The 136,924-nt window shown below is 34.9% G+C and overlaps 21 protein-coding genes across 45 annotated transcripts in view; 6 read left to right on the forward strand and 15 right to left on the reverse strand.

Moving 5' to 3' along the window:
- Window positions 1-1,433: 1,433 nt before the first annotated feature.
- On the reverse strand, window positions 1,434-4,719 carry LOC125222073 (glycerol-3-phosphate 2-O-acyltransferase 6-like). The gene is made up of 2 exons (XM_048124496.1): window positions 3,889-4,719; window positions 1,434-2,504 (listed from the first exon to the last, which is right to left on the reverse strand). The coding sequence occupies exons 1-2, from the start codon at window positions 4,504-4,506 to the stop codon at window positions 1,695-1,697; spliced, it is 1,428 nt and encodes a 475-aa protein (XP_047980453.1). The 5' UTR covers window positions 4,507-4,719; the 3' UTR covers window positions 1,434-1,694.
- Window positions 4,720-8,224: 3,505 nt separating this feature from the next.
- LOC125222072 (auxin transporter-like protein 2) lies at window positions 8,225-10,870 on the forward strand. 5 transcript variants are annotated; one of them, XM_048124494.1, is made up of 8 exons: window positions 8,225-8,426; window positions 8,507-8,690; window positions 8,781-9,079; window positions 9,166-9,349; window positions 9,433-9,530; window positions 9,710-9,917; window positions 10,052-10,309; window positions 10,388-10,870. In XM_048124494.1, the coding sequence occupies exons 2-8, from the start codon at window positions 8,529-8,531 to the stop codon at window positions 10,613-10,615; spliced, it is 1,437 nt and encodes a 478-aa protein (XP_047980451.1). In that variant the 5' UTR covers window positions 8,225-8,426; window positions 8,507-8,528; the 3' UTR covers window positions 10,616-10,870. The 5 variants fall into 5 exon arrangements, with proteins under 5 accessions (XP_047980451.1, XP_047980448.1, XP_047980450.1 ...); XM_048124491.1 differs by having other exon boundaries at window positions 8,510-8,690; XM_048124493.1 differs by having other exon boundaries at window positions 8,225-8,409; window positions 8,488-8,690.
- A 3,861-nt stretch (window positions 10,871-14,731) lies between these two features.
- Window positions 14,732-16,232, reverse strand: LOC125222074 (lactosylceramide 4-alpha-galactosyltransferase-like). Its single transcript, XM_048124497.1, has one exon. It carries the CDS (start codon window positions 16,067-16,069, stop codon window positions 14,897-14,899), a length of 1,173 nt encoding a protein of 390 aa, XP_047980454.1. The 5' UTR covers window positions 16,070-16,232; the 3' UTR covers window positions 14,732-14,896.
- Window positions 16,233-31,424: 15,192 nt separating this feature from the next.
- LOC125219413 lies at window positions 31,425-33,209 on the reverse strand. Of its 2 annotated transcripts, none has more exons than XM_048121387.1 (3): window positions 32,997-33,209; window positions 31,862-32,038; window positions 31,425-31,756 (listed from the first exon to the last, which is right to left on the reverse strand). In XM_048121387.1, the coding sequence occupies exons 2-3, from the start codon at window positions 32,030-32,032 to the stop codon at window positions 31,685-31,687; spliced, it is 243 nt and encodes an 80-aa protein (XP_047977344.1). In that variant the 5' UTR covers window positions 32,033-32,038; window positions 32,997-33,209; the 3' UTR covers window positions 31,425-31,684. The 2 variants fall into 2 exon arrangements, with proteins under 2 accessions (XP_047977344.1, XP_047977342.1); XM_048121385.1 differs by having other exon boundaries at window positions 32,967-33,207.
- A 3,182-nt stretch (window positions 33,210-36,391) lies between these two features.
- LOC125221921 (RNA polymerase II C-terminal domain phosphatase-like 2) lies at window positions 36,392-42,262 on the reverse strand. 3 transcript variants are annotated; one of them, XM_048124259.1, is made up of 16 exons: window positions 41,823-42,262; window positions 41,097-41,567; window positions 40,601-40,811; window positions 40,162-40,319; window positions 40,005-40,075; window positions 39,798-39,903; window positions 39,633-39,722; window positions 39,336-39,471; window positions 38,901-39,175; window positions 38,755-38,812; window positions 38,553-38,683; window positions 38,415-38,468; window positions 37,922-38,018; window positions 37,488-37,809; window positions 37,141-37,193; window positions 36,392-36,904 (listed from the first exon to the last, which is right to left on the reverse strand). In XM_048124259.1, the coding sequence occupies exons 1-14, from the start codon at window positions 42,105-42,107 to the stop codon at window positions 37,619-37,621; spliced, it is 2,334 nt and encodes a 777-aa protein (XP_047980216.1). In that variant the 5' UTR covers window positions 42,108-42,262; the 3' UTR covers window positions 36,392-36,904; window positions 37,141-37,193; window positions 37,488-37,618. The 3 variants fall into 3 exon arrangements, with proteins under 3 accessions (XP_047980216.1, XP_047980214.1, XP_047980215.1); XM_048124257.1 differs by having other exon boundaries at window positions 39,336-39,489; XM_048124258.1 differs by lacking the exon at window positions 37,141-37,193 and having other exon boundaries at window positions 39,336-39,489.
- Window positions 42,263-50,173: 7,911 nt separating this feature from the next.
- LOC125218053 (putative serine/threonine-protein kinase) lies at window positions 50,174-52,589 on the reverse strand. 2 transcript variants are annotated; one of them, XM_048119651.1, is made up of 6 exons: window positions 52,316-52,589; window positions 52,135-52,247; window positions 51,626-52,074; window positions 51,293-51,443; window positions 50,830-51,195; window positions 50,174-50,703 (listed from the first exon to the last, which is right to left on the reverse strand). In XM_048119651.1, exons 1-5 carry the CDS (start codon window positions 52,380-52,382, stop codon window positions 50,845-50,847), a joined length of 1,131 nt encoding a protein of 376 aa, XP_047975608.1. In that variant the 5' UTR covers window positions 52,383-52,589; the 3' UTR covers window positions 50,174-50,703; window positions 50,830-50,844. The 2 variants fall into 2 exon arrangements, with proteins under 2 accessions (XP_047975608.1, XP_047975607.1); XM_048119650.1 differs by having other exon boundaries at window positions 50,174-51,195.
- Window positions 52,590-56,342: 3,753 nt separating this feature from the next.
- Window positions 56,343-59,082, reverse strand: LOC125219522 (cell wall protein RBR3-like). Of its 4 annotated transcripts, none has more exons than XM_048121520.1 (6): window positions 58,901-59,082; window positions 58,439-58,532; window positions 58,124-58,241; window positions 57,955-58,042; window positions 56,914-57,837; window positions 56,343-56,816 (listed from the first exon to the last, which is right to left on the reverse strand). In XM_048121520.1, exons 1-6 carry the CDS (start codon window positions 58,904-58,906, stop codon window positions 56,625-56,627), a joined length of 1,422 nt encoding a protein of 473 aa, XP_047977477.1. In that variant the 5' UTR covers window positions 58,907-59,082; the 3' UTR covers window positions 56,343-56,624. The 4 variants fall into 4 exon arrangements, with proteins under 4 accessions (XP_047977477.1, XP_047977479.1, XP_047977478.1 ...); XM_048121522.1 differs by having other exon boundaries at window positions 57,955-58,030; window positions 58,901-59,081; XM_048121521.1 differs by having other exon boundaries at window positions 56,914-57,834; window positions 58,901-59,081.
- Window positions 59,083-68,520: 9,438 nt separating this feature from the next.
- Window positions 68,521-69,929, forward strand: LOC125221029. Its single transcript, XM_048123154.1, has 4 exons — window positions 68,521-68,808; window positions 68,908-69,133; window positions 69,216-69,425; window positions 69,832-69,929. Exons 1-4 carry the CDS (start codon window positions 68,521-68,523, stop codon window positions 69,927-69,929), a joined length of 822 nt encoding a protein of 273 aa, XP_047979111.1.
- A 1,406-nt stretch (window positions 69,930-71,335) lies between these two features.
- LOC125221030 (B3 domain-containing protein REM20-like) lies at window positions 71,336-72,720 on the reverse strand. The gene is made up of 5 exons (XM_048123155.1): window positions 72,656-72,720; window positions 72,487-72,562; window positions 72,151-72,415; window positions 71,893-72,077; window positions 71,336-71,816 (listed from the first exon to the last, which is right to left on the reverse strand). The coding sequence occupies exons 1-5, from the start codon at window positions 72,718-72,720 to the stop codon at window positions 71,583-71,585; spliced, it is 825 nt and encodes a 274-aa protein (XP_047979112.1). The 3' UTR covers window positions 71,336-71,582.
- Window positions 72,721-73,024: 304 nt separating this feature from the next.
- On the forward strand, window positions 73,025-73,993 carry LOC125221031. Its single transcript, XM_048123156.1, has 2 exons — window positions 73,025-73,360; window positions 73,445-73,993. The coding sequence occupies exons 1-2, from the start codon at window positions 73,025-73,027 to the stop codon at window positions 73,715-73,717; spliced, it is 609 nt and encodes a 202-aa protein (XP_047979113.1). The 3' UTR covers window positions 73,718-73,993.
- Window positions 73,994-74,209: 216 nt separating this feature from the next.
- On the reverse strand, window positions 74,210-75,758 carry LOC125221032. Its single transcript, XM_048123157.1, has 4 exons — window positions 75,752-75,758; window positions 75,621-75,680; window positions 75,162-75,514; window positions 74,210-75,034 (listed from the first exon to the last, which is right to left on the reverse strand). Exons 1-4 carry the CDS (start codon window positions 75,756-75,758, stop codon window positions 74,429-74,431), a joined length of 1,026 nt encoding a protein of 341 aa, XP_047979114.1. The 3' UTR covers window positions 74,210-74,428.
- A 2,017-nt stretch (window positions 75,759-77,775) lies between these two features.
- On the reverse strand, window positions 77,776-79,478 carry LOC125222571 (chlorophyll a-b binding protein CP29.2, chloroplastic). Its single transcript, XM_048125261.1, has 2 exons — window positions 78,846-79,478; window positions 77,776-78,245 (listed from the first exon to the last, which is right to left on the reverse strand). The coding sequence occupies exons 1-2, from the start codon at window positions 79,461-79,463 to the stop codon at window positions 77,880-77,882; spliced, it is 984 nt and encodes a 327-aa protein (XP_047981218.1). The 5' UTR covers window positions 79,464-79,478; the 3' UTR covers window positions 77,776-77,879.
- Window positions 79,479-83,645: 4,167 nt separating this feature from the next.
- Window positions 83,646-86,125, forward strand: LOC125222575 (high mobility group B protein 1). Of its 4 annotated transcripts, none has more exons than XM_048125266.1 (8): window positions 83,646-83,754; window positions 84,745-84,841; window positions 84,934-85,053; window positions 85,135-85,192; window positions 85,300-85,344; window positions 85,435-85,515; window positions 85,612-85,680; window positions 85,872-86,125. In XM_048125266.1, the coding sequence occupies exons 1-8, from the start codon at window positions 83,664-83,666 to the stop codon at window positions 85,926-85,928; spliced, it is 618 nt and encodes a 205-aa protein (XP_047981223.1). In that variant the 5' UTR covers window positions 83,646-83,663; the 3' UTR covers window positions 85,929-86,125. The 4 variants fall into 4 exon arrangements, with proteins under 4 accessions (XP_047981223.1, XP_047981225.1, XP_047981226.1 ...); XM_048125268.1 differs by having other exon boundaries at window positions 83,649-83,754; window positions 84,745-84,820; XM_048125269.1 differs by lacking the exon at window positions 83,646-83,754 and adding an exon at window positions 84,269-84,460.
- Window positions 86,126-86,318: 193 nt separating this feature from the next.
- LOC125222574 (E3 ubiquitin-protein ligase AIRP2) lies at window positions 86,319-88,007 on the reverse strand. 2 transcript variants are annotated; one of them, XM_048125264.1, is made up of 5 exons: window positions 87,656-88,007; window positions 87,161-87,317; window positions 87,011-87,077; window positions 86,699-86,933; window positions 86,319-86,609 (listed from the first exon to the last, which is right to left on the reverse strand). In XM_048125264.1, exons 1-5 carry the CDS (start codon window positions 87,718-87,720, stop codon window positions 86,402-86,404), a joined length of 732 nt encoding a protein of 243 aa, XP_047981221.1. In that variant the 5' UTR covers window positions 87,721-88,007; the 3' UTR covers window positions 86,319-86,401. The 2 variants fall into 2 exon arrangements, with proteins under 2 accessions (XP_047981221.1, XP_047981222.1); XM_048125265.1 differs by having other exon boundaries at window positions 87,161-87,311; window positions 87,656-88,005.
- A 2,865-nt stretch (window positions 88,008-90,872) lies between these two features.
- On the reverse strand, window positions 90,873-92,920 carry LOC125222572 (cis-prenyltransferase 4, chloroplastic-like). 2 transcript variants are annotated; one of them, XM_048125263.1, is made up of 3 exons: window positions 92,539-92,920; window positions 92,399-92,461; window positions 90,873-91,478 (listed from the first exon to the last, which is right to left on the reverse strand). In XM_048125263.1, the coding sequence occupies exons 1-3, from the start codon at window positions 92,863-92,865 to the stop codon at window positions 91,098-91,100; spliced, it is 771 nt and encodes a 256-aa protein (XP_047981220.1). In that variant the 5' UTR covers window positions 92,866-92,920; the 3' UTR covers window positions 90,873-91,097. The 2 variants fall into 2 exon arrangements, with proteins under 2 accessions (XP_047981220.1, XP_047981219.1); XM_048125262.1 differs by having other exon boundaries at window positions 90,873-91,536; window positions 92,394-92,461; window positions 92,539-92,919.
- A 5,834-nt stretch (window positions 92,921-98,754) lies between these two features.
- Window positions 98,755-102,872, reverse strand: LOC125224413 (protein root UVB sensitive 5). 4 transcript variants are annotated; one of them, XM_048127811.1, is made up of 15 exons: window positions 102,632-102,872; window positions 102,436-102,495; window positions 101,941-102,101; window positions 101,703-101,803; window positions 101,354-101,412; window positions 101,232-101,278; window positions 101,080-101,158; window positions 100,709-100,781; window positions 100,477-100,566; window positions 100,193-100,252; window positions 99,977-100,090; window positions 99,801-99,861; window positions 99,612-99,730; window positions 99,307-99,399; window positions 98,755-99,234 (listed from the first exon to the last, which is right to left on the reverse strand). In XM_048127811.1, the coding sequence occupies exons 1-15, from the start codon at window positions 102,769-102,771 to the stop codon at window positions 98,998-99,000; spliced, it is 1,494 nt and encodes a 497-aa protein (XP_047983768.1). In that variant the 5' UTR covers window positions 102,772-102,872; the 3' UTR covers window positions 98,755-98,997. The 4 variants fall into 4 exon arrangements, with proteins under 4 accessions (XP_047983768.1, XP_047983770.1, XP_047983771.1 ...); XM_048127813.1 differs by lacking the exons at window positions 102,436-102,495; window positions 102,632-102,872 and having other exon boundaries at window positions 101,666-101,852; window positions 101,941-102,075; XM_048127814.1 differs by lacking the exons at window positions 102,436-102,495; window positions 102,632-102,872 and having other exon boundaries at window positions 101,666-101,803; window positions 101,941-101,976.
- Window positions 102,873-103,678: 806 nt separating this feature from the next.
- Window positions 103,679-107,208, reverse strand: LOC125218232 (probable envelope ADP,ATP carrier protein, chloroplastic). Of its 3 annotated transcripts, none has more exons than XR_007175909.1 (11): window positions 106,813-107,208; window positions 106,440-106,496; window positions 105,855-105,917; window positions 105,718-105,774; window positions 105,548-105,631; window positions 105,297-105,365; window positions 105,096-105,208; window positions 104,843-105,012; window positions 104,392-104,470; window positions 103,953-104,159; window positions 103,679-103,867 (listed from the first exon to the last, which is right to left on the reverse strand). XR_007175909.1 is itself a non-coding variant. In XM_048119865.1 (10 exons), the coding sequence occupies exons 1-10, from the start codon at window positions 107,131-107,133 to the stop codon at window positions 104,033-104,035; spliced, it is 1,140 nt and encodes a 379-aa protein (XP_047975822.1). In that variant the 5' UTR covers window positions 107,134-107,208; the 3' UTR covers window positions 103,875-104,032. The 3 variants fall into 3 exon arrangements, 1 of the variants encoding a protein (XP_047975822.1); XR_007175908.1 differs by having other exon boundaries at window positions 103,679-103,852; window positions 106,813-107,207; XM_048119865.1 differs by lacking the exon at window positions 103,679-103,867 and having other exon boundaries at window positions 103,875-104,159.
- A 4,788-nt stretch (window positions 107,209-111,996) lies between these two features.
- Window positions 111,997-116,716, reverse strand: LOC125223212 (vacuolar cation/proton exchanger 3-like). Of its 4 annotated transcripts, none has more exons than XM_048126240.1 (11): window positions 116,371-116,716; window positions 116,217-116,284; window positions 116,105-116,133; window positions 115,702-115,898; window positions 115,253-115,468; window positions 114,994-115,131; window positions 114,807-114,923; window positions 114,671-114,724; window positions 114,267-114,383; window positions 114,090-114,180; window positions 111,997-112,165 (listed from the first exon to the last, which is right to left on the reverse strand). In XM_048126240.1, the coding sequence occupies exons 1-11, from the start codon at window positions 116,647-116,649 to the stop codon at window positions 112,122-112,124; spliced, it is 1,350 nt and encodes a 449-aa protein (XP_047982197.1). In that variant the 5' UTR covers window positions 116,650-116,716; the 3' UTR covers window positions 111,997-112,121. The 4 variants fall into 4 exon arrangements, with proteins under 4 accessions (XP_047982197.1, XP_047982199.1, XP_047982201.1 ...); XM_048126242.1 differs by having other exon boundaries at window positions 114,086-114,180; XM_048126244.1 differs by having other exon boundaries at window positions 112,077-112,235; window positions 114,069-114,180.
- Window positions 116,717-124,587: 7,871 nt separating this feature from the next.
- On the forward strand, window positions 124,588-126,212 carry LOC125222303 (GDSL esterase/lipase CPRD49-like). Its single transcript, XM_048124831.1, has 5 exons — window positions 124,588-124,802; window positions 125,054-125,272; window positions 125,357-125,433; window positions 125,522-125,671; window positions 125,814-126,212. The coding sequence occupies exons 1-5, from the start codon at window positions 124,692-124,694 to the stop codon at window positions 126,031-126,033; spliced, it is 777 nt and encodes a 258-aa protein (XP_047980788.1). The 5' UTR covers window positions 124,588-124,691; the 3' UTR covers window positions 126,034-126,212.
- Window positions 126,213-126,683: 471 nt separating this feature from the next.
- Window positions 126,684-129,259, reverse strand: LOC125222302 (uncharacterized protein At4g15970-like). The gene is made up of 4 exons (XM_048124828.1): window positions 128,978-129,259; window positions 127,942-128,307; window positions 127,100-127,575; window positions 126,684-126,980 (listed from the first exon to the last, which is right to left on the reverse strand). The coding sequence occupies exons 1-4, from the start codon at window positions 129,191-129,193 to the stop codon at window positions 126,920-126,922; spliced, it is 1,119 nt and encodes a 372-aa protein (XP_047980785.1). The 5' UTR covers window positions 129,194-129,259; the 3' UTR covers window positions 126,684-126,919.
- A 5,506-nt stretch (window positions 129,260-134,765) lies between these two features.
- The window catches only part of LOC125224525 (PHD finger protein ALFIN-LIKE 1-like), a 3,450-nt gene continuing 1,291 nt past the window's right edge, over window positions 134,766-136,924 (forward strand). Inside the window, exons 1-4 of the mRNA XM_048127938.1 lie at window positions 134,766-134,784; window positions 134,870-134,985; window positions 135,093-135,125; window positions 135,856-136,078. Coding sequence (XP_047983895.1) covers window positions 134,892-134,985; window positions 135,093-135,125; window positions 135,856-136,078 — 350 coding nt within the window. The 5' untranslated portion in view covers window positions 134,766-134,784; window positions 134,870-134,891. The remainder of the gene's footprint in view (window positions 134,785-134,869; window positions 134,986-135,092; window positions 135,126-135,855; window positions 136,079-136,924) is intronic.

A 136,924-nucleotide genomic window follows, 5' to 3' on the forward strand; every position in this document is an offset into this window, starting at 1 on the left:
AGAAATAAACTTGATTATACATAAAAATATGATATGCCAATAATGGGAGATATTTTTTTCAATTTATTCTCAAAGAATAAAGTTGGAACTTCAGGAAGGTTTTTAGGTAAAGAATAAAATTAAAACGTGATACATGTTGGTTTGCAGTTAATACTTTTTTTTTGTTTGATGAGTTGTTTACACTTTAGTGGCAGTACTTGCGTAGGAATATTTCCAAGTATTATGTTCTAACTTATTAACTTCAACTTATACTAAAATATACTCCTTCATCCGTGAATAGGAGTCCCGTTTTTCCATTTTGGTCCGTCCGCAAATAGGAGTTCTAGTTCATTATACTATAAATGGTAAAGAGACCTCACATTCCACCAACTCATTCCACTCGCATATCATTTAAAACTAATATATACAAATGGAACTCATATTCCACTAACTTTCTTCCACCCACTTTTCTTAACATTTCTTAAAACCCGTGACGGAATGAAATGGGACTCCTATTTGCGGACGGAGGGAGTATATACTAATAGTACAAACTAGAAAAGATACACGGCGCCACACACCGTGTGAATTTTGAAGAGACATGAATTAAGATAAATTAAACATAAATTCAAAATAGGAATAGACAAGGACAGAACAAAAAAGGATAAATCCGAAAAATATGCAATTAATAACATTAGTGCTCAAATAAAAATGTCATCCACATTTGGTTGTAGTGAAACTTTGGGTGAAGGTGGGTTAAAAGTTTAGATTACTAAAATCTTCACATTTCAATAGTAGCACATCCCTCTATATAGCAACACACTCAAAACTCAAATTATATCAACTTTCACACTTAACACCTCAAACTATTACATAAAAAATTTTATCAGAGACAATGAGACAAGATGAAGATAACAATCAAAGAAGGATTAACACTTACTAGAATTATAATATATCATGTATAGCTAGAATTGGAGTTTTTAAAAGGTTGTGTAATAATCGAGAGAAATTCATTCAAGCGTAACACAATTTTGTGTCCAACCAATTGTGCCTACACCGTACCTTGCTTCATTCCAGTGTTAGAATTTCCGTATCCCCCAAACTTCGATAACATTATCTTGTCTTATAAGAGTGCACTAATTTATTTCGTAATTGTTATAAAAACTGGATAAAAACATGTGATACTTGATGTGTTAAAATGGAAGGAAATGAATACAGTGGAATGAAGATGAAAATTACAACCAAACCAATGATACAAACCAAATTGTAAGTGAGTTAAGGAAAATCATCCTTCTGCAAGATGAATTATGCCCTGCTCGGATTGACATAGTACTTTTTTAATGATATAACGATTTCCTCTTAGCTTGTAAAATAACCTGCAAGAAAAGAATAAAATGAAAATGTATGATCTCACATCTACAACCTCTTAGCGTGTAAAGTCACCAGCAAGAAGAGAATAAAATGAAAATGTGTGATCTCACATCTATAACTTCATGCCTTAGGTACAAATTAAAGATTGAAAAACCAAAGAACAAACAAATCAAAGTTTGGGTTCCTAAAATCCTAGGATATCCAACAATATACTTTCACAACCCAACTAAAATAGTACTACTATCAATTACTTACTTAAAATAACGAATAATAATATACATAGTGATGCTATTTTTGGATCCATTCATATCACAATCCCATATAACTTAATTTTCTTTGGGCTCAATCTACTTCTTGTCTTCCGTTCCCACCATCATCACATATTTATCCTTCATCGTCAAATCCGTACACTCAAACCCTAGTGCTTCCCCCACCGCCCTCTGCGTATAATTCGCCACCTCAATCGCCGTCTTCCCGCCCCTCACAGTCATATCCGGCGGCAGCTCGTCCAGGAACGTGATCTCGAACGTCGGCCTCGGGTTCATGAACACGAAGAACCGGTCCAGCGCCTTGTACCCACGCGCCGTCGTGCCGTAGAAAACGCTCTGCCTCGCGTCGATCGCCACCGGCACGATCCGGTCGCTCAGCTCAGCAAAGAGCGGGCTGAAGCGCAGCAGGAACGGCTCCCTGCACGTGGTCCCCTCAGGGAAAATGACGAGATCGCCCTCCTCGAGCAGCCGCTTGACGCTGACGGGGGAGATGAGCGCGGAGAATTCGTTGATGCTGTAGGTGACGCAGCTGACCTTTCTCCCAACGGCGGCGGCGATGACTGCGGAGTCGAGGGCGGTGCGGTGGTTGGACACGAAGAGGACGCCGCCGTGGCCGGGGCGCGGGGGTGGGGGAGGGGATCCTTTGATGATGAGCTTGATCCCGAGCGCCGTGTAGGCGTAGCGGAGGATCCTCTCGGGGAGAGGGATTTTGTTGAGGTAGACTCTTGTGAGAGATAAAGCGATGCCGATAGGCATCCATAGGAATGTGGCAAGTGCCACGAGGGGCGTCGGGCGCTGTACCAGACGCCCCTCGTGGAAGATGGTCGGGGCTAGAAGCTTGTTTCTTGGCAATGCTTCTGTTTTGGTCCGAGCTACCATGTATCCCTTCTGTGATGTATCCATATATTAAAAAATATTAAAAGTGAAAATGAAATATTTATTGAGATACGAGTTATTGGAAAATAAAATGAATAAAAATAATTATAATAATATCACACACTATTGTAATGAGAAAACTGAAATTACTATATAAGTTTCATGGACCAACTCCTCATATCATCACTTGATTGTAGGATGGAACCTTATGAATTTCTATCATGATATCATAACAGATGATCACTAACTTTAGGTTAAACTTAATTGACCTAGTAGTGTATTTGGAGCAAACTAAAATAATGACTGACCCAACAATATACCTATACATTAAATTTGAGTCAATTCGGTATAGAAATAAAAAGAGAAATAAAATCACTATATAAGTTTTATGGGTCATTCCTAATTGAACTCTATAAATTTATATCATGATCAAATAAAAAAATGGACACCTAATTAATGGGAACCGAGATATAACAATTGTGATATAAACGTAATACACGATCATGAAAAAAGCACTGTCCTGCCTAAAATTCGTCATGCCGCTATCACGTAGTATGCATGAAGTGATACAATCACAATTGTGCCATATGTGTGTGTACAAAAACATAAATTATTTAATTGGCCTGACAAAAGAGAATGATAAAATCTATATCTAATATAAAAGGCGTTTGTAGTTATTTTTAAAAACGTTATATTTTTTATAAGTGTTATTTAATGCAATAAGTGATGGAAGAGAAGTCCAATGGTTTTACAACAAAGGTGTCTAACCTTATTTTTTAAATTATTATTAATTATTAATTTATACCTAATTAAGATTGGTTAATGGTTAATGTGTTGATTTTAGCAACAGAAGTAAGTGACTTCGCATTCTTCCGTCTTATTAATAAACAAATGTTCTTTGTTTGTCGTAATTATTTCAGTATTTGTTGCAATTTTTTGTAGACAAAGTTAAAATTATTTATAAATATCTCGCCCTCATCCATGTCTATGCAATAGTCAAACATATTTCTATATTATTTAATCATTAGTTATCAGAATAAGAAGAACCAACTATCGTCATAATTCCATCATCATCACAAGAAAGTAGTTTAAGTTTCATTATATTTTCACACTTCAATTAATATTATATCCACATGTTTATATAATTTAAAGAAATACTAAATTCATACTAATAAAATCTATGTATCGCACATGTATTACACTACTTGTTTGAAACTTAAACAAATAATTTATCAAATTCGTTTTTTTACTTTATTATATCACAAATTCATGTTAGTTGAAATGTAAACTCTTCAACTCCCAATAGGTACCAATCACAAAAAATCTTCCCATTTTTTATCACTAGCACTTCTTAATTCCTATTTTATGTGATGGAAATAAATGAGAGAATTCTAACCTTGCATATGTCCATGAAGTCATGATCAGTCTCCCTATCACCAAGTCCCAAATCCGGCACCTCATCTCCAAACTCCCTAACCACCGCAGCCCGTTTGTGGCCACTCACAAGCACGCCGGGCCTCCTCACAAACCCCGTGGCCCGGCCCGATCCCGTGACCTCCAACTCCGTCCCGAGCACCTTCTCCGCTCCTAAATAATCCCTCACGAAATGCTCCACCGTGATCCTCGGGTTCGCCGTCACAATACACCTCCTCCCGAACGAATTGAACACCTCCCACGCGTCAGGGCGCACGTCCTCCGCGTAGAACTTGGGGAGCACGGACCGCGCCACGAGCTCGATGTCGCGGACCTTCAGCCCCGCGAAGGCCACGAACACGAGCGCCTCGATGGCTATGGACTCGGACACGAACACGTACACGAAATAGATGAAAGGGGCCGATGCCAGGAGAGTTAAGGCGCGGATCAAGCTGCCCGCTTCCAACGCCACGAGCATGAAGTAAGGGAATGGGCTGTTGGACCGGAGGAGAGTGCCATCTAAGTCGGCCGCGACGGTTTGGTCCGACCGGCCGTCGCGGCTGCATCTTGATATCGGCTCGAACCGCCGATTCGCCACCATTTTTTTTTTTTTTTTACTTTTGAGAAAGAGGGAAGTGTGTTTTGGAGTTTTTGTGTGTGACTTAGTTATGTGATTAGCATGGAAAGGGTGGAGTGGTTTAAAGAGGAGAAAAAGGGTAGGTGGTGGATTTTGGGAATGAAATTGGCATGTGGTTGATGAAAAGATAAAAAAAATCTTAATATTGAAATTATGTGATTGAATGTGTTATATTATTATTAAGCTATGATTGGTTAGTAGCGGAGTGACCAAGTAGATGAATGCATAAGTTCAAATTACTTTGAAGGATAACTTGTGAGTGAAACGATTGAAAGCCATATAAATTTGAAAATTGTTTACATGAATAAAACAATATCCAAATTTGATAATTTATCAGCCATATATTTAAACTTTCATGTTAGGCCTTTTTAAAAGCCCAAAACTAAAAGGAATTCCATTATGTACTATGCAACTGGCAGAGCCCAATCTAAGTGTGGCCTAAAACTCTATATTCTATTGGGTTACGTTACACCTATTAAGACAGAGTTCTTTTAAATCCAACGTGTTTACCCCACCAAAAAAGAATCCGTCCCAACTGCCCAAATAAATATAAAATACTATTTGATTTTTAAAACGAGATTTTATGCAGCGTTGTTTTGTAAGTTAATGAAAAAAAAATAAAGTAAGAGAGAGGAAAAAAGTAAAAATAATATTTTTATTATTTTAGAAAATGTTTCACTTTTAATAGAGACAATCCAAAAAGAAAAATGTTTCAATTTGAATGGGATATAGACAATTACTATTTTAAAATTTTAGCATATACTAGCAATAAGATCATTCAAAAAAAAAAAAAAAGCAATAAGATAATTCATACGTACAATGCATGTCACACCCTCACACTTCTTAAAAAACACACACGTGTGATTTGAAAGCACTATATTTTCTGTTGAGCTCTGTGACATGTAATACAGCATATGAAAAATAGAAGGAATAATATTCCAACAAATATTTTCTAGTGCATTCCGAGTGGACATATGTTGTAAGAATCGAATTTTATTTTCGGCCATAAACTATTTGAGTCAAAATTCTTGCCCAATTCTTTTTTATGTCCTCCACAATCTACAAACCACCTCAAACACTGGTGACTGAAATGACAAACTCCATTGGTGTACATTAGATAATTCATATTTCCATGGAATAGCATACGAATTATACATAATTACTAAATAATTCTTGAAAAACTAAATAATTTATTTTACCATCATTTGTGATTTGTTTAGTAATTTATTATTACACGGATTAATAAAACGACTGATACGACAGTCTTCTTGCTTTTCATTAGATTTTCCCACCCCCTTTCAACTTGTAAAAGAAAAAAATTAAAGAGTTTTCAACGCATGGGCTTCATTCCGCGCGTGTTCAATTTCCTTAACCTTTTTTACGAGACAATTATGATTGTTAAAAATTAAAAAATAACTCATGGGAAGGAAACGACGGCATGTTTACGTATGAATAATATGTGTGTGCAATCTAATGCATATTTATATTTTATTTAGTGTTACTTAAATATTAATATATCGCTAATCATCCAATCATTATGCTTTAAATATTTTTATTATTTAAAATATATTTAATTATATTAAATGAATAAATATTTAATTTCTCCCTCTTCATTTCTGAGTTCTAAACTCGCCTCTGATAATGTATGTGTGGTTAGAACTTAGAGGGCCATCACTTGATAATTGGAGTACATTCTTTCACGGTTTTCCATTTTGCAACATCCCATAATTTCATTTCATTTCCCACTTTTTGAGAGAAAGATTAAACGATTATGAAGCATATAATGGTAATCAAAGAAATAATTGAAGAGATCAATTTACTGAAAAACAAATGGGGACACAAAATTAGAGTGCAGTTGGCGGAAGGGAATAGAAGGAATTTAAATCGAAATATCCTCCTTTTTTTTACAGAGAAGTTTTATTTTAGTATCCTATTTTACCATATACATATAATTAGCTGATTTAGTCATATACTATATGTCAGATAAGAACAAGTTCTTGCCCAAAATTATTGGTCATTTTCGGAATTTGTTCCCAAATATACTAACATTTCGAAATGGTGTTTCACATGTATTTAATAGGAATATTGATTATTGAGATACTTATTCTTTCTAGCAGTCTAAAATGGGTGGCTAAAGTTTAGGAATGATTAATTTGTTAACCAATTATGCTTTAAGCATCTTTTCTCAAAATGAGTACAATCTAATCTTCGCACGCATGAAACACACATATGTATATTTTAATTAAAGTTGAGGAGATAAATATAATATAAATTGAAAACCGAGCCGCGCTAGAGGAATATTGACTACTGCACTAATAATTATTTATTTATTCATTTGATACATTTTAGATGTTTTGTGAAATTAATCAATGCCTACATACATTTTCCACTGCTCTAGTTACTCTACAATCATTTGCGAAGTTCAATCAAGTATGTTTTCAAAAAGTAATTTCAATTTGCATAACTACTTTTGACTATTAACTCAATTTGGGTCTAGTTGTTTCCCATGTGTTCGGTGCACATTATATTAATCAATTACTATGGATGATGGATCGCGGGTTATATTTTATAGTACTACATATAGTGTTGTATTCATGTCACACTTGCTAATCTCGTGTACATAAAAAAAAATTTAGTTTGTATATTTTCCGTTTTTGCTATTGAATTTGCGGTTTTTATCAATATGTTCTATCACCTATGTACTCCGTAGATAGTGTTATTACCATTAGAAGCAAGAAAATTTTCGATAGAATCCTATTATTGAAATCCCCTCCCTCCCAAATATTATAAACCAAGTGGATAACCTTCTTTTTTATAAGACCTTTTAAGGGATAATTGACTTATTTTCATTTTGGCATCAGAATGTACTTAGGTGGGTGATGAGTTTCTATGTTACAAGTGTGAAAGTCCATAATCAATTTGACCAACATGATAAATCGGTGATCATGACTCTTTTATAAATAGAAGAGGGGAGTCTCCAAGCATTATACATGCCCAAGGTTCAGGAACCGCTGGTTCTGGTTTCGGAAAATTCAAACTGGAATCGAACCTCGAACGTATTTCTCAGTTAAGGTTTCAGTTTAAAAATCATCGGATCCGGTTTGGGTTCTGAACTGCCCATTTTTCGGTGATTTTTCGTGGTTCCGGCACAATTCGGTTCCAATTTTTTTGAACATGAACCGGCCCGCGGTTCAAGATGTCACCGTTCCGGTTCCATTTTAATGTCGCGGTTCCAGTATGGAACCATAATCGGCGGTTCCAGTTTCACGGTTAACTACCGGTTCAGTAAACCTTGTCCATCTCTATCAAACCTGGTAAAGAAAAGTAAAACCCGAAAATCTCTCGATTCTGTAATTTTTAACAACGGCCAAGGATCAAATCACAAATATAGACAACTATGAACATGATGAAGCAGGATTCAACAACTAAAAAAAAACATAAAGAGTATAAATACAAAAACTGAAATATAAGAAAAAGGTAAAAAGAAAAAGAAAAGAGATAGAATTGAAAAGTTTCCTAGAAATTATATAATTCCCCAACCATACGTTATTTTAAGGTAGTATAATATGTAAAAGCTGCTTTAATAGTAGCCAACAGAGTCCCCCTTTTCGCTTTAAATGCTCACACGATGCTCTATAATTTGATTTTTAAATAAAGATTGGTATCCATCCTCAAGTAGTAGTATTTAAGGTCTGTATTAACACGAAGGCTACATTTAATTCTGTCTTCCATGTCACTCTCTTGAAACGAAGAATTCTTCAATTGTCATTCATTTCATTGTACCATCTCTCTTGGCTCAATCAAAACAGTCGTTTTCAATCCGTGAAAGAGACTCTTCAAACCAGTAATTAAGCCGTTTTCACACAGGTTAATTATTTTTTGGTGTAAGTATCTGAGGAATTTAGTGGGAAGAAGGGGTGTTATTCTGATTTTGTCTCATTGCAGCGTTTGTTTTTCTGTCTAGCAGTCCAGAGAATCGAAAAACAATGTCGGGGCAAGTAGAGGAAGAAGCTATTGTCAGCAGCTTGAACGGAACCGAGCACGAGGATGAGGAGGTGGAGGAGGAGCATTCCGGCTTCAGCATGAGTAACTTCCTCTGGCACGGCGGCTCCACCTGGGATGCCTGGTTCAGTTGCTCTTCCAATCAAGTACTCACTTGTCCTCATCAACATTCTTCTCTCTGTCTCTGTCTCTGCCTCTGTATAAAAACAAAAATATGATAAGAACACACATTTTAGGTTGCGCAGGTGCTGCTCACACTCCCATACTCGTTTTCCCAGCTAGGGATGGTGTCTGGAATAGTGTTTCAAATATTTTACGGTCTGGTCGGGAGCTGGACAGCTTACCTGGTCAGCGTGCTGTACGTGGAGTATCGAAGCAGGAAGGAAAAGGAAGGTGTGAGCTTCAAGAACCATGTGATTCAGTGGTTTGAGGTTCTGGATGGATTACTTGGTCCCTTTTGGAAAGGATTGGGTTTGGCTTTCAACTGCACTTTCCTTCTATTCGGATCTGTTATTCAGCTTATAGCCTGCGCTAGGTTGCCCTCAACTTCACTCCTTTATTTACTAGTACTAATTCATCAATCTTCAAATTCTTTAATTTCTGCTTGCTTCTTAATTGCAGCAACATATACTACATAAATGATCATTTGGACAAGAGAACATGGACTTACATATTTGGAGCTTGCTGTGCAACCACTGTTTTCATTCCTTCTTTCCACAACTATAGAATTTGGTCTTTTCTAGGACTTGGGATGACCACTTACACTGCTTGGTATTTAACCGCAGCATCTCTCGCTCATGGCCAGGTTATTTAATACTACTACCACAATTAATCATACATAACTGTTAATTATAATATTAATGTACATGGTTTAATAATAATTAACAGGTTGAAAATGTTCAACACACTGGTCCCAAAAAGCTGGTGCTTTACTTCACCGGCGCCACCAACATACTATACACTTTTGGAGGGCATGCTGTCACAGTGTAAGTATTTTACAAGCTCCACTTTACAGGGTACTTTTGTCTTTAGACATAACTAGTGTTACATTTAGTAGTTCTGTGCCATTCTCTGAATTGAAATAAAATGCTAGCTAGCAGATGTGTGATGAATATTGTAACAGTCTGATTCATTTTTTTATTTTTTTCATTCTATGTAATTACAGTGAAATTATGCATGCTATGTGGAAACCACAAAAGTTCAAGTACATTTATTTGGTGGCAACACTCTATGTCTTCACCCTCACCATTCCATCGGCATGTGCTGTGTATTGGGCGTTTGGCGATCAGCTCCTCAACCATTCCAACGCCTTCTCCCTCCTCCCCAAGACTGGATGGCGCGATGCTGCCGTAATCCTCATGCTCATACACCAGGTCATCCCACTTGATGATTATAATTTATAAATATATCATACGTTCAGTTTCTAAACTATAATTTTTTTTTCGGGTCTATGACAATTGATTATTGAGTTCGAGTAAGTAACAAAATTAGGTTAGTATGTGTGCAGTTTATAACATTCGGGTTTGCATGTACGCCACTGTATTTTGTATGGGAGAAAGTGATCGGGGTGCATGAGACGAAGAGCATATTCTTGAGAGCACTAGCTAGGCTGCCAGTGGTGATACCAATATGGTTCTTAGCTATTATTTTCCCATTCTTTGGGCCCATCAATTCTGCAGTCGGAGCTCTTCTAGTCACTTTCACAGTCTACATCATTCCGGCCACGGCCCATATGCTCACCTACCGGAAAGCCTCAGCTCGCCAGGTACATTTCTTTTCATCAGTACATGTTTTTTCTCATTATAATCTTCTAATTGGATTCATTTTCAAATAATTGTTGCAGAATGCTGTTGAAAAGCCTCCGTTCTTTATCCCAAGTTGGTCAGCCATGTACGTGATGAACACATTGGTAATAGTATGGGTTTTGGTTGTTGGGTTCGGATTTGGTGGTTGGGCAAGTATGACCAATTTCGTGAAACAAGTTGACACATTTGGACTATTTGCTAAGTGCTACCAGTGCAAAGCACCAGTCGCCGCTCATCCTCTAGCGTCGCCGCCACAAAACCGCTAAGAATTCCTTACACTTCGCCTCATTTTTCTTCTGTATTCTCTCCAATTTTCTTTATTGTCATCTTATTATATATATACAGGGGAAGTAGTAATATTTTCCTTACATGTGATGCGTGCTTTTTTATTCCTTGGTTTCACTCTTTTTATTTAACCTATTAGTATTAGGTGAGCATATAGTGTTAAATTTTGATGAAAGATTCATTTGCTTTGTTAGAAGCGTAGGGCTATTAATTTACAGTCAACCTAAGTTTGTTCTTCTCTTTGTTTCTTCTTTTTTCCCTTTCCTTGTTTAATTATTCCAATAGAATATAAAATTAGTATGCGTTATTGTACGACTCTTGGCTCCTGCGAAATGTGTGGTTGATGACATTTACATTAATCAAATGAGTATATAATTTTGTATTACTATGACTAACTACAAATTTTAGTATTGTTATATAAAGGAAACCTTATATTAAAAAGAAGTACTGATAAGCGACATACCAATATACTCCTATACTATTAACACTAGTATTACACTTGTGCGATGCACAGATTAAAATATTTTTAATCGAAATCCATTAAATAAAATTATGAATAATATCATTATATAAAAATTGTAAATGATTAATGTATACTCCATAATACAATGAATTATTGGTGAAGAAATTTATGAACTGATAATTTTGTATGAATGATTTACACCAAATCTTCAAACCAAAATGCATATTCACCTACTTTCTTTACTTTTTTAGTTTTGCATATATATTTTATATAAATTACTATATATCAACCTCGTCAACTTAGACTTTATGTTATGCAATGTTCTAATCAACATGAGTGTTCCTATTAATTTATTACTTTAATTTTTATTTTAATTAAAAGAATATCAATTTTCTTTCTTTTTCGTTTCTCATTTAATTTGTTTATACTAATATACATCAAAATTTATTTATTTATGCATGTTTTCTTCGAACTTTAATTATTATGCCTCTAAATAAGATGTTTTCTTCAAAAAACACATACTTATTTAAGACATTAATTAGTTTAATATAATACGGCGTATAACTTAAATAAGAAAAAAATTAAGAACTCCCATAACGTAATTAATTAATAATTATATAAACCAAGAGCAACGATATACTTGTGTAAATAATATATTCCATTAACAACTTTATTGATGAAACTCATGTATTGAAATATGTAAAACGAAGCCTTAATAAATTAAACTAATGTATAAAATCGCGTCTCCATACCACAACGTCTTCTTCCTGAATTTTGCGTCCTCCCAGAAATTGATTCTTCCCTTATTGAACTTCCTCTAACATGGTCCGAACTTGAATCTTTCGAGTGGGTTATAACTCCAACAAAATAGCTAAATTATGGAAATTTAATAAATATTATGGTAATCCATATCATATTTGGCAACATAAATTTTGTCTAGCAAGAATATCCTAACACCAACAAATAAAAATTCACAAATCTGAAATCCCCATTAATCAATTAACATTAATCGAAACATAATTATTTATGAACTAAATTAAACATAAAAATAAATAATCAAATAACAAACAAAAAATCAGACATCAGACTCCTTCCATTTGCCATACTTGTTGATCATCTTCTCATCAAAATCCCTATTCTTCATCTCACTCAGCGATCTTCCCCTCTTCACGCAGCTCAGCAACAGACCGCAGCATCTCCAGGCTCGGCTTCTCCTTGGTGAACAGTGCTGGCATCCCCAGCAGCTGCCCCGCCGACGACGCGTGCGTGAGAAGCAGAAAAATAACTGATTTACTCTTCTTTTTTTTGGCTTTATAGATGATAGTGCGAGCATGCATATATCTGGATTTTACACGTAGAGTGTAATCTAGATTTTTATGCATTCGTGGAGTAGTGGACTTAGCCTAAGTCACTTAGGAGTAGCTAGAGATCGTGCATATGCTATTTTAACTTTTAGACGGATTTAATTTAATTTAATTTTTAACCTTCATCTTTATATTTAAATAATAATATCTATTTTAAAAGGGCATTTCTCTAAATACCAAACTCCTCTTATTTTTCTAAATGCCCTCAAAACTCACCTTTTATATATTGTATAGATTCTCACTTTATGAGAACTTCTGCTTCCAAAATATGAGCACCCAGCAATCATAAAATAAATAGATTATAGTGCATTACTTTACTCACTCGTATATGGAGTATTACATTTTTATTCCATCAGTGTGCGATTAAATAGATTTGTGTAGTGACTATTACTTACTCACTTGTCTCATTCAATATGTCTATCTTTCCTTTTAAGTTTGTTCACTCAAAATATCCCCTTTCTATATTTGAAAATAAATCTGTCTCACTTTTCTATTCATTAAAACATTCAACTACATTTTGCTCTCTACTTACTCCACCTAACAACTCCTTCTAAAATCATGTGCCATTCGAGAATATGAACATCGTGAGTAAGCCTGATTGAGTATATGATAATAATATTATGCGCAATTAACAGAATTATGTTACTCCATATTTAATTTCTGTACTGATAATCACTGTAAAAGTTAAAATTTAATCGCAATCTATTGTTGTTCAACTCAATCGAATATCAATTGAATCACTATATAATTTAATATATGAAATTTGAATCAACGATTATATATCCCGAAATGAAAATAAAATCAGCTTACAATTGTATTGATAATCAATTAAATTCTCACTTATTCAATTAATTTTAAATTCAACTGAGCTACTCAATTAATTTCCAATTAAATTTAAGATTAATTGAAAATGTCCAATTATTTAGGTGAATTTAAGATCAATTGAAATCTCTAATTGATTATAACAAATTGAAATACCCAATAAAATATATTGATCAATAAAAGAGAAAACGATACAGTGATTAATGAATAAGTTTTAATAAATAGCGAACGGGAATAGTTAAAAGAATTAGTTAAAGATAAAAAGTGGTTAAATAAGTAACAAACGAGACTAATTAAAATGATTAGTAAAATATAAAAATTGGTTAAATAAGAAACAAACAAGTCCTTCAAAAAAAAAAGTAATAGTAACAAACAAGACTTTAAAATGGTTGGTAAAATATTAAAGGATGTATATCGATTAATGGAGAAGTCTTAATAGTGTAAAACAAAATTCATAGTAATATATTTCAAAAAAGTAAGAAAAGGTAATAGTATAAGATTATTTAAGCATTAAATAAGCCAATTAATTTATAGTATTACTTTATATATCTACTGAAATAGTCTTTTATGGTTGGTCGCCTTATTACCTGCTCCATAAATTTATCAAATATTCTACTATTTATCGGAAAAAGAAAAAAATCAAGTATTGACTCAGATTTTTGAAATTTAAGTTGGACGTATAACTAAATCTCTAACAATATTTTCTTCTTTGGTATGTGAACGTTAAAGAAAGAAATGGAAAATGCGAAGCTTACAAGAAAATTCCTTGATTGAATTGGTAAGCGCAAGTATTTTCCTTAAATTAGGCAAATCACAGTAATCTTTTATTTATAGTAAGGCCATCTCATTATCAATGTTGTAATCAATCTTGGGACAATGACATAATAATTGTTTTCCAATATAACGCATATTCATATGAGTCATAGTAGTAAATATCGATGTTTTCCTTGTTTATTATCTCCAATTAGGAACGTCAAAAGGCTGATCCAACTATAATATATCCGTCCAAAAATATTACATAAACTTTTAATTTCCATTTATAAATTTCAAATATTTAATAATCTATGTAATTCTTTATGCATTCAAATTAAGTTAAGTACACTAGTAACTGGTGAAAATATAAATGACTAGTAGATCGGAATTATCTATGCAAATAAGAAACAAATAAATGTTTTATTAAAAATTAATTTAAATTAAATTGAATAAGGATTATAGATGTGGTAATCTTAGAACATTCCGACAAAGTTACAAAGTAAGACATGGGAAATTGATAATCATGCATAAGAAAATACTAATAAGAAAATTGGTGTTGCTTTTGAGTCAGTTGCTTCACAGGGGAGTTTTAATGATGAATACTTTATGCAGGGCTAATATTTTTAACACCGATATATAGCTTTTGTGAATATTTATAAAAAAACATTAAACATGCATATCCAAGCAAACTAGAATAGAAAAGAGACAAGATTTCTATTATATATACTGCTGGAAAACAAATTAGCTTAGAAATTTACAAAAATGTACTAAAAAAAGATTGGATTATACCCATAAATATTAATCAGAATTCTTCACATTTGGTTGCCATGGAAACTAATGTAGTAGCTAGATTTGGCTCTTCATGAAGTCCAAAATGTAGGCTTGCTGCATACAACACAATGATCAGAAATCAATCTCTCAATAATGCTCCCTTCTTCAATCTCTACACCACTACTCTGGCTATTCCACAAGTGCACCCCATAAGTTGACCTGGTTAATTGCCGGATCTTCGCCCTGACCCATCTCTCACCCACTCTGCCACTAGGCCTCGCGAAAAACCCGGCCACCTTCCCCCACGAGACGGGGTAGAAGGCAACGGGAGGCAAGATTGTGACGTTATGATCTAACTCATCTGTTTTAGCCAATTTCTCAACCACTCTTGAGACCAAATATGGACCATTATGACCCCATACATTCCCATCAAAAGTTGAAGCAAATTCCTCCAAGAATTTATAAAGAATTGGATGATTTCTATCAAATACAAGAATTGCATTATTCAACCTTGTCCAATTCCCAAACAGGTCAACACTCTGTGCACCAATTGAATTCCTTAAACCTTCCAAATTCTTCAAGATTATGAAATCTGTGTCCAAATAGATGCCTCCATACTTGTACAAAACTGCAAGCCTAATCAAATTAGATAGATTCTGTGGGAGGGGAATCTCACCAGGATTCTTGATCCCTTTCTTTATGTCATTGAACCAAATCTCAGCAGGGGTGTCCTTGATCAAATCCCACAAGTCCGGAGCCATTGCTCGAACGTGAAAACCACGTTCGAGCAAGGGCTCGAGAATCTTGAGACCGTGATCCGAATCCATGGTTTCGGACAGGATGATCAGACAAATGGAGGGGTTTGTTTGGAACAAGGTTTCCAGCCCCAAAAACTCTCTTTTTCCGTACGAACCAAGAGGGGAGATCCACGTCATGAATGCTTGAACTTTGCAGTGATTTGTGCGGAAGAATTCTGTAACTCTTGAATGGAATCTTCTTGTCGGATCAGATTCCGAGAAGATTCTCATCTGATTAGGCCAAGTGAGAATCTTGGGCGTGGAATCTGCTTCTGTGATTTTGAGCACTCCTGCTGCGGCTTGATGCGTTTGCAGCAGATTAGGAACATTCTCAAAGGAGTTTTGGTGGATTGGAGCGCTCGAGAAGATGGTGTCGGAGAAGATTATGATTAGGATTATGGATGCGAGAGTGATGGTGGAGAATAAGTTGAATTTCATGTATGAAAATCTTGAAGAATCGATCATGGTTTTAATTACTAAAAGTGAGAGGGAGAGGGAGAGGGAGAGAGAATTGGTTTTGGTGATTTGTGGAAAAGTGAAATGATTTTAGAGTGAATTGATCAAGAAGAATATAGGTTTCATGGCGGCTGAGGAATATTAATTATTACTTACAAGAAAAAGATTAGATTTTTATTGTGTGTTGGGGGTTTGAATGCATGTTTAAGAAGTGAATTTGGGGTTAGAATTGATCAAGGGAGACTTAGACTTTGAGATGATGGAGACTCTCCATAAAAAAAAAAACACAGTTGTTTGGATGGCCAATCGAGACTTTTCTCTGGCTTATGGAGTAGTATATAAATAACTGGGTGTGGGACACTTGAAATTTTTTTGGATTTTTTAGTTATAATGTCAGAAATTATAATGTAGAATTCGTCACCGAAACAGCGATTTCTATATTAAACATAATATTATAAGCCTCCACGGCTCCACATGTTAGTATTAGTCTTGTTATTAATTAAGTTATGTGAGGTTTACTAACTTTTTATTTATTTATAAAGTTATTAATTGATTGGCTATACAAACAATATTTACCTAGACACACACAAAACTAAAATTATTACAAAGAATCAAATGTAAACGCTGCAATCAAATTTTGTAAATCCACAATATATATGGTATAGTCGTAAATTTCATAAAGTTTTACACCCTCTAAATGCACTCTTGCTGGTTCGTGTATTAGGGCGATTCATTCATTCATTCAATTCATCCATTTTTTTTTTAAAACGTTTGCATTTATCTTTTTTTTATAAATACCAATCATCACATTTAATATCATTTTACTAACCGTTTGCTTTTCGAATTTCAAACACTTTTCTAATACTGGAGACATAATAGTATAACGCCTACGAGGCAACAAATTTTCAATATTAGTATTATAAGGTGTTCGGTGTGCAATATTGTATCCTAGATTAGATTAAATTTATAGTGTGTTTGGTTCGTGAGATTCAACCCCACAATTCAATCCCAGATGAATAATCATGAGATAATTAGTCATAGCTTACCCCATATAACTAAAATAATCTCACAACTCAATCATAAATTGTATCTTGATATTAAATATGATGTATTAATGTGTATCAAATTGATTACTAAGCTCTAGCTTGTTCTAGAATAAATTATAAACATTAATGTAGTACTCCCTCCGTCCCGGCTAAGATGACACATTGCTTAGCTGGCACAGCATTTTAGGAGTTATTGGTTAAAGTGTTTAATTGAAGAGAGAGAAGGTGGGTGTAAGTATTAAAGTAGAGAGATAAAGAAAGATGAATATTTTAATAGGAGTGAGAAAAAGTGGTTGAGTGTATTAATTGGAGAGAGAAAGTTACCAAAAAAGGAAATGTGTCATCTTAGTTGGGACAAACTAAAAAGGAAAACGTGTCATCTTAAGCGGGACGGATGGAGTATTTTATTTGTTGCAACTAAGTCGAGTCATTTTTTTTTGCACTCGTTTTAAAATAATCGTTATAAATTGTTAAAGTGGATATATAATAAAGTAAAAGCGAGAATAATGTAAATAAAAACTCTTATCTAGAATGAAAATTTTGAGAATAATAAGAAAATGTAATTATAATTATTTTAATGAAATTTTTAAACATAAATGGCTGTATTGCTCTTGTAATAATTGGGAGAAGATAACATGAAAAAGGTTTTGGAAGTGAGAAGATTTTTTTGTTTTTAAGTGATGGTAGTGAAAATATTTTGAAAAAGGAAAAAATTAAAAATGTTTTGAAAAATATTCTAATACTCCATATTAAATAAATCTAAGATTTCGTTCTATCTATTTAATTTTCTTTATTTTATGTTTTCTAATGATTTAAAACTCAAAATAAAGAAACGAAAAAACAAAGTGAAGTGAAGAATAATAGTAGCACAAAAGTTATACTAATACTGAATACAATTATTTCATGTAATATAATCTTATCTCATATCAATTGCTAGGTTTTCCCATAAAATGTTCCTATATTTTTATATGGCTGTATTATAATCACATTCCGTTATATGAAAAAATTCATGAAAAATTAATCAAAGGCTTTAGATGATTTAATGGAACACTAAAAGTCAAGAACAATGCCAAAAGTTGCATATTTTCTATAAATTCTGATTTTGACACAATGCCAAACGTTGCATATTTTCTATAAATTCTGATTTTAGTAATCAAAAGTGTCAAATGTGAAGTAAATTTCAAGGTAGTGTAATAACAATATTGTTATGAATCTTGATTGATGATCAACTATAGAAAACCGAGAAGGATGGTTTGTGTATATGAGAGAAATCTGAAGGGAAATTGTGTAAATCTTATTGAAGAAAAGTATGGAGATTACACTATATATTCACCCTCTACTAACTGCCATTTCTCGGCTACAATCAAGAAAAGAGAAAAGGAAGAAAAACAGAATCAGAATCTCTAACTAACTCTCTCTTGCTCCAACGGCTAGTTCAAGATATTTGAACTAGCTTCTTGATTCTCATCTTGGGCCTAACTGGATATTGGGCTGGGCTACACAATGCACACACTTCTACAATTCTCCACCTTGCAGATGTAGCTCAGCCATGGTCGCAAACACTGATTAGCTTCTTACAAAGCTCAAACTTCTCCTTAGGAAGAGCCTTTGTTAGCATATCAGCAAGGTTTGCAGAGTGCTAATCTTCACAACCTTTACATTTTCCTTCTCCACCTCATCCCTGATGAAGTGTAGCCGCACATCAATGTGCTTGCTCCGCTCATGGAATACTTGATGCCGAGCAAGACACAATGCACTACTGCTATCACAGTGCACGGTCACTGCCTTTTGAATTACCTCAAACTCAGCTAAAATTCCTTTGATCCAGAAACTTTCTTTCCAGCTGAGGTTAGTGCTATGTACTCACACTCTTGAGTAGATAGAGCCACAACACTTTGGAGAGCTGACTTCCAACTAATGGCTGACCCAAATATGGTAAAGACATAGCATGTCTGGGACTTTTTGTTGTCAAGGTTAGTAGCATAGTTTGCATCACAGTAACCTTGAATTGCTTCCTCCCTTGACTCATCACAGCCTTTATATAGAATACCATAGTTGTCTGCTCCCTTAAGATGTCTGAGCACCCACTTCAACGCACTCCAGTGTTCTTTTCCAAATGCAGACATATATCTGCTAGTTATACTCACAGCATGAGAGATGTCTGGCTGAGTACAGATCATAGCATACATCAAGCTACCAATAATATTAGCATGGGGAATATTCTCCACTTCCTTAGCTTCTTGAATACTTCTTGGAGCTTGATTCTTTGAAAGCTTGAAATGCTGAGCAATTGGTGTAACAGTAGGCTTCACATTACTCATGTTGAACCTCTTTAACACCTACATAATCTGCCTGAGATAGCCAAAGAGTCTTCTTCCTTCTGTTTCTAATGATATTCATACCTAGGATTCTCTTTGCATCTCCAAGGTCCTTCATTTCAAAACTCTTGTTCAGCCCATCTTTCACTAGCTGGACTTTATGCTTAGATGGTCCTGCTATGAGGATGTCATCCACATATATCAGTAGATATGCAACTGGGATTCCACTTCTTCTCTTGATGTACACACAGTCATCATACTTGGATCTAGCAAAACCACTTTCAGACATGTGAGCATCAAATTTCTTGTTCCACTGCCTTAGGCTCTGCTTGAGTCCATAGAGGCTCTTCTTCAATAGGCACACCTTATTTTCATCTCCCTTCTTCACATCTTCTCCAGGCTGATACATATAGATAACTTCCTCAAGATCTCCATGTAGGAATGCAGTTTTCACATCAAGTTGTTGTATCTCCCAATCTCTCTGATTTGCAACAGCCAGCAAGATCCTTATTGAAGCATGCTTGACTACAGGTGCAAATACTTCATTGTAGTCAACACCCTCTTCTTGAGTGAAACCTCTAGCAACCAATCTTGCTTTGAACCTCACATTCTCAGTTCCAGTTGAATAACCACTTACAACTAACTAACTTCATAAACTCAGCTTTTTCTACCAAAATCCAAGTTTTATTTCTGATTAGGGAGTCTATCTCATCATTCATTGCTTCAATCCATCTCTTACTTTCACTAGATGATACTGTCTCACTGTATGTAGTAGGCTCAAGAGTTTTCTAGATTCTCAGTTGTACACAAGGCATATGAGATTATATCAGCCTCTACATACCTTGCTGGGGCTCTTCTGTTCTCTCTTCGAGTCCTATCTCTTGCAAGCTGATAGTTCCTCAGATCATCAGTGTGTGGTGGTCTTTCTCCATCTGTATCTGAGGTGAAATCAATAGGCTTTTGAGTCTGGTCCTCCACATCTATCACAGGCTCAAGAAACTGGTCATGGTGTTCCACCTCAATATGAGTAGAGTCAAGACTTCTTCCCATCTGCACCTGACTTGTCTAGGTATGGCATTATGTGCTCAATGAAGGTTACATCTCTGCTTATAACCACTTTTTGTTTCCCCTCTTCAACACACCACAGCCTGTACCCTTTGACACCCCTCTGATAGCCCAACATCACACACTTGAGGGCTCGAGCCTCTAATTTACCCTGTTTGATGTGAGCAAAGCATTTACAACCAAAAGTCCTTATTCTGGAGTAATCCCCATGTCCACCATACCATCTGAAGTCTGGAGTCTCACCTTTTAAGCTAGTAGATGGGTACTTATTGATCAAGTAAGCAGCAGTAGAAACTGCCTCACCCCAGAATTTCTTGCTCAGACCAGAACCAAATAGCATGCATCTCACTCTCTCCGTAAGAGTCCTGTTCATACACTCTGCCACTCCATTTTGTTGTGGAGTGCCTGGGACAGTTTGATGTCTTTTGATACCATTTTCTTTGCAGAAGACATCAAACTCATTGGAAAGATACTTCAGACCATTGTATGTCCTTAAGCATCTTAGCTTGGTACCCTTCTCAGCTTCAACTTCTTTGCACCAATATTTGAATTTCTGAAATGCCTCTGACTTTTCCTTTAGGATGTAGACCCATATCTTTCTACTATAATCATCAATAATAGTCATGTAGTATCTTCCACCACCAAGAGTGTTCACTGGTGCTAGGCCCCATAGATCTGAGTGAGCATACTCAAGAGGTGAGTTAGAGTAATGAGCACCAGTGGGAAAGGGAGTCCTCTTTGCCTTTCCAAGAACACAGTGCTCACAAGGATCAAGATTTGAGGAGACATCTCTTGGGATCAGACCTGATTTAATTAGCCCCTTGATGCTCCCCTCTGCTGGATGTCCTAACCTCTCATGCCACAATCATATATCATCAGTTATTACTGAGTTAGTATCTCCAATAACAACTTCTGCCAGCATGTAATAGAGGCTATTTCTCCTTTCTGCAACCATAACAACCTGTTCTCCCTTCCTAACCTCCATTCTTCCAACAGATGAATTAAAAGTAAGGCCCTTGTTCTCCAACAATCCAAGAGAGACCAGGTTTCTTTTGACCTCAGGGATATACCTCACATCACTCAGCATCTTAATAGACCCATCATGCATTTTCAGCTTTACTTTTCCAATTCCCCTCACATTACAAACATGATTATTACCCAACAAAACAGAACCAGCAGCTTCCTCCATATCATGAAACCAGGATTTATAAGGACACTGTTAGGTTTGGTATACTGAAAAGCATGTTTCGAGCAAGTTTCGCTCGAATAGAATCTTGCTTGTATACCGAAATAAGATGACATTGGTGTGGTATAGCACTGAACGGATCTAACAAGCAAGACGTGTCTTTATGCTATCTACTGAAAGATTAGGTCTTGATAAAATACTATTTCTTAATCTACATATGTTAGCATTGAGCATACGGTATTGATTATGCACTACTTTGACTTATCAAATGGTGCGGGTTTTTCGCAACCCAATAATCCCGATATATTGGGTAGTGGTGATTAATATCTAGCGGTGCTAGGATTGCTATTATGTTGAAACGTGCGCGAGGTGAGTCTCGTTTGATAATGTCCTCAAGAGGAGCTCGAACAAGGTTTTATTATTCGGAAAACTAGCCAGTTGGAGTTTTATTACTCTATGAATAATAAATAAATGTTTCTTGCTAAGTCCACTCTTGGAATTAATAAGATATTAATTAATTAAGTCCATAGCAGACATTAATTAATTAATGGAAATTTATATCTTAAGCGCGAGAAATAAATAATAAAAGTGGAAACCCGGATTACTTGTAATTTCGGATTTGGATGGAGAGAGTTCAATATTACTTCTGTAGTGGCTGCTCGTAATATTCCAATTATAACTTATATTAAATTGTGGGTTCAATTTAATTAGTAAAAAGCTAATTGGGCGAGCCCATATCCAAAACCTTCCATAGATCCCTGTCTGGGCCCAAAAGAAACTTAATATAAATAGGAGAATAAAGGAGACAGAATAATCACAATTTTTATTCTCAAAATTTTTGAAAATTTCAAACTCTCCAGCTGTGGAGAATTTCGAATTCTTCACCTTCCCAAAAGGATTTCTTCTGTCTTCTTTATTTAAGTCCTAGTATTTTGATGAGATCAGCCCACCCTGATATCGAGATACAGTTCGGGAACCAGAGAGAAGATCCGTGGTCTAGTATTGAAGATCATCACGTGAAGAAGGCGCGAGCAATCGACGATTCTTTGGAGAATCAAAATCGGTAACTCTAAACCGTAGAATTCATGTTTTAGGATTTACTATCTTTAAGCATGAATTATTTGCGTTCTAGCATGCAATTATCTGTTTAACATGTGAATTGATTAATTGCATAATCGGTCAAATAGATCATACGTCTGATTTATTTGTTTTGTACAAGTCTTCCGAAGGAATCAAAGTCTTTCTAAGACAAGTTTGATTAAGTGATGAGTTGTACTCAAATGTTGTTCCAACACGTGTTGGAAAAGTGTCCAAGAAATTGGAGTTGAGTACTGAGGCATGTTTTAAGGTTTGTCCCAAATGATGTAAGGTTATAAGTTCTGTAATCTTCAAAGATATAATTCTTGTATGAAGATCAAGAGATGAACTACAAGCCTAACAACGTGATAACTCTCAAAATAAAGAGAGAGATATCGGATTTTCCACATTACCAAGAAGTCATACCATTAGAAACTTTTGCACTAATAAAATCAACTTCAGTACCTAAGATTGTAAGAACCATATCGTAGTGGGAGCGTTCCACTGGAACACAACAAGTTCATGGGTCTAAGAGTGTCGTAAGACTCAGTCTTAGATCAACTTGAACATAATCCCTTTAACTACAATGTAGTATTGGTTCATTTGGATATTCATCTTTGAAAAGGTGATAGATTTCAAACTACAATCTAAGATAGACAACATGTTTTACAAGACTTGCAAAACTACCTATAGGCTGTGTCAGTCAGTGGGAGCTAGTATATTTGCAAGTGTAAATATGGATCTTAAATGGCTAGACAATGACAATGGGTTATGCCCAAAGAGAATTATCTTCTCGCTATCGTTGTGCCAGGATTTATTCGATCCTATTGTCTATTAGAACTTACATAAATTAGAATATATGTATTATGATTGTCAAGACAGCCTTCTATAAATAGAAGTCTTGAGGAAATCATCTACTAGAACATTCTAATAGATATGTAATTAAGGGCAAGAAACGCATGATTGGAAGCTCATATAGACCTTCGTGGTCTTAGGCAAGCATCTAAATCATAGTATATGCATTTTATCAAAATTGTCAAATATTTGGAATTTGACTTGTGTCCTTAACAGTGCTGTAAGCACAAGGAAGTTGAAAGTGCATTACATATGGAATTATTGGTACTCTACAATGATGAATCTACAAAAGTTGCAAACAACTAAGATTGGCATCTAGCGTAGGAAACTGGTTGTCTACCCAGTTAAAGATAAATGATTTAAGAGAAACTAATTACATTCTTAGCATCTAAGTCCTTTTAAGATTGCTAGAAAGAATGTTGAGATTCTCTTAGGAATCCTATATCTACACATTGCTTGGAACATTTAAGCATTAGAAATTCCATGAAAAGGTTTATACCTTTCAAGGTGGAATTGTCTTGTCTCTAGTCAAGTGTCATTTGACGCTTAGTGAGATCAAGAATTATGAGACTAGTTTCGGAGATAGTTGTCTCATGTATGCTATAGTGTGTACTAAGTTTGATATTAGTTGTGCTTTTGCATAGCAAGTATATATCATAATAACCATGGCAAAGGATTTTGATTGAGGTAATGAATATACCCTAGTGCTTGAGAAAGACTAGTAACTATATTCTAGTTTACCAGTCATTCATGTAATGTCCTTGAGGTTACACTGTCTTAGTTTTATTACTAATCAGTGATCGAGTAAGTTATCCTTTGATTATGTGTTTACCTTAGGAATATCTTCCTAATAGCTTTAATCGTAAGTTTGAGTATGCCTATGAGTATTATATTTAATTACTCTAGTGAAGGCTAACTCAAAGGACACACGAGTTTATTAAGCTAAGCAATCACATATGGGGATGATATTAATTAAAGATCAAGTACGCAGCAAAGACATTATGGTGACAAAGATATAATCAGAGAACTACCAAGCAGATTTTTCTTTCACTTAGTGAAATGAATGGTAGTTCGATATATCTAGTATCAATACCTGCTTTGTGTATAAGTGGGAGAGTTTTTGGCAGTGGGTATACTCGAAAGCATGTTTTGAGTATAAGTGGGAGATTGTTAGGTTTGGTATACTGAAAAGCATGTTTCGAGCAAGTTTCGCTCGAATAGAATCTTGCTTGTATACGTAAAACTCTATAATCCACTTTTAACCCGATTCAGTATTATTCGAGCAGTCTCGCACGAATAGAATCACTATTATTATTACATTGTGTTTGCTTGTGCATTTATAAGATGTTTTATAAACATTTAAATGCATAAGAAGTAAACAAAGTCTAAGTCTTTTGCTTAGTAGACCGGTTGTGGGCGTCGTCCACTTTAAGGTAACACGGTCAGATCTATGCAATGCTTTGCAAAAGAAAAAGAAGAATTTCACAACCTAGATAGGCTTTGACTACCTATCGTGAAAGGTTGCAATGTCAGTCCGCATATTTCTAAGCCTTACTGAAATAAGATGACATTGGTGTGGTATAGCACTGAACGGATCTAACAGCAAGACGTGTCTTTATGCTATCTACTGAAAGACTAGGTCTTGATAAAATATTATTTCTTAATCTACATATGTTAGCATTGAGCATACGGTATTGATTATGCACTACTTTGACTTATCAAATGGTGCGGGTTTTTCGCAACCCAATAATCCTGATATATTGGGTAGTGGTGATTAATATCTAGCGGTGCTAGGATTGCTATTATGTTGAAACGTGCACGAGGTGAGTCTCGTTTGATAATGTCCTCAAGAGGAGCTCGAACAAGGTTTTATTATTCGGAAAACTGGCCAGTTGGAGTTTTATTACTCTATGAATAATAAATAAATGTTTCTTGCTAAGTCCACTCTTGGAATTAATAAGATATTAATTAATTAAGTCCATAGCAGACATTAATTAATTAATGGACATTTATATCTTAAGCGCGGGAAATAAATAATAAAAGTGGAAACCCGGATTACTTGTAATTTCGGATTTGGATGGGGAGAGTTCAATATTACTTCTGTAGTGGCTGCTCGTAATATTCCAATATAAGCTTGTATTAAATTGTGGGTTCAATTTAATTAGTAAAAAGCTAATTGGGCGAGCCCATATCCAAAACCTTCCATAGATCCCTGTCTGGGCCCAAAAGGAACTTAATATAAATAGGAGAATAAAGGAGACAGAATAATCACAATTTTCATTCTCAAAATTTTCGAAAATTTCGAACTCTCCAGCTGTGGAGAATTTCGAATTCTACTCCTTTTCCCAAAAGGATTTCTTCTGTCTTCTTTATTCGAGTCCTAGTATTTTGATAAGATCAGCCCACCCTGATATCGAGATACAGTTCGGGAACCAGAGAGAAGATCCGTGGTCTAGTATTGAAGATCATCACGTGGAGAAGGCGCGAGCAATCGACGATTCTTTGGAGAATCAAATCGGTAACTCTAAACCGTAGAATTCATGTTTTAGGATTTACTTTCTTTGAGCATGAATTATTTGCGTTCTAGCATGCAATTATCTGTTTAACATGTGAATTGATTAATCGCATAATCGGTCAAATAGATCCTTTATTAAACTCCTCAAGCTGCTCCGCGATGCCTCTTTCTTCCAAGAACCTATATGAATACAGCCTCTGCTTCATACACAGCCGGTTGGCGAACGATTTTGTCATGTAGAGGCTCTCTAACTTGGTCAAGACCCCTGCTGCTGTGGTTTCCTTTGAAACCTCCCTTAATACCTTATCACCAAGGCATAATATGACCACGCTATGTGCCTTAGCGTGAATCTCAGCTAGCTTGGCCTTTGCCTTTTCATCGAGCACTTCATCGGCATTTTTCTGATCAGCCTCCTTGGTTTCCAATGCTGCAGACAACCCCTGTTGTATCAGCAATGCCTTGATCTTCAATCGCCAAAGCCCAAAGTCATTGGCTCCGGTGAATTTCTCAACCTCCAACCGCGCTGCCATTTCTGCAATCGATCCTTCTCCGGCGTCTCCTTTCCCACATACGGCGCCACACTGTTATGAATCTTGATTGATGATCAACTATAGAAAACCGAGAAGGATGGTTTTCGTATATGAGAGAAATCTTGAGGGAAATTGTGTAAATCTTATTGAAGAAAAGTATGGAGATTGCACTATATATTCACCCTCTACTAACTGTCATTTCTCGGCTACAATCAAGAAAAGAGAAAGGGAAGGAAGAAAAACAGAATCATAATCTCTAACTAACTCTCTCTTGCTCCAACGGCTAGTTCAAGATATTTGAACTAGCTTCTTGATTCTCATCTTGGGCCTAACTGGATATTGGGCTGGGCTACACAATGCACACACTTTTATATATCCTGCATATTTTCTATAAATTCTGATTTAGTAATCAAAAGTGTCATTTGTGAAGTAATTTTCAAGGTAGTGAAAAAATGTCTTATTTCTCAGCATTATGATTTTATTTGTGTTTTTAATTATTTTATTTTGTCTTCTATGTTTGCCTTATTTCAGTTTCTTTTCTTTCTTTTTTGTTACTCTATATTTTTCAAGAGGAGGAAGGAAAGGTGTCAAAGAGTAAATTGTAAATGACTCGATGTATAGAGTTAATAAATTGGAATAACTTTCCATAAATAGAAGTGCTCATAATTTTTATAGGACAAACAGAAATAGAAAGTGCACATATTTTTATGGGACGGAGAGAATACATGTTATTAAAAAGTACAATGTGGCGCGCATCGCACGGTAGAGATACTATTTATCCATAGAAGCAAAACCGCTTAATCTCGGAGTATATTTTCTTCGTTCCAAAATCTATGGAAAAACTAATTGTTTTTTTTTCCTACAACCATGTTCCATTTTGATATTCCACCTCAATTGTCCAGTGTTCAATTTCTTTAATTTTGGTATGTCAAAATCTTGAAACAAAAAAGCTGTCTTTATTCTTTAATCTCAAAACTTGAGCTAATCGTTTCTAACCGTGCATGTTTAGTTCTAGTTCCTTTTTGTGAACCTTTTGAGGATTGAGCTAAAAATTGGGGCCGATTTGCTAATTTTGAATACAAAATCTGATTTTTATTGATAAATTTGGTCTAATTTCTATTTTTTCCACTATGCATAAATGAAGCTTTGCTGAATAAGTCTTCTAACTGAATCTGGTTTTCTTAATTTGCTAATAATGGTGATATATGTATAATAATGGAAAATAATATTCCTACATTCCATCAAGTATGTTTCTAATTTATCAAATAATATTTTTTTTGACTGATAATTTTCAATAGAAGTACATTCCAATATTTACTAAACTATCGTTAGTAAGGAATTTAGATAAAGTTATTTTAGTCAAAAAGGTAAACACGTTTAGACGCATATTAATTATTAAGTAAGTTTTATAGTAAAAAAGGTAAACGCGTTTATACGTATAAGTTGGTTAGTCTACGCATAAACAACTTATGCTTATTTAATTATAGAGGGAACATATATTTTTAGTTCTTGAACTTTGCTGAGGTATTAATTTTGTACTGTTACGTTGAAAATATTTAGGTCATTTGACTTTGATTTAATATAATTCTAACTATTTTTTATTGTTTGGAACTTTTTTTTGGGTGAAAATACTCTCAAATTCATGAAGAACATTCCATCTATTTTACTCTCTTTTTCATTAAAATGAGAATGAAGAAAGGGGGGAGAAGAAAGAAAAGGAGAAGGAACAAAGGGGGAAGAAGAAAGAAAGAGAGATAATTTGGTTGGAGAAGCGAACTTACAAGCTCTATTCCCTAGATTGTTTTTACTCTCGACTCAAAAAAACAACTTTATTGTGGAAATGGTCGTTCCTTTGGAGGAGGAAGTTGTTTGCTTGGGAAAGGAACTATTGGGAAAAATCCTTTCAGTCATGAATCTCATATCATTTAGTATAAACACGAGGGATATGAGAATCTGGTCTTGGCTTCATTCGAAGTGTATCTTGGTTCTAACTTTGTTTTGCAAGTCACGAAACTTATAGAAGAGGACGAATCAGCTACATATATATCATGGACAATTGGCATGGAGGAGTCTTGCCCTGTCTAAACCTCAACTACATGTGTGGTTTATTCTACAAGGAAGATTAAACATCAAAGCTCGATAATTTGAATCAGGCATGAGTCGAGTTGAATATAATTGATGTACTTTTTGCAAAGAGAACCCAACCACTTTTGAACATCTCTTCTTCAGCTACAAAATCTCAAGCAACTTTTGGCACCATTGTTATGATTGATGAAATATCTGTATGTGACTTCAGAAACAACCAAGAGCTTGCATCCTATCCTTAGCAAGGTAATCTATTTAGCAAGATTGACAAGCAAACCTAAATTTTCTTATTCTATGTCACATATCATGGTCAATCTGGAAAATTCATAATAAGATCATTTTTCATGACTTCAAGCCTAACTTAGACTTTGAGAAGAAAATTATTTTTTGGCGCTTTGGAACTTGGATGAGAGGATTGTGCCCGGAGTTTCCATTCTCGCTTAGACATGTTGTAAAAATTTTGATGACATCAGAACGTGGGCAAGAGCAACGAGCCCACACAGAAGATGATCACTAGTTAGGGGAGTTCTTGACTCTTGTCTTGCTCTTTGCTTGTTGTTTATCTTAGTCTCGATGACTCTTGGTTGATGTTCATGGTGGCTAGTTGAGTGGTTTATTCTAGTTAGGTTTTGGTCTCTTTCTCTTTGGCTTTTTTTTTCTTTTTGTCTTCTTTTTTTAAGTTAGCTCTGCAGTTGTTGTGGTTTTTTGCTTTCTTCTGTTGTTGTAGTTGGTTTTTTGTTATTTTGTGCTCACTTTTTGGTGGTTTGCGATTTCTATGAAAAAGAGAGATAAATTTTAATGAAGAAGATTGAGTAAAATAGATTGAAATGTCCTACATGGATTTAGAGGGTATTTTCATCAAAAAAAATCCAAGTAGTGAAAAAATAGTTCAAACGATATTTAATCGAAGTTAAAAGACCTTAGATGAGATTTTAAAATGTTACAGACTAAAACTTATACACCTTAGGGATTAAACTCTATATATTACTCCTCAGTTTTAGAGTGGATTTCATAAATTATCAATGAATTATACTGTTTGCATACGTGTAATCCTTGTAAATAGGGGTGGCAAAGCGGGGTTTACCCGTGGGTATCCACACTGAACAAGTCGAGTACTCGTACCCGATTTCAGCTAAATTTGTTGTCTCAATACCCGTCCCGCAACATATCAGGATTACCCGATACTCGTGTCGATATTGCGGGTACCCGTACCTGACCCAAAAATTTGAAAATCCTAATAGACGATAATGTTCCCTAATTTACTGTATTAAATTTTGATGGTAAGCTTTGAATTGATTGAGAATAAAAGTGACCGGACACTCTATAACTAGTTCCGGTGAGTTTTCAACTGTATGGTCATTAGAATATAAAAGTATTTCAAAAGAACTTTTAGATTTTATAAAGTATTAAAAGATGGTATATAGCTAATACTAGCAATATCGGATATTATCGGGACTAACCAGTATACTCGCACGGGCACCCGCTACCCGTAAAACTCTAAAACACGCTACATATCCCGCCCGTTTCCCATTATCGTCGGATAGCGGGTACCCAATATCCGGCGGATATCGGGTCAAAATGGGAATCACCCATTACCCGCTACCCATTTTGCCACTCCCTACTTGTAAACTTACATCACCAATATTTTTTAAAACTTAGAATGTAATCATATATAAGATCCTTTTCCATTTTTTTACCTTTTGAGAAACAATTTGCTATCAGATACTTTATGTTTAAGTATTCGATTTGTGATTATGTTTTATTATATATCTATGATATTTATTTATTTTTTACATATTTACATTTATTTCTTTTTTATTTATATCAAACAATATAAGCATTTCGCTTTTGTACTAAAGATTTGTATTTTGAAAGTGAAAGTGAAAGTGAAAGCTTTGATCTTAAGAAAATTATTTGATAGTAGTACATAAAAACGCCTACATTTATGATAATGATTCTAATAATAATGATTAGTAAACTACACAATTAATAAAAGAGTAAACTAATTGTGTTTACTATATTATTATTAAATAGCCAATGATCCATAAACTTTTAAAATATTTAGATTTTGTAGGACGAATTATGCTTTTATATTGTTTGAGGTACTTTGAAAACAAATCAAAGAAACGAAGAATCAAAATATGATTAAAAAAAAAAGAACTTAACTATAACAGCACTTTCCAAATACAAACATAAATCACAAAACAAGTATTCAGGCAACACCATAAAGTCTAAAATATTTGTAGAAGGTTTGGGAGCATAGTAAAGAAAAGTGAAAAGGAGGACATACTTAATCACACCCTAAAATCAGAGATTATTAGTATTTTTTTTTCACAAACCACAAATATAAATTAACATAATACAGAAACAATTGATGAAATCCACTCTTATTTTTAAACAGAAAATATAAATAATCGCTCTCCTTCAATAGTCCAACAGTTTATGAATTCCCATAAAGTCTGCATTCATTCATAATTTCTGCTGATCATGTTTCACGTCATGGCCCACCTAACCACTTTGACAAAATTAACAAATCGATAGTAAACTATCAATCAGTGTTAATTTTGTCAACTTTACTGCGAGTTAAATTTTATGTATTTTTGTAAACAAAAACCCCTATTGAATAATCCAGGATATCCAAATTTCTGGAATATTTTTCAAATATGCTATAATTACGAACATGAGTATTTGACGGATGCTTGAGATTGTACATTATAGAGGTAGTTTTATAGGGATAGAAATACTATCCTTATTTCTTCATAGTGAACAATCTGATCAAAGTGAAACCGACGAGTGGTGCACATGCTCAAGGAAAAACAAAATTTAAGAGATCTCTAAAATCCATTAAACAAAAATTACCAGGGACTCTCCATGAGGACACCATTTGTAGATCTACTATTCTTGCACGAACACAGTAACACTAGGAAAGCATAAGAAGCCAACGTCGTTACTTTTTCCCCCTGCTAAGCCTTTGAAGGTGATAATTAATGCTGCCCCAAGGCTTTCGTTTATTGGTAGTCTGCAGAAAAGAAAAACAAGCACGTTAGCAGCAGAGATGGCCAATGTTGAGAAAAATCTATTGGAATACAAATAATTTTAGCATTTCTGCCAGAACTAGAGTTACTTGAGCATCCATGCACGCGCTCAACAAAGACTTCTGCCGGCTGCATCTCTTATCATCGCCTTGAGTTAAAGCCAAGCAACTAAGAAATGACATCATTTCTCTCATGCAAGGTTTCTGAAGGTTCCCGAATTTCTTTGGATTGATTTTTAGCTGAGAACCTTGTCTGCCCATTATTCCCTGTTTAGATCCACAGATAAGACAATGTTAAAAATGTATTCATCGATCCAGAGATACGAGCAGCAATATACAGATCAATATTACAATAATCAGAGATCATTTAACCAAGAAACTAGCTATTCAGCTGCGTGGATGAGATTATGAAGGGGTACAATAGTCCAAACAAACCATCAGATTTTGAGCTTCTTAGATCAGATTCTGAATAGAGAATTTCAAACAAAATTAGGTACGAGAAAATGCTATTTTGAAACTGAAACAAAATGATAAAGAGAAGAAATTTCAGTCTCGGATCAATTTTCTTAATACGTAGGTGTATTTTTAATTGAAATCTAGAAAGGTTTTACTATTCTTATGAAGAATATCAAGCATCTAAACTTCATTATTGTGGAGAAGATGTTAGATGTGAAAATTTAACATGTAGTTCCATAAAAAGCAACTGATTTTGCATAGACTGGAGAAGGAGTAAGATGCTTTCCAAATTACCAAAACCAGCAATATTGCTATGAAATAAATTTTCATGCTAAAATCACTTTGAAGAAAGCAAAAAAATCATACTTAGTCAGTATACACATTAATTGATCAACAGATTAGTCAATACTTGTAGATGCCTGAATTTCTATTTTCCAATCTTCATTTAAATCCAATAGAGACAGGCCTTGAACTCAATAGCTATTATACAAACTTAACACTAATCCAAAACAAAGCCACAAATATGATATACCTATCCTCGATGGAGACTGGAGAGCATAAGAAGCATGCTAATCAGTGAATTGAGCAACTGAGATTTGAAAGCGGTACATAAAGATAAAATCACATCAGATCTGAAAACCCTAAACCCCCAATTCAAAAATCGATTCCCAAACACGAACCGAAGAATAGAAAAGCGTCTCATTTGAACCACATTGAACAAGTAGAGAGAAGAAATTACACGATGAGGAAACGGATTGATTTTACGCACAGACGGTGGTAATCAGTTGGTCGCGTCGCCTCGTTAAGAGTTCGAGAAAAATCTGATAGGGAGTAAGAATTGGAGATAAGGCGGCGTCCGGTAGCTAGCGGCGGAATGGAATCTACGATGGTGGTAGGCGGCGGCGAAGGGTGTGGTTTCTGATTTTCAGAGGTGAAGCAATGAGCTCAAACAAAATAATGAAAATGAAAATTCATAGGAAAAAACTCCTTTCATCGTTACGTCATTTTTTAAGGGAAATAATGCCGTACAAAATATTATAGTAATAAAATCAAATTAAAAAAGAGCTACGAAAATGGGCTATTTTTATAATGGGCCGTATTTATTTTCCATAACTATTTTCTTATTTCACATCCTATTTTTCTTTTTCTTTTTCTTTTTTAACTTCAGAAGCCATTTTGGAGATACAACTTCTTAATATTTGTAATTCTTGGTATCAATGTTTCTATTTAATTGAATTTAACATCTATAAAATTTTATTTTAATTTATGTGGTTTTGAATGAAATTAAGTAAAGTTGATCATCCCAATGTATTCACAGTCGTGTTTTCTGTCCGCTTTCATTTTAATTTTCTTCTTATTTTGCCTATCGTTTTTTTTATATGTTCCAAACTATACTATTATTGTTTCTATCCTTCTTTTATGCCTCTGCCATTCTGAACTTGCACTCCTGGCATGGTTAGAGTTGTCAAGTGGGCCGGATCGGCCCGGGCCTTCCAAAGCCCGCCTATATTTTGTCCCAGACCAGTCCAGGCCCGTGTCTAAGTCGGTCTGGGTTGGGCCGAGCTTTTATTAATTTTGTTAAACCCGGCCCAGTTTAGGACCACTTGGCAAGTAGGTTGGACCGTGCTTTATTTGATTTTTTTTTTATTTATGTAGATTAAAGAGATTTTATAAATATTAAACTTCAAAATAAAACATACTGTATAATTTGTTACTTGTATTTATGTAACTTACACAAAATTTAAACTGAAATAATAATTAAGGTCATTTGCCGAATTTACATTAATAGTATCATTTTTCACGTTCTTCACTCTATCTAAAAGTGCATAACTATAGGAATAGCCACTATTGTAAGTAGATGATGGCAGGCATATAAGTATGAACTAACTACTCCATCCGTCCCACAAAAGATGTCACATTTCCCTTTTCGGAAAAAGTTCTCTCTCACATGAATATAAAAATTATATTTTCTCTCTCCATTTAACACACAAAACAAAACCTCCTAAAATCTCGTGTCGTCCCACAAGTGTGACATCTTTTGTGCAAACGGAGGGAGTAATAAATTTCAAAAATCCTATTCCATAATTATTCATTAGAGATTGAGGTTTGAATACCAACACAGGAGTAGTACTTTTATAAATAAACTTCACAACCATCCATTGGAACAATATAGAGAATATTAGCATGACTCATGCACAAGATGAGCTCAGACTGGGCCTGGATTTACAAAATAACCTAAATGGAGTCCACTTCAAACAATGAGCCCAGCCCAGGCCCGCTTCATTTCGTTGATGGGCTGGGCCGGCCCAGTTGACAACTCTAGGCAGGGTCAAAGTTTGAATCGTCTTTTTTTTGCCTTTACACCTGTCAAATACAATTATTTCACTTAAATCAATCGTTAAACTTTTTCTACAAACCATAGTTAACTAAAAAATTATTCAAAATATTACATATTTTAATATAAATGTACGTCCTCCGTCCCAACTAAGTTGAGTCGCATTCCTTTTTGGGATGTCCCAACTAAGTTATGTTATTTTCCCTTTTGACAAAAAATAAAACATCTAATCACACTTACTTTATTCCGTCACCTACTTACTCTCTCTTTATATTTCCTACTTTATTTCTCTCTCTTACTTTTTAACATAATTTTTTAATCCTCGTGCCCAAAAGTTATGTCTCAATTAAATACGTCAATTTGTATTTCTAAACATATCACTAACACTTCAAAAAGCATCCTTGTTATTGATTTCCCAACTAAAATTAGAGGACGCATATAGGTTTTAAAAAAGTAAAAGATTAAGTTAATTTGTCCTTAATATATGAACACTTGTTTTTACATTCTAAATTGTTGTTATTTTTAAAAATTTTCCAACTCAAGTTAATGGTACCTTATAAGTTTTTTTTTAAGTGCTAATTCTTTTATGACTAATTAACACCAAACAAATAGAAAAATAAACTTAAATGAGAAAGTTAATAGCGTGCGTGTTAAAAGTTGCATATATTTAAAAGTTAATTACATATACGGTCATACACTCAGGGACGGATTTAACTAGATGGGGCAAATGCCCCTGCTCATATATAACTACCTTTATATATATATATATATATATATATATATATAACTTTCTATAGAATTTTTTATATTAATCTTCTATTAATTGCCCCTTCTAGAATGTTTAAATTATCTTTATGTATATTTTTGCCCCTCGTGCTAAGAATTTCTGGCTCCGTCCCTGCATACACTCATACTGGTATGATCAAATGAAATGAGCATGTAATAATGTAATAAAGATATAAATAAAATAATGATTTATTTGCAGATACAAGAAATATAAAAGAAATAAAATTGTTATTCCTTTATTTATTCCTTACATCTGGTAACTATAAATAAAGTACATAAATGAAAGAAATTATTTTATATTGTGATCAGTTGAAGTCCAGATACACACACACAAATCACTTGCTAAAAATTAAATTTTCATTTTACTACACACACAAATCAGTTGCTAATAATATTGATATCATGATGAATACATTTGGTGATATTTTTACTAGAAACCATCTTACTGTGAATATAGACCAAATGGTTATGCACAACCATCAACCCAAAATACTTCATTTTAGCATGTCAATAATTAAGTTTTAACTATGGAAGCAAAATTAAATAAAACACGAAGAAACGCTTGGTAACACGTGTATCCTTCATTTAAAAAGTTCGAAATTCGAGTTACCATATGAGTAAATAAAGAATCATTATTGATCCTCTTTAACAATAAAATAAAGAATAAAATAAAAACCAACGAACTCTAGGGTTTCAAGTTCATTAATTTACTCACCTATTTAACTATTTCATTCAAGTTTTTAAAACCGGTCATAATTTTAGTTTAAATCTTCCCTCAGAGTATCTAAACGGTTGATTACACATTACAATGAATGTCTCCGTCTAAATCCTTGATGTTAATCTCAAATCTCTACATTTTGTTGAATTAATATGTCAATTGATCTTAATCATAGTAATAAACACTCAATCTATCAGATCTCGCATCAAGCACATTAATCATCCAAATAATGGGCGCATCAAACTGCATGTCGTAACTGAGGATCAAAGAAAAAAAATTGAATAGTGACTCATGCTGGCCTCATTGAAACACAATTTCCCAAGAATTGGGGACAAATAATTGAGTATTTTTTTTATATCAAATCAATAACTAAAACACTTAAATTGAGCAAATATTCTTCTTCTTTTAAGAAAAAAAGGATACACTTGCAATATATGCAAGTACATATGCATAAAATTTTCTACCTAAGTCGATAGTATCACTTTTTTACTAAGATTTACTCCTATGCGCATTCAGTCAGATTCAACAAACTCACTCACAACTGCCACCAACTAACTCAAAGGTCACCCCCAATAATTCATCCCTCGATCTCAAAAATGCTGTGCACTTAAAGTCGATTCTACATTCAGACTGTAAGTATAAACGTGGTTTACACCATGTTTGCCTTCTGGTGGTGAAAATCCTTGTACTTAAGGCATACCTTCAAACAATTCAGTGTTCGTCCGTTTTTGTTAGCCTCAATCAAAGAAATTTTCTCCTTGTTTGGGGTAGGGAAACCGCAGACAGAACACTACCTCACCATGGCTACTTCTCTGCATTTTGTTTGTGAAATTCCGCACTGCACCGAATTGTTATTGGTAAGTGAACAAATTGGAGGAAACACACAATTCATACATCAGAAATGTTGGTTTTATATTACATGTAGTCCTTTTTTGTTTTTTCTCACATTGATTAAAAAAAGAATTAAAACCCGATTTTGAGTGGTAGGAAACTACCAGAAAATAAATTTACAACTTTATAGTATTAATTAATATAGTAAAGAGTCAGAAAGAAATGAAAAATAAAGATTTTTACCTAAGAAAAAGCTAAAATGTTGTTGCTACGAGGATTTGCTCCAGTCAAGTAACCTGTGAGCAAAAATCAAAGAAAGACACCACGAAACAATCTCAACTCACTTGACAGGAACACAGTGAATCCACATTTTAAGATGACAGCTAGGAATTGTAAATGGGTTTATTTTAACACGAAAAAGTTGCCAGTAAATAACAGATAATCTAGCATGACCATAAGACATCTTCTCAAAAACAAGCTGGTTGCATAGAATTCGGCAAGAAACTAAAACATATAGTCTCTATATTTCTAGCAAACATGTAACATGAACATCATTTAGCAAAGTAGTGCTTAACAACCAAAATTCTTACCTCCATTATGAACATTGTGAAGGACTGGTTCCCAAACCGTGTGGCATAAAATTCGAAGGACTGGTTCATCACAAGACAAACACAACTCCTACTATCATAACATCCACAGAGCTCTTACGCAAAATATTAGATCAGCCATGGGATCCATTGTCACATTTCTCCATGTCATTATTTTGTTTCAAATATCCATTACTAACTGGCAGTTCTTCAGGTCCAGGCTTGGCAGTGTCCCAAAGAAACCCATTTTCCTTTTCTAAAATGGGTCTATCAAAATCACTATCCACAGTGGTACAGTGAGGTGCAATATAAGATGCATAATTATCTGCAAAAGCGAAAGATCTCATGAAATGCAGAAAATAAGATGACAGTTTATCCAGGTGTACGCTGTTCGTCCACACATCATACGGAGGTGAGTGGCATATGACTGGTCTTACCAGCTAAGCTCCGAAGAGCATTGTCTGCAGCCTGTTGCTGTGCATCTTTTCTCGTCTTTCCCATTCCAACACCAATTTTCTCACCAGTAAAGAATACCTATACATTGATTCAGCCCATGAGCCTCTGACAAGTACTAAGAAAACATTACAAAAAATATCTGATGTTCTGCACAAGAGTCCGAGAATTTTAAAAGGCAGAAGCTACACAACATCGGATCTGGGGATCAAATGGCAAAACATGCAGAATCACAGAAGAAGTGCTAACAAGCACATGTCCTTGTAAATGAAGTGCAGAATATTTTCTCACTAAAGCAGTTAAGCTGGAAAAGCAATACAGAACTTAAAGGACCACATGGAAATTGTGTGAATTACAAAAGCATGTATAAATCCATAACCCAAAAACTGAGGAATGGTGATTAAGAAAACATCAGAAGCAAGTTCAACACACATTAAAAAAAGACCAATATATGAGAAGATTGTTCTTAGAACTCACCTCAACTGAGAACTGCAAATCATTTCCAGTACCTACAACAGGTCTGAATTCAACCTGAGCAAAAGCAATGTATGTGAGAATATATCCAGGCAAAGCGGAGGATAGAAAAAAAATACAATTTTAAACAATTAAGTCTACCTTTGATCTACATCTTCTTCCAATCTCTTGGAGCACGCTAATAGAAAAGGATGGCAACAGGTTCATTTTATCACCTTCACTCTTAAGCTCTTTACCAGTGGTTGAAGGTTGATTGTTTGATTTAGCATAATCTACCAAGAGAGAATAACAAAATTAAGCAAGAATGTTCTGGACTCCAAATCCACACTCATACTAGAATTACCTGCAAACTGATTTGGTAATAAGGGGCCCTGTTTCTGGCTGTCAAAGACTGAGTTAGCCTGAACAATATTAAAAATTACTCATAAGAGAAATGTTATAAAAAGGAAATTGCAATGATATAGAATAAGCAAATGGGCTTGTTGCAACCTCTTCGGCTTTCATTGGATTTACATGCGAAAGTTCCAGAGGAACTGATGATGAAGTACCATGACTGACTGAGTTCTGAAGACCTCGTTCATATTCTGAAAATATTCCTGGAGTCTGGTTACTGAAATTCCCTCCACTAGTATCATCTTCAACTATCCGAACAGCTTGTGGCTGCAGGAGTGGTGCCTGCCAAGGAAACCTAGACAATAGAGGTGGTTCAGTTGAAATTGGAAACCTGCTATCTCTTCTAAATGGATCTCCAAGCAAACTGGGTTCTGCAATGAAACATCCATTAAAATGTTAATTTGAGAAAACCAAACCCACATTAAAAGATTGAGAACAAAATTCACACTAAATGGACATATGTTAATGAGAACTTGGCCAAAATTACAATATTTCCAGATCTGAGAAACGAAACTTCTAACAAATCCGTACTTTCAGAAGGTAAAGCCCTGGTAACTGGACCAGCAGCATTGGCAATAGATACTACAGGAATCTTAGAGCTTTCAGACTTTAACTCAACGTTATTAGCAAAGGAAAGGGAAACAGCATGGGTGCCATTCTTCTCATCCTGGACATGAAAGGGAAACAGCATGGTGTGCAAAAGAGATCATTAGCAAGTCCAGGAGAATGGGAGAAGACAAAACATGGACAGAGTAAGAATGCTCCTGAATCAAGTGAATAAGTTAAACATATTACATGGAAAACAAAGAATGGAAAAAAAGAAACTACCAGAGGATGCAATCTTTGTGCAACTTCAGGTCCATTCATTCCATCAGCAACTGGACCATTCATATTCCCATTTTGTATAAGATTAGCATCCTGACAAAGTTACTTTGACATTAATAATTGTCTGGGATAACAACAAATTGAGGTACAAAATTTATTCTCCCGTACCTCTGAAATCAAATAGTTGCTCACATCTGGTGCACAAGGTAAGTTGACAAGCTCATTTTCGTAGAAAATTTCCGATATTCTTGTTAAGACATTTTCATCAAACTCCCTGTTTGTTAAAAATAATTGCCAGAGATGTCATTGAACATCAGTCCAGAAAAATCTAGAAATAAATTATGTAGTGCCCTAAAACGTTTACAGAGCACTCACTTGAAAAAACCACCTCTAACATTGCATGCTACATTCCTTGCTACGCAAAGGACAGGAACAGCATTTGCAGTCTATACGGGAAAATATTTTTCATCAATACTGTTTCTGTCAAGTAGCAAGTAATCAACAAGAATGTAGAAAAGCAAAAATCAAGTACCTCCGCTTGTGGAGCATAATATGGAGTGAATGCAGGAACTACATGGACACGAGGCTGATCCTTGTCTTCCCACACTTTCAACCGGTCATCTATAACCATCGCCATCTTTGGATGACAGGTGCCATTCTGGAAGACAGTGAGCAAAGATTTCCTAGCACCTAAAATATAGATCTAAATAGTTTTAAAATGGGTGTAGATCATCAGATTCAGTCATCACAAGAAATTGTAGATAGTTACAAACAGGTGAACTAATCATATAGAGCGCTTGATCACTAACAAAAGTTTTCTAGTAAGGAGGAGTACAACAACTGAACAACTACAGGTGGATAATTATGTTTTGCAACTTCAAATGCATCAATTGGCTAGAAGTATTAAAGACCTCAAAATGGATGCCAGCAGAAAAACATAGAGTTCATACCCATGATAATATGAAGTATACCTGATTTGACACATACAACACGGTCCAGTAGCTGCTTTGAGCTAATTAAGTGTGCTTCTGGATCAAGCAAGCGCCACATTTCCAGGGCATAATCTCTCTCAGCCATTGTGCAAACATAAACTTCAAATCTTTTCCGGCCTTTTGCAGTTAAGTAAGTTTTTAAATCTTCCCAAGCAGGTCGTAACCTGACCAGCACACTGGTATCACGGTTCTGTAGAAAAGAACTTCCACAATCAGAAAACTATAACACGAGAAATGCAGTCATAGCAGAAGAAGAATTATTGCATAGGTAAACCTGCAGGTCATTCCAAAGCAGACTATGAGTACAATAGGAATGCAATAAATGTCATATATTTGAGTCTAAAAAATGAAGGCTAGCAAAAAAACTTTACAAGTTAGAAGTCCTCTGTAGCATCGACAAATTGGGAGTGAGTACATTACAAAACAAAATTAGTTACAACCCGAGAATACATAAGCATTGAAGATGTCTTCTAACCTCAGGATTAATGCGTGTAAGAACAATATTTTTCTCAGGCAACCTTACTACAGGCCGAACAACACGACGAATCCCATCAGATAGAATAGGGACTTCCTCATGTTGCACCTTATATACTTTCCCACCATCCATAACGCTGTCAATCTCTGCATACTGCTTGAGCAATGCACGATCCTCAACGTATCTCTTCATCTCTGCTGTCATCCCTGATTCCCGAATAGGGTCCGTCTCACGTGCAATCCAACCCACCAAAGCATCGATTCTATCCTCAAATGACTTCATAGTGTTGGCAACAATAAGAGTTTCGTCTAGATCGAACACAATAGCTAAACATCGGGTATTCAACATCCATAAGCAAGCATCATACAAACCAAATGGCACTGAGTAGCACCAAAAACACGGAAACTTCTTCTGCGTGCTAGGCATTGCCACTAAATGAATTTCCTCAGTACCAACCAATACAACTGCCGTCTACACAAAAAGTAATTAAATGTCACAACACTAGTAAACGCAATAAAGGCCTTTCTAGCCAGAGACATTCCAACTTCCTAAAGTATAATCAAGATATGCTAAAATTCTGAGTCTGACGTAATTGCAGAGTCTAATCATTTTGCATCATCAGTAATAGCAGTTGACAAACACATTATAAATAACAAGCATAAACTATTACTCTAGAGTAAAAGCAACATTAACCATTACAATAAACGGAAGGATGACATATGAAACCTTGAGTTCGTAGAAGCACGAAGCGTGGAGATTGATGAGAGGAGAAGGCTCATCGGGATTCGGATTGGCATCAGCGCAGGGCTCAAGTTTGCAGACAACAGAGGCATAGGAAATCGTCTGTAGAACAGAGAGGGGATGGCATCTGTCGCTGTTAGGCGTGATGTGGTGAATCCGAATCTCATTATTGGGGAATTGGAAATTCCCGGCCTTCACAATAACTGCTTCCAGTTCCCCTAGATACACATCTCCATGATAAACCACTGATTTAAACCCTAATCGACTCATAATTAAAACAGAGCGAATTGTGAAACCTAGAACAGCGCTTTTAAAAATGATAATTGTGGGTGAAATTCGTCCCTTGCATGACCCTTGCGCTCTTCCCTCTTTTCTCTACACTGAAACAAACCTTTTTTCTCTCTCTAGAGACTCTCTCACACACTCCCTCCTCAAACAGCGGTTTCAAACAATGGGGTGCGGAGGCTTTATATAGAAGAAATGGGAGAGGCCGGTTAACGAAATAGCCCTGCTGCTAACTGAATTTACGCATGTGCCACGTCTTGTCCGTACGGGCTGTTTGGAAAGTCATACTTTTATCCAGGGATAATTCTTCATTTTTCGGGCATGTTTATCCAGATAAATTTATCTTGCTAGTAGTAATATTTCAATTTTAATATTTATTTAAGGTAACTTAATAAAATTACGAGTTTTAGTCGTCCGCGGATAGGGATGTCAATCGGGCCAGCCCACCGGGTTTCGAGCCAACCATATTTGGATTGCGGGTCAATCGGGTGCGGGCTAATTGGGTTGTGATTTTTTTCGGGTTATAAAAGTTCAACCCTAACCGTAGAAGCTCGGGTTTCGGGCTAGCCCAACGGGCTAATCGAGTTGCTATCGATAAAATTAACATGCGATCAATCCAATAGATAATGGTGAAAATTAGTTATATTTATAAATTGTAAAATATTTAATTATGATATATTTGAGATATATGCTTAAACTCAAACATAAACACCATCATATACTAACATTTGACATTTATGCAAAAGAAAATATAAACATCAAGAAATTTTAAAGTATGTTTTAGAATTTTAAATATATTTTTTAGTGAATTTGAAGTTTCTAATTTATATATCTATTATTATGTTAATAAAAATCTAATATATAATTTATATATTTAATATATAAAATTGAAAGTTATTTTTTTAGTAGTCTATATCATAAAATAACCAATGAAGTGTCGAATTAGAGTCAAACAAATAGAATGATAGAAATTTTATCGGGTTTTCGAGTCTGGCCCTTACGGGTTGCGGGCTAGTCGAGTGCGGGCTAGTCGGGCTAGAAATTTTCAGCCCTAACTAATGCACTATTTTTTAGCACTAAATAAACCTGCAAGTATACAAAGTAGGATATAGTATAGCTAAAGGTCAGTACCGGGATATCGAACACGGGGAAGGCAAACACAAAGTGTCTATCTTCTACTAGAACTCAATTACTATCTGGAGAAACGAGAATTTTTGGAAAACTTTGGAAACAAAAAATAATTGAAAACAAATAACAACTAGATGCGAATAAAACACAGAGACAATCGATAGAGATAAGGGAATCCCAGGGATGTGCGTTCACAGTTATGGTTATACAAATTCCAAACTACAATACCCTAGCACAGTTATTACTTTGATAGAACGAGTCTCCTAGCTTATGCTCATGCGATACAAACGTTGATTACAAGATTAGGGTTGTCAATCCTAACACGTAACTCCAAAAAGCTCCTACGACCCTTGAAAAGTCCTCACTCTCAATTAACAGTGTCGTTTTAAGGGAAGCTAACTGTAGTGTCTACTAAGTGAATCTAACTCGCTAGAACTCTCTCACAGTTATGAAGCAAGTTATATTAAATCATACAAGATTGTGTCACTCAATCATGCAGCATCAGAACTACTTAGGGAATAAACAAAGTAAAAACAAAACGGATATTAAATAGAAAATTGGAATTATATAACCAAAGTCGTTACTAACACATCCCTAGAATCCTATGAGTTTAGTTACACATAATGGAATAAGGTAAACACATAGATTGAAGGGAAGACAATTTGAACATAAAACTAAAGCAAATAAAACTCGTAGGTTGAATCCTTGTCGTTCTTGATGTTCTTGAAATCCTTCTCCAACTCCTTGCACAATTGAAGTACTCTAGCTTTTGATCTCTGTGAATTATTTTGCAAGTAGAAACTCTCAAATTTGATGAAGCTTGAGGTCTTATTTATAGGGGAAAGCCAATCCTTGTTGTAGAAGGAAAAGATCTTCAAAATATGGTAAATGTTGGAGCAAATCTAGGGCATCTCGGATTCGCCGCCTTTCTCCGGCGGGCCGCCGCACCTTGGTCGACGGTAGCCACGTTGGAGTCCAGAGACTCTGTTCATTCGGCGGCGGACCGCCGCACGACTTCCGGCGATCGCCGGGCGAGACGTCTCTTCCAAGTGTAATTTTCTCGAGGCGGGCCGCTGCACTGCTCTCGCCAGGCGCTGGCGGTCGCCGTACAACTGCGCGGCGGTCGCCATCTCGACTCCAGATTTCCGGACTTTGCGTTTTGGTTCCCATTTTCGGCTCAATTATGCACATTTCTCACAAAACACGTAAAAATACCAAAATAGACAAAATATGCAAATAATGGACGTGTAGAGTGACTTTGATATAAAAAACGGACCAAATAATGGCCTTAAAATAGTGCAAAATCCGAGCGTATCACTAACCCTATAAATTTGGCGGGCTATTCGGGCCGGCCCACGGGTTGCGGGCTACATTGACATCCTTATCCGTGGACGATAGGCCTTCTACCATCCATCGTTCACGCTTTCGTCCGCCCCACTGTGGGCGACGCGGACGAAAGAGCGGACGATGCTACGCGTTTTTTATTTATTTTTTATTTTTTAATTTTCAAACACTATATATATGCATCACATTTTTCATTCACATTTCACTCTTTCACTCTCTCAATTCTCTCTATTTCTCATTCTATCTATCTCACTAAATAGAATGAATCACAGAGATTACCCAAGTCCGAATAGTCCGATGTTCGGTGGTGGTGCACGGTGGTCGGGTACTGAAGCTGATGAATACCGGCCCTTCGACTCCAACACCCAGCACGATTCCGATTGCAGCACGGATTCGTACGGGCTGTCAGACGTGGAGCCTTCTCCCACCGGCGCACCCGCCCCACCCCGCGGCGCCACCTCTGCCGCCGCACCCGCCGCCACCTCGGGCTCCGCCACCAAAAAGAAGCGGACCAAGGCAAGAGCCCAGAAGTTGCCGCTTCCGGGGATCAATGAAGAGTTTGCCCCGGGGAGGACGAACTACAACCCGGATGAATCCATCGTCTTGATGAGGTGTTGGATTGATATTTCAGAGTACCCGTTGTTCGCCAACAACCAGAGGCAAGTCGCGTACTGGGAGCGCATCGCTAATAAATACAATGAGGCCAAGCCGCCGGCTGCCTACAAGCGCCCGAGGGAGCCGCTCCGCAAGCACTGGGAACAGATTAAGAAGCAGGTCAATTTGTTCTCGGCGGAATACGAGAAGTGCCAGAGGGAGCAGGGCAGCGGCGAGAGTATGGCGGATGTGCACGATAAGGCGATCGCGACGTACACTTCATTGTATGGCGATTTCAAGCACTACCAGTCCTGGCTCCTCTTGAAGGATAAGCAGAAGTTCTAAGGAGGGATTCTACCCCTATCGGCTGCGGCGAAGAGGGCGAAGCACACCTTCGCCGGTGATTATACGAGCAGCGACAGCGGCGCAACTCCAATGGACCTCAACCATCCGTTGTACGAGGATGAGAGTTCCGGGACACCGATGTCCTCCCGCCGTCCCTCTGGCGTCAAGGCTGCCAAGAGCAAAGGCAAGACGAAGGCGACATCCTCACAGGCCATGCCGCCGGCCCCGACCCCGACTTCAGCTGCGGGACATGCCTACACGGAGTTGGTAGCCTCCGCCGACTTTAGGACGTTGTTGGACACGCACAACGCCCTCAAGCAGACGGATGACCCGGCTCAAGTCGAATACCTCCAGGACATGATCGAGCACCTCCGCCGCAAGTTGGGAATGCTTTAGACTAGCCTCGTAGTGCACTTGTTTTTTATTTCAACTTTGTAACTTTTTTTTTAATTAAGTAAATGTAAGATTTGCCTTTTAATTGTGGTGTCTTTTTTTTTTTTAATTTTGCTTGATATATTTGCAAACAGAAAATTAAATACAAAATAGAAGTATAAAAACTATAGGGCGGACTTTAGGGCGCCCCACTGCAGGTGGAATGATAGGAGGATAAAATGCTGACGTGGCGAAGCATAGGGCGCCCTATAGGGCGAACCTAAGGGCGCCCCATTGTGGATGCTCTAAGAGATGGATAGAAAGAAAAAATGATTAAAGCATTGTTAGTGGAGAATGAGTCTCACTCATTAAAAAAAAAGGTTTCCAAAATTGGAAAGGACATATTCTTGTGAAACGCAATAATATGGAAATAGTGGAAATTCTTTTGTTAGACGTAGAGAATAATATATACTATTACTCTTTTTGTCATATTTCATATGATACCTCTTTTTTCTTTGTCATATTTCATATGATACCTCTTTTTTCTTGAGAAAAAATAACTGAATCATACATCACACGAAAATTTATACTAATTTAATTGAAAAGAGACATCAGTGTCAAACAAAAAAAAAGCAATAAAACATTACATGCACACGAAGAAAGAAAAAAGAATAAAATAGCTATAAGAAATCAATTTTTTCTAATGTAGATCAACAAATCCTAAAATTTTATCATTTTAGCTAGTATTGGGTATTAGTATTACTAGTATTTTTTTTTTCTTCATTAACACATTATGATATAATAGAGTGGGTCTGACCTATAACAAAGAAAATACTATGAATAAATACATATTCCCTTCGTTCTAAAGGAGATGACGCCTTCCTTGAATGACACGAGATTTTATAAAACTTTATTTTGTATGTTCAATGAAGAGAATAAAATAGAGATAAAAATATTTTTATTTTTAGTAAAGAATAAAGTGAATCATTTTCGACGGGACGGAAGTAGTATCTATTGGAGGGATAATAGAAAAATAATTTTAACCATGCAAACACATCTATGCTGATTTTGTTGCAAAAAGAATAAAATATTTATAGAAATATTGCATTATGTGGTCGAGACTGCGTGTATCTATTTATATACAAAAACTAAAAAATTAAAACAAACTTTGACTAGAAAAGAAATTGTAATAATAATATTGCATCTTGTCCTTAATTACCTTCTTCGGTGGATAGTTGTTTCCGTTTCATTGATTAGTAATCATTAGTGTTCACCCTCATAACTTTGTTGTTCGATCTCTTGAACAGATTTTTAAAAATAACATTTGGTTCAACTTCACCCGCGCCACCTCCACACCACATCGCATTGAGGAGGTTGCAACAAGCATCTTCACACGCGCGCAACCCTCTGAGCAACCGGCCTCCTGTCCCTTCCCCTTCCTGGCGCGTCTGCCCACTACAGAGTGTGCCACTTATCGCAACGGGCATACCAGCGTGGCACTCCTTTCGAGCCTTAGATGCTCTTAACATATTTGGGAAATGCTCAATATAATTGACTGATCAATTTTAATTTTACCGGAAATACTACACAATAAAAAATACTAATCTCCCAAAAGAGTAAAAAAGTCAATCTCCTTAGCCATTAAATTTGAACTCTAGTAGATTATGAAGTTAATCTAAAATAAAGTCGACAAAGCTCTAAATAAAATCTTAGAGCCTATTTGGAAATATGATTTACGAGAATATAATTTTTAATAAAGTACTACTACTACTACTTATCATATGTTTGGAAATCTCAAAAAAGTATTCCCTCCATTGTTTTATAGCTGTGACATTTTTTTGCTCAAGGTTAATAAATTGATGTTTAGTTAAGTATGTAAGTAATAAAGTAGATAAAATAATAGAGAGAAATAAATAAAGAGATCAAAGTAATAGATCAGTAGGGAAGAAAAATTGAGTTAATTATTACTCTCCATATATTGAAATAACTCAATTATAAAGAAAATTTCTAAAATAGAAAAACGACTCAACTACGAAGAAACGGAAGGAGACGAAAGGAGTAGGTACTTAGCATTCAAACTTATATAATTCATATAAAATTAATTGATGTAATAATTGCATTAACTAATCGATTTAATTATTGAAAAAAGATTTTTAATTAAATTCGTAATTAATATAATAATAAACTGTAAAGTAAAGTTATCTTAATAAGTTGTTAGTTGATTAATAAGTTGTTAGTTGATAACATAATAATAACGTTAATAAATTATATGATAACAAAATTATTAGTATTATTATTATTATTATTATGGTTAAGTCTGATTCATATTTTAAATTACATTAATATTTTTTAAAGTAGTTATTAATTTATAAAATAATAATAACAATATTAACAATAATTCTAGTTATATTAATTAAATATGTAAAAAATCTAAAATAAAAATAAAATATTTTTAAGAAAACTAGGAAATATATGAGTTCTAGAAAATTACACTACATTTCTTGATTCTAGAATTTTGATTATTTTTTTTATATGGTTAAAAGTTAAACAACCACCAAAATTTTATATACTCGTATTTTTGATCCACATTTGCACCCATTTCCCATTTTCTATTGCTATAGTTTAGTAAAACGAGCGTGACACTTAGTAATTAGAAAATCCTAATTCTAAATTCAAAAAGGGAAAAGATAAACGTATATAATTGTACATGTACGTAATATTTTAAAAAAATTTAGATTTAAGTGAATTTAATTAAAAATTAATTTTGTTATTTATTGTAATATATGTAGCAATAACAAAGAAGTGATATAGAAATTTTATGTCGAATCGTAGCATGATTTCGACTATGATTTGAATTAATATACAATATTTAGTAGAAAATATATATTTTATTAAATATACAAATATTTAAGTATAAATTTTAAATCTTTCTTGAAGTGTTGCAAAATGATTAGTATGAAATTTATTTTAAATCAATTAATGTTTATAAAATGATTTTCAATGTAAAATGTTTTAAAAAGTTCGGTTATGTACGTACGTATACGTACGTTTATCACTACTCATTAAAAAAATACTAAAGCACTAATCTAACACGTCATCTGTGCATATATCATATTGTATACATATCTGACAAGGCGAAATGCTATTGGGTGTCCAAACCTCTATGCAAAACGTACAACCAGAATTTAATTTTAATCCCAGCGAAAACGAAGAGAGGCATCAAAAGAGAGAGATGCCATCACCCTTTACCGTCTCGTTCGGTGAAGACTCAGCGCGGCTCGGCTTCAACTCACGGCGGCTAACATCGCAGCGCTTTGAATCGGTGCTTTTTGACTCGTTTATTGACTATTGGACTCGCCGCCGCCTCCAGCTGAAGGACCAAATCCAATCCTGCCGGAGGAGGGTTTCGCTCTCGGACAGTGGAGAAGGTTAGTTCCGTAAAACGCTTTTAAACATCCTCATTCCTAATTAAACCCTTTTATAGGAAGGCCTGTCAAATCGTAACCGTGGATACTTGCATTCCAAAATTCTCAAAATCCAATATGCGACCCGAATTTGTTTTCGGATACCCGAATACACAACTCGGATATCTAGTTCTGAAAATTCAGGTATCCAGTCTCGATTGCGATTTTGAATTATATTTTCTTTTTAGAAATTAACTACAAACTTTTAGAATTTAATTACTAATATTATTTAGTTTAAATTTAATACAAAGTTTAAATAATAGTGAAGAGAAAATAATTACACAACTTTTAGAAATACAAAATTGTCGCAGTAATTCGAATTTTAGAGAAAATAACACTGCAAACTGTGAAAATTACAAAATTCTTAAGTTATACATTAACATTTAAGTATTAACTAAAAGCCTTATACTCTAACTACAAACTATTAAGTATTAACTAAAATATAATTAAGAAATAAATTACATTTAATTATAATAAAAACATAGTAATTTATTAATTTTAAAAAATAAATTGGATAATTCGGGTATACTCGATAGGATATCGGGTAATCCAAAGATTTAAAACTTTTGTGTAACTCGATACCCGATAATCCAAAATTCCCACTACCCTATTCCAATCCGAAATCTGATTTTTCGGATTTCGGATACCCAATTATACATATTTTTTTTCGGGTTTGGATATCAGGTATGGTATACCTGATATCCATAATGACAGGCCTAAATTATAGGACTGTAATTCTCTAGTAAATAATTTTAATTTTTGCAACTGAAAACTGATTCATCTCTTGTTCACAAACTCATAACATCCAAAAACACAATAACCACGTAAATTAGTCAATTCATGTGTTCGTACATACTTCTTAATTTTCAGCAAAACAGACAATATCTATAATGTGTGAAAAACAGACAAAATGCGATTCGGCTAGAGGAGAAGGAGAGGAAGGAGAAGGAGATTTTGAAGCTAATAATCGAGGAAGCCGACAAATACAAAGCAGAGTTATACAAGAAATGGAGGATCGAGTGTGAGATTAGCAAAGCTCTCAGCAGGGACAAGGAAAAGGTTTAACACCTCCAAATAAATTGCATTTGTATGTTTGAAAATTTAACTAAATCGCCTTCAATTGATTGCAGAAGTTTGTACAAGACAGAGACAAGTTTCACGCAGAGGCATCCAAGAGTTTCTGGAAGGCGACTGCACAACTCATTCCGAGACAAGCTGAAAAGAAACCTACCATTGTTGTGATTCAAGGCCCCAAGCCAGGAAAGCCAACTGATCTCTCTCGTATGCGCCAACTCCTCGACACTCTCAAACAAGCCGGTGACTCCTCATTGATCCTCCAACCACATCCATAACTTAAATCAATTGTAAACTCACCTCAATGTGCACGTTTTTTACTAATATGATCGCAAGAAATAATGAATAATTATCATTAGAATTAGAATTAGATAAAGATGATATACGAATACTAGAATGAGTCATCTAGGGATCATGTCTGTAGTGCTATGTTCTAAATTGGCTGGGGTTGTGGGCTGAGTAACGCGCTCCTTGCCTTTGTCCGAGTGAGACGAGAAACGGAAGCTATCGCCTTCCGACTTACTGGAGCTTTTTGGCCTAAAAAGTCCGGGTTCTGTTAGTAGCTTCTCATTAAGGGTAACATCTGTCGACAGCATCTTCACCACTTGTTTCATGTCTGGTCTCTGCTGAGAAGCTGCCTGGGTGCAGAACAGCGCGACCTTCATGAAACGCGTGATTTGATCCTCTGTGTAGTCGACGAGGTCTGGATCAACGACTTCTAGGAGCCTACCTTCTTTGAACAGCTTCCAAGTCTGTATTAGTATTTATAATAAGGGGATAGATTGTTAAGATAGAGAGTGATCATACAAACATGTTACTTATTCACACATTTAGGGATCATTTTCATACCCATTCGAGTAGAACGTAGAGTTCCTCTCCGAAAGCGGCCTTACTACTGCTTCTTCCACTAGTGATTTCGAGTATAAGCACCCCAAAACTATACACGTCCGCCTTCTTTGTTAGCTGCCCCAGCAATGCGTATTCTGGTGCCAGATATCCCCTGCATTAGACGGAGTTAAACAAATACTAAGAGCCAAATTGTTTCATATGTTACAAACCCATTCCACATCAGATGAGGGAAGGAAGTTGGATTAGTATATAAATGCCATCCACCCGTAATTTGTCAGACACCTTTTGGGGGTGACCAAAGCGAAAAATGTCAAACTAATGTGCAGTACTTACACTGTTCCTGCTACACGGGTGCTAACGTGGGTGACATTATCAGGAAACAGCTTCGCCAGCCCAAAATCTCCGATTTTAGGGAGGAAATCCTGATCAAGAAGCACATTGCTGGCCTTGATATCGCGATGAACGATGCCTGGCGCAGCGTCCTCGTGGAGGAACGCGAGCCCCTTAGCTGTGCCTAGACATATTGCAACCCTCTTCGACCAATCCAGCTCCGCTCGTTTGCTGTAAGAGCCTAGCAAGGCGGTGTGGAGGCTGTTGTTCTCCATGTATTCATATACCAGTATCCGGTGATCCCCCTCGACACAGCAGCCGAGCAGCTGCACGAGGTTGGGATGCCGGATCTTGGATATGGTCGCAAGTTCAGTCAAGAACTCCTTGATCCCCTGCTTGGATCCAGCAGAGAGAGTCTTGATTGCAACTTGAGTCCCATCTCTCAAAACACCCTACAAATTGTGAGCATTCAAAGAGTGTTTTGTACTCTAGTGTGAAATAAAAAGACTCACTTTATAGACTACTCCGAAACCGCCTCTGCCGATTCTGTTGGAAGGGTGAAACAAACTCGTTGCTGAGCGCAGAGAGTAGTAAGAGAATATCCTCACGTTTTTTGTTGGGATTTCTGACAAAATAAACAAACTCATTTCTGCTCTTAATTCTCAAATCAAAGGCCAAAATAAGTATACATACCGTGTGTTTGAGTTGAAGTTTCGTGTGTGCAGTAATCAAACGCACCAAAACAATCACAAACTCCCATTTTTATTTTTTTTTATGACGACTGATTTTGCGTAAAAATTCAATCTTTAATCGCTTCCGTCATGTTGTAACCCGAGAGTGAGAGAGAGAGGGGATATTTTTTTAAGGTAAGGCATCACGGATTGTGAAGATGAAAAGGGAGATGATTAAAGAGAAGAAGTGGTTGAATTGAAATAGGACAGGATGAATAAAATGGGAAATGAAAAGATGGTGGTGAATTTATAAATGAAATAGTGGGTGGTATCACGATTGCGTGTGGTTGAATCATTAATACCATCTCCCACTCAGCCGGAAGTTGACAATGTGGGAGAGAGAGATTTGATTCAATGGATGCAATAGATAGCGTGTAAGTTGACAAAGTAATTATTTATTGTTTTAATTATAGCATTAGCAGCCACATTTATGTCGTTTTACTTCCTTTTGTCAAGTCCTAGTGAGATCAACCTAACCTAAGTAATTTCAATTAATTTATCTGCCACTATATGAAAACCTTTAAGATGAATTTCAAACTATCATAATATTCATTCCCCACTTCCAAGTTTTGTCTGAAAAAATATATATTAACATTTCTTAATTATGCATCGTTACTAATTACTAGTACTTTCCGTTCGTGGATAGGAATCTCATTTCTTTCGGCACGGATTTTAAGAATTATTATAAAAGTGAGTAGAAAAAAAGTAGTGATATATGGGTTTAGTTTAGACTTGTATATAGTATTAGTTTTATATTAAATATGTGTAAAATGAGTTAGTAAAATTAATGTGGGACTTATTATTATTTATAATAAAAATGAAAGAGATTTTTATTTAGGTTGACTGTTCTAGAATCACTGCAAGATCAAAATCTATACATTAGAGTAATAAATCTAATTAATAGTAGGGGTAATTGCTTTTAAAATCACCAACTTTTCATGTATTCCGGTTTTTCCCACGAACTTTAAAAAGTTCGTGTAATGCCACGAACTTTATTGTTGGTTGCTATTTTCCCATGTCAAGTTTTCCGGTCTGATTCAAACTGTTCGTTTCCTATTAAGACAATGTCCAAATTCTTTTATCTTACTATCGTTATCTTTGTCTTTGAAATAGCTTCGTGTCGGTACCTTGTACGCCTCAATCGGAACTCGGATCAAGAAGTTATGGCCATTATGATAGTACAAGGTCGCACAAAGGTCGCAGCCTTCATCAAATGGCCATAACTTCTTCATCCGAGTTCCGATTGAGGCGTACAAAGTACCCACGGGAAGCTATTTCAAAGACGAAAATAACGATAGTAAGATAAAAGAATTTGGACATTGTCTTAATAGGAAACGAACAGTATGAATCAGACCGGAAAACCTGACATGGGAAAATAGCAACTGACAATAAAGTTCATGACATTACACGAACTTTTTAAAGTTCGTGGGAAAAACCGGAATTCATGGAAAGTTGGTGACTTTAAAAGCAGTTACCCCTTAATAGTATTATAATCGTGGGAAAAATAATAACCGAGGGTTTAGGGTTCTCTTTTTGAATCTTATTGATTTTATACTGTATCAAAATATATTAAGACCATCTTCGATCATACTCCATAAATGAGTTTTGGTGTATAAATTCTCTCTAATCATAACCAAACTCAAACCCATTTTTGTGTTTTTGTGAAACAACACCATATATGGTGTTAATGCAAAAATTTTGTGAGACAAAAATCCAAAAATGGAGTAATTTTTGAATTTGATGTAAATGGTTGAAATAAAACTACTTTTTGGTATAACATATACTTAAAAATGGATTTAAGTTTAGTGTAAATGGTCGAAGATAGTCTAGTAATATCAAATCAATTAAACAGTACTATATCACATTTGCATCATCACTATGTAAGAAATAATATTTGTAAGAAATAATATACATATACTAATAATATCAAATCAATTAAACTATTACTGTATCACATTTGCTTCGTCACTATGTAAGAAATAATATACATATACTAATAATATCAAATCAATTAAACTATTCCTATATCACATTTGCATCATCACTATGTAATAAATAATATACATATACTAATAATATCATATCAATTAAACTATTACTATATCACATTTACATCATCACTGTGTAAGAAATAATATACATATACTAATAATATCAAATCAATTAAACTATTACTATATCACACTTGCATCATCATTATGTAAGAAATACATATACACACGCACGTGCAACTTATATTGAAGACGCTTGTTAGGATGGATTAGTTGGGATATCCTAACTCACGCTTTCCACGTAGAAATGTGGATTGATATTATTGATCTGATAGTTTTTGATTTGTTGTTCTTAGTATTTCCATTTGTTCATACTAGCTTTTGTTTAGATTTGATATCATGATTGTTCCTGATTTATGGAGCTTCCAGTTTATTAGATTTTATTATATTGTTGTGTCCAAGTCATTTTTGAGCTTGAACCGTGTTTTAAAACGATATATTTGATTTTGTTCACTGGTGGATGATCTGCCTGAACTCCTCACCTACACAAAATGTTTTAGATTAAAAAGAAAACTTGAACCAAATAACTTCTGTGAAAGAGACATTTGTAGCACCGACTTTGCCACTTGAATTCAACCTTATTACAGTATTTTGATATTATGCTCTCTTATGTTACTACTTGCTATATTTAGCGTCAACTTTTTGTCAGTATATACCTGGTGGTCGGTACATGTAGAGTTAGTTATAAATATTATCTATTAGTATTATTTATTACGGAGTAATAACTAATCTGAAAATTCCGTCAGGAAAAATAGTGAATACAAATAAATTGGACCTTCTATGCTACGCTATGCTATGTTGGATAATTAATGACCAAGACTGTTTGTAGTTTCAACTTTCAATTTTCAACCTTCGTTCATTCAACTTAGAATGTTTACTAGTTCAAGTTTGGAATAACTATATACATAATGTAGATGAATCTGTTATAAATGGAATTATGGAATAGATATTTGAATGAATAAATTAAATAATAGGAGTACTACTATTTTAGGTTTATTTGAAGGTAAATTAACTAAGATGCAAGTTCAATATTATCACCGTTTCTTAAAGAATGCAGAATTTCATAGAATAGAATCATAAAAAGTTGTAAAAGGTGAAAGTAGAGAGATGTTTTGGCAAAGAATTCGACTAAGCGAGTTAAAAATCAAACTTTGTTGAGAGATAGCTAATTACAAAAATACTTCTCCCTTATCAGAAAAATGTAGTATTATTGACTTAATAATGGCTAAACAAAGACAAACACAAAAGAACAAAATCAACGAAACTATTAGTATGATTTAATAAAATGCCAAGTTCAAATATAACCTAAATAAAATAAATCCATAGAACATTTCAAACATTTCAGCTTTTGAATTTATACTGTGAAATAAATGATTCCTCCTTTTTGATATAAAGAAATTTTTTGAATTTTCAAACAGAAGCCGTCAATTTATTGAATAGATCTTTCTTTCCCAATTTACGTAGACACAGTCAATAAAGAGTAGATCCATCTCACCTACCTTTCCATTTAACTTCTACACTAAAGAGTAGATCCATCTACACATGATTAACTTTCTTGAATAATATTTTCTCGTCACTAAATAAAGAGTTATTTGCTTTTAAATACATGAATTTCTGATTTTTATCTTAAACTTTGTTTTTTGAGCATAAATACACGAATTTTGGCTTTTTTTAAAAAAATATTCCCCCTAAATCAAAAATCATAGTATGAGATTTGGCAATTTATAATATACGTGACAATTTTTTTTAGTTGTACGTAGTTTTAACTGTCACATCTGTTTTGATATTTGATTTATGGATAAATAAAACAAATCCAATATTCATATATGTATATTCAAAAAAAAGTTTAAGGAAAAAATAAAAAATATTGAAAATTCATGTTTTTAAAGTCTAACAACCAAATAACCTTCAAATAAATCCCACATAATTTGACTCAACTCAACCACAAAAATCAAGATTCATATATCAAATCTTAGACTATATGTGCATTTGGATGCAACAGAATCAGGTGACATTAATTCTTTTAATTCTACATTAATTACAGACAGTTTTTAATCATAAACAAAGTAGTTCTCAACACTAGTATTGCTAAGGATCATCTCAAAAAATAACATGTCCAAATGCAATAATATTCTCACACAATAACCACCTTCTTCTTCTTCACCACCCCCTCTCTAAAAATCACTCTTTTGGTTGATGATGAAAATGCAGCCTCCCCCATCAAGAAAAATACGAGTTAACGCAGTTGCTCGACTTGGAACTATCACTGCTTGATGTGACTGGAGACTCTGAGATGCCAAACGAGCTGCTTTGAGAAGAACTAGATTGATTGCCATTGGAAAAATAGGACAGAACTGTAGTTGTTGCTACTGGTTTTAAGCTTCCAGCAGCATTAACACTTCGTCTGATGTCCTGCAAGGCGACAAGAATCGAATTCATAAACCTAGATGTGTCGAACGAACAAGAAATTACAACAAAACAGTTGCATTTTGGTGAAAGAATGCTTTACCATGTGCCTTATAGCCATGTCTAGTGATTTCTTTGAGAGTGATCTTCCAAAACCCGAGTTCTCATTGGAGGATCTCTTGGGGTTTTCGAGAGAGATGTGTTCGTCTTGCTTAGGTGGAGCTAGTTTCCTTGAGTTCACGACTCGTTCCACCATTTTCGTCCCCAACACAACAGGATTCACATAATCATCATCATCACCATGTCTACCATATCCCCGACTTCTTGATAGTGTCGCGCTTCCATTTCTATGAGCATTGCCTTTTGTCCCCCGTGCTTTGGTAGGAGAACATGATTTCTGCCTCGGTTTCCCTTTGGAAGGAGACGAGAGGGCACTAGGCCTCCCTCTTGATGCAGATGCAGGCCTATTTGGCACAGATGTTTTTAAACTCTTTGGGGCATCATGAGACATGGACAGCATCTCCGAGGGATTTGGAGCCCTAGACGAAGAGCCTCCATGCGTTGCAACTGGGTTTTTTGTGACTATGGAGCTTGTTTTTCCCCTTGAAGAAGCTCTCTCGGAAGGAGCCTTGCTAGAAGTGGTTGATGTCGTTGTTGGCTTGTGCATAGGTGCAGCAGAGACGGATCTAGCAGCTGGAGTGGAAGCACGAGACGTGGATCCAGGCTTTGAGCTAGCTGCAGGCGCAGTAGTTCTTGAGGTTGGAGTAGAAGACCGCGGTGAAACTCTTGAAGGAGTCGAGGTTCTCACTGGAGCAGCCACAGGCTTAGAAGATTTTGTTGCTGCAGCAGGTACACGAGACGTGGGTGTGGAGGCACGAGAAGGCTTCGACTTTGCACCAGCCAATGTTGGTCGTCTAGTAGGCGTTGCTGCTCTAGAGGATGACGGTTTTCTGCCACCAGACGATAAAGGCCTTTTATTTGCAGCAGCAGCAGCCGAAGGGCCTAGATTGTTTGATTTTGGTATCTGCTGCAGAAAACAGTGCAAAGCTTGAGCCTAAATTAAAAAAAGACCTCCATTCTCTCCACAATGTCACACTTCAAATTTTTACAAGTTGTTTCGACAATTGAATGTATATCTACTTGCCTCGGAGCTCAGAGAAACACATTCACCACTCGATGCATCAGCCTGATTTGCTGCTGCATCTTGTTGCGCGAGGAGCCTGAAACACGACCTTACATCAGACAATAACAACTCAAAATGAGATTGAGATTGAGATTGAGATAACCATGACACTATTCATGAGAGACTATACCAATCATGGTCATTATTGCTAGTCTCTAAATTGAGCAAACTATCATCAGCCAAACTCTGAAAGGCCTCTTCTCCCAATTCATTCGATGTCAACAAGCTATCCGGTTTTGGCTCCGTGCCTAAAATGAGATGAATCCATGGACCATGAGTACCAACAAACTCAAGCACCATAAGACACACTAATCTAGTCACAGTTTTGAGTGAAATGACAAGAAAACTATTGCCATCAAACTCAATTGTGAGAAATAAACACAGAAATCAAGAACAGTAAAAACAAAGGAAATATTATGAGCAAGGGCAATTCTCTCCTTCTCACCATTCTTCATTCCCAAAAATATAGCAAGATCTTCATCAACTTCCCTCATCACCATCCCCAGATCTCTGCTGTGTGGCCTAAACTGTACGGATGTCTGATTTCACCAAAGAAATCGCTCATAAATTGCAGCAAAAACATCCCAAAAATCTAACATTTAATGACTTCATACATACAGATAGAGCATTAGACAACAAATGCATCCACACTAATCAATAAACGTCTGAACAAAAATTCCAATAGATACAAAAAATTGAAATTTTGAGAAAAATGGAGAGTTCCAGTTGCGTATTTCGTGGAATAGAATCAAAATCTGAACCAATCAAAGATCCAAACACAACCCATATAAAGTTTTGGTAGCAAAGTGAAAAAAAATTGAATCTTTATGATTGGCAGCAACTTTAAATGCTCCAAATCACACAACACAGAGATAAAGACAAGAGAAATAAATGGTGAAGAGCTTACTGCCATTGTAAATCAGACTGAAGGAGAAGATTGTTATTGAAGTTGAGGGTTCTTGTTCTGTTTTTTTGAGTTGCTGTGTGAGGGGAAACAGAAATGGAAGTAGTTCATAAATCGGAGGGTCGTTAGCTTGATTCCTTTGACAGCTTAATATTTTAAGAAACACACACATATGAGGATTTGAAATCTCATGATCTGTACACTGTTCATTTAATTTGTTTTTAAATATAGTGATTACTGATTGGTTTCCAAGACGCAATTTGAAAAATTAAGTGGAGGCCTTTTTGCTTTTGCAGATTTACAGCATTCAAAATCATTGCTATTTTGATTAGGGAGGTGGTGAGACATTGGTTCCATAATTCCATTCAACTTCAGCATCAAGATTCAACTTTTATTTTTATCTTCGTGTGCTTATCCTAGAAAGTAAAATTAAGTGTTTTCTTAATTGTGAGATAAATAATTAGAGACATCAACGCAAGCTTTTAGAATTATTTCAATTCACTTTTGTGGTTCACCACAAAAAATTACACTAGTCTTTGGAAAATGACTTAATATTGTTAAAGTAATTACTGTATAAAACCATTTTTTTAATTTTTTTTTTTTCACTTTTTATTCAATGATATTAGTACTAGTTATTGATTTAGTTCTCCGCTAAAAATGGAAGACGATTTTGAGGGCACACATTACTTTAAATACTTTCATTCATAAAAAATCCCTTTAGAAAATATATAGTGTGGTAGTGAAATAATATGAATTTTAATTTAAAATTAATTAGTGAGAGATAGAGAAAAAAAATTATTGGAAAATAGAACCTATCGTATGAGAGAGGGAAACTTACTTTAAATAGATAGACACTAATTTTGGTGAACGACCCAAATTAATAAAAAAAAAAAAAAAAAACAATGCTATTTTTTAATGAAGATGCTATATAAATGCAAATGAACTATTCATTCTCCCTTATTTGTCCTTCAAAATTTATCATTATTCTTTTATTTATATAAAAATAATGTGTTTTATAATTTAAAAAAAAACTTATTTAGTGTTCATTAAAATAAATATGAGCAAACAAAACAAATTTATCTGTACTATCTCCCTATCTATTTTTAGAATAAGTCTTTTTACTCTATTAGTATCAAATAAAATGAACTACGCATTCTCACATGCTCGTCCCTTAGGTTTTATTTTTCCATTTTGAATAGTCGAACTAAAATTAGTTTCTATCTATTTTTTGAATAAATCTTTTACTTCATTGAGGTGTGTTTCATTTTAAACTAGTAACAATGTTACAACCATTCTTATTCTCCGTCTCTATTAATTACTAGTAACTTAAAACTCGTGTAATCTACAATTAATGGAGTAAGGAGTAAATTTTTTGGATATATGTAGCATTATATTGAAAAATATTACATTTATATTTTCAAAAAATATGAGGAAAAAAATAGAACTATCATGAAATATTATTTATATGATTAATAATATAAAAAAAACGACCATACCATGCAGTTAGGCTGATAATTCTGAATTATGATAAACTATCAATTTGTTATGTTTTGCACGTCCTATTCCTATGATACATTCACCGTACCTTTGATAGTAAGTTGGATACCAAACATGTACTCATTTTTATCTATATTATGATATTATCATTATCATACATACTAAAATGTAGTTACATGATGACAAACTCTTTGGTTGGTGCACGTTATTTTTCTTTCTTAATCTATATTTTATTCTTCTTTCTATTTGTTCACACTCACATTTATTGTAAAAGAGTGCAAATTTGTTTCAATCATCGTATTATGTTTTTGAACTCTGTCTAAGAGCTAATTTCACTAATATTTTTTATCCGAATATTCAAAGACTAAATTTATACTACAAATTAGAACAATTTAAATTGGAAGTTCCCTTAAATACATAAAAAAAACTAGCGGAAATTGAAAATATTTTACTCATACCTACCATCTCTTATAGAATATTTTCAATAGCCTTTTTATGAATTGAGCCACAAATTCTTCAATGATATAAATGTTGAACCAGTCATACCTAAATTATTCGAATTCCATGTGCAGTGGTAGGAACTCATTTATAACTTCTCTAAATAGAACAAAAAGTTATACTTTCGACGGATCATTTAATTGTTCTTTAATGTTGCATGATTCATTGCACGTAGATATTTGAATAATGATAGTAAAATGGTTTGGTGGAAATCCAATTTCGTCTAATTAATTATAGGTAAGGACTAAGGAGACAGTTAATAATATAATTTCATAGCAATATTTTAGGTTATTCTTTCCAAAATTAAATAGGTCTGGATATATAAAATTCGAGCCTATAGTACACCCCCTTTTATTTATAAAGGGAGATTATCTCAGAAAAATATAAAAATGAAGAAAATAGAAAGCATTTTTTTTAAGAAAATCCCTAATTTCTTTTACTTACATGCTGGACAACAATTTTCTTCCTTTCTTTTAACTCCTTTTTCTATTAGATATGAATGAAATCGATTACAAACCTTCCGTAAATAAATAAATGCAAGTGCAATAAATGTTCCTACTTTCTAGTGATGCGAAGTGAAAAATAAAACAATAAATGCCCTTCCAAACAACCTCATTCAGAATTATTTTACTACATTATCATTTAAATAGATATACTAAGAAATACTCCTTTTTCTTGAAAAAAACAGAGTTTATTAATGAAATCAACAGACCATAGCCTCGTCTCAAAATATGCATCGCATCAATCATCACTCGATTTTTTTTTACAGAATTATACATAAACGGGAGAATGGATCAACTTTTACTCTCATACTCGAAGAAAAGGGGAATGGATGGGAAAGAAATAAAAAATCAATAAAGTTTCGCAATCTTGAAAAATGTATAATTTCAAAATCAAAAGTGAAAAAGGTCAAGTCGTGAAAGACACATTGAAAAACCAAGCACATGTTAGACAGTCTTTGTATAAGATCACGGGGAAATAGTAACTACCTACAATTTATAAATAATTGGACAAAGGGTCACAAAATCATTAAATTTGTCAAAATATGGTCTTAACCGTAATTTTGAACTACAATAAAAAAATCATGAAATTTACTAATTTATACTTGTCCGCAATTATCTCACTTTGAAAATTTTGGAGACTTACATGTGTAATATATTGTCCATGTTTATTGACAAATTGATTTCTTATATATTAGATGATACCACTATTGTTTAAATCACTTTCATTAACGTACATGTAGGATTTCTTGATTGTCATATTAGAGGTATAATTTTACCAAAAAATTTATCATTGAATAAATGCTAGTCGTAATAAATCCAAAAGTATTACTACTACTTTTAGCTGATTTTTAAAATTATTGGAAAGGTTGAAATTTCACTAAAATCATTACAATGAAAGTGGTTTCAAACATGAACATGGGCTGTTTGATTCCTGGGAATCCACAAAAACATCTCATGTGGGGCCCACAATAAAATGGGCATCTTATCATATCACGTTTAATTGGGCATTGTGGGCCTTGATAATATTTATTCTTATTTTTGTAGGTCCTGTTGTATTTCCTAGAAAATATGCACTTTTTATAGTTTTCTTTTTTAGTTTAATATACCCTTTTGTAGTTGAACTTTTTTGTTTGGGATAGGGTTTCATAATTGAGTCCATACAATGATAGGTTGATTTAGATTAGGGTTACTTATGCATTATGCTAGTAATAAAAATAGAAGCAGATGAGATACTTATAACATAAGGAAAAAAAAATAGAGAAATACTAAGTATTTTCTTGTTTTCTTATTTTTTATGTCTTTATACTATTAAAGGTAAATAAAATTTATATAAATCCACTAGAATTTCCTAGATATAAAAAAATATGCCCACACCATTAAATAAGGAAATTTCAAGATCTTAATCCATAGGTTCTTTGTACCCAGTAAGTCAGTAACTTATAATTACAGAAGATGGATGACATCCACATCACGTGGTTTTTTCAGGTAAAACAAGTATATTTTATATTTTTTAAGATATAACAATTATTTTCTATATTAATCAAAGTGTGTCCCTCATGTTTTTTTATACAGTTTTCTTCGAATAAAAGTTAGTACTATCTTCGAATCGCCAATCAGTATCTATCAATATATAACATGGCAGTTATGGATAAATTCACGAAAATGCCATTTTAGTTCGTTTTGGCGGGAAAAGTGAGTGTACATTGGACAAGAATTTAGATTTACGTGTATGTAGTAAAGAATAAATTGCTGTAGAATAGATATTGCCAAAAGTAAATTTACATTGAATAATGTGAAGGCAAGAGGTGATGCATATTCCAAAAGTTAGTAATTTACGAGAAATGTTGTCAATCTCGATTAAGGGAAAAGATCTCGATTAAGGGAAAAACTGACATATAAGAACGATAAATTGGTAAGCAAGTATTTCAAATGTGAATTCAAGATTCTAGAATGAAGCCATATTTTTCTATAAATAACAACCAAAACCTTCATATATTAAGTAACAAAATTTTCTCCCTCAAGTTCAGTGGCGGATTTAGGGGGGGCAGGAGGGGGCGGTCGCCCCTTCCCGATCGTTCGGAGAGCCTAAACTTTCCCTTGAATCGAGCCGAAAATAGCATATCCGCCCCCTCCGCGGAGTGTAGAAATATACTTTGTTTTCAATAAATGGCATATAAAATGGAGTAGTCTAATGGTTTGTGTGTTGATTTTTTTCTAAGAGGTCTAAGGATCAATCCTCAACAAGAGCATATTTTTTTCATTTTTCACTCTTTTAGTTTATCAATTCATATTTCTTTCTTATCATCAAAATAATACCTTTAAATACTTTATAAAATCTATTCATATTTATTTAAATACTTTATAAAATCTATTCATATTTATTTCTTATCATCAAAATAATACCGTTAAATACTTTATAAAATCTAAACTTTTACTAATTTGCATATATTTGCATGCTAATTCATGTTTATATTTTATTAACGAAGCTAGTGCTACTTAAATATTAATATAATATTATTTATTTAATTATTAAAAATATTAATAAATTAAATATTAAATTTTCGCCCCCACCATTTTAGGGGTCTGGATCCGCCACTGCTCAAGTTGGTATATATTTTCATTTTCAATTTGAGAGAAGTCCTTCAAATGTTTGTTAATGAATCGGTACTGTGAAGTGATGAATAATAGGTGGGTCTCAACATTATTACGAATTTTTTAGATATATTGTTTCACGTTGTTGTAAAGAACAAATTTGCCTAATTTATACCCTGAGATGTTCAAAACCTGAGATATTTTTCGTTTCTCCTTGCAGTGTAGTGCTTGAGAATTGGAGTGGAGGAAGCTTTGTAAGTTGAAACCATTCTTTTGATGCCTTCATGCAAGAAAATCGTTGGCATAGATCGCTCGCCATGGCCGTTGAGGCTTTGAAATTAAATACTGCAAAAATCGGACCTCCTTTTCTTCCGGCATTGGAGAAATTCCATCGAAGGCGTACATACATGAGTTTAAGAAAGGCGGGTGGTGAAGCCGGACGAACGGAGAGCTGGCGAGGCAGGGCGGTTGAGCAGCTAGACAGGATGGCATACATAGGGCGGTGGTATGGGGCCAACTTGCTATTGCAGTTGCAGAGAAGAACAAAGGGTGTAGTTTTCTATTATAGATTAATTTAAAGCCCATTTTATTTTATCCAATTTTTTAATATAAGTTCCTCACTCTAAGTCTTATAACTATAATTGAAGTCCTGATCAATGGTTGGTGTATTTTCATTTTTTTTTTCTAATTCATAAAGTCGTTTGTATCCTAATTTTAATAAACAAATGTAAATACTTTTGATTTTGGTTATTGATATTGATTACTTTACTTCTCTTAATGAGACTAAATTGAATAGTGCTATAATATCATAATCATTAATTGAATATTTCATATGTTTTAGTAATTTTTTTTATATCTATCCATATTATGAAAAATAATTTATATTAAAATTATGTTTAATCATTTTGAAAATATATGCTTATTGAAACACAGTTATATTTAAATTTTAATATTTTTTATTAGAAGTTAATTTTAATATTATTCTATTAGTTTTCTCATTCTTTTGATCCCATGAGTGTCTGTTCTTGGATCCGCCATAACCGTGAGCTTGGTGCTGCTGCGAGTTCCTACTATTGACGGAAGAGAGAAAGAATTGTGGCGCCATCCTGAAGTAGGGTTAAAGGGGATATAAGTTATTGTACCACTTGAACTTTAGTTTGGGCTTTCATATGTTGGATTCTATTATTTGAACTTTAAATAATAGTAGGGGTATACTTACAATTTTATAATAATAGTCAAATTGTGTTTTAATTTGAGTGTTCAACTTTATGGAATCTATCTATTCCAGCTATATTATTTATGAAAATATTTAGATTTAAATTTATTGAATTTTTAAATTTATTTATCATATAAATAATTTTAAGTATATCATCATTGACTGAATATTTTTTTAGTTATGTATTTTTGTGTCAAGAATTTTTGTATTCTATTATTTGAACTTTAATGATAGTTGGAGTATACTTCAAATTTTATAATAATAGTCAAATTGTGTTTTAATTTGAGTATACTTAAAATTATTTGCCGAATATTTGATACTCACTTAATTTAAAGTGGGATGAGAGAATACATTTCTCTTTGTTATTATTTGTAATGTTTTGAATTGTTTATAATTTTATGAATACTTATTTTATTCATCATTGAGACATTTTTTTTATATACTTTATCTAATAAAGTGTTAACATATACCGTATAAATGAAAATACTATTATCTTCACTTTATTATCTGTCTTACTTTATTTTTTTTCGTCACTCAACTCACAAAATAAAAAAAGTATGGATGTATATAATGATATTAATTTTATATCTATTTAATTATTTAGAATATTTATTTGTTATAAGAAAATCTTATGTCCCGTGCATAGCACGGGTGATAACACTAGTTTATAGTAAATTTAAATATAACACTACATTTATAAAGATGAATATGCTATCCATCGATTGATCTAGACATATCAAATGATCTTATACAAATGTTTTACGCTTAAATTTACTTGCAGTCCTATAATTTTAAAGAATAAAATGGACATGATTTTTATCATCTCTTTTTCTAACAAGTACTTTTCGTAGCATTGGTTTGTGAATTGTGAGATGACATATTGTTTATATGTCATAACAAACGACACTGATAATAAATTTAGAAACTAAAAATTATGGTAAAATTCAAATGTGACTTAGATAGATTTGAAATTCTAACTTGTAACCAATGTATCATTTATATGCATTGTTTCAAAGCTAAAAGAACAATACCAGCAAAGCAAAACATAAATAAAAGAAAAAATAAATACTTGGGTACGTAGTGTGTGTGGTGCATATTGTTATGTGCGCAATGTGTATTATGTGTGAGTGTTGTGTGCGTGCGCGCAAATTTTGTGTGTAATGTATCTATTGTAATTGTAGGCGTTGTGTGTGTTTAGGGAGTGCATGTGGTGTGTGGACAGTGACGGAGGCAGGATTTTTGATTCGGGGTGCGATATTTACTTTGATATAGAGAAAATTATTCCCTCATTTTTCTTTCATTTTATTAGTTGTGAATATAAAAATATAAATATAATAATTATGTAGTAATAAATAAATTACCTTCAAAGTAAACCTTTTTGAAAATAAAAAATACACTAAGTAAACTATTGATATTGTATAGAAAAAAAATTCATAAACATAGTAATCTATAGATAAAAACGATTGAAAGTCTCCATATAAATAAAAATATAATCACTATAAAATGGAAGAAGAAAAGAATAAATTGCAGCAAAAATACTCTCAAGTTTCTTGTAAGAGTACAATATATCACCAAAATATAAAGGAGAATATAATAATAGAGGAATATTATAAATGAGGCCGCTGGAATCTTTCTCGCGTCTCAGAGAAGGCGAGAGGCGCATTCTACCACTGCGCCACTAAAGATTTTTTTACAGATGGTACAATATATAATACAAAACCGTATTTTTGGGGGTACAGTTGTACCCCTTGTACTACACTGGATACGCCAGTGTGGGTGGATTATGTATGGTGTAATATGTATACAGTTTGTGTTATGTGTGTGTGTGTAGTGCGTGTGTGCATGCATACAATGTGTATTGACTATTGTATGTGTGCATAATTCCTTTAAATTTCATATCAATTACTTTATTTTAGTAAAAAAAATTATGATACTGAATTAACATTCAATTTCCTCAAATTCAATTTAATGACGTACATTTATTAAATACAGAGTATGATAAATATGAAAAAGTAAGATACTAACTTCTGATTATTTTTTTAAAATAATCGTTTTATGAATTGACAAAAATAAAACGGGTAACGGTTGATTAGTCTATTTTTATGAAAAATCAGAGATGCCATGCCACGGAAAGCAATCATATATGAGTTGATTTTTATACTCCATATTTAAGAATTAGTAGCTGGCCTCTTGTACGTGTTTGACATTCACATACCTATCATGTAAGCTATATTTAACGATTTAACTTAAGGGCGCGTTCACCCTATTCAAAATGGTCAGATAGTGGGTTAAATCTCATGAATTATGACTGTTCGGTGTGTTTGTGCTAAATCTCCAAAGTCCATGATTTAGCACTGTTCACACTAAATAAATGAGATTTCAATTCTTTGTGGTCTTGGAAGATTTCCTATCTGCATCGAAAGTACCACCAAGAAATGATGCTAAAATTCCACTTTTGCCCTTCACTTTTCAAAATGCATCTCCTCTTCTTACACAATTCGTTCAACGAAATTAGGGATCTGTGGAATTCACTCCAACCATTGAGTGTTGTCGACGAACCCTATTTCACTTTCAACAACGAGCTGGGAGTAGTAATTCACAAATTTCGGCTGCAAACGCACTGGCGTGAGTTCTCTAAGCCACGGTGAACTTTGTTGTGCTACTCATCGTTCATATTCGGGCGCCGGCTGTCGGTGCCGTTTTGTTCTAATTTTTCGATTCATATATGAATCTGACAGATTCTAATCCACAGGTGTACCTCATTACATCCGTTGATTCGAAGAAGCTGACGACCTGTAGCTCGGAGAGCGGATCTTTCTGTAGTATTTTCACAAGGTCAGTCCACCAATTTCCTTCATCACACTGTGTTGTATATGTCTAATTTCTTGAAAAATCGTTGCAACTGTGCTGATTCCTAGCTATTTTGAGTGTCTGCTCAAACTAATTTGCGAGTGAAATATTGCTCAAACTCCATTATGAAAATTAGTCGTTGTTTGTCTGAAATGTGGACCAAAAATATTGGTTAAATCTTGATTCTCCAATAGAAATTTTGTTGACTGTTTTCTACAAATCAGATGATGAACCCTGCTTGTAATTATGCTACGATATGTCAGTTACTAGAAGACGTACTCGACAATTATCGTACAGAGGCAACCATTCTTATCCGTAGGTGTCTTAACACTCGTAGACGACGGTTGAGGCGTAGATTTCTTGCTTTGGCGAGAAACTATAGTTTGCTCAATAGGGCACCATCACAACAGAGTCATTTGGATCGTCTACTTCATTTCACAGATGCTTATTGCATTTCAACTATGAGAATGGATCGTAACACTTTTGGGCGCTTGTGCCACCTTTTAAAAGAGCGGGGTGGGTTGCGTGTGGGTCAATTTGTCGGGGTGGAAGAACAAGTTGCTATATTCGTTGGTGTTCTTGCACACCACAAGAAGAATCGGTGTGTAGGTTATGAATTTTGGAGGTCTGGAGCCACCATCTCTCTGTACATGCACAAAGTGTTAGGTGCTGTTCTGAACTTGCATGATGTTTTGCTAGTCAAACCGACTCCAGTCACTGATGACTGCAACGATAGTCGATGGAAATGGTTTAAGGTAATATTTCAGTCTACATAATAGTGTATGTGGTTCATATATCGAAATATATCAAATATAACCAGCATGTTCTTCACTTAACTTTCCAAATTGATGCAGGGTTGCCTTGGTGCTTTGGACGGTACGCACATTAATGTCTTAGTTAGTAACACAGATAAACCGCGATTTCGTTCTAGGAAGGGGCAAATATCAACAAACACCCTTGCTGTCTGTGATCGGAACATGCAATTTGTCTATGCCTTACCTGGATGGGAGGGATCAGCGGGCGACTCTCGAGTTTTGCGGGATGCCGTGTCACGTGTGAACGGCTTGAAGGTCCCAAAAGGTTATTTTTTGAATCACTGTGTTCAGATTCGATCAATGCTCTATTTTATACAATGCAATTAATTATTCTCTTCACTTTGCAGGGTACTATTATTTGTGTGACAACGGATACGCAAATAGTGATGGATTTTTGACACCCTTCAGAGGAGTACGATACCATCTAAAAGAATGGGGTCCGGGCGCTGAGTCACCACAAAATGCCATCGAGCTATTCAACATGCGCCACACGAAAGCAAGGAATGTCATTGAGAGAGCGTTCGCAGTCCTTAAGATGCGGTGGGGGATTCTTCGAAGTGCGTCATTTTATCCAATCAAAACACAGATCCGTCTGATAATGGCCTGTTTTTTACTACATAATTTTATCCGTCGTGAGATGGCAATAGATCCAGTTGAAGTTGAATTGGATGGTATCTATCATGAAGTGAATCATGATGATGACAATGGTGTTGTGGAATTTGTCGAGACTGTGGAGCCTTCAACAGAATGGAGTCAAATACGCGAAAACCTCGCGCAACATATGTGGCTTAACCGATGACCTTTGTCTAGTTTATTTTCCCTGATTTCAAAGTTGACTAAGTTGTGTGGTTGTGTGACTAACTGAATTTAGTATTTTACTGCATTCGAACATCATTTTTGCCTTGTGTTCAGTATTATTTTGTTGATTTATTAGGATCTTTCTTAGTTTGTTGCTGCTTTCAGTTTCAAATATCAGAGAACTGAGACGATGGATGGGATCCCTGACTGCTCCTGTGGCCATGGGAAGATGGACCTTCGCCGCGCCGGGGTGTCTGCAATGAATCCCGGAAGGTTATACTATAAGTGTCCGTTGGGTGGAAATCATCCGGGTCATTTCATTTGGTGTGATGAGCATAGTAGCCATACTGGCTCTCGGAAATATAGGGACCAGAATCAGTCAACCGCATCCTCTGGCCCGGTTCCTCACTCAGGAGAATCACGTGTTGATGCAAATAAGGATAGATGTTGCATTGTATGCGGTCTGAACAAGAACCATTCCGACTTCACGTCCCTGGTGATGTTAGCTTTCATGACCACTGTATTGGTCCTACTTGGCTTTCTAATTGGGAAGGTTATGTAATTATATTAGGTATGGTGGATATTTGGGATTATGTGTGGTTTATGTGGATGATTTGGGTGATTTTTGTCGGTCTTTAGGTGTGTTAAGTATATGTATATGATGCTTTGATGTTTTTGGCCTTGACCTGAATATTTAATATTCTTGGGCTTGAAGTTTAGTTTTCAATTCGGCGGTTACATATATACCATTTATATATCGGAAGGGAAAGAAAAGTTATTTCAAATAATTTTTTATTGCACTTCGTTTCTACACATCTTTTAGTTTCACATATATTCTCAACATATTTTAATAACTAATCTTGTTTCTTTTCAAAAGTTATCTCCTCATAATTTTGTTAGCTACTATATCAATAATATATATGTATGTCTATTAATTTTTATGTATTTTATACCAAGAAAACATCGCAATTAATTAGTATTAGCAACATTAGTCTATATATCAGTAATTTTTGTACCATGAAATAAGTAAAAAAATAGATGGCAGGAATATAAAAATCAAAATATCATAAAAAGAAAAAAATATTAGAAAAACTTCAAGTAACAAGAAAGAAAATAATAGTAGTAGTAGTACTAAAAAGTAAGAATATATTTAATATACAAAATTTTAAAGGTTCATAATTTATTTATTATAAACATAGCTTCTGCATATAATATGCTTGTATCAAACGAACATATTTGAGTTCTAGATAAAACACAATATCAAGATAATAAAATTGATTGAAGTTAATTTTTTTTTATTAAAATTGAGCCAAATCAACTTAAATTGATTTCAATAAATACATTTTTGATATTTAGTGTAGTTTAATTTCTTTACTTAAGTGGAGAGATTATATTGGAAATAGCTTTTCTTTCCATAAAATAAGACACACTTGTCAATTTTTTAATGATGTATTATGTAATGTAGTATACAATGCATGAGATGATCCCTTCCGGTATATCTTGCATTTAAATTTCAATACTATTATAAATTTCAATTTATTTTCTATAATTATATTTTATTTTTTACCTAATGTATCCTTAAAATCTTTTGGATAGAGAAAAATTAATTAACATTATCAATCAATCCCTAAACCTATATATAAACACACATAAATTAACATATGAAACAAAATCGAAATAAGAATATTATTTCTAATAGCATATGATTACTCCACAAAAGTCTTGGGACATAGTCATACATTACTTCATTTCACTTAACCAATCCTGCAATGAGACAAAGTTGCTAAAAACTTTGACGAAGGCTTCGAACTTATGCAAAATAGCTACGATGACAAACTATTACCTACGCAACATAAGAGCTAACACAAAGTAAAACTAGTTTTGTCTCTTATACTCGAAACCAGCGCAATAAAATGTTAGAAACTAACACGGAAATGGAGCTTCACAGAATCCACTAGGTGGAACACACAACGGACACCAACTTCGATATCATTGTCTCGGAGAAAACGGAACCATCCACCGTGCGCAAAGTACTTCTCGTTTTGCTTTGTTATAACCATGTCCCATGTGCGGCAGTGTACAGTGAAAGCCGCACTGAATTGTTTTCCATCCTTGGCTATATGGGCTGACCAAAATTCATTCGGTATTACCTGTGCGGGACATTATATTGGATGAATATAGTATATATTATAATATACTTTTTGGTAATGCAATAGCTAGACTCACAAGGTAGTGCTCAAGAAGTGTCCTCGTGATTGTGAGACTGAAAGATGGAAGAGGAATGCCAGTGCTTAATTCAATTTCCGGGTCCGAACCATCGACAGAGACATCTCCCTGATCGGATAAGAACCATTGCTCATCAGCTGAGGCAATGTCTACTTCGGGATCGGATTCTACAAATGAATCTCTACCTGTGACATTGTTGAAATGACAATATGAAAAAAAAAATGACTAAAAAAAAATCAGCAACATATACTGACTCACGTTCAAAGTCTCCCATGGGGATGCATCCAGACACGAAGTTGTACCGGTCAAAGTGAAACACACCGTCGCCGACGTAGATGATATTCATAAAGTCCCCATTGGAAAGATGAATCCGATAAACAAAGTCGGACCAACCATTCCCAAAGTACAAACCAGAATATTTCTTCTTAATTTGTACAGGCCAACGCACCCCGTTCGGCATCTCCAGTGTACACTGTTCGGGGAGCAACTCAGCATATCGTGTTACCCATTCCGGCGGGAGACGCTGACAGAAATTGCACACACTGCTTTATTCAATATATTTGCTTGTTTGATAGTATGAAGTATATACTATACCAGATTGTTTGCACTTTGAACCGCATAGAATTGCTTGAAGAAACGAGGGTTTCGACGTCGGTCGTGGTTGTCCGCCCTAGAAAGTAAAAGATAGGTCAGCTATATAGCTTTTGATAAATTCATGTAGCCACATAATGCTATTGCAAAAAAGTTGAATGCAACCACTTACCCATCGCCGCTGTGTGGTGGATTCGCAGCCATGCTCAATGAGTTTGCTGCAGCTAAGGATGGCATTGTACTCCTCTATATACACTATGCTTATATGTCTTTTTTCTTATTGCTAATTAATAATCTCAACCAACCACATCACAATTTAATGCTGCCATCATCCTCAATTGTCAACTTTTGCTGATATCTTCAGATTTAGGCGGCCAAAGAAATTTATTGCTAGGTGGTTGAGGAGGAATGGAATGGATGGCCTTAACTATGGGTTGTTAACTGTCCATCACAATTAATCGTAAACCCATGTATATAATGAGCACCATGTGATATCACACCATATTGCATGAACCTCAATCGAATAGCATTTCTTCATATTATGGCCATGAATATACCGCTCCAGTCTGTGTTCTTGTACAAAGGGTTGTGGTCTCCGGAGAACGACTCAATCTTGGTAGCCACTCTCATACGTCTGAAGCAAGAGACAATGTGGACTCTTGACGAGTTCCCTATCTACTTCTTACTCACTGCCAGGAAAGAAATCAAGGCGAAGACGGGTGCTGATTTCACTGAGGCAGAAATGAAAAAACGAGTGGAATTCTTGAAGGATCGATACAAAACTTTTAAGAAGGTGACGGCTGATAATGGAACACACTGGGAGATGCCATTCAAAGTAGTTGTGGCGAGCGACGAGGTTTGGACAAAGATCATGAAGGTAGCTATATATCAACATATTCTAATGTTACGTTTTGTGCATCATATTAACAATAGTCATTTGGTTTTTTTTTTGTTTGAGTAGACACTCCCACTGGCGGCAGCCTACTACTATCACGACGAGCCAATCGTCAATGAGCTCGCAACTTTGTTCGGAATGGATGATGTGAAAATTGAGACATCGAAGGAAGTAATAGTCATTTCAGATACAACGGAGAAGCTGTCGTTCGAGGAAGATGATGAGGAAGTCAATTCGCCAATTTTTCATCCAGAGACTAAAGTCCGTCGCAAGCTCTTTGTCGACCATGAGGGAGTATCAGACAGGCTGTCCAGTTCGGGCCGTATGGCTCCCCCCTAAAAATGGCTCCTCTTTTGCCTAATGGAAACCCCCCATGGGGTAGCCCACTTGGAAGCTCAGTTGCGTCGTCTTCACCTGTTGGAAGGGTGCGCCGTTCGCCCGTGTGATGTACTAGTTTGCATTAAGAGGCGCATGCGGTCCAAAAACTAGTAAAAAAATTACCATTTGTTTACTTAAGACCTCGCGAAAAAGGACCTCGTTTTTTTTTGGCCGCGCCTACTTAGTGCATTGTGTTTTGTGTAGTTGTAAGTGATGTATCACTAAGATTATGTAGCACTTGATCAGTTGTTTTATGTAAGCATCTATGAGTATTATTCTTTAAAATGGTTGTTCATAGATACTATTTCCCCTTCTTTAGCAGGCAAATTGGTTGTGAGAATTCAAGGCAGTGGCACTCCCTTTGAGTTGTCCGAGAGCCATGATCGACCAAATTCATACAAACAATGCAGGAGTTTTGAAGGAAATAATTGACATCAAAAGCATACCCCATAATTCACACCATAACACTAATTCCATAAAGTAGTAATTATAGAGTCAACCAGTCCAGATGCAAGTGAATGCACCACTAGAAGCATAATGAAATAGGAAGTTACACACCATGGGGACAAACTTAACACATACCATAGAGGTTCGACAAAAATACTTAGTAGTCTATATTAGCTTACATAGTCAAAACATATTCAGAAAGCAAGTCCCCTATGGCCACACACTTCAGGTTGTCGAAGGATCCTGCCCGAGTAGCCATAGAACGTACCCCGGCTTGGCGTCCGCTGCCATTCCCATGAAAACTTCCAGACGCTGTGGCTTATCGGCAAGTATGTTACACAACTGATACCGTTGGACAACTGTCAGTCCTTCGACACATCGAACCTTCTCATAAACATCCTGTCTTGCTTGGCCCATATCAAATTCATAGCCAATTCTGGTCGATATCACTTCAAGACGTTTGTTTGTTTCATCATGCAAATTAGCGAGAAACTCCAGCAAAGCAGCATCACTGGAATCAGCTTTACGTTTTTTCGGACGCTGCTTTTGGGTGGCAACAGGCTGCTGACTTTGGCCAGTGCTTTCATCTTGCTGAGCATTAGGGATAGTCACTGTGGGGTTGATCGGTTCATCGAACAAATCCTCGAGGCTGACATGATAGTCATTTGAAGGGTCATCATTGTGGGCCATGTTGTGCTGGTGAAGTTCTCTCGCGCCATCAGCAATGTCCTCGGCAGTGCCACCACTTGCACGGTCTTGACCAAAGATTATGGTCCATGTTTCCCATAAAGGCCAGGATTTATTGCGCATAAATTTGGCTTCGCAATCAGCCTGTAAACATGGAAGAATGGATTAAAGCAATAGGCACACACACCTCTATCAGTTCCGAGTTTTTAACCAAAATGCATATGTTGTAATGGAGTGTGGGTGGAGGTAAAGCAATTTGTAAAACATTTACCGCGACAATCTGTTCCCACTGCTCGTCGGAGCAGTCAATCTTGTGAGCCCCGTCAGAACTAAATCCAACTCCAGTCCTCGCTAGTATTTTTCGGAGACTGTTGTAGTTCTTCTTCCAGGCAACCATCCTAGAGACAATATGAGGCTGCCCCTTAAGGTCAGTGTTTGGGAATACCTTCCGCAGATTGTCTTCAATCCGCGACAGATAGCCACAACGATATCCGTTGTCGGATTTCCAGCCTGTCGCAACCAACTCCAACAAAGAGGATGCCAAGATCTCTTCTTCCCTTGCTGACCAAATACGACGAGTGCGGTCCCCTTTTCGGTACTTCCGCCTAGCCCCGTCAGTGCTCCCTAGTGGTTGATGAAAATATGATACAAATGGGGTAGTAAATTTATAAACACAACCAAATCACTAATAACCATGCTTATGTAGGCTTTATAAAAGCAATAAACTCACCCTGTATAGAGAAACCACTAGTTCCAGATCCCCCACCGCGAATCGATTGAGACATGATGCCTACATCAGATTAAAAAAACAAACCAGTAAACACATCACACAACACAACCTCATAAGGAGAACACAATCACCGGACATCGAAAGTTTGACACATTGTTGGTTTAAATGCAGATACATAATACTATACATGAACCAAGCAACATCACTCTAACATATTGTCCTGCCCAAATAATTGAAAATACACAGAGGATAATAAAATTAAATTGTATATTGCAATGTACAACACCATGATTATGTTGGCAGCTCTATGTGTTGATTAATCATCAATTAAAATTGAAGAAGTGGGGGAAGAGAAAGCATACCTGCACACAAAATCGGTTGAGAGAGATTCACGGTAGTGTTATGAAGTCCAATGCCGAACAAATGGAAGAGAAATATAGAAAATGTACCTAGAGTCTACTCCCGCATCGTTTTTGGTGAAAATTTGGGCGCCCAATTTGTTTCAATTTCCCGCTATTAATTCCGGTGAAATTTGGAAAGGGAGAAATATGTCATTGAACTTGGAAACATAATTTAAAAAAATAAATAAAAGCAACTGTGCGGCCCATATTTCAACTGAAATCTGATAGACTAAACAAGGGTTACGTTATCTGAATATGTGGGCCATAGTCATCCAATTCTGTTCCATAAATCAAATATTGGATCTATGAGATTTTGAAATCTCCAAGGGTGAACACGCCCTAATACTATTTGCGACAATCTGCTTTTTAATAATTTAGAATATTGGATTTGATAGAAAGTAACATATAAGATTACTATTGACCCGAATAGTCGTGGGTTAGCTCGGAATTCGAAGATTTAGAGTTAGGGTTAAAAATTCAGAGCCTGAATAACCCGCACCCAGATAGCCCAATAACCTGAGTGGATTGGCTCGAACCTGGACGGGTTAGCCCAATTGACATCCCTAGATATATCAATAAAAAGTTACTGAAGCACTAGTTCGTTGCTCGGATAGCTACTCCAATTCTATTTTGTTAAGATTATAAAGTTATAAATTGTGAGCGAGTACATCGATAGCACTAATTAAAGTATAGAGTATAGACAATAAAATTATTTAAATGCAAAATAGAGAGAAACAGAGTGTGCCAACTTAAATGAGTTGATAAAAAAGTATAAAAATTCATCCATGATTTGGGAGGATTTTAGTTTTTAAAAAAAAAAATGTAAAAGGATCAAAATCGTAAAAATATGAAAGTCCACGGACCACCAATGTAATTCTTGAAGTCCATTGATCACATACATGCAAACGACAAATCTATTTTTTGTAATTCACTCATAATGAGTAGTAGTATTAAGGTAGTAGTACTGAGATATAAATGGGAGTAGTTTAACCGAGAACCATTGTAAATTGATACTCCCTCCGTCCCAGATAATTCGATCCAATATTTCATTTCAGGCCGTCTCATATAATTTGTCCCATTTCATTTTTATCATTTTTGGTAGTGGACCCTATATTCCACTAACTCATTCTTACTCACATTTTATTACTCCTCGTCCCGCTTAAGATGACACATTTTCCTTTTTAGTTTGTCCCAACTAAGATGACACATTTCCTTTTTTGGTAACTTTCTCTCTCCAATTAATATACCCAACGATTTTTTCCCACTCTTATTAAAATATTCATCTATCTTTCTCTCTTTATTTTAATACTTAAACCCACCATTTCTCTCTCAAATTAAACACTTTAACCAATAACTCCTAAAATTTCGTGCTGGCCAAGAAGTGTGTCATCTTAGCCGGGACGGAGGGAGTATAAAACTAATATTTTAAAAGTAGGATCCACATTCCACCAACTTTTTCAACTCACTTTCTATTAGATTTCTTAAAATCCGTGCCGGATCAAAGTGTCCCAAATTATCTGGGACGGAGGGAGTATATTTTATACTGTCACTTAATAAATTATTCAGTTCTTATTATAAGATAGTTCTGAATTGAATCCTTCACACTAAAAGTATACTATCAATTGATAAGTCTATTCTTAACCAAAAATTAATTATTTATATTAAGAATAGTGATGAAACTCGATAATCTTTTGAACACATTTAATGAGTTTTTGGTTAACAACATATCATCATGTCCATGTAATAAAACGATAGAGACAAAATATCACAATTTTTACATGAGAACACCCATAAATTCATTTTACATATAGCATGGATTGATTTATGTTCTCAACAAAATATATAAATTAGCAAGTGATCAAGAGAAAAAGCCGAAGGTGTCCAAAATGGTGGTGTGGAGCGGGTCGCTCAAATGGGTCACCCAGTTGTTGAGCGGCCCTTTACCAGTGGCGGCCGCTTGGACGGCAAAGCCCAGGAACGCCACCATCGCGAGACGAGCGTGTTTGATCTCAGCTAGTTGGAGTGTCTCCTTCTTCTCTGGGTCGGCTGCTAGTCCCAACGGGTCAAAGTATGACCCGCCAGGGTACAACCTCTTTTCCGGGTCAAGCTCCGCATTCCTCTGGAACTCAATGTACCCGATCACGAGCACCTCGATCCATATCAATGTGGATATTGTGAAGGGCAATGGTTGTCCTAGGTACGATGATCCCTCCACCAGCTCCACCTATATAATATAAAATCAATATCAATTTAGATTATTTAAAATTTAATTAAAATTTCTGATTATTTATCACAAATATTGACACCTAATATCATGGAACTTTTAAAATGCAAACTTTGAACTTGACATATACTCCCTTCGTTCGTAAAAAATTGACAAAGTTGTATATGGTACGAGATTTAATATGCAATTAGTAAAGTAAGAGGGAGAGAGGGAGGAAATAGTAAGAGAGGAGGGAAAAAGATAGTGGAAGTAATTTTAATGGATTATGGGTCTATGTTAGTGGACGGGCCAAAATGGAAAAACTAGTCTATTTTTTGGGATCGAGAGAGTAATATCATAAATTTATATAGTTGTTGAACTTTTTTCACCCGCGACAAAATTCAACTAGAGATAGATAGCTATATGCTTCTAACTTGGGAGTTTATAATCATATCAGTATCATTTTTCAGTAGTAGCATATCTTATGTGATGTAATAACAAATGAAATGTAGACGAATTTTGTTGCTAGTGGGAAAAATAAAAAAACTAATCAAGTTGGTGATATTATAAGTGAAGATTAAAGTTTGTGGGAAAAATAAAACAAGTATTTAAGTATGTTACTTTGCCAGCATCCTGCCAGGTGATGCCAGTGAGCCACTCGACGGTGAGAGCGCCGAGGGTGGCGAGCATGGCCCACCTGCCGTGGATGAGCTCGCATTCCCTGAACCTCTGGAGGCCGAAAACCTCGCTGTAGGGCTGGAACGGAGTGGACTTGACGTCAGCCAGCTCCGTTCTGGTCCCGATGATGTCTCCCGCCAAATTCTTGGCCAGGTTCTGATCGAGCGAGTCCAAATCAAACTGCAGGTACTCGGCAGGCTTCCCGAGGCCGAACGGGTCGAAGCCGTAGTCCCCGACGAGGGAGCCGTCGAGATATTCGGGGGCCTTGGCGCCGGGAAACCATAGCGGGCGGTCGGTGTTGAAGCTCTTGGAAGGGGATTTCTTCGCGGGTTTTTTGCCGCCGAAACCGAAGCGGGCCTGGACGCGGCCCGACCCGGAGTGGACGTCGGAGAGGCGGATGCCGATGAAGGAAGAGGCGGCGGCGGTGGACATTGTGGTGATTGGAGTTGGGAGTTGTGGTGATTTTGGGGTTGAGATATAGGATTTGAATTTGATGAGGGAGATCGAGATTTTTTGTGGGAGGGGGGAATGGGGAGCGTTGGATTGGGGGAGTGGATCCATCTAACGCCTGTGGGAGCCTCCGCCTTATCTCATTCTTATCTTCAGTGATTTCAATTGGTGCGTACATGCCGAGTTTCTGTGGTTTATAGTGACGCCTCTCGATTGGATTTTATCTCTTCTGCATACCATTTTTTTAACATGAGGTAACGCTAACAACTGTTTTTTACAACACTATACATCTCCGTCCGCCATTAAGAGTCTCATTTATGGGTGACACAGATTTTAAGAAATATTATAAAAAGTGGGTGGAAAAAAAAGTTAGTGGAATATGAGTCTCACTTGTATAATTAGTTTTAAATGAAATGTGATTGAAATGAGTTAGTGGAAGATGAGACCCTATTACCGTTTATGGTAAATATGAAACGTGATTTCTATTCACGGACAGAGAAAGTAACTAAACTCAGAGTGTACGAATGTGTTTGTATATGGTGATCGTTCATAGTAGAAAATTAATTGTTCTAATTTTGAATAAAAAATAATGTTTAAAAAATTAAGTGAATGAAAAATAAAATAAAATTGAGCATAAAATAATGATTAAACAGTAGTATTTTTTTAAAAAAGATGATATAATAATTGAAATGTTCTAAAAAGAAATACTCCGAATTATTCACAGTGAGATGATGAAAGTTAGGGGTGTCAAAATGGATATTAGGTATCGGATACCCGATATCCGAACCCGAAATATCGAGTAATTGGATATTCGATATCCGTTTTTTGGATTTCGGGATCGGGTTCGGGTATAGGATTTTTGAATTATCGGATATCGGATTATCCGATACCCTATCGGGTATACCAAAATTATCCGATTTTTTTACAAAATTTTAAATTTAATAAATTATGTATTTATTCTATTATTTAAAAATTAAATAATTAAATCTAGTCCCAAAATCTTTCACTCTTAAGTCACATTTAGGGTTAATATATGAATTGTGATATTTATTATTGATTAATGATGGATGCCATAACTTATGAATTTTTTATTTCTAAAAATTTGTACTTCTCTTAATCGAACTAATTCAAGTTTGTATCGAATTGGATCTATTACAAGTTTGTATTTCTAAAAGTTTTTAGTTAATTTTGTTAAAAAAAATCAAAATCAAAATAAAAATCCAAAATCGGGATTGGATACCCGATTTTTCGGGACTAGATACCCGAGTCGGGTATTTGGGTACTCAAAATTATTTTTGGATCGGATTAGATTTTGAGAAATTCGAAATCGGGTACTCAAAATTTTTGGATCGGATATCCGCGTGTATCCGATTTGACAGACTTTTGAACGTAGTCTTGCATAACTGTTGGCTGTTGACTGGGCACAAGAACTTTGGACCGCTATGTCAACACCTTGGAGTTATATTTTATATAATACTCCTTATATATGGGTTATATTGGTTTTATAAAGTGTTAAATGGAATCGTGTTAACACGAACAGTCATTAATTTTGGCTAGTTATTATTATTCGGAATATAGATATGATGATCATTATTTGGAATATAGATCTGACGATCCATAGCACTATTTTCACTATTCTTTTTTACTCATTTTGTTTATTATTATTTTATATTAAAATCTGTTGCTATTTCAAAAGTTTCTCTTTATAAAAGATGAATGTAGTACTCCATAATTAACAAAATTATGAAAATATAATGACGTGTATTCGATTTTGTGAATTACTGTAACTCATTTAGTGAATCCACCCAAAACGCATTGAGCCCAATCAACAGAGGCCCAAAACAAAAGAATTTGTGTATGTCCACGTGTTGTGTCGTAGTTAACTTTGCGCATAAACAAACTGGCTAAATCGGTTCCACCTCCAACAGTTCAATTATCTTATCCACATAGTTAAACCCGGAACTGTATGAACACGATCCGAAAAATCAGGCATTCAAAAAATTGTATTACTTGATATTTGATCGGAAACATATTTTGAGTATCGAAAAAACAGAAATCATTTATGACAACGCGATTCTTTTTTGAAATCTTTCATTCAAAAAGAAAATACTACTTCCTTCGTTCCATTTGAAATGGAACATTTCCATTTCAAACTTGACACAAGATTTTACTTGTATATAGTTTTACTTGATATTTGATCGGAAACATATTTTGAGTATCGAAAAAACAGAAACCATTTGTGACAACGCGAATCTTTTTTGAAATCTTTCATTCAAAAAGAAAATACTACTTCCTTCATTCCATTTGAAATGGAACATTTCCATTTCAAATTTGACACAAGATTTTACTTGGATATAGTTTTGTTGTAAGAGTAATTAAGAAAATAAAGTAAATGAGAGAAAAATTAAATAGAGAAAATATTTAAAAATATGTTATTTAGTGTTGATGTTGTAGATGAGATCATGAGAGGGACGGAGGAGTATATACTTAAGTCAAATATACATCATATACTTACAAAATACTGCTCGCTGAAATAAAACTAGAAATTAATGTAAGAGCATCCGCATCGGTGCTCGACGGTAAGAGCACATGCTCTTATCGTCGGCACGGCGAGTACTTGCTGACCGTTGTGCTCTTGCCAACGGCACAACCCTGCTCTTAGCTAAGAGCACAGTCGTGTCAACGGCAAGAGCACGAGCAACGACGTGGCATGCTCTGATTGGCCGTTGGTTTATCCTTTATTTAAATATTTTTTAATTCGAAAAAATATGAAAAATCAGATTTAATAAAAAAATTATTTTCCCACTTCCCAATAAAATATATCTATTTTCTCCACACTTTTAATTTATTTTTTCATTATTTTTATCCCAAAGTTCACACTTTTATCTATAAATACCTTCATTTCAACGCAAAAAATTACACTACACCAAACAACTCTCTCAACCTCAATTTTTAGGATGTTTAATTATGTAATTTTAATTTTTAAAATTTTAATTATGTAATTTTAAAATTTTAGTAATTTGTAATAGTATTTCAAATATTTTTAATGTATTTTTATATTGTAGAAATGTTATTAGTAATTGAAGTATTTAAATTGAATAATATAATGATGGAACCCTTGAGCTTGTCCTTGCGGAAGAACATGAATATGGGTGTTGTGCTCTTGCCTAAGAGCAAGGAGTAAAAGTGAGTCCGGGTCCACCTATATGCTCTTGCTAAAGAGTACAGATGTGGATGCTCTAAAAATCGAAGACAAAAACAACAAAATATAATTATTTGTTTGATAAATAGATCTGGTATTATCCGAAACCTGAAATCCTAACAATTTTTAGTACCCATACCCGTACCCGAAACCCAAGTTTACGGGTAATGCGTAAGAGCATCTCCAATGCCGGCTAGCCAACCGGCTAGCCGATTCGCGTCGCTAGCCGGTCGGCTAGCCGAACCATTGGAGCAGGCCAGCGCCAAATCGGCGAAAAAAGCGGCGTAGGCTGGCCGATCGCGTGGCGCTGGCCGATGCGCTGGCCGCCATTGTGGCGTGCCGATCGGCCAGCGCCGTATTTCGAATTTTTTTTTGAAAACCTATATAAACACGATTTTAGTTTCATTTTCATTTGCACCACTTGTTTTAACGAGTTTTCTCTCTCTCTAAATTTTTGTACAAGAGCATCATCGAGCGATGGATCACAACAACGAGTCCTCTCGCGTCAAAAAATGCGGGAGCACATGTACAAGGTCTTCCAAGATTGGAGGACCGCCACTGACCCCACGGAGAAGATATTTCTCCACTCGATGCTCGAGGGCATGCGAGTTGATTTGGATGCCGCGAGGGCACAGATGGGGGGTTCCGACGTGGGCTCAGATACCCCGGGTGGCGGCGGCGGCGGCGACGACGGCGACGAGAGTAGAGAGGGCTCATGTGTGGAAGCCCTTTTTTAAAAAAAAAAAATCATGTATTTTTTTTAATCTTTGTACTTTTTTTTTAATGAAATGAATTAATTTTCCCGTATATGTGTCGTAAATTTAATTCCGTAATTTAATGGTTATTTTAATTCCGTAAATGTAGTATTTTTTGAATTATTTTTATTACGGCTGGCCTATGGCTGACCTAAATCTGATATGACAGGTGGATTTTTAGTGCTATTGACGTGGCAGGGAGAGAGAGTGACTGACCTATTTGCATTGGATGCTCTAACAGAGAAATCGGAACGGGTCGGGAACCGAACTGATAGCCTGATTAGGGACATCATTTGCGTAAATCTGAGATTCTCCTTACCGGCTGGGTCGGTACCCGGTTAAAGTAATGGTTCTATGCTACTCCACTTGCTATTGCTATATTCCTCTTCTTTCTTCATTGTACCTCTCTCTATTGACCGATCACCCATCGCTTGTTATCTTCTTGGTATGTTTTTTTTCTTAATCAATTTCACATTATTTCTAGGCCTGCGATTTACAGTTTGTTGCTAAATTGTTTTTGCATAATATTGGGAATATTAATCTTCTGTATATTGATGCTCAAGTGGTTTTCTGTGAAATTCTTTTTTGAGCTATAATGATTTGTGTAGTTTAGGTAGTTATGAGCTTATTTCCTTCCTAATTTTTCGGAAGCGGTTGATTTTAGTGTTTTGAATTTAATTATTTGGCTGCTTTTATTTAATTCAACTCTGTTTAACTGCACCACATGTAAAAAGCAACAAAAGTCCCATTCCTTCATGTAGCCGCTGCTTGTTTATAATTCTACTGCTTGATTCAGTCGCGCCCGATGCATCGTCCGCCACTATGGGAGGGCGGACGATGCCTCTCCACATCACGCCCGTAAATTAGTATTGTCCGCCCCATTGCGGGTGTCCGGACGATGAAAACGCGCTTTTTCCCATTTTCTAATATATAAATATATCTCATTTCTCACGTCAATTTCTTCTTTCCCCAAGTCAATTCTCTCACTCTAGCAAAACGAATCCCGACGACCACCTCACTACCACAACGGGCATAAATAGGCCTTGACTCGGCCCTATTCGATTGCGTGGCTAGGGCTACGGCCGATTGCTTGGCCGAACTTGAGCGTGAGCATCAAGAGTCAGAGGAGCACGTCCCTAGGCTAATCCAACGTGTTGTACTCCTTCGGCTTTTTTAATAAAATGAAGTTTTTCATATTGTGGTCTTAAATTTATGTATATTTTGCTATTTTATTATATTCGAAAACAAAGAAATTAAAAATGAATACAAAATACTCCGCCCCATTGTTGATGCCCTCAAGCATCACCGGTTGTTCGATTTTGTTTTTCTATGATTATTTGCTGCACGCCTTTTTATACGTTTATACATTTATGTAGCTTCATGTGTATACCATTCTAGCAACTATATCCAGAGTCATGGTTTTTGTGACTTGTAGATATGAAGCCTGGTAGCAGGAGCAGAGGGGCTACGAGAAAAGAAACTAAAGATGCATTGAAGCCTGTCGATGATAGGTTGATAATTCCTTCCACCGTGTGTGTGTTTGGTTAATCTTGCAATCTCATTGAGTTTATGCTGAAGTATGATGATATTATACGTATATTGATTGCATGTTTATTCGTTTCAGGCGCGCTGGGAAGAGGAAAGGTGTCCAAAAGGAAGATACACGGAAGAGTAAGAAGGAAAAGACGGCTATTAAAGACCCAAACAAGCCCAAAAGGCCCCCAAGCGCCTTCTTTGTATTCCTGTACGAGCTCCTGCATATTGCATCGTAGAATAGATATTTTCTCATGCTGTTATCACATTCGTGGTCAATCTGCTATCGCAGTGAGGATTTCCGGAAGACCTTCAAAAAGGAAAATCCAAATGTGAAGGCCGTCTCAGCAGTATGGATTTTGTTCTATTGTTAGTAACTTATTAATAATGCTGATTTCTAGTTTATAGATTCTAGACGTTATTAATTTTATGTTCTTTCCATGTGTTTTTGCTATAGGTTGGAAAAGCTGGTGGAGAGAGGTGGAAATCCTTGTCCGAAGCTGTAGGTGCTACTATCTCTTATAGCATTCGTATGGCTTGGTTTTGCTCTTTGAAGTCGGTTGACGCACTTCTCTCACATTCTAATTTTCAGGAAAAAGCTCCGTATGAAGCTAAAGCTGCGAAGAGGAAGGCTGAATACGAAAAACTTATGACTGCTTACCTCAAGAAGCAGGTGAATGCATCTCTTCTATACGCTCCCACACTTAATTTGATCGTAAGAATGCTAGCTTGATCTGTATCTCAAAGTCCCGTGTCATTTGATTTGAAGGAGAGTTCTTCTGACGAGGATGATGAAGGTTCCGAGAAGTCGGCATCTGAAGTTCATGACGATGAGCAGGTATGGTTGCCTACTTACTACTATGTCAGTAATAATTCGGTTTGTATGCAATAGTATTGGAGTATGCTGCTTTGTTCGTTGTTTTCGTTCTTGGAGTTCATTACGACTTCCGTAGTTCTAGTTTACTATGATAGCCTTCCTTGATGTGATTTTGGTTAAGTTTGTTAACGATATGAATACCCTTATCGCAGGAGGAAGATGAGGAGGAAGAGGACGAAGGTGACAACGACGATAATGACGAGGAGTGAAGTTAAGAATAACTCGTTGAATGCGTGCTATGAGTGGACGGTGGCCTTTGTATGCTTAAGAAATGGCCGTGCCCTACATTTTGCTATGTAAAATCGGACAAGCATGATGTGCACGTAATCTATGTATCGTATATAGCTCCTTATACGTGTGAGCGCTTTAGCATTGTTAATGTCAATGCTCTATGCTCTCTTGTTCATGTGTTGATTCAGACTTGAATTCATCTAATATGCACCTCTAAACATCAAAAAAGCTATGTAAAATTACTTATTTGATGGTTGTAAATAATTATATTATATACATGTAATCATCAGCATCAGATGAGAAGAAATCTGGAGTTCTAACAATAGTGCAAGCTTTGTTTCTGTTGTTTAAAATCGCCAAACCATATATACAGTAACAAATGGTATATAAATAAAAAAATCACCTGACAAATTCTGTACAAGAAATGGACAAGGATACTACCAGTCCTTGTTCAAGAATGAGGATCACAAGAGACCACCATCAGATTTGGCACGACAAGGGGCAGTTTTTCGATGTACACGATCAGTCGCTTCAGATTTTCCCTTGCAATGGTGGATAAGTCAGTTATGTCACAGTTGCTAGTGTATACCCAGAGCTCCCCGGAATTCATCCGCTTCAGGCTATCCCGACAGAACGGACATGACTGAGATTTGGCGCGCCTGAGCATGAAGCGTTACGCAATTAGTTTTATTTTTTGAGTAAAATCTCATCACACTATTTACAAAGCGTACAAAAATCGAGGCTTTACCAGTCTCTGTAGCACTGAACGCACAAAGAATGACTGCAACGAGGCAGGACAACCTTTGTGTTCATCTCCATGCAAATCCCACATTCTTCCTCCCTCTCGATTTCAATCTCGGACAATTTCCCCTTGATCGTCTCATCTCTTCTCGTGTACTTAGTGTCACACAGCTCCCTCTGCTTCCTCTCCTCAGCATCAGTGATCCCATTGTGAAGTTGCAGCAAAGAGGGGAATATCACTCCTGAATCAAAGATCAAGAACTAACGTAAAAACATGGCAAGTAACGCGGTAATATGAATGATCTATATGTTAACTCACCGTAGAACTCCCTCAAACTCGCCTTCCTTTCATGAATAGACATGGTTGTTTTACCATTACCATAAGCCTAAAACCACCAACCACATCGTCAAGATTCACCACGATGCAAATTAGCACAACGTACGATATGCATAAAAACCATGAAACTACCTTGTAGATAAGGATCCGAATAAGCCCAAGTGCACCGGCTAGGTGACAATCAGTCCATTGAACAAGGAAAAGAAAAATATGCGCGCAAGGGCTATACGATAGCCTCATCTGAATGCAAGCACCATCATATGCCCTCGGATAATCCGATGCCCTGTATCTCAACATCAGATGATAAAAGAAATGACTTTCACATTACATCCACCCAAAACAACATCTTGAATGATTTTCCAAATGTAACCCTAAATTCACAAGATGGCGAATTTTACAACTTACATTAAAAATTGATTTAAACCCCTAATATCATGCTCCTAATCACCTTCCCTTGCTATTTAGCTACACAATTCTCAAGACTGAAACCTACTAGCATCAAAATTTCATCTTCAAAGAAGATGTCTCAACTCCACATAAATTAAAGCAGTAAAAATAAAGATACAAGAGTGGATTTAACAACAAGTTTGCCTACCCTAAAAATTCAAGAAAGCAAAAAAAACTTACAAGGTGTTGGCATGTTGAATATCAGCTTCAAGCGCTTTGAGTGAATCTTTAAAAGACTTCCTCATCACCCTCCCACTTCCTTTCTCTCACTCCCATCCAATTTTCACCCAAATATTCTACTCTTTCTTCACCCTCTCTCTCCTGAAATGATCAAAGACTCCACCTTTTTTCACAGAACGTTCAAGAAAGAGGGAAAAAAAACCAGACCCACAACAAGGATTAAAAAATCCAGCAATTGTTATTGTTATCCCCTAAAAAGGGCAAATCAAAGATTGATAATTTAGATAGGTTAGTGATGGCGTTTTGGCTTGGAGCACACGCTTCAATTACTGCAACTCTTTACTTTCATTAACAAATCAGTAGTGTGTATGTGTTAGGTGCGTTAGTTTCTTTTGCCTAATTTAACGCAATCTAAAGCTTGCCTCAAAAAGGGGGCCCAATTCCATAATCTTTTACTAATTCTACTACTCTACTAATTACTTTTTAATCACATAAAAATATCGACCACTAGTCCAAGGTAGTATTTTTATTTATTTTTATTTCAATACTGTTGAAATTATTATTGATATTATCAAACTAAATATCGAGCTCTGAGTTGTGTGTATAATTTACAAATTTGATGATTCAAGTAATGTATAAATAAATATCACCGACGCGTACAAATAGTGAAAGATCAGCAGTCTTGGAGAATTTATGCGGTTATTTTGGTGAGGTGCTTTTTTATATTTTTTTCTTTTACTAATAATAACTTGATTTTTTAAACTTGAAGCAAAGATCTTTTTCGCGGAACTAATAAAGCAATAATAAATAAACAATGATTTTAAGAAAATTCTAGCAATATTAATTATGAATTGTGTTTTCAAGTTACAATCAAGATATTGAAACTAATAATCAATATCTATACCGACAATAAAGAGATGGCGATTAACTTTTTCATATATGTAATCTGCTGGCCCTATTTCCAAATGCCAAATCATCATAATCTTTCACCATATAATTGCATCACAATGACTAGCTGCCACATGTCGCTCAAAATCTTGAATGAGTTATTAACGGGCTCACTTATAATTCACAAAATAATTTGTCTCGTTTATATTACTCTGCACGCAATTTAGCGAGCGTATCATATTACTGCTCCATCTATCCACCTAAAATAACACATTTTCTCAGTTGTTACAAGATTTTAAAAATTATTATGTATTTTAATTAAAGAGATCAATAACGAATGTAAGTAATGAGAAAAAAAAATGCTTTGGCATGTTAATTGGACCGAAAAAGTTTTCAAAAATATAAATATGTCATTTTATTGAGTAAACATTTAGTGGATCTCGTAATACTTTTTATTCCATCTCTTAATTAAGTGACAACACCTCCAACCATTCTGATTCATCTCTTACCATCTCTTCTCTTCGGTATTCATGGGTTCCACTAATTCATTTCATTTTGATTTTTTTCAACAAATTTAATTTATATTTAAATTATATATTAATTTAAAACTAAATTCATAAATGTTCGAGAACACGAAAATTTCATAATTTAAAATCCTACTACTAACATTTTATGATGTGGACGAGGTGAAAACAATACTGGTGATGTCATTCGAGCTTTTCCATATATTTTCGCAACAAAATAGATAGGTTTAAGTTTAGGGTTCCGTGAGCAACAATGTTCATCAAAATTCTCTCTCTATCGTCTATCTAAATCAAGAATGAAGGATGTGCGGGAGAAACGTGACCAACGTTGACTCGTCTACTCATTTCCAATTTAAAACATTTCATTTAACATACTATTCATTTAAAAACTCAATAATTAGAAATTCAAATCCTAAAAAAAAAATGCAAGTTGAAAAATACTCCATCTGTCCGCGAATAGCGGTCCCGTTTTTTCATTTTAGTCTGTCCGCAAATAGAAATCTTGGTTCATTTATACTAGTATAAATAGTAGTAGAGGCCTCACATTCCACTAACTTATTTCACTCACAATTTATTTAAAATTCATATATACAAGTGGGGTCCATATACCACTAACTTTTTATTCACTCACTTTTTTTAACATTTCTTAAAACTCATGCCGAATAGAAATGAGACTTCTATTCGCAGACGGAGACACTACATAATTAAAATCCTAGAAATTTGAAAATTACACATTGCAAATCCTTACATACTACTCTTTCAGGGGTGTTGGCAGCAATCCTAATTTAACCCTGAGAAACTCAAGTGCTTGGTTATGTGCGCCTAATTGGATTGTGGCTAATAAAGCTGGGTTTGGTTGATGTGATTCGCCTCGTTCCTTTCCTCGTTCTCTAGCTGCCTTCTCATTGCCGTTGCTGTTGCCGTTCCTTTCCATAAATATGCATGGAGTCTTTTAATTTATTATTTGTAAGAAAAATGAATTAAATGAAATATTTATCAATTTCTTTTTTTATGATTTTTCTCTCGTAGAGAAACGAATCTCTCTCCAATCTTTGTCTATAGCTCATTCCCTCCGCCAATCTCACGTTGGTAACTCTTCTATCTTGCTCTATCTCTTTAAATATTTAAATTCTTCAATAACCCATAATTAATACTCTCTCCGTCAGTAAAATATTATCCAATTTTACCATATTAGTCCGTACATGAAAAGTTGTCCATTTTTTTTAGATAGACCACACTTTCCACTAATTCTTTATACTCACATTCTATTATAAAACTAATATATAATTCTGTCGCTCATTTTCAACTAACTTTTTATTTATTAAAATCTGTGCGTCACACTATAACAATAAAATTTTCTATTACTCTATTTAAAATAAGACCGAATGAGCATTAAAAGTCTTCAAATTGTAATTGCCAATAAATAGCATTAGCTCCAAGTACATACGTACAGCTGCTAATTATTAATGCACCGATTATTACTATTACTTCCCTCCTTTATTAATTTTATTTTTGTCATTTTTATTTGTCTCAGTATTAATTATCTATGTTTACTTTAGACGATAAAGGGTAAGTAAATCATACATTCCACTAACTTTCTATTCACATTTTAAAATACCACATTTTAAATTATACTCTCTTCGTCCCAAGATAAACGAAACACTTTTTTTGGGCATGGAATTTAAGGAATTGATATTTGAATAGTTAAAGTAGAGAGTGTAAAGTATGAGAAAGAGTTTAGTAGAGAAGTAAAGAGAGAATGAAGCAAGAGATGAATTTTTTTGTTAAAAAAGAAAACAACTCACTTATAGTGGGACATTCCCAAAAAAGAATGACTAGCTTATCTTAATTCTTAGGACTGATGGAGTACACATTTTTCATAACAAAAACATCACCCTCTCGATTTAATTTTCTTTCATATTTTATTCTCTTCACTTGACTTACAAAACAATAAAACCTCATTTTGAATAAGAAATGCTCCACTTAGATTGAAACTGAGAGGGTATTTGTTTCATCAAGAAACTAAAGCTTCAACAGCCAAAGCGTCTCTGCCTTTCTTGGAACGAACTCAAGGCCTGCAGGAACTCATCTTCACCAAAATCAGGCCAAAGTGATTCAGTGAAGTATAGTTCAGTATGAGCCAACTGCCATAGTAAGAAATTACTGACTCTCAGCTCCCCACTAGTCCGTATTAGTAAGTCGGGATGGGGAAAATCCGTACAATTCGTTCCAAGTTCCCTTTCGAATGCAACTTCATCGATAGCCCCAGGCTCAATGACTCCGTCTTTCACCTTAACCGCGAGCTTTTGGCAGGCTTGCACAACATCACTCCGGCCACTGTAGTTAACTGCGATGATGAGGTGAAGTTTCGAGTTTTTCTTGGTGGTTTCGATTGCATTGGCTAGCAATGCCTGTAACGAATTGAAGAGTTTAGATGAGTCTCCAATGACTGAAATCCTAACATCTGCACTGTCAAGGAGATGAAGAAGGCATTACTTAACTGATCAACACTGGTTGATGCAATATATTTGTGCCATGTACAAAATCATTGAACCAAAAATAATACAAATGTCATTTCTAATGAGCATAAACAACCTAGCTAGTCTATACTATAGAAAAATGGGTCAGGAATTCTATCAAAACACAAATATGAATTGAAACATAACCATTTCAAGATTAATGATTAAACACACAACTATTGATTAAGTAAGACCATCTCTAATGGTACACTAAAACTTAAAATGAAATAGACAATTAGCTCCAATGGTACTCTTAAAAATACTCTCTCCGTTCCGCATTAATTTCCCACTTTCACTTTTTGCCACGAATGGTAAGTAGGCCCCATATTCCACAAACTCGTTCCACTCACATTCTACTATAAAACTAGTATATAAAAATGGGATCCACATTTCACTAACTTTTTCAACTCACTTTTATTTGCGTTTCTTAAAACCCATATCAGAACCAAAGTGGACACTTATTGAGGGACAGAAGGAGTACCTATTTTTAGGTTTACACTAAAACGAAACTAAAAACATTTTAAAATTTTGAAAGTAAAAAAAATGTATAATATAGAGAATATTTTTTACGTTTGCATTTAGTGTAAATAATTGAAGTAAAATTATATTTGATATGACAGTTACACTAAAATGGATTTGATTTTAATATAAATGGTTGGAAATGCTCTAAACCTAACTATACACACCACCAAAACGACTTTATAGTAGTAAAAGAACGCAAATAGAAGACTAGTAACGATGAGCATATATACATAGTGCTCCCATATACATATACATGAATTAGGAGTAGCTTAAATGAATAAATACCTTACTAAATTTTGGAGTTCCTCTCTTAATCCTCTGTCAAACAATGCCATCAAGACATCAACCTCCACCTGTAATAAAAATCAACAAATAAAGTGAAAACAATTGAATTTAAAAAAGAAGAAGAAGAAGTTAATTAGAAATTTACCTTAGGGCGAAACCAATTATCGGAAGAAAAGGCGAAGACAGTAAGAACCCTTATCCCCAAGTTGGAAGAGAGCTCAACCATCCTTCGCAAGGCCCCAAGCCCGGCCTCATAGCCCGACCCGACAGGCAAACCTCTCATCCGGGCCCACCTCCTGTTCCCATCCATAATCACCGCCACGTGTCTCGGCATCGACTCCCTTAGCAAGGGATGCTTGGCTGAAGATAACGCGCGCGGCGGCGGCGGCACCTGCTTTATTAGATCTACTGAGCTGCTGCGGTGTGGCTCCGGCAGCCCGAGACCCACCCGGATTTGGAGAGAAGACACCATTCCTGATTTTGGGAAGGCGGGATTTTTAGGATTTTCTTAAATTAAAGGGTGAGACCACTCCATTAAATAATAGCCTCTGCCATCAATTGGACACTGTTTAATAGTAGTACTACTAAAAAAACTTAAAAATTAAAAATTAAAAATTAAAAATTAAATATAAAATATAAATAGCTAAAATTTACCTTTACTTCCTTGTTAATAGTAGTAATTGAAGTAAGTGATGCTTGCTTCTTCTTTTTTTCTAAAAATAAATATAACTTAATTATATTAGAATTTCTCAAAGAAAATTATTCAATTAATAATAATTATACACAACGTTTTTAGTATGGATCCCACCACAATCCACCAACACTCCTTTCATATCATTAACAATAGAAGGGCTCTCCTAAAAGGTATTTCTTTTCCACGTCAACATTTTACCCCATATATTATTAGGGGTCTATCTCCATGCAATGGAAGAGTCTATCTCAAGAGCATTAGGCCTGCTTATTCGGCCGGTTCCGGTTCTAACCGGATCGATTGACCAGAACCACTTTTAATTTTTCATAAATCCTAGAATCGGAACCGATGTTTAATTTAATCCGAATTTATTTATAATTTTAAATAGTTCAATACTCTTAGAGCATATCTCACTTTCCATTCCATTTCCACGTCATCAATATTTGTATATTCATTTTTAATTGTTGGTATCAAATAAAATGCGATAAATAAGAATAAATTCAAGACAAATAAATTGCCGTTGGAATCCAGACCCAATTTTTTCTTCATCTTCGTGATTGTTTTTCAGATGTCCGTCTTAATTTGCTCGTCTGGTGCCTCTCCGTACAACTTGTAGAACTTGTGTAATGTAGCGTCGTTGACTACTCTTGTCTCACCTTCCACATCAATGTCAGTCTGTGAGGTGCTCGGTTGTGTCTTCCCATTCGTTGCTGCCTTCGCCTATTTCTCTCCGATTGGGCGCCGAGGAGTGGGTTGACTTACCTCAACCGACTCGGTCAAGTCGGTTGGTGCCAGTCCGCAACTAGGATCCGACGAGCTTCATCCTCCTCGAGCCTGGCGCCATTGCCGCCTGAATCCCGATTTGGAATTTGGGGTGATCCTTCAGTTTGTGGTAGGCCTCCCAGTGATTGAAGCCCATACTATTGACGATAGTTGTGAACTGGGCATTAGACGACTCCCAGACATCGTCGTAGCTCATACCGCTCGTCATCCATCGGAGGTTGTTCTCGCATATGCCATGAAACTTACCGATGTCGTACATAACACACTCAAAATGCTTGCGCGATGTGTGCACCATCGGGCTTCACCCTAGGCTGATTGTATCATTGCGCGATGCGGGTGCAGAAACCATGCTTCCGTTGATTGTTGGATACAATTGAATCCTCACTTATATCTATCCAACACCTCGCCAAAGATTGGTAATTTGTTTGTGGCCTCCTAACCTTCTGAGGCGCAGACGGCCTTCCCCCTTGCCTTCTCATTTGGAGGAGATGGGTGCATCTCCTCTACCTCATACTCTTCCGCGCTAAAGGTCGGATTTGTGACTGGAACATTTGTGGATCCGTGAGAACCGAGTGTAGAACACAACATTTCTGGCCGGTAGATAGCATCGCTGTAATTCAGGTCAATTCCTCTTCCAATGCTCCATTGGAACGCCTGTGGGGTCAGCGATCTACCAGCCCCGACAAAGGCGTTGCCGGAGAATTGAGGGAGGTTGCCATATTGGTTCCCCATGAAGTATGAGAGACCCCCATTGCTTAAGAAAACAGTGGAATGAGTGTTAGTGGATTGTGGAGATCACATTTATAATGATATGTAGGGTTAGTATTGGTTGAAAACTTTCCTTTTTGAACTTTGTCCATTTTTTGTGCACGGACCAAAATGGAAAAACTTGTTTATTTTTCGCGGACGGAGAGAGTATAAAGTAAGAAAGATAGAAAGAAGAAATATATAAAGTATGAGAGATAAACTTTCTAGTTTTGAAAATGAAACTATTTTTTATAGATATCCCAAAATTGTAAATGAGACTATTTTTCGTGAATGAGAGGAGTATTGAACGTATACTACTTGAGTAGTACTCCCCCCGTCCCGGTTAAGATAACACATTTCTTAGTCGGCACTAGATAAGAGTTGTTAGTTAAGTATTAATTATAAAGAGTTGAATATTTAATTGGAGTGAGAAAAAATGATTGAGTGTATTAATTGAAGAGAAAAAGTTATCAAATATAAAAATGTAACATCTTAGTTGGGTCAGATGAGGTATGAGATTAGATCAAGCTATTTCTCTTATATCCATGAATCTTGAATTATGTAGAATGCACAAAATAATATTCACTTCGTTTCCTAAAAATAGGAGCTTTGGAAACGACATTAGTTTTAATGTAAATTTGGTAAACTAAGATAGAGAAAAAGAAAAAAATGAAATAAGTAAGATAAAGGTGAAAAAAAAGTAGTGTAAGTATTAGTGGATTGTGTGGTATATTTTCCAAAATGGAGAGTTTCTATTTTTATGAAACGGGCCAAAAAGGAAAGTGTTTCTATTTTTAGGAAATAGGAGAGTACTTTCTCTATTCCTTACTTTGTTTCAACTTTGATATAAAGGAAATATGGAATGTGAGTACTATTTTTGTACTCTCTCCGTATCTTAAAAATATAAACATTTGGTTTGACATGAATTTTAATGTATACTCCCTCCGTCCACCATTATGAGTCTCATTTGTGGGCGGCATGAGTTTTAAGAAATGTTAAGAAAAGTAGATGGAAAAAAGTTAGTGAAATAAGAGTCTCACTTGTATATATTAGTTTTAAATAAAATGTGAGTGGAATGAGTTAGTGGAAGATGGACCTTATTACCATTTATGGTAAAAGTGAACCGGGACTACTAAAATGAAAAAACGGGACTCCTATTCGCAGACAGATGGAGTAATTGGTAAAATAAGAGATAGTGAGAGATAAATGGCACTGTAAGTAGTGTTAGTAGAGAGTGAGTTCCACATCATGTAGTGCAACGATATAAGTTGTAAATAAAATGATGTGTAGTGGTAATGTGTTGTTTAACTTTTTCCAATATTAGGAAGTTTATGCTTTTCAGGGGCAGATAAATAAAAAAATAATTCATATTTTTCAGGGACGGATATAATATATTAATATTAATATTATTATAAAATGTGAATGAAATGAATTATTAGAATATAAATTTATTTAAAAATAACCAAAATAAAATGAGAGAATTAAAAAAATAACCAAAATGGAAAACTAGAGGTATCATAAAATTTTAAGAATTTTATCAAAAATTTCTAAAATAAAATGAGAGAATTAAAAAATGAAAAACTAGAGGTACTAGTGGAGTATACCATTAGAGAAGGAGGTGTATGAATGAATTGACCATGGGTGGCTAGGTATGGAACACGTTACCAAAACCATGATATCGTGTACCTTATCGTAAATTCGGTATGCGGAAAAAGTATACTTGTCTTACCAAAATTTTTGATATACTTTATTTTTTATATGACGAATTTTCATACCCCGTACCTCATTTTTGGTATACAGTACTTTTGCGGGGGTATACCTGACTTTCAACATCAATAAAAATAGAATATTTGTGTTTTTAGAATATTATTTATATTTTTATAATTTTAAAAATATATTAAATAGATATAATTATATTTTACAATAGATTTTATAATTTAAAAATATTATAAAATATATTTTATATATAGTTATATTTATATTTACAGTATATATCGAATTTTGGTATGTTGTGGTATATCGCGGTATATGAAAATTCATACCGTTATCTTAACGAAAAAATTCGATAAGATATCATACCTTACCGAAAATCATGGTATACCGAAAAATCGATATTTTTACGATAAATATGGCATTTCGGTATTTTTCGTGAGCCCTAGAATTGACTTCAAATAAAAATGAATAAAGTTAATACTCCACTACGATAAACTCATTGCTGGTACACCACGTATTAAAGTGATCGTACTCCTTCCACTTTCCAGCCACCCATTTTTTTCAGGGGCATTTTTACATGTGGATCTATTTATTTAATGAATACGGAGTAGTCAATCCTTGCATTCAATGTTGGGCAACCAACCCATTTTTGTCGGTGGTTATTTATTCATATGTTATCAAAGTTATTGGATTTTCAATTTTTATACTCTTTCCAGTCTTATAAAAATTGAATTTTTAGGAATATATAAATTTTAGTTCAACATCAATAAAAAATATCCAATTGAAATATTATTAATGGAGAATAGAATCCGAGAAAAAAAGGGTTATTAAATGTAGAAGTGGATTATTTTTGTAGGACTCACCAATGTAAAAGGAGTCTATATTTTTATAGGACAGAAGAAATATCCTCCTCTGTGCTTTGTTTTTTATTTAATTTATTTTGCAATTTTTATATTTTCGTGGATGGATTTCAATTTCTTTCCATTGTTTTTCTATTTTTTAAGTTTTAATTTATTAATTTTTTGCTGGATTTTATATATGCTTTCACTATATACCCATATTAATATTGAATACTCCAACTTTTATTATACTTTTAGAATTTAACATAATTAATCTAATTTAATATAGTATTTCTTAATATATAAAACTAATTATATTCTTATAATTATTAATATTATGTGAAATGAAAATATATTATGATTGTGTTAGAATCAGTGATGAAGCAGGAATTTTTCACCGGAGGTACAAAATACGATTCCGTATTTATAATGGATAGAAATTTTTCGGCTTCAACCAAATTTTTCGGCGCTAACATCAATATCGCAGAAAGTAGTTGCGACATGCTGCGCAAGTGTAACAAGAGATAAAGATGATTATGAGAGAGAACGAATTAAATATAGAGTGACAGAAACTAGTGATATATGCGATAGAAGTAAAAAGTACACTCAATGTTCCTAAAAATTTGCCACTTATTTCATTTTTTTCCGTCTCTTAAAATTTGTCATCATTCACTTTTACCATTTTTGGCAGTGGACCTCACATTCCACTAACTCATTCTCATTCTCATTCACATTTTATTACTACCTCCGTCCCTGAAAGTTTGACACAGCTTACCATTTTTGTCCGTCTCTGAAAGTTTGACACACTTCACTTTTTAGCATTTTAGTAGTGAACCTCATATTCCACTAACTCATTCCTACTCACATTTTATTATAAAACTAATACTTTAAAAGTAGGACCCACATCCCACCAACTTTTTCAACTCACTTTCCATTACATTTCTTAAAACTCGTGCTGGATCAAAGTGTGTCAATATTTGAGAGACGGGGGTAGTATAAAACTAATACGGAGTATATAAAAATAGGACAAACATGTCACTAATTTTTCCAATCCACTTTCTAATACATTTCTTAAAATCCGTGCTAGGTCAAATGGTTGGGTGACCTTGGATTGAACGAGGGTTATGAATGGTTGTAAACTTTAAACTTGGCTAACTATGTCTAGTTTTTACTGAAAATAATATTTGAAATATTATTAAGAAGTATTTACTCTATCTGATCAAATATGACTCATTTTTGTTTTTTATTTATCTGAACCAAAATAACTTATTGCTAAAAATAATAACACTTCAATCTCTATTTTATTTTCTCTTACTTTACTCTTCACTTAATACACAAAATAAAACTGTTCATCCAAGGAATGGATCATCTTTCATGGGACAATAGTATTTTATTATATCATGCAAATTTTAAACGTGGTTCTTAAGACAGGTTGCATAAATTCCCAACCTGAACCGACTTACCTATATTCAGCAAAATTGATTATCTACGTAGATACTTGTTGACCAAAACGACGTTGTTGATCAACTAATTTACTTTAAAAAATTATTTACACTTTTGATTTTGAAAACTACGTGGCACATCTCAATAACCAATTGTTTGTATGACTAATATTACATGAGTACAAAGAATCAAATAAACAGAGACAACAATATAAGTCAGCTAGCGAAAGTCTTCTACTATAGCAAGTATATTATAAAGAGCTCAAAATATCTCTTCATCACATATTCTGGAACTCAACCGACTCTCAGAGGTTGGAGTAAGGCAATAACTTAATATCTTTTCGTGGCAATTCAAACAAATATTCAAGACTAGGAATTCGTATGTCACCTTATGACGACGCTGGAGATTGTTCTTGAATTGAAATTTCCTTAGGGACCTTGAGATACATCTGATTTGTCTCCCATCCAGTCCTTTCCAGTTGTAGCAAAAAATCATCAAACGTATCGTTTAAAGCAATCAAACTTTGCTCAAGTTGGCTCAAGACATCATCTGATTTGCTCCGATTTTGATGGAGCCAGTAGGATTGCCACACACTTCGTAGGACTGATACACTTGTAGCTCCCTCCTGCAAGAACTCGGGTGTTTATTAGATTTGACAAAATACACGAAGGTTGGTAGTTACTCTAGAATCACTTACCTTGAACGAGACAAAGATCTCAAATTCTGTTCCGGGTTGGTTCACCACAAGAAAATATTTCTCCTTTGTATAGAGTTTGAGAAGTATCTTCACCTGTTCAGAAAGATATATAAAAGGTTCAATCCAAATTTGAATGAATAAATAAATAGCAACAGTTCTTTGTTTCTGGGAAAATATCTAGTTACTTAACTATATTTTTGGGCAATGTTATGACATCATGATACATCTGATATTATACTTTTGTAGTGTAAACTGCAGAATTCAGCTGGTGTTTTAAACTGAAATAAGGAATGAAAAGATCATACCAGGGAGCCAGGTTTGTTGCCATTAATCATCTCTTCCAAGGGCACACCAAAAGTAATTTTTGGTTTAAGAAATTTTTCCCATACCAATATATTTTCCATCTTGTTGCAGTCACTGATTCCTGATCCAATGATAACTTTTCCAGCACTGTTGGAAAAAAATGCCAAAATTTATAGAAGACCATGTGTTACCAGGAATCTTTTGCGATGAAATATGCGAGTTCACCAATATCCGTGCACGCTTGAGATTTATCTGTCAGAAAACTGATATAGCTAAGCAAAGACGTGTTTCATTATTTAGGCAAATTTATCACATTGTGGAATTTGCTATCCACTTTTCACAAAGCAGATATAAAATCATGCCGCACCGTGTTAAACCGCAGAACTGAGAGGGACAGATAACGGAACCATAGGTGAAGAAGACGCACTCCAAGCCATGTGAGTGTCAATGTAGGATATGAAGTTGAAAATCCAGGCGTGTCCTAAAATTGTGATTTTGAGTAAGTAAGCTATTGAAAAGTAATTGTGGTAAACTGAGAATTATGTTCAAATCAATGTTTTTTGGCAGGAGCGATTCAATATACCAGAGCAAGTATGCCTAAAGCAAGCCCAACCAGCTCAGCAGCCACTTCCCACACTTCCTCCTGCCAATTTTACCATAAAATTAAGCAACATTACCAAATCAGAGTAATAGCTCCCAAATAAAACTCACGACCAAAATTCAGAAATTTCCATGCGTAGTATAGTCACTTTATGTTATTGCCACAGAATCAATAAAATGGTTTGAAATTCAATTTCTGAAGCAAAGTGTGTCATGGCCCAATGTAATATAACTAACTAGGGAATACAGAACTAGGTAAAGCTCTACCTTGGCTGATACTTCTCCCAGATTCCCAGAGATTGCAAAATGATTTTGGATCACACGGAATGAAGGATCTCTTAGACCTCTACCTACTGCCTGCAGAAATAGAAAAAATACTAAACAACACTACATTTCTGGACATACTTTTCACAATCTTCTGGACTTCATAAAACGATATAACATGTACTTGCTCGATCTCATTTATCATGTTTTTGTATCCTATATTCAACAACTTTACCTTGGCAAGATTTCCCAGTGATGCCAAAGGTAGAAAGTATGCAGGATATAGCTGGGTGCTGAGGTCAAAGATGCTGCAATGGAAGGATCCACTTCTCATCAAAGAACATGACTTACTACAAACAAGTACTACTCCCTCCATCCCATAATAATTGTCCATTTTGGTTCCGGCAAGGGTTTTAAAAAAATATGAAGGAAAGTGGGTTGAAAAAGTTAGTGGAATATGGGTCTCACTTTTATATACTTAGTTTTATAATAAAATGTGAGTGGAATAAGTTAGTGGAATGTGGGACGGACGAAAATAGCAAAAGTGGAAAATTAATGGGGGACGGAGGGAGTATTATTTATCTATTATATCCATAAGACTCAAACCTCCCAGTGCTGCCAACAAAATCTGCATATAAGCGCCATTGTTTTGGATCATCATCAAAAAGGTTACCAAATCTTCCACCTGACACAAAAAAAAAAAAATTACTTGCATGTTCACGAAATGGTTTTTCTAGAGTTCTGAAAGATAGCCAGACCTATGAATAAACGGCCAAGAGCACCGATGCCATCCTTTGACACCCATCTGCGAGCACAAACAGATGGGCATCAACACTAAACAGTGAACATATAGTCATTGAATAGGGATCCAAGCAATTACCTAATAGCAGCGGCAGAAGCTGCTGCTGTAGTTCCTGAAAATGACCCTACTCCAACAGCCTATATTTTCACCACAGATATTAGTACCAATAATCGAGTACTAATCTTGCTGGCACAGGCTGCTTAAATAACTCATGTCAGAATATTCCCAATTCGAAAGGAAATCTGACAATGGCTTTAATAACAGCAGGACGAGAAACTGAACTGAACACAGTGAATTGCAAAAGAGAAGCTCTAATATACTATGTCAACGGTAATAGACGATCCAAATAGCGGTTTCTGCATGCCCACTAGCTTTTGCTATGTAACATACCCAAGCTAAATTACCGGCCTGAGTTAGTTTCACATGCCTTAAGAAGAGTGGAAGTGACCAGTGTATGACATATCCACCCTGTAACATTAGTTGGGAACTGGAGCAATATGTACTCCAAGTAATCATCTGACACTGAATCTGTATCACAGGGTTTGAGTTGCATTGCACCATATCAAGAACTGAATTGCTGAAAGATTACTCCAGGTTCAACTAAAATGCATCAGTAGCACATTTTTTCATAAGAATGAACAATTCTTGCAAGCAAGATATACAACCTGGGAAACCTGCAGGAAGGATAAAAGCTTTGATGGTTTTTGGAAGCCAAGACAAGTAATCGTCACTTTCCTCAGCGTGCAAGTTTTGCATCACATTGGTTTGGGGCGAACCATCCTCCTCGAGAACGGTTCTAATTAGCAGATCAGATTCTAAAATGAAGCTGGAGAAACAGAATAAACAAGTGGTGTATTACAATCTAATTTCTGATCTAAAAACCACACGGTCTTTTAAATGCTACACGCAATGAACCATACCAAAGCAGGCATCTAGAGAAGATTTTCACATGAAAACAAGAGTATACACATTGTATATTTCTATGTATGTATAAAGCGACTAATGTACACGATCTAATTCACCAAGTTTAGCAATAACAAAAACACTGATCACATAATTGCATAACCTAAGCATAAACACAAAAATTCAGCGCAAAGTAAAATAATTAAACACAAAACCAATCTAAATTCAATAGAACTTCTCTATTAAGTAGCAATTACCGTTTGGATGTGCCATTTCCGTATTTCTCCAGCAAAACGAATGGCGCTTCGTTATCCTCCCTGCAATTAAGCAGCAAAAGCGTACAAAACGGGCAGAATCATGTATTTGATGGAGGTTTTATCCTCTCCTTCGCTCCAAAGGTCGATATTGGAGTGAGAAGCGAATCTGGTAATAACACAAGGCAGATGATCTTACTTTTTACATTGCGAGTCTTCTGCTCGGGCGGAATGGGGTAGATTGCTGCACAAAATCTTAAACCGGTCAACTCTCGCCGGATTTGGACTCTGCCAGGAGCTGAAGTTGAAGCTCTGGCAGCTCAATCGCAGCGAAGCCATTTTGAATAATTACTTTTCGCTGTAATTTAGCGGGATAGTATTCCCATTTGGGATTACGGCTGACTGCGTGAGGAACTGAGAGAGATAAATTCAATTGAAGAGAGAGACGATATTTATCCGATGTGATAACAACATTTATTGCCCATTTTGTTGTGGATTTGGACTTTAAATTCATTTCCAACTTCATTTAATGATTATATAAATTAAATTTTTATATTAAAAATAAAATAATAATTTGAAATTGAATTAGTACCACTTATTAAATAATTTCATAATGATTATATAAATTAAATTTTTATATTAAAAATAAAATAATAATTTGAAATTGAATTAGTACCACTTATTAAATAATTTCATAAAGTAATAAATTGGACTACCCAAAATGGTATTCCATCTGTCCCTCTATAGCAGAGTTGTAAGCCTTTTTTTATTTTTTGTCCCTCTGCAGTTGAGTCATTTCCTACTTTAGTAAAAAAACACAATTTTTCTTCTCTTTTACTTTATTTCCTCTTCATCTCTTTATATTTTTCTTTTTCTAATTTATTCTTCATTTATTTAATTTACTTTTAACACAATTTCTTAAATCTCGTGCCGAAAAAAATGCCTCTATAGAGGGAGTAACACGTGTCTATTTTTTACAAATTTAGTATAGTACATATGAATTTAGTATGTATTTAGAATTGAATGCTTCACTCGAGCTACAAATCTTTCTTTCATATCTTCCACTGATAATAAAAACTTCTACAATGATTGTACTTTCAATATTTGGATAAATTTAATTAAGTCTTACATCAAATTAATAAACCTTGATCCATTTCCTTCACCAAGTAGCCAGTGGTGATGGAATAACAAATGTTACAATGGGACAGCAGTAGAGCATATTTAATGTTGAGAATCTTGAGATCCGTATCTTAAGACTAATTGCATTGTAAATGTTGAGAATATATAAGATCTCAAAATAATACTCCGACGACAATAAAAATGCCTATATGATATATACCCACATGAAATGAAAATAAAACGTAGACTGCAAAAAATATAAACTCTATCTCTCTGTCTCTCTAAGATCTTCGAAGATGCCCTGTAAGATGTAACACTTCAAGTTACACTAGTAGAACAATATTGTATTACTAAAAAATGGGTTCTGGTTCGTACAGTTAAAACCTAAGGCTCAATCTCACCTTTAATTCCTTCAAAAATAAAAGAGCTTCTCGTTGTGCACGATAGATACTGACTGCGAGCTAGGGATGACGAAGCAAAGCTAACTAGATCCATTGTCACTAGCACTTTGATCTGCATTCTTGCGGTTTTCCACCATAATCCTTTGAAGTTCTTTCTCCCCTGACGCGATAAGACGCTTCACACTGTCAAATGTAGTAAGCCTTATGCTGCAACAGAGAGATACAAGGAATCTATCAGTGCTGTCTCGTGAAGAAAGCCGATTTTCAGACAACTAAGTCCAAAGTTGAGTCAATTTATTGATAATGAGCAACTATTCTTGAAACATGGTATTCTGTTGAATCCCTTTCTGTATAAGGTTTGGTAAGGAAATAACATCATTTCAAAATTCTAAGTTCTCTCGGTCATGTACAGAGAGAGAAGGAAAGGAGAGAGAATAACCTGCTGTTGGGAAGAGACTTTAATGCATTGGGGATGAAACCCCTGTACAGTCCCACTAAACCATCGCGAGCCACAATACCTGATTCAGAAAATTTGTTGCAATTATCAGCATTTCTATGGCCAAAAAGTAGTAGCATGTATCTTCATTGCATATCTAGATCACAAACTAATGACTGAACACCAAAATTATCCCAGAAAATACAAACTCTATATTTCCTCAGAGTTTCTAAAAGCTGAAGTGGCACCTAGATGGCGAATTGAATTGCAAATACAATAGCTTAAGAGCAAGAACAAGATGGCTCTAATATTCTTTAAAAAGTAAAAAACAAATTGAATGTTGTAGGATAAGACAGTTTTCATAATCACAGCTTAAAGCATCACAATCGAGTAAGTTGTTCTCCTATCATTCTGCCCTCACGCGTACATGTAACATATAGGTAACTAACGTTACCTGGAATGGCATCCAAAACGGTCACGTAAGGGGTACCCTTCAGTTGCATCTGCCTCCTAACAGTGTCCAAAGGATAGCACATGAGTGTAGCTACAGTCGCTGACACTAGTGCAGTCACCATGGATGCTTCAGTCCTCTTCTGATACTTTTCCGGGAGAGACTTCTTCACCCTGTCATTCAGATTTATGTATGAAAATTCGTCTCATTTTGCAAATACACAAATGAAAAAGAAAACTGCTGAGCGGAAGCTCACAAGTCAAAAACGCAGAAATTCACTGCAATATAAGGTGCGATTCCAATAAGAGAAGGTCCTAGACCATTATAAAATGACGCAAATCCTTCCTCTCTCAACATGTTTGCAGCAACCTGCAAAGTGTAGAGGACGGATGTGAGGTTTTGCCACATTCGCTGAGTCCTCTCTTTGCATAAAGCATCATAGAGAAAGTTGTTTTACCTGTGACATTGTTTTGTAGCCAGGTTCAACAGCTAACCTCAAACGGAGGACATCAAGCGGGTATGTAACCTGGATAAATATAGCAACTGAGATACCACTGCATACCCTCAGCAAATAGTAAAAGTAGTTCCTTCGGCGTTCCAACTCTTAACTTGACTAAGTTCAAATGTTCTTTTCATAGAACAATATTCAAGCAATTGCCAATCGAGAAATTCGTGTGATGTTAAATTTCAAATCCATTTCCTACTTACGAAAGTTGAAGTCATGCCAGCACAAGCACCTGCAGCTAATCTTCCAATTAGAGAGAGTTCACCATCCTTTCCCCGGAAAAGTTTCTGAAGAAACGGAAATCATCAATTGCATCAGTAAAGTCGCATGTTCAATTATGCTATGCTTCTTTTGGGATATGGTTGCAACATACCTTGTATGACTCATAGGCAAAAAGTTGAACTGCACTGTAAGGTATAACCCGAATCACCTACACCATTGAAAGCAAAAAAATCTCATTTTCTGGATCAGAAATATATAGCCACAGAGAGTAGCTCTTTCAGGTCAAACCTGAGGGAGATTCCCTTTCCAGTAACCTTTTAGCCCTTCTTCCTTTCCGACCAACGAGATAGCCTACATGAAAATACCAAAGATTGTAAAGTATGAGACTCTTGTGCAGCAAATGAAGAAGCTACATTAAAGAAATAGTATAGTAACAGTAAGAAAGTACTAGATGGCTACAGAAGCTAACAAGGGAATATTGCTATGTCAGCAAATAAGATAAAAGAAATTTAAACATGAAAATCATAGTTAATCAGAATAACAGAAGTATGCCAGCTAATTGTGTATGCCTCCAAGTAAGAAAAGTGAAAAGAAAACAAAACAAAAGAAAAAAGGGCTTGCATAACAGTTGTGACTCTCTTAACATAATTATGGTGAAATGTAATGAAACAGTGACACATCAAGATTATGCTCTCAAGTTTCAAGGTCTCTCACACTTAAGCAAATAGACAAAAAAATAAAATAAAATAACATTATAAAAGCAATGTCAGACAGCACTAATCTTCCAAGTGCCAGTTAAAAAAAAATAGAAGTGGAGTGGTGATAATCAAGCAGCCAATATTATCAGCATCAATAAAGATGCAAGCAGAATACCTCAAGAAAACCTATTCCCTTCTTCGCACCATCTTGTCCAGCTCTAAGCCCATGAGTCTGCATCAAATGAGGGGAAATGAATAAGCAAAACCACTATGAGCTTGTATGTTAATTTGTTCAAATTCTGAGAGATTCTTTCTTTTTCCTTTAGCGCTGTTGGAATTTAATGTTTTCAAACAAACAACAGCTCAATATTCTAATTAAAACTGTCTGCGGGTGCAATTCAGATTGAAAAAACAATTCTACAATTCGGAATTCTGAAACCAACCGAGAAAGCTGGAAGGAAATTTAGAGCTTCAGCTGAAAACTAAGACGTTGACCGAATAAGAAATTCCCCCAAATTGAAAGAGGAACAATTAAATGCATAAGTAACCTGCATAAGAAGCTTGATACGGTCGAGCGGAGCAGTAACGGTTTTGGCGGCGGCGCCGGCAATAGCCCCGGCGGCGAAGAGAGCGGCGTCTTTGGGGACCAATGCAACCATAGCGAGTGGATGCTTCAAAATCTGATCGAACGAGGGCGAGAACTCCTTGTCCTCCCTCTTCTCGGCGAGCGAAATACAGGCAAAATTAGGCCCTCTGCCATCGCCGAAGCGTCTGGAATTGCATTGGCGGAGGCGGAGGCCGCCTGAGCGGGTCGGGTGAAGGCCCGGAATTTCCCGCCATGTGAATGTAGGTTGAGAATTATCGGTCATTTTGGGAAAGAGGGGTTTAAGCGCCGTTTCCCTCTCTACAGATAAGGTATCAATAGAGATGGAGTTTAAAGAATAGAGGGAGATGCGTTGGGGGTTTATTGAACAACTACTCCTTTTTTTTTATTCTATTAATTACAGAAAATTCATTTTTTATTTTTGTTGAGAAAGATGAACTAATGGTGTGAAAAACGTTATGACTTGAGTAGTTATTTTTTTCGTGTAATACTAGTATATTAACATTGATTAAAGTATATCAGTCTTCGTCTGCTTTTCTCTCGTGGAGTATAGATGAGGTGAGTACCTTATCTTATTAATTATTTTTGCGGTAAAGGTAAGATAGGTTATCGATAATTTATTCACCAATTAACTACTGCTTCCCTCCATTATTAAATGTTTCTGACCGATACAATTTTAATAAATTATTTAACTTTGTAAAATAAAATAGGTAGATAAAATTAGTGGAACATAACTCTCATTTTTATATATTGGTTTTATAATATAATGTGAGTAGAATGAATTAGTGGAACATAGGATCCACTCACCAAATACTCCATTCGTTCGTGAATAGGAGTCTCATTTCTTTCCAGCGTGGGTTTTAAGAAATGTTAAGAAAAAAATGGGTGGAAGAAAGTTAGTGGAGTAAGGGTCTCATTTGTATATATTAGTTTTAAATAATGAGTTGGTGGAATGAGTTGGTGGAATGTGAGGCATATTTACCATTTTATGGTAATAATGAACCGGGACTCCTATTCGCGGACGGACCAAAATGAAAAAATGAGACTCTTATTCGCGGACGAAGGGAGTATAATAAAAGTAAAATTAAATACTCCCTCCGTTCCATAGTAATAGAAGCATTTCATTTTGCGCACTCATTTTGAAAAAATAATTATAAATAGTTAGAGTGGAGAAAAAGTAAAGTAAGAGAGATAATATTGTAGATAAGATTATTCTCTATATTATTTTTTCTTTTACTTTATTCTCTCTCTATTTAATTATTTAATATCATTTTTTTAAAATAAATGTAGAAAATGAAATGTCTTTATTACTATGGAACGAATGAAGTATTTATCAACAGATGAATGAGAAAAGGAAAAATATGAAATTTAATTGTGGACCGAGAAAATATTTGACTCTATGATTGATTGATTTAGTGGGTTTGATGTCATGGCACATTTTTTTAATTACTTTTCAATCTCGTTCTCATGCAAATTCGAGTTCATGAAAATGAATTGTCTAATTTTATTGGCATTGCTGAATGATCAGGAAGATTAAATTATTCTTTTTCGTTTATTGAGGTGTCCATTATTAAAGTGCGAACTAATATATTCATTATAAATAAAAAAAGAGAAAAGTACTAGTATAACAAACTCACAAATCACAATCGAATTTACTACTAATATTCCATGAGACCCACTTAAAGGCCCAACTCTTAGGCCCATTATCAAAGAGCAATCGAACAATAAGTCAAAATACCGAAGCAAATAAAACCATAATTTTGTATAGTGGATTATTTGTGAAAATGCTTTAGAGCCTGGGTGATTCCCCTGGATTTTACATGATTTTAGAGGGTAGTTTTACTTGGTTTTGATCATATATTGTGTACTTTAAGACATGGTTATAGCTATTTCTCTATTATGTTGGTATTTTGACCATTTTGTGAAGAATGTGTAGAAAAATGTACAAAATATATGGATGTGCAGCTGCTCAATGTTCGAGACAGCTTATCTGGAGATTTTGAAGTCCGATTCGCATGTAATGCATACCATTCTCTTCGTCTTCGAAAGAGCTTCACGTGGATATCTTAAACGTCTCAATCGGAGTTCAGTAGAAGAAGTTATGGCCGTTTTACCAAGACTGCGCAGAGCAGTGACATAGCTGGCGACCCGCCAGGTTCGCATGCAAACGAACCTGGCGACCCGCCAGCAAAACACGAAAAAAACGCCGTAAGCAGCTGGCGACTCGCCAGCTTCGACGCACACCCAACCTGGCGACCCGCCAGCTTCGTCGGATAGCTTATTTCGGGCCCAAAGTCAACCCTAGGTATATATATGCCTAGGAAACGCCTCCAAACACACCTTACACGCCTCCAAACACACCTTACACGCCTCCTACCCCAAAAAATACCACTTTTTCACCTAGGAAGAAGAGAAGAACGAGCATAGGACGAGTATTCATCGCAAGATTGAAGACGAGGCCTCCAATCCGCCCAATCCAATTCTAGGAGTTTCTACTTTTAGTTTTATTCTTGTTCAAACAATGTTTTTGAATATTTCTTTGAATATTTCTATGACTTTTGTGATGAACATGAGTAGCTAAATCCTTCGTAGAGTTCTACGGGGGAGATACAATGATTCTTATGTTTAATTGATTTCCTTTTTCTATGCCTTGGCTCATGTGGTTATTTTGATTTCTTCTGTGCTTATACATTTATTTGACTGATCACCTTATAAATGCATGTGGATTTTACTACAAGAACTGAGAAGTGAGTAGTTTAATTTGAAAGAGAAGAAATTGACGTCTTTGCCAATATAATCGAAAGATTTGAGCCTTTGAATGAAGCTAAGTATCTTAGGAGCTATTAGGAGTTGTTGCCTTAGTTCTAGGAAGGAGACTTCGGTTCTAGGTAGCAATCTACAAATTATATACTTTGAGAAAAGATATAGTTTTACCTTAGTGATAGCTTAATAACCCTTGAGACCCTTTGTTGGTATAGTTAGGAAGTTAGTTGAGCATATGATAGTTGTTATCGATCCCGTAGGATTCTACCCTTCTCATCCTTGATCTACATTCGTTTTCTTATTTGCTTTCAGTTCTCTAGTTGTTTTTAATTGTTTTTATCTTGCTTTTAAGTAGATTTAGAAAACCCAAACTTTTCGATTCATCTAGATAGTAGTTGAGGTTGGTTCGTGGTAATTAGGTTGACACTCGATTGTCTCTGTGGATACGATACTCTTTGCTTACTATTTGCTACATTAGCCCCGTACACTTGCGGGTATAATTGTGTTAAAATAAGTTGAGTCAATGGGTAACACGCAGTGGCGGACGCATAAATAAATGTGAGTAGGGGCTAAATTTTCAAAATTTATCTTAAAAATAAATTTGTATGTAGTTTTGGATTATTAATAGGGGCTTTTATATAATAATATGTATAAAATATGAATAAATTTTAGAACTTTATAGTAGAAAAAAGTTTAAAAAATGAATTCATTAAGGGCTAAAGCCCCTCCCCCATTGTATGTAGGTCCGCCAGTAGTAATACTACTATAGGGAGGGTGTTGGACCGCTTCGAGGGGTGCGGTATCCGGGACCCCAGCGTTACTAGAGGAGATGGGTGGGGCACCGGGTGGAGTTTAGAAGATGGATGACACTGGGGTGTGGGTAGGTCTAGGGGACGACGAGGCGATGTTCTGTTGCGGAGGCGGGCACCGTACCGCTGGGGGTGGGGGGATTGCTGGATTGGGGTGGGTAGGGTTTGATTTCAAACAAACTTTATAAATAAAATCATATTTTCACATTCATTTCATTTATTCTTTAATTCACTTAAATACAATAATTTTCCATAAAAATATCAATCTATCCAAATGGATCTGAACGACAACGATATCTATAATGCTATTATTAATATGACAATGGCGATCGAATTAACATATTATAGCATTAAAATTAGTCTTTTTACAAATGTAATTTTTTAAATAAAAGGCATTTTATTATTTATAGTGTTTTTTTATTTTAATTCTATAAATTGATTGATAATTAAAAAATTAATAGTTAAAATTTAAATTGTAGAAATAAAGGTATGGTAGATGTAAGAGAAGAGGTATGAGAATACAACAGTTGTGGTCCGCTGCAAAAATTAGGAAATGATAGATGTAGAAATGTATAAGTTGAGGCATGGGAAGGGGCATGCATAACTCATGCTCTTTGATTATCAAAGTTAACAAATATACTGTACATTTTCACATACACTCGGTATGATGGTCCATCCTTCATATATTTCATATATTTGGTGTAACAGTTTGGTCTCCATAACTAATGACCACCGATTTTAGATTCTCTATGTCTTGATTTAACGATTCTAAACAAAAGTTAACGAACTTTTTACATACTCGTGTGTGTATCGGCACAAGTTTTAATGTAAAATTGATAAAGTAAGATCGAGGTAGAGAAAAAAAAAGTTATTAAAGTATTATTAGCGGAGAATGAGTCATGCCTCATTAGATAGAAAAGACTTTCTACAGTTAGAAAATGCATATTATTGTGGGACGAATTAAAAAGGAAAGACATCATATTTTTGTGGGACGGGGGAGTATTAGTTCTCGTTCAATTTTGTACTATGTGTCTGATTTTGAACACTTCTAACCTGTGTGCTAAGTGTTTCAGGTTTGATTCATCATGATCAAGAGCTTGTAAATCTGATTGTATAGTTAGATTCATAGTTGTATTTGTATTTGTAAATCTGGAGTATATTTTTCGGAGGACTGAAACCTAACATATGTGATTAAATTTCAATATAATATAATGTACGAGTATGGATATTAGTTGTATTCAAGAAGGTAAAATTTAGATAGTAAAATGTAGGAAATTTGTAAAGTGCGAAAAAATATAAAATTAAAGCAAAATAATACTCCTTTTTAGAGAGTAAATGTAGGAAAATTTTAAAGTACGAAAAACTACAATATTATGCAAAATAATATTTACTTCACCCTTTTTCTTTTTAGCGGTATCAATATAAGTTGTGTCCCATTATATTGTAAATTATAACCATATTTATTGCCCACTCTTGTAATGTAAGGAAATATCATCTCATACACAACACCAAAATTAATTTATAATATAAATCTATGCATATAGAATACGATAATATAAAGAGGAAATAGATTATTTATTCATTGGCACGGCATATTGGCATTTACAACTCACCTCAGCTTCATAGACAGTTTTTAAAAACGAATATAGTACTATATAGTAGTAGTAACATATTTTCTTATTCAAAGCCTCACCATTTCTGAGCTAAATCCTAAGTTGGTGTTGTCTGCAAAAGAAAATGAAAGCTTGTTAACGATTAAATCAATATACTCCACGAACTTGGTGTGCAATTTAATTTAAGATTAATGCTTACTTACTTAGTGGAGCCCAAGATACAAAAAAGCATGCTTCGCCGAGTGGCGTTCTAACGCCGGATTATCGCCGAGCGATCGCCGGCCACTGTGGCGACGCTCGGCGATAATCGGCGATAATTAAAATTTTTTTTTTTTTTTTTTTTGAACCCAACGGCTATTTTACATTCCACCCCTATAAATATTTCCTCCACTTCCTCCATTCATCACCCACAATCTTCATTCTCTCCATTTTCAATCTCTTCTCCCAATCTTCAATTTTCATCAAAATTATGAGCTTTTGGAAGAAAAGTTCCCGATCGGGTAAGGATAAGGGTAAGGGGAAAGAGTCGAGTTCACAAATTCCCAACACGGATGAAGCAAACGAGCAGTGGATGCAGCCGTTGTTGGCGATGGGTTCTCCTCCCGGCCAACTTCCATACGGGGTCCGTCTCCTTTGCAGCACTCCTCCGGCGCGGAGACTTTCTCCGTACTTCAACTCGCCGGCAGTAATGCCCTTTCCAAATGACGATGTGTATCGGCCCTGGCTCGACACCCCGATCAACCCCAGCGACCAAGAATCTCAGCCGCGACACCGAGCGCGGAGGACTTCGAGGTGGAAGAAACGCCCACCGAGCCGCCTTCTAGGAGCGGGAGGGGGAAGGCGCCGGCGCGTCGTCGGGCCGCGACCGATACGGGTTCCGATGAGAGGCCGAAGCGGGTAAGGACTACTTACACTCGCAAGAGTCCGAGCCGATAGCCGATCACTGGGCGGACACGTCACAGACGCGGAGCGCAAAGAACTACCAGACCGAGATCATATTCGGGGAGCGGATTGCCGCGAAGTACAGGAGCCACAAGACCGCCTCAATGAAGGACCATGGCAACGAGGCGATCCGTCGGCATTGGGAGCGCCTCATGAGGGACTGCGGGCACTTCAACGGTATTTATTCTAACTTGATGACTCACATGACGAGTGGCCAGAACGAGCACATGGTCCGAGATGAGGCCATCCGGATGTATAGTAGCCAGTACTTGTCGACGAAGGGCTTCAAGTATTGGAACATCTACGATAAGCTGAAGGATCTCCCCAAATTCCGGACGGGAATGCACGACGCGCTGCACGGGAAATCGGTGCGCTCGCGACTTAGCGTTTCGGAGAGCGAGGGGAGCGCGGCCCACATCGACTTGAGTGGGGATGGTCCGCACGAGCGCCCGGAGGGAGTGAAGAAGGCGAAGGGGAGGCGGAAGGGGAAGGGCGCAACGTCGGAAGTCGCGTCGGAATCCGTCATCGACTTAGAAAAAGCCACTTATTCGAGCAATGTCGCCAATCTGACCCAGATGTACACGCTGTACTTCACCGGCGGCGGACCCCCGAAGAAAAGGCGGCCCTCCGGAAATGCATCCAACACCTGCAGAGTACGCCGGGGCTCGATCCCGACGCCCCTCCGGCCCCTCCGTCTTAGATTTTTTTTTTTTTAAATCTTTGTTTATTTGCGTTTTTTATTTGTAGTTTTTTTTTTCTCGTTGTATTATATTTTCCAATGATTAATACAACGATGAATTGTTCATTATTAGTCTATTTATTAAATACATTTGTAGGGAAAATTAAATAATATAAAAAATAATGATGTAAAAATGAAATGTTGAGTTAGGGAGAAATAAGGGAGAAATAAGGGAGAAACCAATGTAGCACTTGGCTAAAAACTGGGGATAAATTTTGGTGCTGAGCCTCACCATTTCTGAGCTAAATCCTAAGTTGGTGTTGTCTGCAAAAGAAAATGAAAGCTTGTTAACGATTAAATCAATATACTCCACGAACTTGGTGTGCAATTTAATTTAAGATTAATGCTTACTTACTTAGTGGAGCCCAAGATACAAAAAAGCATGCTCCAATAACAAAGTAGCACAATAAAAGTACCAGCCCCTTCATGTAATGAGAGGTTCCATCCTGTCCAAATATCATCACACTTTAGCACTATCAAAAATTCAAAAAGTAGTTTTGAACAATTAATAAAGTCGACTTTAATATTTTACCTGTAATGCCAACGATGTTATGAGTATCGACAGTCCAAGAGAAATAGTTTCAATCAGACTTAAATCAAGATCCATTTTCACGCCAATTATCCACGAAATTATCACGCTCAAAGGTATCTGACAAAAAAATCACATATAAATGAATCGAATTATAAGAAATATTTAATTAAACTTAAAATAATAAATTAGCATATAAATAATACTAACAAAAATTACACAATGTCATTCAGCGTGCCACATCAAAATTTGAAGGGCTGAAATATGGATGCAATATATTTTTGATACAATTAAAGCCGATAATTTGAGATTTAATTGATTAATAAAATGGGCATAGCTTAGAGTTTAAAGTGAATTTAACTAATAAACACTACTCTAAATCATTTTGTGAGAGTAGATAAGCTTACCACAAACATGGCTATTTGAGTTGCTGAACCTAAAGCCACCCCTAGAGTTATATCCTGTGGCACAAAAGTACACAAATTAAGCATCTATTTGATTCGATACATAACTCATTAATTTTGAAGTGATAAGAAAACTCACTAATTTGTTCCTAAATGCAAAAATGATGGCCCCTGCGTGTTCTACTGCATTTCCAACGATTGGTAGTAAAATCACACTAATGAAGCCTACAGACAATCCCCATGAATCCGACGCCGCCTGCAACAAATTCATCGATATTACACTAATTTCGTTAAAATCCCAAAAAAAAAGGTAACTTCGTACTCACTTCGATGGTAGCGACCACGTATTCTGACAGCAGCGCTACAATCCCAGTCATCAAAACTAACCAAATCAAGGCACTATATATCCCGATCACCGGCGTCTCATCCGATTCAACCTCATCCGACTCAACCTCGCCTTCCTCCTAAATAAAATTTTAAAATCACTAGTCAAATTAATTTGATTGGAGATTGGAGTAACTAAAAAAATTCAAATTACCAATTTAATTAATATATTGATTTTCAATTTGAAATACAATAAAATACCTGTTGTTCTTGAAATAACTGACGATGAGTGAAGAGCTGGAAAATGAGATAACCAAAGTAGGCTATGAGCATGATTATGCTGCTGGCACGTGATAACGCCAGCGTGGCAAACGCCGTTAGTTCCGGATTGGATTTTCCGGTATACTTGAACATTAAAGGCAGCACATGGCAGATTAATCCCAACAACAAAAGCAGTGAGTTCACATCCGCTTGTTTCTGTCGCCACAAAGTTAAAAGTTAAAACAACTTTTATAAATTAATCATTTGGTATCAAATACCCCTTCTGTATTTTACCAGTATTAAAGAACTGGACTACCTTGTCTATATATATATTTATATATACGAATTAGCACGTGCACGATAATATTAATTAAATTATTAATGAATATGGACAAATTTGCGAAAATGAATGAATTCATAAAAAATTAAGTAGAGGTAGAGGCGGTTACTCTTTCAAACTTTTGCTCCTTGGATATGTTTGCAATGCCACCACAGAAAAGAGAGGAGCCCAGAACTAAGAGGAGATTAGAGAGAACTGAACCCAAAAGGGAGTATTTCACCACAGCTACTTTGTTTTGAATCAGAGCAAATATGGCAATTACAAGCTCCGTCACATTTCCACATGTCGCATTTAGAAGCCCCCCAACTGCAACCCAAATTAAATAAAAAAATCAACAACTTTTGTCATTTCTTACCGAAAATGATTATTCTACAAACATGTCTATCAATTGTCTGTCATGTATCTATATTAATTCATGGATTTCTACTAGCTAATTAATACCGACCACACACATTTACAATTCGATTTCTGAAAATGATAGGGAGTATCTAATAAGTGGAGTAAATGATTACCTGTTGGTCCTGTGTAGAGAGCAATCTGCCTGCACATTCAAATTATACAATTAATTAATGAAATTATTAGAAAATAAATGAATAGTAGTGGAGCACTATTAATTAATCTTACTCTGTTAAAAAAGTAACACGCTCCGCAAGAGGAATGAGTCCCAGACAGCTGAGAGCGAACACCCAAGGCTGCATACATTCAAATGTAGCAATGCAAAATTAATATTTTCAAAAAATCATTAACTCAATGGAAATGAATTGAATTGATCTCGTACACTTCCGAAATGGCGGTAATTAGCGGCAATGGCGAAAGGGATAGCGACGAGGAAAATGAAAAGCTTAGTCCCAAGCAAAACCTCTTGCAAATTACCCAAAAACCTCCTCAAAAACCCGACCCGAATACCCGCAAGCAGCGCCCGATCCGATTTCTTGCGCAGTGACGAAGACGACACATTGTGCGCGGTGCGGCCATTCCGCATCTCCTTGCTCAAAACCTTAATGTTGCCGCCGTTCTCCAACAGCCACTCCTCTGCCGATGGCGATGCCGAAGCCATTTTTCGATTTCTCTTTTTCACATGCAAATCTCACCCTACTCGAGTTGGAAATAACAAACAAACACCTACTTCAACTAGGAGATATATATAAATACGAAAACAAACAAAAATTATGTATACGAGGTAGATACGTGTGAGTGGCACGTGTGGCCGGAAAAGTACAAGATAAGGAAGTTTCGCGGAAGCTGCAATATTTTGTTCTCCTTTTATAGGTTGTTTGTTGTGCTTCTATATGTGCTATTGCCGATCACTCATTGCATTATCGTGTGTTTGCAAAAAGTGATTGTAACAGCACTTCTCTACATGTGATTCTCCTGAATTTCTGTTATTCTCCTTTCTAGTACTACTAGTATTTCTTTTCCTCTTTTGTTTTCATCAAATATCCCCAATTTTAATTTCCTTACACCAACTTTTAAGGGCATAATTTGCATACGCAGTTTTATTATCTATTTTATTTTCATACTCCCTCGATTCTAAAACATACATTAGTTTTACCATTTTTAGCCGTCTCTAGAAATTGGACCAAATCTAAGAGCATCCACAACCTTATCTCCGTTCTATTTCTAATTCATCTCATTTCAACACTATTTATGGGCTCCACATCACTTTTTACTCCATTTCTTCTTAAAAGATACCCTTCATCTCCAATCCATATAATCTCTTATCTATTCATGAGTCCCACAATTTCAATTCAATTTTATTTTTTTCCAAACAAATTAAATTTAAATTGAGATGAAATATTAATTTATATATTTTATACTCCCTCTGTCCATAGAAAAATACGAAAATAATGTTTTTTAAAAAAAAAACGGTCATAGACTTTAGCATTGCAAGATATGGAAAAAAATACTCCCTCCGTCCCAAGATATTAGAGCTCTTTTTTTGGGCACAGGAATTTAGGAGATGTTGTTTAGTGGTGTAAGTGGAGTTGGTAGTAAAGTAAATTTTTACCATAAATAGAAATGACTCAAATATGTTGGGACACCTCAAAAAAGAATAAGGATCTAATATCTTGGGACAGAGGGAGTAATTAATTTTGATAATTTTTTCTGATTAAAAAAAATTAAAATCAATAAAATTCGACGCCACCTACAGGCCGGCGAGTGGGCGTCACCATCCAATGCCAGCTCGCCATGTAAGAGGAGGGGCGTGGAGAGTTGGCTCAATAATATCTCCCCCAAAAGAGTTTTTTCGAGACCAATTGCTCGCAACCCGGTCTCTTAGCCATCTCGTCTCAGCGAGACGAGATGGAGGTGGCTAAGATTCAGGTTGCAGATGCTCTAAATATAAAACGTTTTTAACTAATTACACACCACTAATATTATAGACCTCACGACCCGCTAATACTATTTCAACTATTTTTTTCCTATCTCTTTCTTAAATTTACCAATTAAATATTAAAATTCGCGTCATTTACAAATTTGTCTATTTTTTTAGGACGGAGGAAGTATTACTTATATTAGTGTGATCTGAATTCCTATATTACAAACCACGCATCACCATGTTACAAATTAAAATACAATTTATATCGTTATTAACTTATTGGTTGTTCCATGTTACTTTCAAATAATTTTTGTAGTGGGTTCAATTTTGGTACAGAAAGTAATGATTATATTTATTAGCTTTTTACAAAGTCCATATTGTTTATGTTGGAAGTAGGTTCAATTTTCGTACAAAAACAAACTTATAGTACTAATTGTGGTTCTATCTGCTATTCATGATTATGTTTTTACTTTTTTTCGATTTCAGTTTTTACCTATGTAGCTAAGTAAATTATCTCATAGCATCCCCAACCCCATCCACAGTTCAGGCCTCGGTCTCCTCCACGTTATTATTCTCCTAAATTTGAGTCCAAAGCCACAACTGCTCTAATCCTGCAGGCCCCATCCCGGACCACAACTATTAAACTGCACTATTCACAATTTCAACCTATTTTACGCATAAAATAAAAAAACGCCGAACAATTAAAACCGGGAAAATTCATTGTTCAGTCGAAAAAAGAAAACTACAAATCCTAGAAATTTTTTTTACAAATCCTAGAAATAAAAATTATTAAGACATAGAAAATAAAAATTACAAGTCCTAGAAAAAATATTGAAATAAGTTAGAGGATAGAAATGGAGAAATTGGTAGAAGAATGTTGAAGAAATTGGTAGAAGAATGTTGAAGAAATTGGTATAAATAGGCAAAAAAATAAAAAATTGGGGGTTTGCGGCCCGTCCCGTCGTGCGTAACCCTGAGCCGGGCCGGACCCCGGGAGCGGCCCAGGCACGCAACTGCGGCCCCGGGACCGGCCCAGGCCGTGATTCTCCTCCGTCTAACCCTGATCCCGGGCTGGGACTCGCGATTTGTGGCCCGGCCCCTAGCGTTGGGGATGCCCTCAACCTTTCAAAGCGGATGCTAACAAAATTTGATTTTAGCTACTGAAAGCGTGAAAGTATATAAATTTCGAGATGAAAAAAATTGATTTCTAGTGTCCATTTCATTAACATTACCAAATTATGAACAACTCCATTAAATTTCCCACAAACATGAGAAGCATCCAAACGATAATTGTGCTCAAATAAATAATTGCAAATAGTATTAGTTAATGTAACGGTATATACGTATATTGAGAATAAAATGTGTAAATCACTTTCTAGAAAATTTACCTAAATCATTATTTTCAAACATGAGTTGTGCATCTGTGATTCTTCGTATCAGCAACAACCAGATCTTTTTGACAGTTACTTGGAACTTATTTTTTTATTCGGTTGCGGAAAGTTACGTGATATGACTATCTTATCTATATATATGTGTAGAATTTGATTTTAACTTGTAATGACAGAAAGGTAAAATAATGATATAAGAAGTAATGTGGTTATAATAACTATTTTGGTGATGTTTAAACACGTTGCTGCAGGATTAAGCTACTGCATTTATTTATTAATTTTAAAACGACAGATTATCTTAAAACTTAATACTAGTACTATTTTACTTTTGCATACTCCTTTATTACAAACATCACAAGTTCACAACCAAATTATTCGCATACTGTTATTAAATACTCCCTACGTCCCACAAAGTTTGTCTCAGTTTGACCCCAGTGTGAGTTTTAAGAAATTGTTTAACTTTGTATTAAATGGTGGTGTATAGTAGAATAAGGATCTCACACTGAAGAGATCGAGTGATGTATTTAATATCTATTTTTGGAAAGATTCCAATTGAGATAAACTTTGTGGACGGACGAAAATGGTAAAATGAGAAAAACTTTTGTAGGACGGATGGAGTAACTAATTAATTGCTCGCTTCTGAAATGTATTTACCTGTATGTAATTCTAAGTACCCAAGTGTCTAAATATTTCTCAAGATACAATAACATGTAGTCGTGTTAAAGTAAGACTGAACTTTTAATGATAAGATGAGATTCATTCTTCCAAAGAATCCCCAAAATAAATGATGGAGATCAAAAGTTGGATGATAGCATTATATATATTGGTACTTCCTCAATATTTTAAGGTAACTAACACATTTCTTCCGGACACGAGATTTGAAAAAATACTTCCTCCGTCCACAAAAAATAAACCACATTGTGAATGTGACGGGTTTTAATGTGGAATTGGTAAAGTTAGAGAGAAAGAAAAAAAGTAAGAGAGAAGTAGTGTTAGTGGAATGTAGGGTCCATATTATTAGTAGTGTTTAATTGTGTTAGGTAGCAAATGTGGGGTCCTTTTTTAAACTTGGTCTATTTTCCGTGGACATCTAAAAATGACAAATGTGGTCTATTTTTCGTGGACGAATGGAGTAATATTTAAAGTTAAAATGGTGAGAGAATTAAGTATGATTGAGAATAAGGTATTGTAAAAAAAGAGAATAAAGTAGTAGAGACTAGAAAGTAAATATTTTGCCAAAAAACAACAACCCAACTATCCTAAGACAAGTCGTAGTTGAATACAACTCAACTACCTTAGACGAATAAAGTATTTAAATAGGATAGTCATCACATTTTACAATGCATAAAAAGATTTCCTAAACTAAATAAGGAAAGAGATAAACCAAGAAAGATTTTATAAACTAAATAAGGAAAGTAATACAATATCTTGTTATTAAGCACAAAATAATACAATCATACTAAATCTTTGCATGATTTTATGCTATCATTCCTCTTCAAGCAAGACTTAGGATGAGGTCCACCACGTGGCTTGTCCAAAAAAAATATTTACTGAGGATGGTGGAGAGCTTTTGTAAAAATATTTGGACTTGTAAGTCAGATGATATAAATCGAGTCTCTAAATGCTATTGGAAACGAGTTGAAGTCAATATCAATGTACTTGACATGTTTATGTGAAGTCGGGTTATAATTGAAAAAGATAACACTATTATTGTCCGAATAAAAAGTCGGGCAAGAAGAATGCTCGACTTAAAACTCACGAAGGAGTTAAAGCACACACACTACTTCAAAATCTGTAATTGCAGGAGCTGGATACTCGGATTCACAGTTAGAACAAGACATTATGGGTTGTTTCTTAGCACTGTAAGAGATTAATGCCAAGAAAAATATAATAGTCATTGGTAGATTGCCTAGTTTCAGCACAACGAGTCCAATTAACGTTTTAATATGAAACAAAAGAGAACGAAGAGTTGCATGTAAAACATAGGGCAACCGTTGGAGTATGGTTAACGTAACGTAGAATTTGTTTTACCGCTTGACATTGAGCAACAATAAGAGGTTGAAGATGCTGACTAACACAATTTGTTGCAAACGATAAATCAGGATATGTAATAGTGAGGTACTATTATAGTAATCTGATTAATGGTCGACATAAAGTAAGATCCTCAAATGTCGGCCATATGTCGAGCCATATGTCGAAAGTTGGCAACCTGCGACCAAGGTTGTAGAGACAAGTTTTGATTTTTCAAGAGATACTTGTTGAATAATATCACGAGCATATTTAGCCTTATTCAAGAAAATATCCAAATGGGTATAAAATGACTTTAAGTTTTCCGAGGCCAATGATGGAAAACTCTCTATAAAGATGAGAGATGAAAGATTTCAAGCCATCAAATGAATTTTTTGTTCAAAATTATATCATCAACATATGCTAAAAGATATATGAGCCACGATTAAAGATGAATAGTGAGAGATCAGACCGACTACAAATAACTCCTTTTGCATCAGCTCACAAATAACTCAGATTTGCTCAAAATTGCCATGCATCAATAACAAAATTAAATCAAATTCAGCAAATACAAAAATGAGAGTTGATAAACAATTAGTATAAGCTTCTATAATTCAGAGCGATCTGAATTCTAACTAATTAAGTGTGGGCGATTAGAAGCGACCATACATAAAGGTATGATATGATAGTAAGTGTAAATCTTTTAAATTTTTATATTTAAAATTAAAAAAATGTTTCATTTTATATATTAAAAATAACGATAAAAAAATATAACATGTTTTACAGTAATTTCAATGGTGTTCATGTTATTAACCTGAAATCTCCCCTTTTATATAAGTATAAATAAATATCGGAATTTGAAGCCACTAACAAAATATGTGAACATAATATGAGATGAACTATATGCATGTTTTAATATACGTGTATGTGTTCTAACATTATCTACTAAATATAATAAGAAAACTATAAATAAAATCTTAAAGTAGCCAAATATGCTACTCCACAACACAATGGATTAAATCAAGCATAACCGACGAAAACCTTGAAATAGAGACGCATATCCATATACCACAAACAAAAAATATGAGTATCCCAAGAACAAAAGCAATTTCATATCAATAAAACAATTATTTGATTTCTGAAAGAATAATTTTTCTCGGAGTCAGGCCAATATTAATAATTGAAGAAATAGTGATAACTTGTATTTTAGTCAAAAGTAAAAATTATTAATTGGTAAACTTCATGCATGAACCCTACGTCACCATTTAAGCAAAGTGATGTTAAAGTTGAAATGATTTTCCAAGTTGATTGTATAAAACAAAAAATTGGGAGACTTTTCATGCACTAGGGATACTAACTCTTCAACCAATAATTAAAACTTTCGATTTTAATTAATTGATGTACAACAATGCAATAATTAAACCTTTCTATTTTAATTAATTGATGTACAACAATTGCATTGAAAAAGACTAAGTAACAATAAAATACATTGACAAACCGCAATAAAAATTGACCATCAAAATCGAATTATTCATCATACCTAATTAATAGTAGTAAACACTGATCGAGTTAATTAGAGTTACACATGTAAAAAATTTATTTTGAGAAAATGGGTTATTGCCGTTTTAATTGCTCTAATCCGTTTAAACTGGTGCTGTTATTTTTAAGGTATGCCCTCAGCAAACAAAAACAACAAACTAACTTTAAAGGAAAGTGAAAGAGCTGTGATGGCCACTAGACTGTATTTTTCAAAAGTTAGTGGCCAATCACAACTTTTATTATTGCTCTCTTGATTACCATTATTCCTAATACATTTCCCGGCCTGATTTTAAAATGCTTTTATTATTGTAATCTCTCTTGATTACCATCGTCCCTAAATACCTTTCTCGGCCTGATTTTAAAAAGCTTTTATTATTGTAATCTCTCTTGATTTCCCGACCTGTTTTATGTATCTCCGAAATTACGAAAAAGTCCCATGTCATAGTAATATATCGAAATTGCTTATTCAAAACATAGGAAATTACGCTAGGAATGATGGTATGATGTTACTTTAAGAGGTGTTGTCATTTTAACGCACCATTATATTAACTTTCTTATAATTAAATTCGTTAAAGGAAATATTAGCAAAATGAATATTTATAAAAAATTCATAATTTTTTTTAAGTTTAAATCATTTTTATTTTAATCTTTTTCAAACTTACATTGGTACTGCGTTGAAGCATGGCACGCCATACAATTTATATGCATGAAAGTCTATATCAAAATAAGTATCACCATTCACGAATTTCAAATGTTAAAATGGAGAAAAACAAAATTATTTTATGTCTAAAGTTTGTCGCATTAGTCCAACTAGGAAAAAAAACTGAATTCCCTAAAGAATTAATAAATAATTTAAAAAGACTTATACGAGAAAAACCGTACAGATTGGAAGGGAAATGGGCACCACACAATCAAGAAGAACGTTTTACTGTATTTAAATTAGATTTCATTCGGATCAATTTTTGATTTATTTGATTGTACTTGGTTGCAATCGAGTTTAGTGTGACACAATCGATGTGTCGACAATTTATTCATGTAACTTAAATTACGACAAATCATTTTCACATTTATCAATGAACACGACTCAACGTTAAATCAGCTACCAAATTACTACTCCTTATTTAGAAACATTTGAATATAAAGCAAAGTAACATTTAATGAGGATAGGTACATATATAAATAATCCGTATATGTGTTGTTGCCAAATTATGAAGTTAACTTTGCAGCCTGAAATTGTGTCTGATATCGCATAGTTATAAGATGGATTGGGCCGGCCCAACATTTTCTCTGTTTTTGTTTTTCATTTGTTTATTATTTACTACTTACTCCAATTATTTAAAATCGGATAAAATGGTCTTGATTGATTCATACTAAATCTTATAAAAATCCAAATATAAATCCTTAATTAAACTTAGTAAACATATTATGTCATTTCTACATTCATTAAATATATTTAAAAATATTTATTCCTTGTTAAAAATTAGGAACTTAGATCAAATTTTAAAATTAGAATTAACTTTAAACAAATTGGATTAAAAAGAAATAGAATAATAAAGCGAATCATCTTCTCCACACCACACTCCAAGATAACAATCTGGAGTTGATATGAAAAAACCATATCGTTGACTTGTATACATTTCCAAGGATTACACTTAATAATTGATGATTAAATTATGACAAGTGGATTCGCAGTTGGAGCTTAACTAACTAATAAAATAGGATTACACCAACCCACCAAATGATTCCATTGCCGACCATCACCAACTTCTTCTTCTTCTTCTTCTTCAAAAGTAAAAAATCAATTAAATTCATAAGGCGAATTTGAAGCCGTAGAAGAAGAAGAAGATGGTGGGTTGTCGTCGGCCACAGTTTGTGCTGTTTGGATCATCAGTTATCCAAATGAGCTTCAATGTTGGAGGCTGGGGCGCTATTTTAGCCGACCTCTACGCTCGAAAGGTATTCTCACTTTCTGCAATGAAATCTAATATGAAGTCTGTATAAAATGAAGTAAGATCATTTGCTTGATTTATTTTATCCATTATATTAGAAAAATGAATGGCTAAGATTTGGTCTCTAATTCAGTGTTTAAAATTAGTTCAATATTGAATACAATCCTGGATAGTAAATTAGATCGATGAGTCAATCCTATCTTCGGCTTAGAAAAACTAGTTTCTGCTACGTGATTGAATTTGAGCTACTTATTGAAGGCTGATGTATTACTGCGAGGATACTCGGGTTGGAACACGAGGATGGCTCTTCAAGCCCTGGACAAGCTTTTCCCCAAGGACGAACCGGTTCAGCCTTCTTTGGTTATACTCTATTTTGGTGGCAATGATGCAACCAAACCTCACCCCAGTGGGATAGGTTCTCATGTTCCTCTTCCTGAATACATCGAAAACATGAAAACCATGATAGCTCACATCAGGGTCTGTTCAACACTAGTTTTGTTGAATGAGTTATTGTGATGTCTCTGGACAGCCTTGCTCATTATTATTTTTCATCAATCACAGGGTCTTTCAGATGAGACAAGGGTAATATGTCTTACCTCTCCGCCCGTCAATGAAGCAAGAATCCGTCAAGTTTTCGGGTAAAATTCTGCAACAGCTCCACAGTAAAAGAGCTCTTGTGCAGTTTTTGATCTTGTTACCTAATTGCTTTTGCTCGTTGTTGTCCAGAAATGCTTTAGATGATCAAGCGCGGACGAATGACGGCTGCTGTTTATATTCTGAAAAATTAGTAGAATTATGCAAAGAAATGGATGTTGAGGCCATCAATCTTTGGACTGCTATTCAAGAAAAAGATGACTGGGCTGATACTTGCTTTATGTAAGTGCAGAAAAAATCCACAATGATGTTTTATTTCATACTTCATTGTGTTACAGAACAATGTATGTCATTGCCATAAATGTTGAGCATCCAATGTCTCCATCTATTGCGTAAAAAGCTTATTTTCGGGTCGAATGTGCAGAGATGGAATCCATTTGTCATCTGAAGGGTCCCAAATTGTGGTGAAGGAAATACTGAAGGTGCTCAAAAGAGTAGATTGGGAGCCAAGCCTCTACTGGTTGAAAATGCCATCTGATTTTCCCGAAGATTCGCCATATTATGTCGTTGGTCCTGACGGTAAAACTACTGTGAATGTGAGCAACCATATTTGTTCATGGCAAAGAGGGTGGCTCAACATTTAGGACAAACGCAGAGTATATGGAAAATTGAAACTCTGGCAAAATGTTGTCTTGAGCCCACCTGCTATTTTTTTTTCTTAATAATCTGTTTTCCCATACCTGCTGTATTTCAACTGCAATTTATAACCCAAACATTCTATTTCGTTTCGTTTATGGAGTTGAAGATGAATACTTTGCTGTCGTATTGAGAATGCAGAGCATAGGAAAGCCTGTCACAACTCACTACAATGCTTCTATGCCGGCAAGAACAGACAACAAGAACACGAGATGAAAATTTTAAAAAGAAATGAAAAATAGAAACTTCGAAATTACTACTGAAGAAGTAGATATATTTTGTTCAGTAAACAATGATTTGAAGCAACATTATTTTGTTTTCCATCTACGCCTTCAATGTACATCACTATTGGAAGCAGCTATTTTCACAGTAATACAGAGTTCTAATACACAGCCCTTTTCCCAAGTTAACTCATAGCCTGCAACTTCAATTTTTCTCTGCATTCTAGAGATCTGAAAAGATTGAAATTTGAAAATGCATACTTACGAAAAGAGTTGTATGAAAATGTGAAAGCCCTCTCAATCCCCTCTGTTGTTACTTGTCAATCTGTATTGTGAAATATTCCCAGACCTCCACTCACAAACCAAAAGAGCGAATGTGACAACGATGATACTAAAATATAGACAGGCTGGCTCACTAGGAAAATACAGCCACCATTTAAACCAGTTTTACAACTAAGTTTCGTTTTTTCTTTTTCCTTTTTCAGGTGTGCAGAAGAGATTTACAGTACTTACGGGCTTGATACAATACCTAACTGTTAGATGGCCGTACTTTTCAGATGTTACTAGCCATCCGTGCTTCCACAGGCGAGGGAGGGTCAGAGCAAGTTGTCACTCAGATTGAGTTGGGCCATGTTGGATCAGGTTGTTGAACATAAAGGTGGAGCGAATCAAGACTGGAAACAAACAATTTACAGCAAAATATTTGATTAAATTTACCAGGCTGTAGTAGGCAAATGGACGAAACAACTCTAGCTAGAAGATTAGAATTGCAATGCAGAAGCAGTAGCCTTACCTGCAATTCAGTGGAACTCTCCAACCAGATGATTCAGAGCCTGCTGGGGAAGAAGACACATACATTTTCCAGTCCTCGAGCAAAATTCTGAGGTCGTGAAGCTTACTGCTCAACCCCAAACAACAGTTTGCATGCATTGTACAAACTTCATCCAGATCTTCACTGGGTTCACAGAACCCGCCAAAGTATGTAGTGTCCAAGAATCTCAAGTGAAGCCCCATCTCCAGGATGAAGGAGTCGTTCTTAATCTTATTAAGAACATCTTGATCGTGCAGTCCAGGGTATAATCCACGAGAGGCATGCCAGAACTTGTAAAATTCTATAGATCGTTTGTTTGATCTTACAAACTTGAACCCACCATTAGGCTTATTTTCTAGATCATCAGATCTGCCTGAGAAGTGATCACATGCTATCTGAAAGTCAGTATCTGGATGGAAGTGAGGAAATGGATCTCTGAACCACATAACGTCTGCATCCTATTTATAAGAAATCAGTAAGTACAGAAAGAATCGTCCAAATAATCATGTTCATTCATAGTGCACCATATCATCATAAAAGACATGGTATGAATTACCTAGTAAGGACTTCATCTAATAAATAGTTAATTTTCTTATAGAATGTGACATGACTTCCAAAAATGACGATAAATAAATGTGTGTGATAAGTATTAGATGTAAGATTACTATTCATGGAAATATTGCAAGAACCAAGAATATTGTATCAAAATTCATGGAGCTTCTTGTTTCCAAGCCAAAGTTTTGAGTGAATAGCCTGCTATTTATGACCTGTGAGCATGCTAGAGTGTGATGAGTGCTCAATAGATAAGTAAATAGAATGCATACCGTGAAAACAAAGTTATATCCCATTTCAAGAACAGATCTTAGGAAATCAATCCGTCTCCACATCATCTTCAAGTAGTCCGGGGTCATGAAATAAGCCTCATGTGAAAAGTCAACTCCTTCAGTCACAAGGGAAAAACAATGGGAGTGTACAGCCATACAACGGGAAAATGCCTTTTGATCCAAAGAAACAATCACCAAATGGTTCAGTAACCAACGGGTTTGGTCTCCTATTCGGAAACTCTCAAGAAATAGATCAATCACCGAATTTGGAGCTGCCCATGCTTCATTCAATGTTGTTAAGATCACTGTGTTATCTGGCATCGAAGCAACCTTCAAAACTCTTTCAAGACTATACTGTTTACTGTCCTACAACAACCATTAAATAATTAGGAATTAGAATGGCAATTTTATTGGTACTGAAAATACGAAAGAAGAGGTGGATTATTTGACTCCAGTGAAGCATATTTGGCATAAACAAACTGAAACTTCTCTAGTTATACAATGATAAATTCCGATCAAGTTCCCAACTGAGCTTTGTCAAAAGGCATACCTATGCTTTTTGTGCAATGCAACTGTATTGTTATCAAAATATACCCTTGATTATCCAAAAAAACGTATGAGCTGATTTTCAATTCACATCTAAAGATGGTTGTTACTAAGATAAGTTATAGTCATAAAGCAATTCCAAAATAGTCTAAGATTCTTATTGTTTTGTATACATCGCTTTAAATGGTTCTATTTTTCTTCGACTTGGTTGCTTTTGACACAAATTTGAGTAAAGTAGTTGTAAATGCAATGAGGCTCGCACTTTCTACTGTAAATTCAAATTCATGGCTGGATGTATTAATTCTAGTAAAATATAAATCTTTTTTTATTAAATTACTACTCCACTAATAAGGATTACGGTGGCTTCATGAGTAATCTCTGTTGTGCAGCTAATTCATCCACATTGAGAATGAAATTGGGGAAAAAGCGAGAGTAATAGAATCGATAAAGCAGAAAGTGAAATTGGGTAGATCGAGGGGAGGAGACTGACCGAATAGAGAGGTGATCCGTTGTTAGTGGTGATTCGAAATTGGACAGCTGTGTGGAGGAGGAAGCAGGAAAGGAGCACCACCGCCACGAGCAGCAGCAATAGCGTGGAAACCCCTGGGCGGCGGGAGAAATCCGGAGACGCCGTAGTCATTTTTAGGCGTTTAGAGGAGGCGAAAGACGAAGGAAAAGAAAATGAAGAGATAACCGCCGCCTGCATTCTACCACCATGTTAGCTCGCTCGCTCTGGTGCACAGAGGGGCCGCAGACCTGTTACTTTACCAACTCATTAAATGCAGACACTAATTAAAAAAGACGAAAGTTTTTTAACTTTACCAAACATTTTATTTTCCGCAAGTGAAAAACATTTCTTTTTTAATACATCTTTCGTCCACGAAAAATAGTTTAATTCGCTATTTTCGATATTCACAAAAAGTAGTTCCATTTCTAAAAATGAAAACTCTCTCTTTGATATTTTATCCATTTTTTCTGCTTTTTTTCATACTTTACATATTTTTAAAATTATATCTCTTACTTTGCCTATTTTTTCTTCTTCTCTTTATTTTATTAAGAGTGAACAACCCAATTAATCCCTGATATTGTCAAAAATACACCAATGGTTCCTAAATTTTTTTTATATGGTACGATAAGACTAAAGTAACCCTAGGCACCACTAGTGTGAATATTTAAAGATCTAGGACATTTTGGACTTTTCTACTCTACTTTTAATTGTTTGAGTGAACTACAAAAATGGTCCATGGACTATGGGTTTATCTCGCCCATAGTCCCTGGACTTTAAAAATATCGCCAGTAGTCCCTGAACTAAGGGTTTATCTTGAAATTGGTCCTTTTGGCTTTTTTTTTGTACGAAAATACCCTTTGATATTATTTTGGGGGGTTTGGTCTTTTTACACTTTTAACATTTTAAATCTGGTATTATTTTAGTTATATACTAACTTTGATATTATTTCAAATTTATCATCCTTTTTCCCTTTTGTCATCCTTCACTTTGTTTCTTTATTTCAATATTAGATTTAATTTTACAAAATTTTAAATTTTAATTTTTAAATATCAATAAATTTTTTTACTTATAAAAATTATTAAATAGCAAAAATTAATAATTATAATCAATATTTGATAGTGTATAGTACTACTATGTAATCAATAAGGTATGACAACGTCTTAGTTTTAATCAATATTTAATACTAATATAACACAATTTATTCTGAAATAAATATGCATCTAATGTAAGACTAATATAATTTTCGTTTATTAATTTGAAAACAATCAAAATTTACTAGAAAATTTCAACAAAAATACTCCTATATAAAATTTTAAGTAGGATCAAATTTTTAGTCAACTTCATAATATTTAATCACAAGCAATTATAACAACCGAACGGAGGCTAAATAGAATAACTCTTATTTTTCCATCATGATTAATATTATTTTTCTGTACTTCTTCAATTCAATTGAATATTATATTAAATAACAAATATTAATAGTTTTAATCAATATTTATAGTGTCCATGAATTAATAGTTTACATTGAAAAAACTTATTGATATTTAAAAATCTAAATATTAAATTTAATTTTATAAAATTAAATCTAATATTGAAATAAAAAAAACAAATTCAGTGAAGGATAACAAAATGGAAGAAGAATGATAATTTTGAAATGATATCAAAGTTAGTACATAACTAAAATAATATCAGATTTAAAATGTTAAAAGTATAAAAAGACCAAATTGCCCAAACCCCCCAAAATAATATCAAATGGTATTTTCGTACCAAAAAAAGCCAAAAGGACCAATTTCGAGATAAACCCTTAGTCCAGGGACTACTGGCGATATTTTTAAAGTCCAGAGACTATGGGCGAGATATACCTATAGTCCAGGGACCATTTTAGTAGTTCACTCTAATTGTTTTCATTTTTTCTTACATCACCATTTTCTTTTATAAACTCAATTATACTTTCATTTAAATAATATTTAATGCTTTATGATTTCAAAATTTTAAATAAGAAACCATATGTTTTAATTATGCTTTATTTATTTTTAAAATTAAATATTATTTTTTGTACATATTAATCTATATGTTTGAGAAGAAAATATTATACTTAATAGTAACGGTTTTAAATATAAATATTAAAGTTAATTATAGAAAATTCTTTGTGTGGGATTTATTTTTAATTAAAAATTTTACTAAATTTTTTTAAATTTGAGAAGAAATAATATTATAGTGAATTATAGTAATTTTTTATTTAAAAATGTTACTTAAAATATTTAAATGTTACTATACATAAGTGAAAAATAAATATTTTAATTACGTTAATTAAAATATAGTATAGTGAAGAATATTTTTTAAATATAATAATTAAAATCTAAGTGAATTATGTCTAACATAAATTAAAACGAACTCTTGCAAGTAACATTCTTTTACTAAAAATATTAAAGTGAACTATAGTAATTTTTTCATTATAAAGCTTAATCAATACATTATTCAAGTAATTATTTAAAAAACTTAAGTGAATTAATTCAAAAGAAAATATATTTGTTGTAAAAGGTGCTTTTATGTATGTCTAAAATAATTGCATGATTGAAGGGGTACCAAAATTGTAATTTCCAGATACCGAAAATGCCTTCCATGGCATTTAGGAGTTTTCAAATGCAGAGGGGTATAAAAGACCGACAAGTACCAAAAATGAAATTTTTAGGGACCAAATAGACTATAAAATTTTTTTAGAAATCATTAGTGCATTTTTTAACAAGATCAAGGACTATTAATATAGTTCACACTTTTATTAATTATTCAGTAAAACTTATGTCGTTCATAAATATAATTATTTTTTATTGGTTTAAGGGGTAGGATAGAGAGAAATTTCTCTTTAGAAGTAGTAACAAAAAAAATATTGTGTGCCACGGTTCGGTAAACCTTGGGCAGGTCTAATAATGGGTATGAAAGCATCTTCAACTATTGCATTAAATTCAAATTTATTTCAGTGTAAATGATATATTAAATAATAATTTTACTTTAATTATTCATAATAAACTCAAATATAAAATAATATTTCTCACTCACTTATTTTTATATTTTTCAATTATACTTATATATTCTTTCCGTCCTACCATATATGACATTTCTTTTGGGTACATGTTTTTAAGTAGTGATGTTTAGTAGTTAAATGAAAATATAATAAAATAGAAGCGAGAAAAAATAAGAGAGATGATAAAATAAAATAGAGATAGAGTGTTAATATTTTAACATAAAAAAGAAGTGTCTCATTTTTAGTTGAATGGTAAAAAAAATACGTTTTACTTATGATGAAACAAAGGAAATATATTATATCAAAATTTACACACCTACTACACTTCGTCAATAACTTACATTAAATTAAATAATAGTATTATAATACTAAGATTTATTAAATAATGCTATAAATTTATAAATCTATTATTTATTAATTAATGTTTAACTATTACTCCTATTTGTTATATTTGATGATATGGGTCTTATTCTAATGCTTATAGTATCCTAATCTAAAATTAAGACTAAATCTCCATGCTTGGATTTTAAAATGAGTGGATGAGATTAAAGCTCACAAATCTCAATAAATAGTAGACAAAATATCAACAAAAGGGTAATATCGTCATTATGTTATCATATTATAATTTTCGTGGGTGTTTTTTTATATCAACATTGTGTATTACAAATATCAACAATATGATATAAGAATATCAACATTAGTACAAGAAAATACCAACACATATTCATTGAGATTTTTACATGGTTTTATTGAGATTTTTTGATGTATTTGTTGATAAAAATCTGGGTATCAACATTTACGAAAACTAAAATAAAAAATATCAAATTTCATCATCCGAACGTCGTCGGAACATATGCAATTGAGATCTCGTTGGAATCCTTATTAAATTATCTTTAATTTGATATATTTTTTGCGAAAAAATAATTTAAATTGAGAGAGTTACGTAAATTTAAAGATTTGAGATGATTTTGAGGAGAGGGAAAGTAGTTAGTTATAATTACTAAATATAGGATTTGACATTAATACCCTTTTAATTTAATTAATAATTATTTAAATTTAAAATATATTAAACTTGGCATTATATTAACCACAAGATCTTCTAATCTAATGGTTGAAAATTGGTCTCAATTTGGAATTGGTAATTAGTTAGCAATTGATTACATCCCCTGATGATATATTTAATGGAGTGTGTAAGGGTGACATCATTCTTAAAGTGACAACGTAACAACAAGTAACATGCAATCTGCAATACATATGCAAGCAATATGCCATACATTGGCAATCAATTCGGCATATGGTTCCAAGCAATATGAGATACGAAATCAAAGCACTATGGTGACACCATAGTTAAAATGACAATCTAGGCAACCAATTTGCGATACATATGAAATATTCTGCGATACATAGGCAAGTAACTCAGCATATGGTTTCAAGCAATCTACGATACATAGTCAAACAAGTCTGTCATGTGGCAGGCTAAGTTTGAATCTGCTCCTAAATCTAACGGTTGTCCTTGGTGGTACAATGTATCTTAAATGGTGTTGTCATTTTAACACAAACATATATTTAATACTCTATTTGTCTCCTAAAACTAGAAACTATTTCTTTTTTGTTCATCTCCTAAAAATAGAAACTTTCTATTTAAGATTTTTTTCCTTTACAAATTTTGCATTAAAACTTGTCCCATTTCAAAAGTTCCTAATTTTAGGGGACGAAGGGAGTAATTTATGTTGTTAATCTATTATACTACTACTATTTAAACATGCTTCGTCCCATAGAGTATGCACTTTTGGTTGAGCACAAATTTTAATGCATAATTGGTAAAATAAAAGAGAAATAGAGAGAAAAAGTGATTAAAGTATTGTCTGTGTAGAAAGAGTCATGCCTCACTAGATAAATGAGTTTCAAAAATTAGAAAATGCATACTTTTGTGGGTATAAAATAAAAAGAGTGCATGCTCTAAGGATAGAAGTAGTAATAGATTAACAAAATAAACTATACTATAGACTCATATGTTGATCACCACCACTGAAAATGCCATGGTATTGGGGGACGAAAAACTCGGACATATGGATAAGTTAAAGTAGCGTATGCATAACATCGTAGACTCAATGCTACATATATAGATTGGAAATAAATAATCACTGAGATCTTGTACTTATTTCAACGTAATCTATTTAGTGCTATACCACACTCCGATGTCATCAGTCCCTAGAATAGGATATCAGTTCAAATCGGCACCAACAACCATTCATGATAGATTGTTCGTGTACATCTGAGGTTGAAAATATCAATTACTTACTCCCACACGGTACTAAGTCAAAGTCAAAGAAACTATGAGTATACTAATTAGTCTATAATGTAAAAGAATGAATATTTGGTTCATTATCCATTATTTACATGAATTGAACCAACAAATAATGATAATTGACAAACCATGTGATAAATAAATATCTTCTTATAAATTGAGAAATGAAAAAAATTAGTATATAAACACATGTTTTTATAAAATATTATTCAATGATTTTAAAAATATTTAAGGTACACACTGAATGAACTTCTGCTCTGAGAATAATTAAGAGCTATTGTATTTGAAAAATAAAAACATAATATCATAAAAATTACTGATGTGAAAACTATAAACTTGAATATCTTTTTTAGTTGATTAAAACTCATACGGTAGAAATATTATTAAGGGAGTGGTGGTAGCAAAACGCAGGCAATACGACGCCGTTTCACTGGTTCCTTTGTGTCTCCGGCATCTGTTGTAATTCTTCTATTTTTCATTTATCTAAAATTCCTCCAGCAGCTCCAATTCTTTGAATTCCTAAATGCATATTTTGTTGCTTTAGATCTCGCAATTCACAATCAGCAATGGCTTCGGTTTCTTCCGGTCCTCGAACTGTAGAGGAGATCTTCAAAGATTACAGCTCTCGCCGTGCTGGAATCATCCGTGCTTTAACTTATGGTACTTTTTTTTTCAACAATTTGTGCATCTGCCAAGACTCCGATGCAGGGGTTTTTTTACCCTAGATTAATATTGTTAATGTGCATAATTCTCGTTTTCGTTTGCAGATGTGGATGAATTCTATGGCCTTTGCGATCCAGGTAATTGGTTTTTAGTTGGGACTCACTTCAGTTTTACTTGCAAGTCTGGATTCGTGTTTATATCTTTATGTGCATGTGAATTTTGTCAATTTTGACTTCGGTTCTGATTTTTTATTTGATAGCAACAATTTTGATGTTGTTTATAACAACTTTGGTGTTTTTCTTCGTTTTCCCCCTTTCATCCCTTGGTTTGATTGTTAATTAGCTATTGTTTTGAGTAGTTGGAAATTAGTTTGAACGCAAAGTTGGTAACTTTGCATTATTGCCGATTCCCCTAAAAAAACGAATACAATTCTAGTTAATTTTGGGTTTACCGTGATGAACTGTTTGTTTAATTTTCGGTTATCAAGAAATTGTACGAAAATGAGCTGTTTTCAGCTTTAGTAATGTGACATGCTGATTGAAGGCGCCGTTTCGATTTATAAATAGATTCATGGTGTGTTTCCTGTGATAAGGGCATTTTGCATTAGTGTGGGAGTATGTTTTCTGTCTCTCGTTTCAATTGCGTTTAACTACATATCTTTGTCCATTAGTTTATTGGCAGTTGAAGCAGGGTAATATGAAAGTGTGTCTGCAGATTAGTTTCATATGAATAGCCTATCTTGCAGGACATGCATTTTCTGTAGTCTTGGAAGATTTTTAGGCATGCCATTCATTGTTTATTTGTATGCTTGCTTGGACTGCTTTGAGTTTGGTCTTGCGTTGTTAACTTACCAATTTTCAATTATAGAGAAGGAAAATCTGTGCCTATATGGGCACACAAATGAAACTTGGGAAGTAAATCTTCCAGCTGAGGAAGTTCCACCGGAACTTCCAGAGCCAGCGCTTGGGATCAATTTTGCTAGGGATGGAATGAATCGAAGAGATTGGCTTTCTCTAATTGCCGTGCATAGCGATTGTTGGTTGCTATCTGTGGCTTTCTACCTTGGGGCCAGGCTGAACCGCAATGAAAGGTGAATGCCATATCATACAATGGTTTAGTTCTGTTTGGTAACTCTTTGAAATTTTTTTGGAACTAAAGTACTCCCTCCGTCTATGAATAGGAGTCCCATTTCTATTCGGCACGAGTTTTAAGAAATGTTAAAAAAAGTGAGTGGAAGAAAGTTAGTGGAATAGGGGTCCCACTTGTATATATTAGTTTTAAATGATATGTGGGTGGAATGAGTTAGTAGAATGTGGGGTCTCTTTACCATTTATAGTAATTATGAACCGGGACTCCTATTCGTGGACGGACCAAAATGGAAAAACGGGACTCCTATTCGTGGACGGAGGGAGTATCTTTTACGCTCATATCACACAACATTTTTTAAGGCAACAAGTTGTATGCTGCATATAAAAGTTTCGGAACAAGCATTTGTGATACTCTGAATGGATATGTTTTTGACACTTTGGAATCTGATGAAGTTATAGGTGTATACTTGTATGTGATATTCTTAGCAGACAAAGTAAAAACAAAATTATGCTAGTGTTTATTTATGCTGTTGATTTCTCACTCAAAGATTTTTAATTTCATCATTTCCTCTGAAGACTTCTGCAAGGCTTTTTCTGTTCCAACCATCTGTTGTTGGCCTTGTTATATTATGTGAAACATTATCTTCAACCTATTATTTTTCTTGCTTCATACTAACATTCTTCGAAAGTCACAATGTTTCTTGAGCCAGGCCAGCCCTTTGGGTGACCTATGGTTTTATTACAGTTTGATCTAGTACTATATTTGTTTATTTGTTCAATCACCCTTTGATATCTTTGAACTTTGTTTGTTCAGCTTCTTCTGCACACATCATGACTCTAATCAGGTC

This window comes from Salvia hispanica, chromosome 4, assembly GCF_023119035.1.
Source record: "Salvia hispanica cultivar TCC Black 2014 chromosome 4, UniMelb_Shisp_WGS_1.0, whole genome shotgun sequence".
Classification (NCBI taxonomy): domain Eukaryota; kingdom Viridiplantae; phylum Streptophyta; class Magnoliopsida; order Lamiales; family Lamiaceae; genus Salvia; species Salvia hispanica.

What these genes read in the sequence shown, in the direction of transcription:
- LOC125221032 (XM_048123157.1), bottom strand. An exon ending in TAGTGGTTTCTCTATACAGG is followed by an intron (nt 75,515 to 75,620) that starts GTGAGTTTATTG and finishes ATCAACCACTAG; the next exon opens with GGAGCACTGACGGGGCTAGG. An exon ending in AGTGGGAACAGATTGTCGCG is followed by an intron (nt 75,035 to 75,161) that starts GTAAATGTTTTA and finishes CCATGTTTACAG; the next exon opens with GCTGATTGCGAAGCCAAATT.
- LOC125222302 (XM_048124828.1), bottom strand. Translation starts at nt 129,193, where the DNA reads ATGCAGGCGGCGGTTATCTCTTCATTTTCTTTTCCTTCGTCTTTCGCC. An exon ending in ACGGATCACCTCTCTATTCG is followed by an intron (nt 128,308 to 128,977) that starts GTCAGTCTCCTC and finishes TGGTTGTTGTAG; the next exon opens with GACAGTAAACAGTATAGTCT. An exon ending in GATATAACTTTGTTTTCACG is followed by an intron (nt 127,576 to 127,941) that starts GTATGCATTCTA and finishes TCTTATAAATAG; the next exon opens with GATGCAGACGTTATGTGGTT.
- LOC125219413 (XM_048121387.1), bottom strand. Translation starts at nt 32,032, where the DNA reads ATGGGCAGACAAGGTTCTCAGCTAAAAATCAATCCAAAGAAATTCGGG. An exon ending in GCGCGTGCATGGATGCTCAA is followed by an intron (nt 31,757 to 31,861) that starts GTAACTCTAGTT and finishes TCTTTTCTGCAG; the next exon opens with ACTACCAATAAACGAAAGCC.
- LOC125221030 (XM_048123155.1), bottom strand. Translation starts at nt 72,720, where the DNA reads ATGCCATCCTTAGCTGCAGCAAACTCATTGAGCATGGCTGCGAATCCA. An exon ending in CCCCATGGGAGACTTTGAAC is followed by an intron (nt 72,078 to 72,150) that starts GTGAGTCAGTAT and finishes ACAATGTCACAG; the next exon opens with GTAGAGATTCATTTGTAGAA. An exon ending in CACTTCTTGAGCACTACCTT is followed by an intron (nt 71,817 to 71,892) that starts GTGAGTCTAGCT and finishes TGTCCCGCACAG; the next exon opens with GTAATACCGAATGAATTTTG.
- LOC125221029 (XM_048123154.1), top strand. Translation starts at nt 68,521, where the DNA reads ATGGATCGTAACACTTTTGGGCGCTTGTGCCACCTTTTAAAAGAGCGG. An exon ending in CGGCTTGAAGGTCCCAAAAG is followed by an intron (nt 69,134 to 69,215) that starts GTTATTTTTTGA and finishes TTCACTTTGCAG; the next exon opens with GGTACTATTATTTGTGTGAC. An exon ending in GCGGTGGGGGATTCTTCGAA is followed by an intron (nt 69,426 to 69,831) that starts GTGCGTCATTTT and finishes TGCTGCTTTCAG; the next exon opens with TTTCAAATATCAGAGAACTG.
- LOC125222073 (XM_048124496.1), bottom strand. Translation starts at nt 4,506, where the DNA reads ATGGTGGCGAATCGGCGGTTCGAGCCGATATCAAGATGCAGCCGCGAC. An exon ending in ACTTCATGGACATATGCAAG is followed by an intron (nt 2,505 to 3,888) that starts GTTAGAATTCTC and finishes GATACATCACAG; the next exon opens with AAGGGATACATGGTAGCTCG.
- LOC125224413 (XM_048127811.1), bottom strand. Translation starts at nt 102,771, where the DNA reads ATGGCTTCGCTGCGATTGAGCTGCCAGAGCTTCAACTTCAGCTCCTGG. An exon ending in TTTGTTGGCAGCACTGGGAG is followed by an intron (nt 100,782 to 101,079) that starts GTTTGAGTCTTA and finishes CTTCCATTGCAG; the next exon opens with CATCTTTGACCTCAGCACCC. An exon ending in GCAACAAACCTGGCTCCCTG is followed by an intron (nt 99,400 to 99,611) that starts GTATGATCTTTT and finishes CTTTCTGAACAG; the next exon opens with GTGAAGATACTTCTCAAACT.
- LOC125223212 (XM_048126240.1), bottom strand. Translation starts at nt 116,649, where the DNA reads ATGGCTTCGGCATCGCCATCGGCAGAGGAGTGGCTGTTGGAGAACGGC. An exon ending in CGTGTTACTTTTTTAACAGA is followed by an intron (nt 116,134 to 116,216) that starts GTAAGATTAATT and finishes TTGAATGTGCAG; the next exon opens with GCAGATTGCTCTCTACACAG. An exon ending in CTCAAATAGCCATGTTTGTG is followed by an intron (nt 114,384 to 114,670) that starts GTAAGCTTATCT and finishes TTTTTTTGTCAG; the next exon opens with ATACCTTTGAGCGTGATAAT.
- LOC125219522 (XM_048121520.1), bottom strand. An exon ending in AGCAATAATGACCATGATTG is followed by an intron (nt 58,043 to 58,123) that starts GTATAGTCTCTC and finishes GTCTGATGTAAG; the next exon opens with GTCGTGTTTCAGGCTCCTCG. An exon ending in ACATGGCTATAAGGCACATG is followed by an intron (nt 56,817 to 56,913) that starts GTAAAGCATTCT and finishes GTCGCCTTGCAG; the next exon opens with GACATCAGACGAAGTGTTAA.
- LOC125222303 (XM_048124831.1), top strand. Translation starts at nt 124,692, where the DNA reads ATGGTGGGTTGTCGTCGGCCACAGTTTGTGCTGTTTGGATCATCAGTT. An exon ending in CCGACCTCTACGCTCGAAAG is followed by an intron (nt 124,803 to 125,053) that starts GTATTCTCACTT and finishes TACTTATTGAAG; the next exon opens with GCTGATGTATTACTGCGAGG. An exon ending in AGAATCCGTCAAGTTTTCGG is followed by an intron (nt 125,434 to 125,521) that starts GTAAAATTCTGC and finishes GTTGTTGTCCAG; the next exon opens with AAATGCTTTAGATGATCAAG.
- LOC125221921 (XM_048124258.1), bottom strand. Translation starts at nt 42,107, where the DNA reads ATGAGTCGATTAGGGTTTAAATCAGTGGTTTATCATGGAGATGTGTAT. An exon ending in GCAACTATTTGATTTCAGAG is followed by an intron (nt 39,723 to 39,797) that starts GTACGGGAGAAT and finishes TAACTTTGTCAG; the next exon opens with GATGCTAATCTTATACAAAA. An exon ending in ATTTGCAGTTCTCAGTTGAG is followed by an intron (nt 38,019 to 38,414) that starts GTGAGTTCTAAG and finishes ATCAATGTATAG; the next exon opens with GTATTCTTTACTGGTGAGAA.
- LOC125222574 (XM_048125264.1), bottom strand. Translation starts at nt 87,720, where the DNA reads ATGAGGAAGTCTTTTAAAGATTCACTCAAAGCGCTTGAAGCTGATATT. An exon ending in GAGTTTGAGGGAGTTCTACG is followed by an intron (nt 86,934 to 87,010) that starts GTGAGTTAACAT and finishes TCTTTGATTCAG; the next exon opens with GAGTGATATTCCCCTCTTTG. An exon ending in GTTCAGTGCTACAGAGACTG is followed by an intron (nt 86,610 to 86,698) that starts GTAAAGCCTCGA and finishes CTTCATGCTCAG; the next exon opens with GCGCGCCAAATCTCAGTCAT.
- LOC125222572 (XM_048125262.1), bottom strand. Translation starts at nt 92,865, where the DNA reads ATGGTGTCTTCTCTCCAAATCCGGGTGGGTCTCGGGCTGCCGGAGCCA. An exon ending in ATAATTGGTTTCGCCCTAAG is followed by an intron (nt 92,462 to 92,538) that starts GTAAATTTCTAA and finishes TTTTTATTACAG; the next exon opens with GTGGAGGTTGATGTCTTGAT. An exon ending in GAACTCCAAAATTTAGTAAG is followed by an intron (nt 91,537 to 92,393) that starts GTATTTATTCAT and finishes TCTCCTTGACAG; the next exon opens with TGCAGATGTTAGGATTTCAG.
- LOC125222072 (XM_048124494.1), top strand. Translation starts at nt 8,529, where the DNA reads ATGTCGGGGCAAGTAGAGGAAGAAGCTATTGTCAGCAGCTTGAACGGA. An exon ending in CAGCTTATAGCCTGCGCTAG is followed by an intron (nt 9,080 to 9,165) that starts GTTGCCCTCAAC and finishes TCTTAATTGCAG; the next exon opens with CAACATATACTACATAAATG. An exon ending in GGAAAGCCTCAGCTCGCCAG is followed by an intron (nt 10,310 to 10,387) that starts GTACATTTCTTT and finishes TAATTGTTGCAG; the next exon opens with AATGCTGTTGAAAAGCCTCC.
- LOC125218232 (XM_048119865.1), bottom strand. Translation starts at nt 107,133, where the DNA reads ATGACCGATAATTCTCAACCTACATTCACATGGCGGGAAATTCCGGGC. An exon ending in AATTTCTGCGTTTTTGACTT is followed by an intron (nt 105,013 to 105,095) that starts GTGAGCTTCCGC and finishes TCTGAATGACAG; the next exon opens with GGTGAAGAAGTCTCTCCCGG. An exon ending in AAGTCTCTTCCCAACAGCAG is followed by an intron (nt 104,160 to 104,391) that starts GTTATTCTCTCT and finishes TCTCTGTTGCAG; the next exon opens with CATAAGGCTTACTACATTTG.
- LOC125221031 (XM_048123156.1), top strand. Translation starts at nt 73,025, where the DNA reads ATGGCCATGAATATACCGCTCCAGTCTGTGTTCTTGTACAAAGGGTTG. An exon ending in TTTGGACAAAGATCATGAAG is followed by an intron (nt 73,361 to 73,444) that starts GTAGCTATATAT and finishes TTGTTTGAGTAG; the next exon opens with ACACTCCCACTGGCGGCAGC.
- LOC125222571 (XM_048125261.1), bottom strand. Translation starts at nt 79,463, where the DNA reads ATGGATCCACTCCCCCAATCCAACGCTCCCCATTCCCCCCTCCCACAA. An exon ending in CCTGGCAGGATGCTGGCAAA is followed by an intron (nt 78,246 to 78,845) that starts GTAACATACTTA and finishes TATATTATATAG; the next exon opens with GTGGAGCTGGTGGAGGGATC.
- LOC125218053 (XM_048119651.1), bottom strand. Translation starts at nt 52,382, where the DNA reads ATGGGAGTTTGTGATTGTTTTGGTGCGTTTGATTACTGCACACACGAA. An exon ending in AACTTCAACTCAAACACACG is followed by an intron (nt 52,248 to 52,315) that starts GTATGTATACTT and finishes TTATTTTGTCAG; the next exon opens with AAATCCCAACAAAAAACGTG. An exon ending in TCTACGTTCTACTCGAATGG is followed by an intron (nt 51,196 to 51,292) that starts GTATGAAAATGA and finishes ATACTAATACAG; the next exon opens with ACTTGGAAGCTGTTCAAAGA.
- LOC125222074 (XM_048124497.1), bottom strand. Translation starts at nt 16,069, where the DNA reads ATGATCGATTCTTCAAGATTTTCATACATGAAATTCAACTTATTCTCC.
- LOC125222575 (XM_048125266.1), top strand. Translation starts at nt 83,664, where the DNA reads ATGCTACTCCACTTGCTATTGCTATATTCCTCTTCTTTCTTCATTGTA. An exon ending in ATGTGAAGGCCGTCTCAGCA is followed by an intron (nt 85,193 to 85,299) that starts GTATGGATTTTG and finishes TTTTTGCTATAG; the next exon opens with GTTGGAAAAGCTGGTGGAGA. An exon ending in CTGCTTACCTCAAGAAGCAG is followed by an intron (nt 85,516 to 85,611) that starts GTGAATGCATCT and finishes TTTGATTTGAAG; the next exon opens with GAGAGTTCTTCTGACGAGGA.